Raw genomic sequence first — 101,506 nt, forward strand, 5'->3', positions numbered from 1 at the left:
AGAAATGGGTTTTGATGGGGCAAAATTCCCAAACGCGAGAGAATCGACCACGTTCGATTTTTTTCGGAAACTCTTTCCAGTTTCCAGCTTGTCTCAGAAACGTCTTCGCGACGTCTCCTTTAGTGTTGCGGCCAAGTCGCGGTGACTGATTTTGCCATGACTCCCCCGAGACATCTCCTCCAGTGAGATTGGCCCTAAAGGGAAACTTTTGCGAACAAAACATGCATAGAATGTAAAAGATTACTAATACGGTCTATTGACAAAACAGAGTCAAGGGTATTGAAGTCAAACCCCAGCACATTTCTGTTCGTTTCTTTAACAAAAGAATTTATTTTTGAAAGTGAATCGATGTGGACTAGGAAATGGATGACAGAGAACAAGATCATGGTACCATTCCAGTCAATTCCTCATCCCGAAAAGCAAGCAAGCAAACAAGGAAGGAAGCAAACAACAGGCAAACAAGAGAGTAACATGCAGTGAGCGTGAAAGAGATAAAGGAACGGATATGAGCGTTTTGTGCCTTGTTTAGTCATATATAGCACTATGCAGAAAAACAGTGTCAATTTGATTAGAAGAGTGATATTTCCGTTTCTCTTTTCAGCTTGAGGTGTTTATATCCAGCAAGAGAGAAGACCTGAAAAACTTGGCAGGGGCAAGCAGCTTTCAGCAGGCAGTCGACACCACAAAGGCTAACATCCGGTGGATGGCGAAGAATTATGGCCAGATCGAGGAGTGGCTGGAGGAGTGGAAAGCCGGAATGTCTTGAGGGAGACTACTCTACAAGTATCTTGTTCGCACGCTAATTTATTGATTAGAAAGAAAAAAAACAGTCTTGCGCACAACGTTTGGATATGAAGATCTCACTAGGAGCGGAGTGTGCGTCAACTTCACGAGCTGGGCGAAAAAGAAGAAATTTTGATTGGTGTAACCAAAGTAACCTGCGCCAAAGGCAAACATGACATAATCAGCCGTATTGGCTTAGCAACGTCAATATCCAAAGTTTTTTTTTTTCATATTTTTTATAAAGAACACCAACAACTCTGCCCTTAACCACAACATCTCATTCACAAGTCATGCAAATCAGCATGATTCATTTCCTTGTGATCGCGGTAATTTTCGGTTGTTATCCATTTTTCTTCTTGTCATACTGTTTTACTAATCTTGCTTTGTGAGCCTCCTTTACTTTTAAAAAGAAAAATTTCATTACGATATGTTTATGAACTTTACAGCACTACCTTCACATTCTTTGTAACATACAGTGTACATGCCCTAGCCAGCCCAAGCATGATTAAAGGAAAAATAGTAATCATACAACTAATTGTTGAGGATTTAACAACTAATGAGATTACCTTTAAAAGAGAAGTTCACTTTTCTAACACCGAGCCGCAAGTACACAATTGAGGTCTGACAGTTTGGACAAGGAGTTATACATTATAGCAAGTTTCATGATTTTGTTTAAATGTTGCCTGTCTATGAGATGCAGTCCGGCTGATGAAATTGTGAGCAGTCAACAAATAGGGCACTGTCTTTGAATCGCTGTTTTTGTTTTTTGTTTTTTCATTTTGTCCCTTTTTTGTGTATTGTTTCTTCTTGTTGTGTTTGTTCCAAATCTTTACTTGGGCTTTATCACACATTTTTCCCATGGCACGTGATACATGTATTTACATGGGAGACTTAAAAGCATTGACGGATGGCGTGGATAGATGATAATTATATTAACATTTGTAACAGTTTGTATTTTCATATTGACGTGTCGTATATACAATGTACAAGTAATTGTTTGAATAGTCCTATTTTGTCAATTTGTACGTACTGAATACCTTTGATAGTATATGTATTGTAAAAGAGTATTGAATCTTACAGCATATTAAGCATTGAGATGTGATTATTGAGGAAAAATCAAAACCCCGAAAAACATGGCTTATCGACACTGAGAGAGGTATTTGTTTACATTTGCTTGATGTATAATATTTTTCACTGTATATGAAATGGATAGACATGACAACATTATGCAAAATACTTACACAGCATCATGGGTATATAAAGGGCAGCAAGTAAATGCGCACTCTATGTTTACACTTGAGTAACAGTCAGGCACATGTATACTCTGCACGCGGACGTTCGGAAAGTTCGGGTACAAATTAGGTGTAAAGAGAAAGTAGTCCGTGGAATAATGCATGTGTGGATACGTATAAATTACACTGATATCAGTACGCATGGTAGCACTCAAGTACATTGGATAGTATCTTGTACACACCTAAAAGAAGAAGAAGAAGAAGAAGAAGAAAAACAAATGTCGTAGCAGGCAATGTTTCCTTTCAGGTTCTCCGTCCGTTGTTCAGCTGATATCGGAATGATCTAATTGACATAATTTTTATTCCATTTATTTAATGACCGTGTTTGAGCTTCAATGGGCTCAGGTCAAAAGTAACTGCCAAATTTTGATCATATGACACATCTCTGTTTTCCGCTAAAAAAAAAAAGCAAAACAACACACACACACACACACACACACACACACACACACACACACAAAATGCCATATTGTGCACCTCACGAAGAAAGTCATGGAATTAACACAATGTGAACGACACAAAAATGATGGACTTCTGCGGTATAACCGAATTCAATAAAACCATTTGAATGAATGTTATCATAAAAGTGCATCAACATGAGTTAATATGACATTGCAATTTACTAATTTTGAGCTATGAATGTTTCACTATACTCCCCCGCAAAAGCAAGACATCATGGACACACTCTAGACCTAACAGGCACATAGCCAGATAAAAGTTAGCACCTCATTTATACTGACAAGTCTGTTCAGATAAAACCTCAGAGCAACTATAGTATTTGAAGTATATTACTGACATTAGCAGCAAGTCCACAGAGAAAATATCAATGTTTTCATAAACACTGTGAATTCTTAACCCCCCTTACAGTACTTTGAAATTCCAGTGAGTAGACCATGAATGCATGCATATACTTTGAAGGAAGGAATACAAAGCCTACGCCTTAATAGTCTAAAGTCAAGATTACAGCTTTAGGTGATTGTAAACGCAGTTTGCGTCAAAGACTATTGGCTATTAAATTATTTTTTATTTTTTGTCTTTGAGAAGAGCAAAAGAGCAATGAAGCAGAGTAATAGTAGTAGAAACTAAAACCAGCTTGTACCTGTTAGTTTTGCTTATGGTACAACTGTATTTCTGTATTTAATGAAGCAATGTGTAAGACATATGAAAAGAATAGTACTGAAAACACAAGGCAAGCAACAATGACATTTGACAAGTAATCATGGAAGGCACACACTTCCACACATTTTATTTAAATAAGTGGAAAACTCATGAATCATTAATAAAGTAAGGTGAAGGTGGCACTTTCAACAAAAATATTTCTCACACAAATGTGTGTCACATAAGCTATTCACAAGAACAGGTGAATTTGGAAAAAACAACAACAACGAAATATATATATATATACATATTCATATGAACATCCATGAATCATTTGGAAAAGTCTACAATCAATATTACGAAAGACTGGATTTTTGATGGTCGCCCCATCCCAAACTGTTCTGACAAGACTCCTCATAACATACACCTGTTTTTAACACAGTATTCCATATGCCCCTGTGTACACTTCGTGCATATCATGTACTTTGGATCGGTGATTATGGTATGGTACTAGCATCTAATGCTCCCATTATTATGATAATCATCATCATCATCATTCTGTTGTTATTATATTGTTATCATTATTAGTGTCATAAACACTCTTATTATCATAATTACACTTATTGTTGTTATCACTATTATCACAAATAGCATTAGCATTTTCAAATGCTCTTAAAATGAATGCATGTAATTCGTGCATAGTTTTGAATGACCCGAACATCATGATGCTACATTTCATGAATCTTCAGTACAGTTCCTGCGGCAAACTCTCTAGTTTACAATGTACTTTAAGATCCTCCCTACATTTCAAATTCCCATGGCACCTAGCCCTCTTCTCATGACTTCAGTGAAAAAATCACAGACAGCTTGCGGTAAAGGGGACCAAACTTTCATTCTGTGAGAGGTATATAACATCCGCATAACAAGGACCAAGACCTCATAAAATACTCGGTGTACTTTGATATTGTAAAAATGATTGTGTACGCAGCAAAGGGTCCGTTTGAAAAAAAAAAAATCAATGTAAATATCCTTCAGAAGATTTATGAGTTAATGCATGTAAAAATATTTTGTCATAAAGGCAGGTTGGAAATGCTGAATATGTTGATGATATGTACATAGAAGCATGTCGTACTTTACACATATTCCTCTTGTGATGTTCAAGTTTATGTGGAATGTACATCATATTATTGCTATAGTTTTATATTGAAAGTGCTTGTCTTACAGTTTAACAAGCCTGAAAATCTATGTATATCTGTGGGTAGAAAGTACATGTACAAATGCCACATCAGAAAAAAAAATCCAGAAAGGTTTCAGGTAAAATAAGCTAATCCTCCGGAATTCATTTACATAACTGACTCATTTTGAACATTTCATTTTCTGAAAGTGAAATACACTAATCGATGAGTAGAATCTCAAATAACTAGAAGCCTAGATTAAATTTGAGTCACGGAAGAGTTGTCATGCATTGTTTCATGTATGTCCTTGATTGTTCCAGAAGTTACATGCTGAGATTTGCTATGATGATATATCCTGATATTCAGGAGTACACGCTTACAATGTACTAGTGACGAAACTTATAACTCACAACTACATGTACATCTTCTTTTGGCAAAGAGAAAGACAGTTGACAAAATGTACAGCACGTAGAGAAATGTTCTTACAGTGTATAATAATGCTCTCACTGGAATTTCAAGCAAATATCACCAGACCCCTTTTCTGATCTATTAATCCCCACCCCCACCACCAACACATTTCTCTTTGCTGTCTGTTTGGTCAATTTTTTGGTAATTCTGTGGCTCTTGCTGACTTGTGCGATGTTTGTCAAGTATCAGTTATTTGTCATGATGCTGTTTTTACTGATTAAACCATACATGACTCAGTGTTCAGAAAAGAATATCGTTATTCCGCGTGACCTTTCCTTCATTGCGTGCTCTTTTCAATTCTGTGGTTGTGTCATTTGCAGGTCCATTTCAAAAGGTCGTAAGAAGCTTAGGAAACCACTAAGAAAGCTAAAAATGATTTCATATGTGTGTGTGAGAGAAGATACATCACATCTAACCTACAACATTTTTCTACAAGTGTGTCACTGATGGAACACCATTTTCACCGCAAAAGAAAGGATATTCCATATTTTAAAGAAAGTAGAACACCGAGGAATGTTTCAGCTCCTCACTGATCTTGAGAGTGTATGTATTTGCTTGCCTGACTTATAACACATGTGCACTCAGAGCTGACTTCAAGATCACTGCATCTGCCAGTCACCCATTCCACACAGAAGACATAATATACCATTACAAACTTACAAAAGTTTAGAGATACTGATCGAACAGCTGGGGCATCAACAAATCAGCTTTCGGCATTTCAGATATTCCTGCTATATGTGACCAACAGCTCGATACCCACAAAAAGTAGACCAAAATGAATTTTCACTTTTCTACATGATTTGAAAGCGTAAGCTCTAAACTTTAAAATGCTATATAACTTGTTAAAATTGGACCATCCTAATCCATTGAAAAAGTATTTGAAATAAGAGAGGGTTACGAGGTGCAGTTTCATAGAAAAGGGAGAAAAAGACATTAGGGTCACTCAGGTGTGCTCTGCAGAAGTATCAATAACTAGATATATCGCTACGGCTACTGATATGCCTCCGCCATAATGCATGGTTCTCCTAATAGGTCTATAGTACAATGTCTTGACAATGTGTGATGACAGTTTCAAACAATTGGCAAAATATTAAAATGACAGGTTTGACACAAAAGTGCTGAATGTTCACTTTCCTAGAACTAGGTTCAATTGGATGAATGATTAAAATGTCAGAGTGCAGGTATTTTGGGAACTGATGATTTTTACTTGACTTTTGACCCTTTTATAAGTTTATGCATTGAGTAATTTTTCAAGGTATTGAGAAAAAGTATAATTTCAGTATCAAATGGGAAAAAAGCATTATCTAAACCTGGCCTTTGACCTTTGACCTCACAGTTCCAAAGAGAATCACTGTTAGGTTGAACATGCATAAATATGTAAGTTTCATGATGATACCTCGAGTTACTTTTGAGATACACCGGTATGGAGGAAAAAGTGCAATTCAGCACTTTCACTTGACCTTTGACCTTTTGACCTTTGACCTTTTGGCAAGAAACTTCCCACAGAATATATACTGGGTAATACATGTATACATCAAGTTAAAAAAAAAAAAAAAACCTTCATTCATTGCATAAATATAAGGAAAGAAGTGATATTTTGAGGAGTTGACCTTGACCTTTGACCCCTGACCTTTGACCCATGACCCCCAACTTCCCTAGATAATCACTGCCCATCGGTACAAGCATATATACTAAGTTCCATGAAGATACCTTGAACCATTTGCGAGATATGGAGAAAAACATGAACTTTCAATTTTTTTTTCACAAAATAATCTGTGACCTTTGACCTTTGACCCTGTGACCCTAAAATCCACACAAAGTATTATCCCCCAAGGATATACCCTCATACCAAGTTTGATGTAAAACCATCACACGGTTCTTGAGATATCGACAAAAACAAAACGGGACGGACGGACGGACGGACGGACGGACGGACGGACGGACGGACGGACGGACGACCCGAAAACATAATGCCTCCGGCCACTTCGTTGCGGAGGCATAAAAATCACAGTGACAGCAGTGCCTGTCAGAAAATAATAAATATATATATATATATATGCATATATATATATATACATATATATATATATACACACATGTATATATATATATAGATGTATATGTAACAGACCAGTTAGGTTAATCTCTGCAACCAAGCAATGTACAATTTGAATTGGCATTAGTGCCTTACTTGAGTCTAGTTTTGAGTCTAATCTTGTGGGTTTGAGAGGTGTAGACTACGCTCTCTCTTTTTTTTCTCTTTGCTGAGGTACATAACCCTATTGTGTGTGGCTCACACACCCTATTGTTTTAGTGAAACTTACAATAAGTTTGTAGCATGCAGCATTGACCATACAGTGTTCGGGGTTGCGTGTAGTCATCAAAATGTGGCTGGGGACCAGTGAAACACTTGGAGCAGGATGATGGATGGAAGCATGTCTTAGCTCAAAAGTTCCAGAAGTTTCAACAAAGTTTATGGAGAAACAAGAGGCCTGAACTGAGTTCAAGTTCACTGAGTGGCTTGCAAGTCACTGCACGGAGTCGAGTCTCAAGAGAGCTCAAGAGGGGGTTAAGCCACCCTCAAATTAAAGTCTGCCACTAACTGAACAAATGATGGAGTCCTGTGTCATTTGTCTCCAACCTGCTGCGTTACATTTGGCGTAGTCGGCAGGATTGTGGTTTTGAGGGTGGATACCTGGTTTGTGCATTAGAACCCCCTCTTGAGGATGTTCGGCAGGAGACTGGAGGAGACTACCTATGAGTGGAGGACAGTGCCTGAACTGGACTAAGGAGAGTGACAACTGCTGCCTGGGTTCTACTACTGGACCACGGGGATGAGCAGACTGTAGAGAACAGGACAACGGAGACAAAAATTCTAACATTGTGTTGATGTATCAGAACTGTCTCATTTTGCTAGGTTGTTTGTTGTTTGAAGAAATAAAGCAATTACATGTGATTGTTGTTTCATTGCTATCAATAATTATCTTGGTAGTGGTCAGTATTGCTTTGTTTGTGCACCCTTAGCTATTGGTAGGCCATGTCTACAGAAAAGAAAGATGAAGGGAATGCAGGAGGAGGTGATCTGGATACAGTGGAGACACTGAAAGGAGAACTTCAGAAGCTCCAAGCCGAGCTTCAAAGGATGAATGGTGAAGATGGGTCCTCCAGCGGAAAAAAAAGGGCCGCCAGTCGTGTATGTCGCAACGGACAGACAAATCCGGCGCTTTAGTGGCGATGGCGGTCTAGAAGAGTGGATGTCAGATGTGCAAAGTCTGTTGGCAGATAGACCACACCAGAGTCCCAAGGAGAAACTGCAAACCGTTATCAGGTACACAAATGGAGCGGCACGAATGGAGTTGACATGTCGGGAGGATGTCACAACAGCAGCAGAAGCCTTCCAGGTCCTAAAAGCAGTGTTTGGTGATGTGGGGACGGAAGCCTCACAAAAGAGGAAATTCTTCAGCAGAGTGCAAAGGGGAGGAGAGAACCTCATTGAATACTCACATGATTTAATCCGACTTCTGCAGATGTGGAAGGGACTGGGTAGTCCAGATAAGGATGAGACTCTCATCTCCCAGTTCATTGAGGGAGTCAGTGATCTGAATCTGCATAGAGAACTCTTCCACCGATCAAATGAGCAGCCCTCCACCTTTGTCCAGCTGCGAGACTGGTCCGTGCAGTGGGAAAAGCAAGGAGGTCAACGCCCGAAGTCAACGCCCAGGAAGCTGGAGCAGATAGCCTGACGAGGGTTTTGGAGGTTCTTCAGAAGCAAAGTCAGTTGGTCTCAAACCTCCTAACAAGAAGAGCACAACAGAGCACTCCATCAGCTCCTGGGGCAACAGAAACCACAGCAACAGCAAAGCCGCCCACGCTGGCCCCCAGGATGTTTTCATTGTGGAGAGATGGACCATATCAAGAAAAACTGCCCACACCTACAGCGGGATTTAAAAGGATAGAGCCCGCTACTCACCAGGAAGTAGCGGGCAGAGTTTCAAACAGCAACCCAGAACACATCTTGAGCAAGACCATAGGAAAATGTCCTCAGACGAAGGTACACGTGCAAGGTGTAGCAATGTTGTGCTTGTTGGATTCAGGGTCGAAAGTTTCAATTATCATGGAGAGTTTTTTTGGGGTCAGAATTTCCATGGATACACACTCCAAGATATCCCTTTCTTGAAGTTGACGGCAGCCAATGGATTGGCCATCCCATACTGTGGTTATGTGGAACTGGATGTCACAATAGGGGAACATACTCTACATGATATGGGATGGCTAGTTGTTAGAGACTCTGAGAACAATGAAACGCGCAATAGAATGGCACAGCGTCCGGGAGTCATAGGAAGCAATATCCTCCGGATCATTCGCTCTTCCATCCCCTCAAAGGTCTTGGATGAGAACTTGGTTTCCACCCTGTCCTTGTATGCGGAAGCTAATGACATGTCAGCAACTACAGAGAGCGACCAACCACACGGATACACTAGAGTATTGGGGAAACAGCCGCTCCTTATTCCAGCAGAGAGTGTGAGAACAATCACAGCTTCAGCCCGAGGACATGGTGAGACAATGCTCATCAAAGAAGTAGAGGAGAGTTACTCCTATCTCCCACGTGGAATTAGTGTTCCCCATCAGTTGTTCGCTCCTTGCATGGACAAATTCCAGTGACAGTTTACAATTTCTCCAGAGAGGACCAATACCTATTTCCCCGCACACTTCTAGCAAAAGTGAGCTACCCTCAGGTAATCCAGAGCTACCCCAAACATAGAGTGGTGACAGTATCGGCAGAAGAAGTCCTTGTTCAACCAGGCCCCATGCCAGAAACTGGAAACTTGGAGGAGTCAGGAACTAATGTTTTTTGCTAAGCTGGATGTTGGAGACATCAGCCCAGAGGAGAGAGATAGGTTAAAGACTCTCATTGCTCAACATGATAAAGTGTTCAGTAGGGGAGATCATGATATGGGCAATTGTGACAAGGTGAAGCATTCCATCAAGACAGTAGATGACACACCAATCAAGCTTCCATACAGACGTGTTCCACCCAGTCAATGGGAAGAGGCCAGGGAGTTTCTCGAAACACAGTGTTCCATTGGTGTGATTCGTCCCAGCACCTCCCCTTATACTGCTGCCAGGGTACTGGTTAGGAAACCGAATGGAAAGCTAAGAGTCTGTGGGGATTTTCGCATGCTGAATGCAAAGACAGTCAAGGATGCCCACCCCCTTCCACGGGTAGATGAGGCTCTGGAGGTGTTGAAGGGAGCCAAGTACTTCGCAACCCTCGATCTGGCCCATGGATTCTGGCAGTGTGCTATTGAAGAGGAGGACATTCCCAAAACGGCATTTCGAGCTGGTCCTTGGGGCCTATACGAGTACACAAGAATGCCCATGGGCTTGTGTAATGCCTCAGCAACCTTTTCACGGTTGATGCAAGCTTGCCTAGGAGACGTTAACCTACAGAGCGTAGTTGTCTACCTTGATGACGTACTGGTATTCGGCAAATCCTTTGAAGAAACCCTGGAAAGGCTCGACATGGTTCTACACCGCTTGCAGGAGTTTGGTTTGAAGATCAAGCCAGAAAAATGCCATCTCATGAAGAAGAAAGTCAAGTACTTAGGCCACATCGTCTCAGAAGCTGGAATCAGCACTGATCCCAACAAGGAAGCTGCTGTACAGTCATGGAAGATCCAGAAACAGAGACAGAGCTGAGGTCATTTCTGGGATTAGCCAGGTACTACAGGCGATTTATCCAGGGCTTTGCCTCAACTGCCAGACCTCTGCATGCCATCCTGGGTCCCACAAACAAGCAAAAGGCAAAGCGAAAGAAGTCTGCCACAACTCATGACAGCCGGCCTTTCAAGGACAAGTGGACCAATGAATGTACTGCAGCCTTTGCCAAATTGAAGCACTGCCTCACGTCCAGTCCTCTGCTAGGATATCCTGATTTCCAATCTCCCTTCATTGTTGAGATCGATGCCAGTTTTGAGGAACTGGGTGCCATACTGTCACAGAAACAGGACAACCGAACAGTAGTCATAGTGTACGCCAGCCGTACCCTCCGTCCAACTGAACACAATGATGCCAATTACAGTGCCATGAAATTGGAACTGTTAGCGCTGAAATGGTCGATCACAGAAAAGTTTCGGGACTATCTTTTGGGAAACGCGTTCACAGTACTAACAGATAACAACCCCCTTGCCTACCTAGACACAGCCAAACTGGGAGCCACGGAAATGCGCTGGGTTGCACAACTTGCCCAGTTCAACTTCAAGGTGAAGTACCGGTCTGGGAAAACTAATCGCCATGCTGACACTTTGAGTCGTAACCCTATCCCACTGGAGGACGATGTCACAGAAATGGACCAGATAGACGTCTTCTCTGCCCTGACAATTACCAGTCAAGTCTCGAATGAAGTCCAGAGTCGAAGAGTTGATGACTGAAGCTACATCAGCCCAGTTGGTATCAACGGTGACAATAGATGAGAGGAAGACGAGGTCAAGCATCATCAACCCTGTGGGATGTTCATCCTCTCTTCCAGGTTACAGTCAAGATGATATCCGGCGATTACAGGAAACAGACCCAGATATCAGTCAGTTTCTTCAACTCAGGGGGTCTGGACACACTCAGAGTGCACATACTATTAAGCCCCTACAGAAGAATTTAAGGTGCTATGCTCGGGAAACTGACCGCATTGTTTTCGTTGGTAACGTGTGGTCACATTCCAAGGACGATTTGTTCGACAACTGCTTCTCCCGACTTCTCTCAAGGGCAGAGTCCTCGAGGAGTTACATGACAATCTCGGCCACCAAGGAGTAGACCGTACCCTTTCCATGTGTAGGAGCCGCTTCTTCTGGCCAGGCATGGCGGTGGATGTGGAGCAGTACTGCAAACAATTCCATCGTTGTCTGGTTGCCAAAACCAAGCCCAAGATTCGCCCAGCCATGCAGAGCATCCAACCTGCTGTGTTACGTATATATACATATATATATATATATATATATATATATATATATATATAGATATAGATATAAATACTCTCCCAGGTAAGACAAACTTTAAAAGCTTGAGTCAATCAACCCAAATGACTATCTTGGTCCATTACAGTGACTTGCAATCTGCTACTTTTGTGGGAGCTCTTATGAGCTGAGCGGTCACATATATTGAAAACACTTTCTTGGGGAAAAGAGAAGAGAGAAATAACTACAGCATCACTTTGATTGAGCAAAGGTGGACGGATATCAGGAATACTTATAGTTACCAGCTGATAAAACAGACTGCTCTATGGATAAAAAATGAATACATTGTGTATGGCAGCTTTGATGTTTTGATGTATTACTTCAAATGGTCACAGTACTGGAGCCCAATGGGACGGCAGTTGGCAAACTGCATAATTCCAACGCATAATCCCAAGTGGCAACAGTTTTTACAAGCAGACGAAGTTGAATCTCAAGCCTGCTGTGTTCTGATGCTGGACAGCTACTCACAGTCACAAGCAACGATGAGCCGGTATCATCTCGCAAAGCCCAGGAGACCAGCGTTAACCAGCGTCTGGATGTTTTGCTTGAATTCTGCACTGCCTGCACGCATCATTCTACAATGGCAGAAACAAACAACACACATTTATAAAAAAAGAACACAAAACAAGAAAAATGGGCAGACTAAATTTCAATGTTGGCTCTCCCAAGAGAGTGAGGCAGGGCTTGACAATAACTTTTTTCAATGGTGGCCCGTTTGGGTCACTAAAATCTTTAAATCTAAAACTTTGTTGGCCCAAGACAAGAGCACACATAAAAATTCAGTTTGAATTTTAGTTGCCCTGATAGGGCCACCAAAAGATATCCATTTTTGAAATTTGGTGGCCCGACATCAATTTTAGTGGCCATCCATGATGGGCCACCGTGCCACTACTAATGACAGGCCTTGTGTAGGTATAGAGATCCAATCATGAGCTTAGAGATCCTAATCCTGTTCCACATTGCAAATTCAGCTGAAAGAAAGTAAACATTTTCAAACATGAATGCAGTGCATTAATACCTACAGTGTTAAATTTTGCTAGCCATTAATAATCCTGACTAATGGTTGTCTTTGCAGCTCTCATCTCAGACTTTTTCAACCTCAGTCCATTTCTCTTTACTTTGAACCCAGAAAAATGGAACTCAGCTCAGAGTACTGCTCCATACATTGACAACCCTCATTGATCATAACTTCACTTACTGTAAAAGTGGTTTCTTTCGCGTACAGATACTTTCGCGGTTTCCATCGGTGCTGACTTTTTCGCGTGTGTTTAGAATCGCGGTCGGCAAAATCTGTGAATTCACAGTCGGCGAAAACTGTTTTATTTTGCACATGAAAACCCAATTATAATCAAATTATTCTTTTACTTATGAAATAGAAATTAAAATCAAATGCAGGCTTACCTGAAACCCCGTCTCTCGAATACTTTATAACATGCTTGTACCATCATTGCGCGGTATCGCTGTGTGTGTGCTGACCATCAATACACTCAATGCGCGGAATCTTCGTGTGTGTATGTACGCAATGGCGTTGTAACAAGTGGCGAGTTCAAAACATTTTTGCGTGATGTTAAATTCGCGGTTCAACCTCAAAGTGTGAAAAGTGCAAAAATAAAACCACCGCGAAAGAAACCACTTTTACAGTAGATAAAACACCATCTTACAATCATTGCCAGATTGGTATTCATGAGTTGGTCTGAAACAGAAAATTGTCAGAACTCTTAAAAAAACTGTCAAAAACCTTTGAAAAGCAATCTAACTCATCAGAAGATCAATTCAAGTGATAGAGGGAGAAGATAGAAAGAGCACTGTTCTGACAAACTGGCTTTGATGAAAATCACATTTGTGTCAACCTAGCATAGACCTGTAAACATTCTTGTCATAAATACTCTTGGATGGGTCTAGGGGCAATGCTGACAGTAAGACAGTAAGAGGAACTGGGGTCAAAACCCTCAGAGAATCACAAGTTTTAGAGGACTTGCATATTTCTCTTTCGATAGTGTTGTAGATTGAAAAGTGTTTGTGTATGCATGGACCTACTACACACATGGACTATGAACGGAGGTCTTTCTTTGATCCGACCTGCATCGCTTTCACCTGATAATGTGCATCTTGATGAGTACATTCAGATGTTTGGACAATGACGATTGTGTAATCGTTCATCGTCACTGACAAAAGAACCGTTTCCCTCATTTCGGTTTTATTTTGCTGAGGTGCCTTTTCAGACTTAACTGCCTTTGGAAAATCGACAATGATGGGGAGCAGCAAACCTCAAATCATGACAAGTTTCGTGTCACAAAATTAGTAATTACCCAGGTGGACGCTTGTGGACGTGCATGTAACGTTGCTTAATGGTAAGACATACATGTCGTCTACCGGCCATTACTGTCCATGTTTACTCTGAAACAATGGGCGGAAAATGGGGAAAATTAGATTACAATTTCAACCAACCTGCCAAAATACTTGCTTTCTCTTGTAAAGTTTGTGCATTTTGCAAATGAAATTAACTGAGCAATAATTTCCCAATATATACTACAACTGCACATGCATTTTCTTGATTTAAGAAAGTTATTATCTTCTGCACATGTAGTTTTCAGATATCTCAAAGCACCATTTTGTTCTTACTCCAGGCTGGCTGTCGGTGATGCACGAGATCAAAGCAGGAAAGCATCTTTAAAATGTTATCGTGACGCTTTTCACAGAAACAGGTGTTTGAATTCATAAACGAGCGATGTGTATGTCCATGTGTGGTAGGTCCATGTATGTTTGTGTGTGGGGGATGCAGTCCAACACACTGGAGTCTCTTGCGCCCCCACTCTCCGAAGCACACAAGAAGAAGCACACAAGTGATAGACAGAAAAAACAAGAAAATAAGATAATAACATAAGTAGGATTGACTACAAGGGGTTGGAATGGGAAAGGGCTAGTAAGGATTGGAAGGTAATCTGGAAAAAATAGATGGTGATTTTTTCTTTTTTAATGATCACATTGTCCCTCTGGTGGGAGGAAAAAACATTGCTCCCCTCAGAGGCATGCGACGTGGAGGTCCTGTGTGGGAGAGAGACACAACTCACCCACAAATGTACAAGGTCCACCTTCACTTCTTGCACAGAGTAGAATGAAAACCTAGTTGCAGTGATCTGTTTCACATGCTTTCTTTGACATGTGCGAATCATACTAAACCCTTTGTAGTTACAACTCAAGAAACTAATGCTGGTTAGCAGACAGTGTCACCCAGATGTATCTGTACTGAAATATATACATAATACATCAGTAAAATATACTATTTTCGTAAATATACATAATTATAATCATGAAAGAAGAGAGTAACAGAACACACCTTTGCGCCTCTTCTGGATCTGTGCGTAGCTTTTCGATGAGTGCCCGTATTTGAGGGTCACCAAAAGCCTTCACCACCTCAGGTTTGGCCAGTATCTCCTGCATCTGGGCCTCGTCAGCGGCCGTCGGCTGGTTGGGGTTGGTGCTGCTGGACACACTGATATCCGCTGCAGACTTTGGGTCATGAACTATGACCCCTGGTTCGGTCTCGGCCACCGGAGCAGAGGGGCCCCCCATATTTGAGAAGTGATTACCTGTGTGCATGACAATTCAATTCAGTTACAATCATGAGTTTGAATACTGATCAGAGTAATGAACATGTGGCATTTTTGGAATGTCATGCTAACATTGCCCAGTGGACACCATCTATGAGCTACTAAACAAAAATGACACTTTGATTATGTGTTTCCATTTGACTTTATTGTTTGTGAAACTACATGAAAGATATCATACTGTGCACACGACACAAGCAACTAACATTTAAACAAACAGCTTTCTCAAAGTTTGAAACACTCTTCTAAATACTCCATTTTTTTTTAAATGCACAAATTTGATCACCCATAATCGCATGGAAACACAATATATTCATGACTGTGGTGATCCAACCACAAAATAATGTTCTCTTTCGAATTCATGCATAAGTTCTCACCTAAAATCTCGCAAAATTCCTTGAAAAACTGCTGAATGTCTGGGCTGCTTTGAAAGTGCTGCATGGCTGCCTGTGGATTGGTCTGAAACATGGCCATGGCCTGGCTAAAGCGTGGGTCTGCCATCTGACGTGCCAAGTGAGGGTTCTTTTCAATCTTTGACAGCAGGTCTCCTGTAATCCAGTCTGTATAAAGTTGCAGTCAAAAAAAAAAGAAAAAGAAAAAAGTCTTATTGTAAACTTTGCCATTATAGTCAGCTTGGCACTCATATGGCGAATGGATTTAAACTTGAAATGTCACCGCAGTCAGAGTGTTGACATGCAATTCATCGCAAGGAAGCTCTTTCTGTAGAGTGAAGTGAAACATTCAGACTGGTCAAGATTTTATCAACATTGGACATACATGTATCAATCGAAAGTTATGGAGTTTTGAAGTTCTGCATGCTTTCATGAAATAGAGATATTAGCAGCAATCACTTTCTATGGAAATCAGAGTAGGTGATAATGTCATAGGCTAACAAGTTTGACATTAACCTATAATACACACAAATCTTGCCCAAATTTCCTATTTTTCATGTGAAATCAAAAGAAAAGACTTAATTTTGCATCCAACATATATGCTTTGCTGCAACGAACTAGCAACAGTGACATTGTTGTTGTTGTTAGTTGATGACATCAGCTAATCTGCTTGTCTTCTCTGTGAAAACACAAAAGATCTTAAAATTCTATGATCGTCTTACTTCGACAAGTCTGATTTTGATAAAGAAAGATTTCAACCAATCTGGCCATCTGACTACATAATATAGTATTCATTAAAGTCAACATAAACTTTGTGAGGAATTACAATTCTGCAATTAAAAGACCGACATATTCACACATACTAAAAGAAAGAAGAGATTCTGCTTCTGTCTGCAGTATGGCTCATCTGATACTGCAACAAGATCATATTTTTGGAACAGACATACTGTCAAGAAGGGACTGGCCTATTCTAATGATTAACCCAAAGAAAGACTAGCCCAAAGTATACTTGGGTAAGTATCTATAGGAAATGTGTGTTATGGCAAAATCGGCTTGTCCTCAATGGGGTAATGACTCATCAAGAAAAGTGAATCATAATGAGTGACCTAAAAAATATAAAAAGTTTCATCATAGCATAATGAAAAAATAGAGATTTTGTTTGTAGTTGTTGTTTTTCTTTAATCTAAATGGAAAATCAATCAATAGTTACCCAGAACTGCTCTTCAGTTTAATGTAACTCAAACTGCATGATGTAAAAATCTGTCAATTTTGTTGAAGCCCCCCCCCCCCCTTTAAAAAAAAAAAAAAAAAAAAAATCTATTTAAGATTAAGCCAACATGATGTGAATTGCTATCACACTAAAATCCAGCACATCTGTTGTGTCAAAATTTGTGGCTATACAGACACTGACCCTTGTTTTGCAGGAATGGTGCACTGGCTTTCAACGCCTCCTGAACTTCGAAGATTTTTTGTGCTCCACTCTGTGCGGCATCTCCTTTTGGTTTTATGAGAGGAATGTCATCTTCCAAAGGAGGTGCTGCGCTGGTTTTGGGCTTGCTGTTTTCACCCATGGTCTGCTTTGGTTTCTGAGAGGCAGACTTTGACTTCACTGCAGGTGCTCCAAACAGAAAGCCCTTTTTCATGCCACCAAAGGAATCTGCTTTTGCTGTTCTCGTCTTCTGGGAAGATGTACCCTCCTTTAAATTCAATGAAGAAGAAATGTCAAAAGAGACAAACATTCAATTCAGCAGTTCAATGTGTTTTTCAATGTCATTTTTAAAAATACTTCTGAATTACATGCACCAGTTGCGAAAGTATTTTGCACTTGCTTCTTCCAGTTCTAGTTTCTGTGCCAGAATTGCTTTTCTTGTAATAGTTTTTATGGGGTAGCTTTGTATGGTATCAAAGTACCACATATTCTTGGGTAAGCATAACTTAACCCATTCCATACTGAATTCTAAAATGCCCATAGAGTTAATACACAAGCCACCAGGTTCCTGTACGGAACGGATTAATAGGGGTTGTCACAGATGTCCTTTATGGAGGAAGATATGACAATGAATTTCGTAAATTATTAGAAAACTGGTTTAGAAGAAAACTGATGGGTGAGATTCACTTGAGTAATGCTTTCAAAATAATGTAAACTGATCCCTTTCTTGCATGCTATGCCTTTAGTAAACAAAACATGTGAATTTGTGTATGGTGCTTCACACTTTCCATTCAAACTTGGCATAATATACACTACAAAAGTCATGAATGCTTTCAACCTGATTCATATTTTCACTTATGTTCACAATTCAACCATTTATTCTCAGAGAGGTCATGTACAACTGCACCTAAATGTTAACAAATTACAAAAGAACATTGCTAAATGCACACCCTGCTGCTGGAATTTTGTTGAACAGTCTCTGATCCTGTGGCTTGCATCTTTCCTGAACATTCCACACTTTTTGATGTTGATGCCTTGCTTGGATTCAGTCCACTTTGAGCAGCCTCCAGTCTTGGCTTTGCCTCCTTCTCCTCTTTCATAAGCTGCAATGTTTGAGCTTGCTGGATCAGCTCACTCATGTCTTCTAAAGGAGGCACATCTGAATATAACATGAATAAAAAAAAAAAAAGTAGATGGATCAAAGATTTCATGAAAGATAATAAATGAAAACAGCAACAATAAAAGTGAAATTGCTATATACAGTAGATGGGACTGCATTAAAAAAAAACAAGCAAAACACAAAACAAAACATACAGGAGAGTGCTTGCACAACAAACAAAACATGCTGCTAAGATTTCAATGCCGCAAACATGTAATTTGTTTAAAGGGAAGCAGTCCTGAGATTTTCACTGTACTGATAATTAAGAAGAGTAAAAAATATAACCTTTCACCAATTTATACGCGTGGACATCAAAAATTGTCTCCGTACGCGATTTTTAAAAAATAATTCCTGCAAGCGATCGTGTAAGAGCCTGCCAAAAGGTGCAACGTCATTGATGCCCGACTCTCAAGTTGACAGCCGTGCCTCAGAAAACCAATTTAAGTGTTCAAAATGATCATATCTGATTTTTTCATAAAATGTGACAATATGTGGTTTTATTATTTCAAACAAAATATTTCAAGCTTTTTTAAATATACAATTAATATAAAAATAAATAGTAAACATGTATTTACAAATAACTAGGGATGACGAGCAGAACACCGCTGGAAAGAGTTGTGCATCGATGACGTATGACTCTCCGCCAAGACTTGCTCATTTGGGCAATTCCACGGTAACTGACGTTACACGTAAGGATTTTCATGAAATTGTTTACCTTGTAGTTTTGTGAATGAAAGCACCTTGGGCTTGCAATTAGCATTGATGAATAAGTTCATGAGAATGAAGAAATAGGTGGAAAGTTTTTCTCTCAAACTGCATTTCTTATCACATAGCAAGTGAAAATGTGTCGGTAACTGACGTTACGGAAAAAGGACATGGGAAATTATGGTGTAGATGTAAATGGAAATATCTCATGTCCCTGACTTTTAGCCTTTATGTGTTAAATATGGCAATACACCTAGGTTCTTAGGAACAGGTGTGCAAAATAATGTGCACTTTAGTTGTCTCCTTTTACCACCATGCCAATTTCAGTGAAGGCATGACGGTAACTGACGTTACGTAACTGACGTTACGCTAACATTTGCCATAGGGTTTACACATGCAAAATCATGATTGGGAATAGCTATGTGATATTTCATAATTCTGACCATTCAGAATGATTTGGTTGATATGGAGTCATACCTTGGTTCATCAGTCATAAATACACAATGAAATGAAACAGTAGTCCATTTTCTTTGTGTTCTATGAAAACTTAAAGGTAAACATGTCAGTAACTGACGTTACGTAACTGACGTTACACATACTTTGCCATGGGGTTTACAGAGAACTAATTTATTTAACAGGTCATTATACTGCTGCAATGTACCAGTGACAATCCCAGGCAACTACAGCAACAAATTAAAACAAAATCTAAAGACATAAATAATATTGGGTGGGCCCTTAGGGGGCACCCCCACCCCCCCCCCCCTGCCATAGCACAGTTGGGCAAAAATAATGTAAATGCACAAGAGGATATTTCTTGACATTTGTCTGAAGATTTAATTTTTGTTCAACATTTATGATTACACAGAGCCATTAATAGATTAAGCAGTTCCAAGTATAAATATATTGACATGACTAAGGGTTGTTTTGTTTGTTTGTTTGTTTGTTTGTTTTTTAATGAACAGGAAAGTTTTTATCTACATAGAGTGCTCCACCCATAATACCTTGTAGTACTACACAAAACATGGGATATTTTTGTGCTTGAAAAAAGTATCAAAATATCTTCCAGGTCATGGGAAAAAAATCATGTATCAACTCATAAATATGCATAAATATGTATGAAATCTATTGTGATATATTTCTCCTTCTTTTCTTTATTTTACTCCTGATGATCTCCATCATCAATTGATTTAAATGAAAAGTGTCGCACTTTAAAGGTAGGGAATCCCATTTGTACGCCTTATATGAAGAGCTGTATGAATACAGTGGTATGTTGAAGAGAGCATCATTTTAGAAACTCCCATAAAGTATTGAAAGTGGAAGGTAACATTTAGTACATTTTTTTGACCGTTAGATTTTGAATTGAATTGTTTTCGGGGCTCACCGTAAATTCCAGTACATTACTAGGCTACCTTTGCAGACCCATGTACTGCATGTGTGTCCATCATGTATATTTTGTGAAGAAAGTTCATCAACACTTTCAAACATTTCTATATACATTCTTGCCACACACTCTATATGTTATTACATCAGCTCTTGTAGTTTTAGATTTGTGTTTATAGATCACAAATACAGAAGAATGCAACAAAAAGGCTTAAGTGTGGCTGACACACAGAACTACTGAGTAGTTGAGTTTTGTGCATCATTCAAATTTTAGATAACTGTTGACTTCCAAATTTCTAAGCAGTGGCCTAAGCAAGTCCCCTGAGGTTCATATCTAATGTTTTGCTGCATTTTGGGAGGTCTGTAAAAGGTATCCCCTACCTTTAATATTTCTCTGTGAACAAGAAAAATAAATGCTTTTTTGGTCAAAAGAGCATTATTGTTTTATTCCTAGATTGAAGTAATTTAACTGTTTTTCTTTTCCTTTTCACTGATATATCACGGCTTGCAAATACATTCGAGATACCAAGAAATCGGACTTTGCAACGAAAGAATACTAAAATCAATATAAAAAACTCTTCCTGTTCATAATTATCATGTGTTGTATTACAAAATGTCCCTGCATGAATAGAATAAAAAGTAATCAACAAATACACACTGTATGAACAATTTTTTTAAAACCCTATAGAATCCTCTCTCACTTTGAGCAACATCAGTGTTACAAAGTGTAAGTTTCAAACAATAATGAGTACATGCCTTACGTACCATAATACAAGATGAGCCATGTTAACTACACCACACATTTAAGTGCAAGAGAAGAAATATCTGTTTGTGCATTTGCCTTGAGGTAGAAACTTGACTAAGCTTCCTGAAAAAAAAAATGCCAGCAAAAGCAAACATTGGTGAAGATTGTTAAACTGTTGGTATACAGCTGTGCAGAAGTTTGTTTGTTTTTTTTTTATAGAAAATGTGGTTAATGTGCAATCATGTCACTGATTAGGCCTACAAACTTTGGTAGCTTTATCATCCCGTAGGACTGGGAATGTACTAATTTGAGTGCATATACTGCATGTGGCAAACTAAACTTCCAGATGATTTAACCATAAACTTGTGCTGAATCAAAAATCGAAAGCTCAAGCCCTCCCCCCCCCCCAAAAAAAAAAGATAATCATGGTAAATGAATGAATAAATGAATTTAGAAATAAAATAGAATTAAAAAAAATATCCATGGACATACCATGTTATATGACATCATTTCCTATGAAAGGGATTGCTGCTCTTTGTTGTAAGATGACTTCCCAGATGTATTAAAATGGCCAAAAGTCAAAAAATTTGCCTCAGTTATAATTACTGTCATGGTAACTGACGTTACATACTCGTGTATGACGTTTCGGTAACTGACGTTACACATTTTGTAGTGTTCATTTTGACTCTCCAGTATGCCAAGTATCCTTATTTCTGGTATTAAAATAAAGGCATATATAATGGGCATACATTAGAAATCCCAAGTTATATCATACAGCTCACTTCCTTTGATGAATAAACTTAAAAATTCCTTGTTTTTGGTAACTGACGTTACATCCATCATTATCAAAGTAATTAACAGTTTTTATCAAATTCTTTAAAGCTACCAGCTTTTTTTTCTATCGTGTGGTAAAAGACTTCTCTAGTAACTGCATACATATGAAAGATTGTTGTTTAGAGTACTAATAAAGTGAATATACAGAGAGTAAGTTATGCGACAATACACTCTTTTCACCATTGAGTTATAGGCATATTTTGGCAGCCATTTTGAAAATCAAAATGGCCACTTTTATTGAAAAACATAATGATTCTTAAAACTTCAACTCAAGTACTGTCTGAAAATGGATGGCGTTTGAAACAAATATCATTTTGAATTTTTGGCACCTGTGTCCTAGTTACCGTGGAATTGCCCATTTGCAGAGTCACACTTTTTTAACCGAAATGTACGAGCTTTATATGTGGTGATTTGAAAGTTTGTTTTTGATGAAAGTAGTTCATTGGAGGTACCAACAACAACATATTTTTTAAAATTTCGTGAGGACTGCGTCCCTTTAATAGCAGACATAGCAACACTGACAAACTTCACTGGCATTGAACTTCGACTTAGATGAAACAATGTAGCACTATTTACTTTAGAAACCATGTGCTATCTGTTTAACCCATAGGATTTAAGGACAAGTCCCGTGTATACTTGGGCAAGTGTCTATGGGAAATGCGCGTTGTACAGCAAGTCCTAAACAGGTTAATATACATGCAAACCTGCTGGGTAACTTGGGGGTGGGGCAGCCAATCCATTGTAGGCTGAGCTATAAGGAACCTTGCTGCACAGTCAGTAGTTTCAGTAAATCGATCGGCTAAAAAGCATGGATATTTTCATCAAAACTTGTTTGAGAGAGGTGGTAATTTACTTCAGAGCAACCTAGTTTTCTATGCTATATGAACTTAAACTGATACAAATAAATAAGTAAATAAATAAACGAACTCAAACTCCAGGTTGTCAGACATCAGACAGATAAAAAGTGCCAGCTCAGAGCTGGGCCTGACTTCATTTTCAAGAATAAGAAGATTTCAATTCTCGATTAATCACATTACACACACACAACAGAAACTGAATGTCAAGTAATGAAGTTGCTTCTCCTCCAAAAATTCTTAAAAAAAAAAAAGAAAAGTAGAACTTCTCATTCCATATTTATAAAATTTGTCCCCCTGCACCTGCATATTGTGCAACTAGTTGCTTTAGATATCTAACGTTAGCACTTCATTGTTCATGGCATAGAAAGTGTTCACTCAGTTAGCAAATATAGAAATGTAGCAAGTGACTTTATAAGGGAGTTTGAATATTTATGTGACAAATGTCTAGAGTTCTATACTGGGCTATAATAGTTAGATGAGAACACATGCAGAAAAGTCAAGTTCAGATTTCTGAGCATACATTTAAAGTTATGATGTACGTCTTTTACAGAATCAGTAAATTTACCGCTGCAATGGTCTGGTTGAGGTTCGTTTTTAAAGGCACACAATTTACACAAACGGTCAAAGAGGAAATGTTTAACTTACCGTTGTCTTGATCTTCGTCCGCCATGTTCATTCAATTATAGCCCGACCAGACGCTGTTACTACGCTATGTCGACTGGGCTGTGTATAGTTAATTCAAACACTGCACTGGGAAAGTGAAATCCAAAAGAAATTCAGGATTTTTAACTAATCTGGACTTCTACATGTGGGCAACCGGTGCTGTACGTGTCCTGTTGCTACGACAACGTTTACACGGGATAACTTTGACCGTGCTGCCAGTGGCTCTTCCCATCGCCGCTTCGCCGGCGGCGGATCCCGGAAGCCCGATAGCGCGCGGTGCGAGGGGAGTCAGTCGGCTGGTAGGTGCAGCAGCTGAGCTAGCTGCAGACATTACAGAGCTTGATTGCTCGACGATCGATCCGACTTGAGTGTACGTACAATTGTACATTGTACTGTACATGCTGCCCTCAGCGCTCACCTCGTTGTGTTCGTGGACAAGACCGGCCAGGCAAAGTGCATGAAAAAACGTCAGATTGGCAAACAGCTGTTTTACGCTATTGTACTCTTATCTCTGTACATTCACCGAAAATAGGTAAGTGTTTCGATGTAAATGCTGCAATAAAATGGTTGGTTGCTCATGGTATTTAGTTTTAAGCGTAGAAAGTTGTGAATGCCCTAAACTTATTGTTGCTGTGTTGCGAATATGTTGATGATGGTCCCAACAATAGAAATATATGTTGGGAATGTCTACCGAATGTAAATTGTACACTGTGAGCTCTGTCTGTAGTAGGCCTATATACGTAAATTAATGTACAATTGTAGCTAGGCTAGGGAGTATACGTATGGTAGGTGTTCAACTAACCGACCGGGTCCATATCAACCGACCGCGCACTATAATGGCATTGCGCGTACAGAAAGAAAATGTACGCATGGGACTACGCGCAACGGTGTTCAATTCTTCACTTGACTTGGAAGCTTGGCTATGCTACCGAGTAAAATGAGGCGAAAACAAATACTGGGTAAGTATTCCCTCTAAATTAACGAAATTTAGCAAAATCGAATAAGATTTATCGTGTAACTACATATAACTAGGCCGGCAGTGGCCTACCTTTGCTGACTCATTGTTAGATGTAGAGTATCCTTCTGTAATAAATTTGACGATTTTGACCGCAAAATTGTCACCGCCGCTTGTACGATTGTGCACACACGTTACACAGTACACATGACATAATTATTTTGTCGCCTGCTACGACCGTACGAGTTGAAGCAGAAACGAGAAATGAATGTGAAAAACAAACCGACTCATCTAATTTATTTCAATTACGATGAAAAGTTTCCTAATGAAAATTAATTCAAATTCATCAAACAGTCCTTTAAAAGTAATATCGAAGGATTCAAAATATATTCAAATATTATTGGGGAAAAAATGACGGCTAGAAAAAAGCAGCGGCCTGTCGAAAAAACGCATTAAGTGCCCTTTATACGTATTGTCAGGGTGGTCGGTTGAAATGAACAGGGCAACTTAGTGCGGAAAAAATGACACCCCACGCGTTCGAAGCCGCCATCTAGAGCGTGTACCTCAGATCGCATTTTCAGTGCGCGCTTGTGAATCCAGAGTATTTTCTCCACACGTGAGTAAAATTTCAGGCAAATTGTGAGATTTTTCACGTTTCTATTGATAGAAAAACGTTAGGTGGCCGGTATTATGAACACCCAACCATACTAGTAGTAGTGAGTAGTAGTAGTGAGTAGTAGTAGTGTAGCCTACTGTAGGCTGTATAGAGTGGGCTTATTAAATACAAAAGGCTACCTAATATTTAATGAGGATCACCGACTGTTGACTGTTAGAAATTATACTAGATCTATACTGTTAGTGTTAGTCTGTTAGTGTTGACAGATTACTGTATTTCACTACCTCGTACCTGCAAGCTTGCATCTTTAATTTTTAATCCACTTTGGACTTTGTAATAAATTCATTTTTGTTATAATGATAAAGTTAGATCTAAAATTAGCTGACTAATCACCATTGCATTTAAATTCCCTGCTTGTATCATAAAATGTTGCATCTTTCACCACACCATTCACTAGAATCTAATACTAATAACTACTTGTTTGTACTGTGATCTGCCTGTCTGTTGATGTTGTACTTGTATTATATTATGTAGTGTGAAATCAAATTGCATTTCTTTCAGATACATGTGCAAATGTCTGAAATGACAAACAAAGTGTAATGAAATGTGCCATGCTCTACTCGAGTCTATACGCAACAGTGTACAGGCGCGCGGGCTTATATTCGTACACTAATCTAATGAGTAATGTTACAGGCTGCCCAGTTTGTGTAGTATTTGACATGGACATGGTATTACCGCACCGGATACCATTGCAATTCCGGGACACCATTGTGTGAATTTCAGACGCGCAAATCTCTGCATAATAATGACATTCTATATGCATGGGACTTCTGTCATAGATCTATCTGTCTTACTGAGCATTGTATGGGCCGGAAGTCACCCAAATGCGACACAAAAATGTTAAAATGCTAAGAAATTCACATTTCACCTCAGATTTAGAAGAATAGATATGTTGATATAATATCACAAGATTTTACTGTGTGAGTTGTTCGAAATATTTATGTTAGACCTTTTACCATACAATACAAAATTTGAGCCTCATTTCCGTTTTTTCTCTTTGTCGTCCACTTGGTACAAATGTGTACAGTGAATTGTGGGTATAGTGATTCTGGTGCATAACACGTGAAAGACGTTGATTATATGATACCATTACAAAATTTGTGTCCAGAATTATAATGTGATTTTGCACTGCGCTAATAGATCACTTTTTATAAAGGTGTTAACTTGAAGTATATTTTTCCAAAGTCAAAGTGAATAATTCACATAATTTTGCACAATTCGCACAGTATGTAATTTTCAAGACTTTGTGAATATATTGATTAATGTTATTTTTGCTCAAAATTTCATCCTGTGAGGATGGAATTCAGAGAAACAAAGAATAAGTGTGTGGTAACACAATACACTCTGTGTCTCTCCTACTTGTATTGTAGCTGTGAAAAAAGAAAAATGCAGACCGCAGATTTATGAGTGGCACTGACTTACATGGTGTACATGAAGGTGGCCTTACTTGCTTAATGGTTGAATTAATACAGGCCCTGTAAGAGAATTCAAATACTGTTAAATTTGTGTTGTGGAAATTTTCGCGTATTTCGCACAATCAAAAGCCAGCACGAAAATAAAAGCACACTGATATTTTTGCATGCCATATGTTCCAGTAGTTAATGTCCTGATTCCGCGGAATTAAAAACACATGAAATCCTCTTGCCCAGCCGAGTGCGGAAAATTACTCGCACGAAAATATCCACTTATTGTACATTGTACATGTACATTGTACCTTTATTCAGCAGCCCTTGATCACAAGGCTTGAAGCTATCCAGGGGTGGTGAAGATGTTGTGTGCCGGTGAGACTCGTTGTGTTGAGAGGTGGCATGGTGAAGCAAACATGTGACTGTAAATCTCACTTCTGTTTGTACATACAGGTAGTGTAAAGTAAAAGTGAACATTCTTAGCATGAGTAAATGCATGTGTACACAGACACAAACACACATGAATGTCTTTGTGTGCTTGAAGTTAAAAGTATGTGCAACCCAACAGGAGTTTGTATCACTTTGATGAATGGAAGAGCAGCTTCTCTGAATGTTGGCAAATTTGTGATCCAGACTGCAGGCCCTGGCATATAGTTCCAGGTTCTCGCATTTAAAGTGAAGAAGGAGAGTTTGTATGTATTTGTGGTTGCTTTTTGGCTTACATAACAGGTGTACTGTACTTTAGCTTGTGCTTGTGACCACCCTTTAAGGATTGCTAGTAGTACACTAGTGTATAGTAGTATAGTACAATTTGTAGGTGATGGTTGAATATATTATGAATTTCCCACAGTGGAGCATCTATTGCTGGACCAACAGAAAGAATGGAAAACAAACAAGAAATAAAACAAAGTAGACAGTACAAAAATCGTGACTCACATACATGTACAAATTGTAATCTGCAAAATAGCCAATACACACTAATGTCATGGCAAGACTATAATAGTGATGTTGTGACAATAAAAGTGAAAAAAAAAGCCACACAAAGACAATCCCATTTCCATATCGCAAGTTTGCACGTAACTTGGAGTCAACTTAGGAAACATCCTGTATGATTTATACATACTGTATGTAGGAATGCATACTTTGCCAGACAAATTGTTGAGGCACTGTTTGACCTTGTAGCAATGAGTGACCTTTGACAGTATTTGAAGGCTAATCATGCTGAAGACTGTCGAAAATTACCTGTGATTTGCTTTCTTTTAGGTACATGTATGTGTGTGTGTGTGTGTGTGTGGAGGGGGCTGACGCTGGGGAAGAAAAGACCAATAAACTTGTTGAATCATAATGTACCGGTACCTAGATTGCACTGAGTCAACACATCTGAATCTATTAACAAGCAATGTAAGACAACCTCTTTGGATTTAACCCAGTAGCAACTGAAATGCCCAAAACTGCCAGTGCTCATTACTCCCTAAACCGTCCATCTATTTTTTGAATAGTTTTATGCTTTATTTTTTTTTCATATACATGTAGAATATGTAATTTGAAAGAGGTCAAAAGTCAAGAAAAATATGTCAGAATTATTTCTGCGACACACCATTCCTTTGGTAAGATCTTAATACATGTAGGCTTCCAAATAAAAGGGAAAAGTTTAAAGGGAAAAGACCTCAGTAACTATTCTAGTCTTGACTAGTGTTACAAACATGTACACATACAGTGACTGTATACATGTACATGTAGCTTGATACCATGGTAGTTTAACCAAGTACTAGTACTACTAGACACATCACAGTTTGGCAGAATGAATGTTTGTGAAATTATTTCAAAAGCAAAAACAAAACAGAACAAAAGCAAAACCTAGTGAGGCTTAATAAACTCATAATAATATATCATGCATTCCATATAAATGTTTTGATAGATTACAAAGGTATAAAGTAAATTGATTCATTGATATCCCATAGCATTCAGATGCTGCAGTGAGTATTGAACTGATTTGTAATATCAGTTCAATGTTGGCAAATAAAGTTTGAAACTTTATTTTGTTTCCACTTTTTATTGGTCTTACCAGGAAAGGGCGATCTTTCTTCCATTTTCATTATTACATGAGTTCTTGATCCGCATACCAGGGCCCAACATCAATTTTTTGATTCACTCGACTATCGAGCAAGTAGATGTATGTATGAAAAATCATCAATTTTCAAATTTATATTTGCCCTTAAAATTTTACATGCCTGAAAATCCAAGCGCCAATGCATTTATTGACTTAAGGAGGAAATCAACCCCCCAAAATGAATAAAAGAGAAAATATTCCCTGCAGAACGATGAAAACGACAAAAATCGGATAAGAAATAAGGAATTTTTCTGTGACAAATTGAAATTTCAGATTTTTTCGGAAAACATTTCTTGACCAGTCCTATGAATATTCAAATGAGCGAGTTGATTATGTCATACATGTACCTCACAATTCTTTATATGTTATATATGAAATTTGTGTACATGTTCCCATACCATATCTAGTTGGAAACACTTTTTGTTTTTTTACCAAATGGGTGTTTTTAAGTTTTATATTCATATGGCTGAAATATGAAATTTTTGTCATTTCTGTATAAATACCAAATGAATAAGAAATTGTGAGAGCATGACATTGTCAACTTACGGTATGTTTTTTTAAAAAAAAGGAAATTTCAAAAATGTCATATGATCTTCTTTATTTCCCATCTGATTTTTGTCATTTTTGTATCATTCTGTAGGGAATACGTGTATTTTTCTCTTTCTTTTGAAGTTAATTTAGTTTTGGTGGATTTCCTCTTTAAAGAGCATCTGATTTTCAAATTAGAGTAAAAATTTTGTTCTTTAATCGGGGAGAGGTACTATAGCTGTTAGCATTTCTGTATTTTCATTTGCTTGACAAGAACTGATGTTGAGTCCTTCATAAAGTATGCAGTTTGTGGTCTTAATGACCTATACAACAGGTAGACACTCCCAGTGTACCGGTACATAGTTTCATATTAAAAATATGAAAATTACACTATCTGGATGCAAATATGTTGTATGGTCATATCATCATTATATATCATATTGTTAACATATTATATTTTATTATGTCATATCACATCATAATCATTATCATGTCGTAAGTATCATTATATCATATGATTAATCATATAATATCAATATATCATGTCATACAAATGTATATCATTTGAACTTATCATAATATATGTATCATATATATTATATCATATCATATATCATATCATAATCTCATCATATGATATCTCATGATTAGTGACCACAGTAGAATCATTTCATTGCCATTACTTCAAGTCTTAGAGAAATCAATCAGTGCTACTTGTAACGAGAATTACATACGACACTAGGCTATCCATGAAAATTGTTCGGTCAGTTAAAGATTAGGGGTCCTATCAACAGTAATGTGTTTGGGGTTGATTGTTTCACATCTTAGAAACCAAATACAACTTTGTAGGAATGCTATTTGAAAGTCAAAAATGGACACTTTTTAAAGATTTTAATGCTTATAGATTTGGTCTTTATTTTTTTGTTCAGTATCACTTGCAGACCTGCATACAGTCATACATGTGTGTGAAATGAGTGTCTAGCATAGCCTCTAGTTTCTCGCTATTAAATAAAGAGGGAATGCACAATCCTCAGAACTACAAATTGTACCATTTGGCTTACAGAAAGGATTGTGTAAATGCCATGAACTCCCTTTTGAGTATGAGAGCAAATATAAGCACTCCCACTGAGAATGTGAGAGTTTGCATGTCTGTACACAATCAAAGAGCATTTCATATTTGCCTTCAGTCTCAGTGCAGACTGCTGTGTGTTGTGATATTTTAAAGTACCCTGGTACCAAAATTAATATAATCAGGTACAGCTTGGTGCACCTAATAGATACAAGAGTTTACATGACACTGATGTATACACATGCTTTAGGGAATTGTGATTTTTATGGTGTTTGGAGGCACCACATGTAATGTTACGAGTACATGTACAAATGTACGGATAGTTGTGGTTTAAAGTTTGATTTTTGACTGATGTGTCCCTGCTTTCAGTGTCCTAGTTATTGTCAGCATGCATTCAAAATCATTACTGTGTAGTGCCATTGTGCGTAAGTCTTGCCATTAAGAAATGGAAAGGAACTCAGGAGAAGAATGATGGTAATGATGACGTGATTCGATGATGATGACTTAACACAGAGTACCTGGTACTGTAGCACCTTCGAAAAAAACGACAAGAGATGGCTATCCATACACTTGCTCATATGGCTTTGATGCTGTTGTCTTTGTTGAGGTGCCAATGCTGTTGACTTGGTACCAATGGCACTTTAGAATGTGCAGTCATGTTTTAGTGAGTACTATTTATGCATGTATACACTGCAGTGAGCCGTGGCATACATGTAAGGCCTACATTCTAATGTGGTTGTAATGTGCATCGCCAATCAATGCGAATCAATGCAAATTTGTCTAATGCAAGGAGGCAATTTTGCATCTAGTGTCTAATTATGAAATCAATCCTTTGCTTTGTGTGTGTGGGGATGTACATGTGCAGTATTTGTGTGTTTGTATGCAGTGCCTGTATACACATGTAGATCTGTATTATGTGTGTACTGTCTCAAGAAGGCAAAGTGTAATTGAGAACTTGTCTTCTTAATTTATCTTATCAAGAATCACCAACCGCAAACAAATTGCCAGGCCCCAGTGCATCCTAGAAACGACCTGGGAAAAGGGTTTCCCCTCTTCGGACTGACGACACTCGCTGCTATTTGAAATCGCTCTTGTTACTGATCCACGGCAGCAGAGATCCATCGAGCAGCCCCAGACAATGTGGGGGTGAGCCGAGTGTCCAGAGGGGGATCTCCAACTTCAAGCTGACCTCCTTGTCCCGTGCAATCCAAACATGGAGGCCGTTTTCGCAAACATCCTGAAGGAGACGTCAGCCAACAAACATGCAGCCATACGAGATGCAGTGGTTAGGGCCCAGGGTAAGTTTTGGTAAATTGTTTCAAGTGGTACAAAATGTGTTTCAGTTTGGTGAAGCCTAAGATTTAGAATGACCACCAGGTGTGCTCACCATCTTATAGTAAATAGTGTATTTTAACATGATTTATGATTGATCAAATTCGTAGCCTGTGACATTCATCATTTTTTTTTTTATAGTTTATGGTCGTTTAGGATAGTTCACAGTCATGAACTATGCTTTTTTCATCTTGCAGACAAATCAATGTAAGTTTGTATACTTTACCATGACCAAACATGTGGCATACTCTTTCATGCACTCTTCTGGTCAATAAACTCTAAATGCATAATTGCAGATGGTTGCAAGAAGTAGAACTTTGTTAATGTTGACAATAATCATTTGCCACAAATATGGATTCATTATGCAGATACGTGTAAATACGTAGAGTTTGGAACACATCAGTGAAGTTTTAGGAAAATCAAACTACCTGTTCAAAAGCTATGAATTTTTAAGGTATTGGTTAAATCCAAAATCTGTGCTGTCATCATATGGGAGGTCCCTATACAGTTATTGTGTAGATTTCCCTTTAACTGTGTTGAGAGTTACAGTGTATTACATACATGTAGTATGTTTGTATCATGAAACTAACACTTATTTGAACTTCAAAAAAATCCCACACAAATGATTTGGCAGTGCATACTTCTACAAAAGTAGGTATATGTAGTGATGCAGATACAGTACAAACAATAATCAGGGAGATTACCTCCCTGCAATAATAGGGTGTCTTCTGTGCCAGCTGTTGCCCTGTTGCCATGATTACTATAGAGAGAGTTGAATAGCAAAATGTGTGTTGGTAGTGGAAGGTCTCCCAGACAAGGTATTTTGACCATCTGTTCCCTGTGAAATCCTGACCGTCATTGTGCACCAGATATAAAAGTAGGTGAGTGCATGCCAGCCTTGAGTTAGAGAGAGAGAGAGAGAGGGGGGAAAAAAAATTCATGCGGAGGACAACTGAAACCATTTGTCGCCATCTTGATGGCCATGTGTGACCCGTCACCCAGAAAACCTGATTTAGTTTCTGAGCATTGATTTTCTGATTTTGGTATCCTAAAAGAATCCAGATTCTGTAGCATTCCAAATGTAATAAATAATTCATAGTAGTTATATGATTTCATCTGATGTGATGTGATACTTTTTATGTGATATGGTATGGTATGATGTCATATGACACATGATATACATGTACATGATCTAATGTCCCTCTTGAGATTAAATTGCTGATCTGATGTTCTTCAAATTAACAGATTCTGTGTCAACTCATTTGAAATAATTGCACATAATGAGTAACCAAGTACTCTATCACATGGCAATTCCATGGAAGTGTAATATTCTTGCAATCCCCTCCCTCACCCTACACCTCCCCTGCCCCTCTCCCACTCCCCTGTGATTTCTCTCCCCTTCCCCCTCTCCTGCCCACACCCCCTGCTCCCCCCTCCCCCTTGTTCCCACCTTCTATAGAAGTCTACAGCCAGGAGTCGGGGGCTCCAACACATTCCCTTCGGGAGGTGTGCATCACACCTTTCAAACTGTGTCTGGAATCAAAGACTAGCAAGCTGGTTGCACTCGGCATCACAGGACTCCAGGTAAGATGATGCTCTCTTCTCCTCTTCTTCTGCTCCTCTTCCTTTTCCTCATTCTTGTCACTCTCCTTCTCCATCTCTTCCTGCTCTTTCCTCTTCTCCCCTCCTCTGTCTTGTCCTCCCTCTTCTTCTATCTTCTTTCTTTTCTCCTTCCCTCCCTCTTCCTCCTCCTTTCTTCTTCTGCCTATCAATTCTTTCTCCCCTCCTGCTCCTCTTTCTTGTCCTCCCTTCTCTTCCATCTTCTTCTTCATTTTCTCCTTTCTCCCCTCTTTCTCCTCCTTTCTTCTTCTGCCAATCATTTCTTTCTCCCCTTGTGCACCTTCACTCTTGCCTTCCTCCTCCGCTTTCTTCTTCCTCCTCCTCCTCCTCCTCTCTCCTTCCTCCTTTTCCTTCTTCATCCCCTCATCCTCCTTTCTTCATTTCACCTCTTCTTTGTCCTTTCCTTTTTCTCCTTTCTCCTTCTCCTCCTGATGAAAGTATGTGTGATGAAACATTGAAGAGTAATCGTTTGCAAACAGGTAATATTAACTGCCTCAACCGTAATATACAGTCAAACCTGTCTATAGCGGCCACCCAAGGGAGACAAAAAAGTGGCCATTATATTCAGGTGGCTGCTATAGACAGGTTCTTTAACATGCTTTTTCTCTCGGAGGGAATTGTTTTTAGTGGTTGTATACCATACGGCAGGTGGCTGCTATAGACAGGTGGTCGCTAAGGCAGGTTTGACTGTACAAATGTATCATCTGTAATTTGCATCCCTTCTTGCATTGATTTCCCACAGAACATCTTATCGTCAGAGAAGCTGAAATGTCGCGAGAGCGAGATTGAGCACGAGGACGACACTATGCCAAACCAGGTGGTGAGGGTGCTGTCCGTCACACCGTCGCTGAGCGAGGAACAGCAGGTGGAGGTCATGAAGGTAATCAAGCCTGTACATGTTGTTCCCTTGAAATGATCTAGTTCTCTTTCTGTTTCAGAGTTTGGTGTTATTAGATTTGATCATGTTGGCAGCTGTAGTCATTTTGTTATTAATTCTTACACACTCAGGCATCCCAGCTAATGTATCTCGGCTCATAGTGCAATTCCTCATTATTATTATGCAAATTTACCTTATTATTGTATTTATGTTCAACTGTGAGCACTGTGCCTTTTGTTAATCACATCAACCCGTTGAGGACGAGTCCCGAGTATACTCGTGCAGGGGTCTGACTGTGGGAAATGCGTGGTGTAGCAAAATCAGCCCATCCTCAACGGGTTGATAGCATGGAAACATGCAAGTTATGTTCATTTTAGGGGGGATTTGCATTCCAATGTCTTTGTTAGGCATATTAGAACTTTAGCAGTGATTGACAGATGATGTCATGAACAGAATCTTGGCTTCGAACGTGGGTTTTTTTGTGAGTTTATCCAAGTAATCTGAAGAAAAATTGTAAAAAATTATTAGGAAAATTTTTGGTACATATTTAGATATTCATTTGGCCACATCATTAAGTGATGTTGAGGGTACCATGAATCAAAACAAGTCAGCATAAATTTGCAGTGCCTCGTCCTTTAAGGTAGCCTCCAGTGGTTGAAGTTGCAGTTCGTATATCATATCACCCCAAAGATACTATCCCAATCAAGCAAACTACTTATTGATGACGGTCTCCTCCCCACCTGTGTCTGAAAATATGATAGATTTTTTTCTTTCTTTAATACAAGTAATTGTATTATTCCTTTAAATACACATTAGGCACTCTAAATTGTATATTTTGATGACAATGTTGTTGATTTGTCAAAGTGATTTCATTTAAAAACTGAAATGAGACCAACTTGCCAGTCTATTTTGTTTATCTTTATTTCAATAAATTTTCTTATGGTGTAATTTTTTCCTTGTGTACATACACAGCTCCTGCTGATGGTGGCCTTCTCCAACTCATCCCACGTGTCACCACAGACAGTCATCAACATTGCCAAGGTACGTAGCTTGTGATTACAGCAATAATGATGCTAGTGCTAATTATTATGATATGGTCTTACCCAGGGTAAACTCTCCATTGTCAGCACAGTTCTCCCCAATGGACCCCATCCCTATAGGAAACAGAGAACAAATTTGCCATGACTCATTTTTACATAATATACAACACCATATCTATATCTAATTGGGGGGGGGGGGGGGGGGGGTTTGAGATATTAACCTGTTGAAGACAAGTCCCGAGTATACTCGGGCAAGAGTCTAGATGGGAAATGAGTGTTGTAGCAAAATCAGCCCGTCCTCAACGGGTTAAAGTAGACTGCAGTATTCTACGTTAGGCACAACTCATAAAACATATGATACAATATTAAAAGACAACACAATTTTGGCTAGGCTCTTGTGCAGTTTTCTGTACACTGGAACAATTTCTTCTTCTTTTTTTGTAGATCAAAATCAGTCCATGTTTTCACAAATGAAAAGAGTTAAACTTTGATATTTAATAAAGGAATAATCAATGAATATGTTTCTTTTTTTTGGTTAGAAATGTGTTTAGTTTGTTCAAAGCATGGAATGAACGTCAACGGATGGTGTAAATCAAAATGAGATTTGATGGAAAAAATGTGAGGAAATGCAGGACTGCTGTTCACAGCTCTGTGTTGCCATTGTCCAGTTCTGCCAGTCAGTGTACGTCCAGAGCAAACCAGAGGTGACCAAGGCCTGCCAGGTGACCATTATTCAAATCATGGCCGATGTAGCCCAGAGTACCAACAACCAGGTAGAGATGGCGTCGCTCACCAGTCTCCTTGTCGCCTCCAGAGTCCTGTTTCGTGCCATAGCAGTCTTTGTCCTTATGTCAATGCAGAATAGATTGTGTGATGCATGACACACAGCATACATCATAATTGATGTTATTAATATGTTTTATTTTGCCATACCTGCTTTCATAATTATGTTATATTTATCCACTGGTGCTGTCATTGAGTGGTACACATGTATGTTGTATACTGCCTACACTGAAATGTCCGCTTTAGCACAGGTCGTGTGTATTCATCCATATCACACCACAGTGGGCGTTTGTGTATAAAAAGGTCATTTGTCCACCCCTAAATATTCAGCTGTCATGTCCATTCTCAGAGACTCCAACCCCAAGCACCTTCTGATCGGGAGATTCTCCCACCTGAAACCACTAGCAAACGGGAGACTCCAATTTGATGTGCGCAAAGTTCTTTGCGGCTCTAGGGTTCTAGATGCTCTCTCGTGTTATCTAAGGCTTATTTTTCAACATACAATGATATTAAGTAAGAAATCATTTCAAGCAGGAGACACAGAGCCAGGGCGGGAGAAATTAAATCTCAAGCGGGAGAACGGGAGATTTTGCAAAAATGGGCTTTCGGCGGGAGATCTCCCGTCGAAAACAGGAGAGTTGGAGTCTCTGCATTCTAACATAGCAGTCTAGTCCAGCATAAATTGCACAAAATTGTGCATAAAAAAATATGGTTTAGTTTTCTACTCCTCAACAAAATTGGTAGTGTCCATGTATAGTTGTATAGTCAAAGCCACAGTAATTTATTTTCATTTCCATTCAGCTGCTTAGATAAGCGCACAATGTAGTTGCATTCCTCTTATCGTCTGTGTTGTCATTCCTTGTTGTGAACTTGAATGTTATTTATCACCACTAAACTATGTCTTTGTAAAACAAAAACAACAACCAACTAACTGCTGAGCAGTTATTTACTCTTTTGCACCAATAGTTTTTTTTTTTAATGTAATTCTAAACTCATTGAAGTAATCAGTACATTTCATGATTTAATGTGAGTTTAGACAAAATGTATTGTGAAAGACACCTTTAATTTTCTTTTGTTTTTTTTATGGGTGAGGGGGTTGGGGTGGGATGGAAGAGTGGGAAAGGGATATGGATAGGTGTTTTAAAAAAAGAACAAAAAACATCCCTCATGTATGGATTATAATAAAAATGAAAAGTCATATTAATATATCCAGGGTTAATGATATCAAACTGAAAAATTACCAAAATTTGGACAAGCTACAGGTGCTACCATCCAGAGCATAAGGTGCACATTACAATATTGTGGCATTCAGAAGGCATATACTGTGTGTTTGTTGTATGTACAGTGTGTGCTAGCTGTGTTTAATGTGCTATACCACTTGTTTCATTTGTGAGATGTTTGCTCTTGCCATCGTCGCTAGTATGGCACATAATTTTTTTAATGTAATGTGACTCATTTTGTAGAACATGATCGTTGTGTGCATTTTTGTTGCATGCGTCCGTGTCTCCCACCTCTGTAGGCGTGTCTAGAGCACCCTGCGATATCCACCCAACGCCAGCCCAACCCAGTTAGCCATGCCGCCAAAATCACTCTCTCGCAGACTCTGCGCTTGCTCTGTCAGCCGAAGGTAAGACATCTTTGGGTGATGGTTGTTATTCCAAAGGTCCAAAGTCTGAAAATGAAATTAGGTTTCAATTGTCATTCCAAAGCACACAACTTCTGTAAACCTAGATGTTCCTTTGTTCGGAAATGAAACAGGGTTCATTAATCTGAACATTTGTGCAGTTATTCCAAAAATTTGTTGGTTTACAAATGAAATAAGGTTTTGTTAATCTGAAAATGAAAAAAAAAAAATGTTGCATATCAACAAACCTTCAGAATGATTAACCTTACATGTATTTCATATTTGTAATAATGATTCTTCAAAATGATGGACCTTCGGAATAGCAAAGTTTAACCCTCATCCTCATCTGCAAGGCAGTGCTCCCACCTATCCCTTCCCTGTTCTATCCTCCCCAGACCTTCCAGTTTGCTGGGGAGCTTTTGCTTTAATACACATAGGGAGAAAAGAGCCTCGTTCATGAGAATGAGAATGGGATTATTCCCACATAAAGGCTGCCACAGGAATTATATGCCTTCTCAGTCACTGTGGCCAACAAAGTTATCCACTATACCCTGTTACAAACGACTTCACGGACTAGATACTACTGTAGTCAGATTCAAAACTGATTCCAAATATCAAGAGCATTTTAAGCTTCAGTGGAAATGTGGTATAAAGGGATATGACATATAGAATCACAGATTCAGCAGTCTCTTTTCTTTTGTGCTGATGCAACACAGTCCTGCAGTTTTCATATTTTGGGGCTACTTATGTAACGCGGTACATGTAGGCCTACGTGACGTAATAAAACAAACAAACAAACAAACAAAAACAAAAAACCTAGAAAAAAATTCCAATGGTTTCAAAGACCTCTTGATGTTAGGTTTCCCAGTTGCTTTGGTTTGGTAAAGGTCAAGCAAGATTTTGTACTCCAGTGCATGTTGTCCTGTTTGCCCCCCCCCCCCCCATCATTAAATTAGAAAAGCTCCCCTTCCTGTCATATGAATATGTCACGCTCTGAATGTGAGAAGACTGTTATCGCATGAATGGAAACCCTTGCCTCCATAAACACACCCTACTTTCTCAACAAAAACCATACCCACAAATCATCAAAAGGTATCTAAAGGTATTAGTTACTTGTCATTTCACATAGTTCATTCTGCTGTACATGTTATGTATCATGCAAACTATGTGTGCAAAAGCATCTGTTAGATAAAACAATGACAAAATGAGACAGTTTGAAGTTGTGTTATATGCAGTCTAAGCAAAGCAAGGGGAAAAAACAGAAGAAAAATAGCTTTACTTTTTTTTGTGTTTTTGTATTCACATCTATCAAGATTGTGTGTATTTCCAAACTGTCATGTACAAAGTGAAATTGTGCTGGAGCTTGTACTGTTATGCTGTATAATTCAGGAGCATAAGATTTTAATTGTGAATTGGGACTTTATGACCGAGAGTCAGAATAAAAAATGTGTATTTAAATATTGTCATGAAGTGGTTCTCCACCTCGGAGAAGCTATATATTCTGTGTTCGTATGTGGGAGGTACAAACAATTTGCATTTTGGAACTTTTGCGAATATCAACTAGACTCACAAAATGGGCAAAAATAAAATTATGTTAAAATATATGGCATATGGAGTGGAATAGAGATTTAAGAAAGGAAATCAATTTTACTCAGAAACCATATTTCTTAAAGCCTGGGTGTTCATTTCATGTAATAGGTACACTGTATGTGAAACAGCAGTCAAGGAGATGTGGTTTTGCCCCAGTCACATAGACATCTCGGATCACCCCGGACCACCCCGGATCTGATCCGGGGTGATTTGGGGAGAGATCTGTGTTGACGCCTTGGACATCCTTGGACATCCGTGTATGTCCGTGTAGATCCGGGGACATCCGGGGACATCCGGGGGGCCAACACGGCAACTTTTGGAGGTCAAAAACATCCGGCGTCATCCGGGGATTGCCATGTTGGCAGAGTAATCCGGGATGGTCCGTGTGACTGCCGTGTAGATGCCGTGTTTGTCCATGTAGATGCCGCGCTCTTTTGCGGCCTTACCCGTGTAGCTGCTGTGTTGATACCGTGTGTACAGTCATATCAACGCTCGTCGACACTTCATCCAGGTCGAAACTATCTTGGATCTCCCCGGATCTCCCCGGATCACCATGTAGATCCTTGAGGATCCGCGTTTATATGTGACTGGGGCCTTTGCTGTATCATTTGAAATTCATTCACTGTATTTGCATGATTCGGTGTTGTCTTGCTCAGACACTATGAGAAAAATGCTTGTGCTGTCTTTCTTTGTGTCTTGCAGTAACTATGTCAAGCGATAGTCAAAAGTTACGTTCAGACGATGAATCTTAACTTTGAGGATAAGCTCTATGGGGCGCCAAGTGTTGCACAGTCGATTTCATTGCAAAATCAGTCATTTCATCAGTGGAATGATCCATTTTGTCACGAAATGATTGATTTTGTAACGAAATCGACTGTGCGACACTTGGCACCCCATAGAGCTTTTCCTCGAAGTTAGCTTATCCTCGAGGTTAAGGATTACCGTCTGAACGTAACTATTGTCTGTAAACTTCTTTCTTGCCTTCATTTGCTGGTATATTCTTGTGCAAAATGTTTCCCATTTGTGTGGCTCCAAGTATTTGCATGTGATATAAATTTTCCTGTACCGTATACAGTCACAATATGACATAATGACATTGCATTTTAATATGAATGAACAATTATAAAATCTTTAATGCCTTTGTGATATTATGCATATCAACAGTTGATATGAAACATATGGAGATGCTGCTCCACCCAACATTTTTGGAACTGATCTCATACCAATCCTATGTCATGAAAGCGTAAGGCAAAGCAAGATATTTGAATATCACTCACTCCTCTATACTCTGCACATTTTTTAAAATTATGGAGCAGATCTATCTTTTTTCTTGTATTCTGAATTCTGTGGAAAAAAAAATATTATCTAAAACTATTCATTTGTTTGCCCTGGGTGACAAGTGTAGCTGTGTGTGAAGAATTGAAAAGTGTTTATGGTAAGTGGCAGCTGATGAAAATTTGTTTTAAAAATCTTAAAATGGGACAAAAAAAGGAGAATTTTACACACATTTCAGTAGATGTCAGTTACTGCATTATCCTGTGATTTTCTTTTTTTTATTACCTTCATTATAATAATATTAAATTTGGTCGGTTTTGAAATGTTAGTATTCATTAAGAAACGTTTTATGGTGACCTGTAGAATACCAGACAGTCAAAGCTGGATATTGTGGTTCAGTGCTCTAGAGTATGAACTCAACCTCATGTTTATGTGCACCACTAGTTGAATTAGCTTTGAATTTGAAACGTTGTTCACACTGGATTGACCACCACGCTCCTTGTGTTTCAATCATGCAGGTGAAGGATGCGATGATTATGGACACTGGTGAAATGGGTAAGAATGACAGCATGACAATGCATGAACTCTACTGATTCAGGAAGCCAGAATCAATTATAAACTACTCTCACTCTCATGAAATTCTGTACAGATGTATTTCAATGCCATATACCACTACGTTCTTCCAAATTCATCAAGTAATTAAGAGACTGTAGGAGACTGCAGATTGATTTTCTGCTGTAGAGAAGATTCATAGTTACATTGAATCCAATTGGTGTTACATCATGCCAATGCCCCTCTCTTCATAGTCAATAAATTTTCTCTAGGTTCTTATCTTTTGCATGCGTACTGCAGGCATCGACTCTCAGTATATTTATATCATTTTGCTTCTTACCTGAGTCTGAACAAATTACATAATTAGAATGTCTCTTACAAATTTGTAACCATGCTCATTCATAATTAAGGTAGAAATAGTGATGAACAAGCGCATATTGAATGAAGAAAGATTTGAATTAAATGATCTCTTTCCTTTTCTTCTCCTTTTTGAAACCTTTTTCTAGAATACATCAATGTTTGCTGGACACATCATAATTATTTTGAATGATATTTCGTTGTATGTCCAATAATATTCTATACAATATAATATGCAGAAAGAATCAGTTGAATATAAAACTATAAGATTGAATCTATACTATGCGTTGTACGTCAATTCAATTTGTTTTATAACTTCTAAATACCTCTCAAACAAGTCTTGTTTCTATACATATGATTTCACATGCAAACTTGTACTCGTGTTGTATTAATGTCTAGTAAAATGTTTAGTAAACATTGTGAATGATAACTATGTTGTGTGCATGTTCTTTAAAAGAACAGAACTGATATTTCTTATTTTATAAAAGTGATAAAGAAAATATGAATCACCTCCTTCTTACTGTACATGATTTACAGACCTTGTTTGGTTTCTTCTAAGACAAAATTAGAAGACTTTCCTTTTTTCACATCCATTATATTCTTTTTAATTGATTATGTGTTGACTGGAATGACTAAGATTGTGTTTACGTGTTATTTTTTTTTTCATGTCGGTTTTTGACTCTTCCATTTCTTTCAGACATTGCCTACAGTACTCCCTATCATGATCCTATTATCTATTCACCAAGCGTGCCCTGTTTCAGTTTTTGCACCCCCAATACTCAATGTGTAAGCATCACAGCGATGTGTGTATTGTGAGAGTGAAGCACTGCATGTGTGGGAGAAATCATGTGAAGACGTACTGGACATAATCACCGCTTTGATTCCCATAAGTTGATTGTCGAAGCCAGTGAGAAGCAGATATACTGTACAATGTGGACGCAGGTCGCTAACCATGCCCCAGAAATATTTTGTCACTTTATAAATGATGCATCGTACACAAAGATGAACTTAAGTTGAATAACAATCCTGATGATACCAGAATTGCTGTTTTATGCTGCTTTTATATACATTGTGCAGTTTTCATTGCTTTCATGGTCAACATATATGTGCTGTAAACACAATGGCATAAAGATTTTCAGATAAGATATTATGAGGTCCAGTTTTTGCATCATGGCTCACTAAATACCATACAGTGAAGCCCTCCCCAGAGCTGCCATGGCAATAATGCTGTAATGTTACTTTACAATATTCAGTATGACTTTTCTTCATCAATAACAGGAAGAAACTGAATTTCTTTTTTAGTACTAAAATTATTTTTTCTTAAATTTGATTTATTAAACATATATAGTATGTGTTATCTTCCCATTTTTTAAACTAAAATATTAGTTTCAACTTCATTTTTTTTTTAAACTGTGCATCATTAAGTTTTGCAGTTGTAGATCTGCAGTGGTTGGCAGCCCTGCCTCACACACTGACCAGTCAAACTTTTGGAACATCTACGTATTGCATGATTTCCCCCATCCCAGTGTACGAAGACTGTGTGAGTGTGTGTGTATGTTGGATTTGTCAAATGGTGCTTTAGTGCAGTGTTTTCAGAACATGCAGCTGCAGCACCACTTGGCAAGTCTGACCACTCTGTGCAATCAAGTCTTATAGTGACGTAGTGTTTACTCATGTCATGAACTCATATTCTATAATCATTTTTATGTTGAAATTCCTTACATTGCTGTCATATTTGGACATCGTTGTATGTAAGTCATGATATTACATTATTTCTTACTCCTTTTAATTGTCAATATTACAGTGTATAATGTTTTGCTGTTTGTGTTTTAGTTGTGTAATTCTTAACTGGAATATATTAGCAATACTTTTGAGTTGTGAGTGCAATGCAAATGTTAAAAAATTTAGAATGTTTGACTATTGAAAAATATATTTTGAAAATGTTGAGCAAAAAAAACCCTTACTATTAAAAAGTGTAATAGTTGCATGAATGTGCATTTCAATGTTCATTCCACGAACAGAAACATTACCCATGGTAGTATAGTGGTGGTTGAATACAAATTTGATAAATTAGTCATTTAGTTGTGATGAAGTCATATGCCACTTGACCAAATACAACTGTATTCAGCTCAGTTCAGTACAATTGTAATCAGAAACGTTTGATTCCTGTGCAGTAATCAGTCACACTGTAGAGTAGTGCATGATGTGCATGCCATCTGTTCCTCTATACATTTCCCCTCTTCATGCACAGACTTTTATTCAAAAGCCCCAGTCATCAAAAACATGATTGTACCACAGAAAGAAACTTGTCTTCAAGCCTATACAATCATGCTGAACCCAGTCCAAAATAAAAAGAGACTTTCCAAAACAGTCTACAAAAAAGCACTCGATTTTGGGAAAAATTTGTTACAAATTGATCCATCAATGTGTAAAAAATGGCTTTTGCTACTGAAAATGATGCTCCCAGGTTCGCCAAAAAGCGAACCTGGCAGCCAGGTTTGCCAGAAAGCGAACCTGGCCGCCAGGTTCGCCAAAAAGCGAACCTGGCCGCCAGGTTCGCCAAAAAGCGAACCTGGCTGCAAGGTTTGCCAAAAAGCGAACCTGGCTGTAAGGTTTGCCAAAAAGCGAACCTGGCCGCCAGGTTTGCCAAAAAGCGAACCTGGCTGCAAGGTTCGCCAAAAAGCGAACCTGGCTGCAAGGTTTGCCAGAAAGCGAACCTGGCCGCCAGGTTCGCCAAAAAGCGAACCTGGCTGCAAGGTTCGCCAAAAAGCAAACCTGACCGCCGGGTTCGCCAAAAAGCGAACCTGGCCGCCAGGTTCGCCAAAAAGCGAACCTGGCTGCAAGGTTCGCCAAAAAGCGAACCTGGCCGCCAGGTTCGCCAAAAAGCGAACCTGGCTGCAAGGTTCGCCAAAAAGCGAACCTGGCTGCAAGGTTTGCCAGAAAGCGAACCTGGCCGCCAGGTTCGCCAAAAAGCGAACCTGGCTGCAAGGTTCGCCAAAAAGCGAACCTGGCCGCCAGGTTCGCCAAAAAGCGAACCTGGCTGCAAGGTTCGCCAAAAAGCGAACTTGGCTGCAAGGTTCGCCAAAAAGCGAACCTGGCCGCCAGGTTCGCCAAAAAGCGAACCTGGCTGCAAGGTTTGCCAAAAAGCGAACCTGGCCGCCAGGTTCGCCAAAAAGCGAACCTGGCTGCAAGGTTCGCCAAAAAGCGAACCTGGCTGCCAGGTTCGCCAAAAAGCGAACCTGGCTGCAAGGTTTGCCAAAAAGCGAACCTGGCCGCCAGGTTCACCAAAAAGCGAACCTGGCTGCAAGGTTTGCCAAAAAGCGAACCTGGCAATCAGGTTCGCCAAAAAGCGAACCTGGCCGCCAGGTTCGCCAAAAAGCGAACCTGGCCGCCAGGTTCGCCAAAAAGCGAACCTGGCTGCCAGGTTCGCCAAAAAGCGAACCTGGCTGCCAGGTTTGCCAAAAAGCGAACCTGGCCGCCAGGTTCCCCAAAAAGCGAACCTGGCTGCAAGGTTTGCCAAAAAGCGAACCTGGCTGCCAGGTTTGCCCGAAAGCGAACCTGGCCGCCAGGTTCGCCAAAAAGCGAACCTGGCTGCTAGGTTCGCCAAAAAGCGAACCTGGCTGCCAGGTTTGCCAAAAAGCGAACATGGCTGCCAGGTTTGCCAGAAAGTAAACCTGGCAGCCAGGTTTGCCAAAAAGTGAACCTGGCATACATTACAAAATCCTTTTCAAAGAAGAGAAAATATTAGGTGCATTTTGATGAGCCTATCTAATTGCTATCTAATTGTTTTCATTATATTTTCCTTCAGTAAATGTGAAATTACCACTCTTGGTTTTTGTGTATGAAGAGTTTAGATAAGTGCACAAACATTTGTCAGTGACAATCAATTTTACCTGTGTAATTACTCTGTACTAATTGTTAATTTCAGCCCATTATGTCCGTAACAAAACAAAACAAAAAACATGTTTTTTTTTAAGTTTTACAAATTAAGCACTCAGTAAAGAAGAACATACTAATTGAATGCAATGCAAGCTCATAACCCTCTTCCGAAACACCCATAAAGAAACTTCTGCTCTGTAATAATTAAGTAGTCAATTATTGTTAAAAAGTGTACATCTGTAAACAGACACATATAGTGTGACTGTATGTGAGCTTTATAATTTCATGAGGATTGATTTGTTGATTTTATTTTCTGATGTTTATTTGTGATTTAATTGAAAGGTAGCATGGAACATCTCGATAACTATGATTAAGTTGGAATACTTGTTAATTAAACTAATTAGCAGTGTTTGTTTGTTTGTTTTGTTTTTTGTAGATTGCATTGCACACATATTAAAAAACAACTTTTGATAGTGGGTGTGCATGGAAATTAAGCCTTTTTGTAATTTTGTAATTTGCAGAAAGATGATAAATGCAGCCTTTAGGCCTATGCTTCTCCTATATTTTCTACATCGCACCTGAGAACTGGATTGTATTCGGCTATAGTATTAGTATTGATAGATATAGCCCTGCATGTGGTGTGTGAGTGTGTGAACATACATACATGTAATTATCCATACATGCCAGGGCTGTCAACACGGGAAACTAGTTGAGAGTGAGACTCCCATAGGCCAATGCTATTAGGAGTCAAAATGCGTGAGATCAATAGAAATGCATGGAAATGAAATAAGTTTTAGATCGAGTGAGAAAGGACCTCAATGCATGAGAGTTGGCAGCCCTGACGTGCACACGTATGCAAAGTTTGTATGTGCTAGGCTTTGCATTCTGCGTAACAAGTTTGAATATTTTGCACACTACACAGCATACAAATGAAGTGGAACATTATCATTAAATGCAATTTACGTGTAATGGTAAAGCAAGAACTGTAACTACCGGTACACAATCAATGTAATATTTTGCAACAACATTCCCGCATGCATATTGATCAGAAGAAAGCTATATAAAGTTATAGGTCCAGTACCAGGTATCGCACAAACATTTGATGAAGTCCAAATGTCAAATTGACAAACACAAGTAAGTCAAATGCTCACAACTCATAAAAGGATATACAGTAGTTCTGGACACTCAATCGAAATGTTTATTCACAGCTCCTAATCATTGCATGATCACCATCCAGTGCACCACTGGCCTCATCCTGTGAAGTAAACAGTTTACAAGAGAATATGGGATAGACTTACAGTTGTACAAACTACATGGTGTACGTACTATGAAATCCGTTTAACAATATTTGTGAGTCAGGACACCGCTCTCTTATCACAGTCGTCATCTTATGGCAGTCCTCTTCTTCAAATGGCCATGTTCACGATGAGCAACATATACATGCTGGTTTCAGAGGATTTATATTGTGGGGATGGAAAGTGTGGAACGATGTCTGGCCTATGTCCATCAGTGCAGGGGTCAGAAAAGGTCAAGACCTAGCCAACTGCCAAATCCGCAGAGGGTTCAGTGAGTGGAATGTGATAATTCAGACACACTAGCACAGTGCCTGCACTACACATACAGTGTAGCTATACAGTTCTCATGGCAGCGTGTGTGCAAACCAAGGTTATTGATAATGTTTTGGTGGGAAGCCACTTGTATGAGATGTATTAAACTAACAATCCCACCTCATCCCTGCTTGTGAATATATCATACACATGAACATTATAAAAGGGGATGGCTAGTACAGGGCTGCCATAATTGGAAACTAGTTGAGAGTGAGACTCCCATAGGCCAATGCTATAATTTAGGAGTCAAAATGAGTGATATCAATAGAAATGCATGCAAATGAAATAAAGTTTTAGAGTGAGAAAGGACCAAAATGAGTTCTGCTAGCAACTGTTCAGTGGGAATGCTGGGGGATGATTGTTCCAATCCTTGTGGGATAGAGTACTTTATATACCGGTATCTATTGTTGTGTGGAAATTATTTGCTTTAGAATTAATGGTCTCATATAATTATTATTCAAGTAATGTGCAGTTCAATGTTTCCAGGTTAGCATGCCTGACAGTGACGGGGCATATACTGCACATTACTTGAATATGAGATCATTCTGAGGCAAATAATTTTCATTCAACAATAGATATATAATATACTCATAAAAGAATCCCACAAGGATTGCAACAATCACCCCTCAGCATTCCCACTGATTCCCACTGATTAGTTTGGTAATACAGGCTATCCCCTGTAAGTATGCATTTCAGTTAATTGAAACAGGTTTGTTTAGTATTTGTTTGTTCATGTGTTTGCTTGTTTTGGCGATCATGGCGATCATGGAAATTTGACAGAACTCCACAGTAACATACCCAGTTTTATGTTGATTGTGAGGTTAAGGCAATTTAGATGATTTTGATAATTTACATGTGAATGCTAGAAGCTTAATAAGAATTATAGTGAGCTGCATGGTTTCTTTACTGTCCTAGAAGCTGCCTCTAAAAACCCACTTCTTACGTATATAGACATACAAATATCAGGATACTCTTTTGTTCAGGCGTATATATAACTTAAGCTTAACAGTTGGGCCGTGGGTGTGTCATTCATGGTGCGGCAACTGATCTCTTATAAGATCAGTGATGCAGCTTGCTTGGAGCATACAAAAAAGCTGTATGGTGTCTTCAAGAAAGCATATTGAAACAGCATCCATTAATGGTAGTGCAACGATCTTATGGCATGTAGGCCTACACAGCAATAACACTGCTTTGGCAGTACCCTGAAGGCCTATGTTTTTGGTAGTAGATGATTTAATTCATCCGTTCAAAGAATAATGAGCGAGGTATTACGTAAACAGGAGAAATCAGAAATTCAAAAGGAATGGTGCAAAAGTATACTAGTGCATTAAGATAAGTATTCAATTAATGAATGAAAATTCATTAGCATTTGATGAGGACTATAAGATCACAAATGAAATTGGGATCCTTGTTCAAGCAACATACAGACTCATACATTTGCTATGGAGATCAATTACCTTCACATTGACATATGAAAATCATTACTCAAAGTGAACAGAGGGGCTACATTGCATCTGCAGACATTGATAACAGGAGGAAACCCATACTTGATATTCATAATCTGTACTTTTTGACATCCTTTTTATAGCTCACCTGAGCTGAAGGCTCAATTGAGTTATTGCGTGTGCTCTTTGTCCGGTGTGTGATGTGCGTCATGCGTTAATTTTGTACTTTCAATTTCTTCTTGAAAACCCCATGACTGATACAACGTAGTTCACCAAACTTGGCAGGTAGCATCCATCCCGAGGGGAATAGAATCTCAATTTATGCAAATGGGCACCTTTTTAAAAAAAGTTATTTATGAAGTTTTCAGGTGGAGAGGCAGTCCTATACATCGATCCAAGTGTTTTCAATTTCTTTAAAGTTTTTGTGTTGTGTGTGTGTGTGTGTGTGTGTGTGTGTTTTGCGTTTGTGTTAAGAATTATTCAAACGAAAAGTGCAAAGATGATGGGATGTACCCATGATTTTTTTTTCTTTTTTTATGTCTAGAACGTCTGGTATTATTTTATAGAAAGCTGTTTTTTTTTTAAGTCACCTTGATATGAGTCATATCAAGGTGAGTCAAGTCAAGTCACCTTGACATCGAGTTAAGAGATGATAATGAAATCTCTGAAGCGTTTAATTCATATTTTGTGAAGGTTGGATCTAATTTAGCTGATGTTATTCCGGAAACGGATATACCTTTTTCTACGTATTTAAGTCATCGCAATAATCAATCTTTGTTTTTTATGCCTGTATTAGAATCCGAAATTGTTGACATTGTAAATAATCTTAAAGCCAAAAAAAGTACTGGTTATGATGGAATTTCTAATTATCTTCTGAAATATGTTATACATGAGATTGTTGTACCTCTCGCCCATACAGTACAATGTATATTTAATTTGTCATTGCTGAACGGTATAGTGCCTACTAGGATGAAAATCACTAAAGTTATCCCGATATATAAAAAGGGCCGAGAGGACGAACTGGGAAATTATCAACCAATATCGTTATTAACCTCTTTTTCTAAATTACTTGAAAAGATTGTGTACACACGTGTATTCCGATTCTTAAATGACTGTAATGTAATAGATGAAAATCAATTTGGATTTCGTAAAAAGCATTCCACAATTCATGCTATTTTACTCATGATAGAGAAAATTATCAAAGCGATCGATGGCAAGTGTCATACAGTAGGTATCTTTCTTGACTACTCCAAGGCCTTTGACACAATCAACCATGAAATATTATTATACAAATTACAACACTATGGGATTCGTGGGAGGGCCTTGGAGTGGTTTAGAAGTTACCTCACTGGAAGAACTCAATTTGTTAGTTTGAATGGCCATGTGTCCAGTTCACAGCCTATAACTTGTGGGGTACCGCAAGGATCCCTTTTAGGTCCTTTATTGTTTATTCTTTATATGAATGACTTTCGCAGTTCGTCCTCTCTGCTCTATTTTCTTCTTTTTGCCGATGACACCAGTATTTTTTATTCAAATCGAAACCCTCATGTTTTACTGAATACCGTAAATACTGAATTAAAATCAGTATCTAAGTGGATTCAGGCTAATAAATTGTCATTGAATTTGACCAAGACAAAATTTATGGTTTTTAGCAATATAATCAATATTTTGCCGGGTAAGTTGGTTGTAAACGACGTAGAATTGAACCAGGTGGAATATATAAAATTCCTTGGTCTCTATATTGATTGTAAGTTGACATGGAAAGTTCATGTTGATTCTTTGCGTAAATTATTATCAAAAAATGTAGGTGTTATGTATATTAAAGTTAAAACAGTTTTTTCCTAAACATGTTCTGCATTCATTGTATTCTACTCTATTTTTGCCTTATATAGGTTATGGAATCCTGGCATGGGGAAACTGCTTTCCAATAGACTTAATTCTTTATTATTGATACAGAAAAGAGTTATACGGATAATTAACTTCGCCACATTTTTCGAACACACTAATGTCTTGTTCTTTTCCAGTAGAACACTTAAGATCCAGGATTTATATCATTTTAATATCGGGTCATTTATGTATCAATTAAACTCAGGTGGTCTCCCTGATGTGTTTTCTTCGATGTTTGTCAAAAATACTGAAGTTCATTCTTATCCTACTAGACAAAAAGATTCTTTTCATCTTTCTCCTGTAAGAACCGTATCTGCTTTAAAAACAATAACCACTACAGGACCTAAATTTTGGAATGAGTTGGATAGAGAAATAATCCAATCTCAGTCTCTTTATTCATTTAAACATAAACTTAAACTAGTTTTTCTGAATTCATATCTATAGCTATTCTTCAATCCTCCTCGATATTCTCTGTTCATACTTCACATTACTGACATAATCGATTATGTAACATGTGCCTCGCTCGTGATTTCTGTATTATCTCCTGAACTTCCTTTGTACACATTTGGTATCTCTGCTATTGTACACTGCATCTGACTTGTACCTCGCTCGGGTGATCACGCAACAATCAAGAAGTCTGTGCCGCGGACATTGTTTTCATTGTTTTCTTTTTTCTTTTTCTTTTTACTTTTTGGCGTTTATATTTCTCCAATTCAGAAACTGTCATTCCTTTAATTACATACCCAAGTAAGAAATAATCTCACATCCGCATCTGGGAATCTACACCCTACAAGCAATGCTTCTATGTAGATTCCTCATATTTCACATGTTTTATTGTCTTATAAGCTGTACGTGACAATTCATCCAGGCTTTTGTATTGTGATGTTTATGTTTTATGTATTTGTTGAAATGTGGAATATGGAACAATAAAAAACAAAACAAAAATATGAGGTCCTCATCCTTTTCATCCAATTTAGCTATACTGCCATGTAATTGATTAATTGTAAGCCCTAGGGATCTCACTAATCTGGCTGTGGTGACAGAACAATAATGTTTGTACAGGCCTATGCCAGAATGAATGTATTTACAAAAGTTAAGGGTCCCTTTAAGACACCCAAACTTGGTGGCACACAGAGTGTATGGTGCACACAGCAAAGTGCAGATACAGTGGGCTAATGTTACTTTACTCTCCCCTGACCATGAGTCTGGTGAATGTTTTGGCCAAGTCTTATCAAGGTGACATTCTTTTTGACCCCTGAACTGTACAGGGGCAAAAGTTAAAATACTTTCCCCACAATACAGCATACACTGGACACTCACAGAGCTACATGTACCAAGTCTCACGCATTCTGCGTGAGACTCGAGCATTTAGGGTCTGTCTCACGATCTCACGCATGGCACCCATTTTTCTCACGCATCTGGTGAAGTCTGCAATTTGGGCCAAAAATAAGGAGCATAGCTCAAAGGATTAAAGTGATAGTTGCAATTGAAGATATATTTCCCTTTTGCCTTTCAAAATTAGTAAAAAATAGTCACTAAAGTATGCACCAGATCGCATCATTAAGAGCTAATAATTTAAAAAAGCTCCCTACCATGGGAGTGGGACACCCTCCTCGTTCGCGTGCGCATGCGCATGAGCGCCAAGACGCCGAGTCATAAAAATCTCACTCATAAAAGTTTTTTGAACTTGGCATCTCTGCACTCATTGTGAACATACAACTTCCTGCATTTAGAAATTATAGTGTCCAGGGCCCTTTTCATGAAACTTGTTATGAGTGCCAAATTGCAATTATAGCTGTTGTAATGAAATCCTTACATGATTGGATTGGCGCAGAACAAATTTGTCACAGAAATGTGGTAGTTAATGTCACGGATAACAAGTTTTGACTTAGGACCCCCAATTAAGAATATTGTTAACAGGTTCCATACTTTAGTTGCTTAAATTTTTTCAGTTACCCCTTTTTCCTTTAATAGCAGAGTTCTAAACTGTTTTGGCATTGTGATATTGTTATGCCCTAAAATTGAAATCAATATTTTCTTGATTTACCCTTGACTTCAACAAACCTCAATTATAAGGCTTTACATTGTTTCATTAGGTGATCATATTCGTGTCAGGTGGTCGTGTTACCTACTTTTCGTGAATAACATGGCCTAATATACAAAGGGTTGGGTAAGCAGAGACTCCATACCCTCCCGTTTTCAACTGGAGATCTCCCGCTGAAAGCCCATTTTCGCAAAATCTCCCGTTCTCCCGATTGAGATTTGATTTCTCCCGCCCTGGCTCTGTGTCTCCCGGTGGAAAGGATTTCTTACTTATTGCTATCGTATGTTGAAAAAATAAGCCTTAGATAGCACCAGAGAACATCTAAAACCCTAGGAACTTCGCACACATCAACTTGGAGTCTCCCGTCTGTTAGGGGTTTCGGGCGGGAGAATCTCCAGATCAGAAGGTGCTTGGGGTTGGAGTCTCTGGGTAAGGTCAGGTCATCGAATGCAAAGTATGCTGCTTCCGGCCACCCAAGAAAGGGTATGTGATTGCAGTCTGATGAGTAAAACTTTTTTTTTTTTTTTTTCAATGTTTTTATTGAAGAAAACACATGACATACAAACAAGAACAAAACACTACATGCATTATAATTTGATACAAAATATCAAACAAGGCCTGACATTAAAGACCTAGTAAAATGGTTTAGACATTTTTTTTCTTAATGATTTAATAATATTAAATGTTAAATTCTAAGTAATTCCATGGTCGTGCGGGGTTTTTTACTGTTCTGAATTTTGTTCTACATTTGTTAACATAATGGATGCAATTTCCTCGGTTTTGGAAAACTTTCTATACTTGAATTGGCACTATCACTTCTAAATTGTGATGACATCTAAGAACGGAGTCGTCGATATTGATTGTCTGGTTGATAGCCAGCGAGCTAGCAAGGCTATGCTAGCGCAGCGCAGCGACAGCCGGCCGGCGGCTAGCGCTGGCTGGGGAGCGAGCTAGCGAGCGCATAGCAGGCGCTGCACTATTGTCATTGGCTAAGCCTTTAGACAAAAGAATATTTAATGAATTGTATCGGATTTAATACTGCCAATAATACAGATTACAACTGTGGTACGCTTGGATATTCATTATTTTCGGCAAACTCGTGAAATAGGCCCCACCACTGCGTGTCTGTACTAATACTACGGCGACTCGCCTGTTTAAATACTCGTGAATTCAGCCCCATCGTGTGGCGTTCATCGGTAGGTAAGCACGGCGGTGGGGCTGCCTTCCATAGTCAATACTCGTGAATGCGGCAAAAATGACTTCCTAATATGTCCCTCAACTAATTTTACGGCCAATTTAACCATAAATACAACCCTACCTAACCCTAAACCCTAGGACCTACCCTTGCTTAACACACGGGTACGGTGCCCGCGCACTGCGGTGGGGCCTATTTCACGATAGCCCCACCACCACTGCATGTCTGTACTAATACTACGGCGACTCGCCTGCTTTATAGGCCTAAACCTACTCGTGAATTCAGCCCCACTGTGGCGTTCATCGGTAGATAAGCATGGCGGTGGGGCTTCCTTCCACAGTATGATTTGTAGCATAAAACAAAAACTACTCGACCAAAATTGACGATCATTCTTGGTATCGTTTTTCTTAGAAAATGGCGCATCTAAATTACTGATAACAAATATTGCAGAAACTGACCATGGGAAACTGGTTAGGCCTTTTTTTTTTTTTTTTGAGCCACGACCCACCCTGTATGAACATATCTTTCTAGAGTGTAACCTCTGTACTTCTCGTATTCCAAACAGGCTTTTGCTAAACAATCAGATTACAGGTGCGGTGTGGCTAGCTGGGGCAAAATTAGCCCATAAAAGCTTTATACGCGTGTCTTCAAAGGGACTCATCGAAAAGAGTCCATATCACGGAATGAAAACCATTCAAATTGATATACAGAGAGAAATAACACTTAACAAAGCATAAGAAGAGAAGATGATGGAATCATAAAAAGGGAAAATGATGATTGACAGAGGATAAAAGGGGAGGAAAGATGGAAGATGAGATGAAATAAAACAATACTGTACATAACATAAGGGGAGGAACAGTGGGAAAATATGACAAGATAATATAAAACATAATGAGACAGAATGACATATCATAGGGAAAAGGATAAAGATTAACAAGGTATAGCTCAAGGTGTATAACTCCGTGCAGACATTGCCTTACCCCGAAGATATGAAAAGAAAAATGAACTCTTGTCAGTAAGATAGAAAATTGGTGTGTTTATCTGTTTTTTTGAACAATTCCACTAAATGGTACCATTGATGACTATTTTGTAAAAAAAAAAAAACAACTTCAGTCTCCAAATTGCTTCATCGAACTGAAATCAGAATCAACCTAAGATGAGATAGGAATGGACAAAGAAAATGATGGATAAGCTAAGATAGGCAGCAAGGAAAGAAAAAGAAAGAGCTACATCCACACAGATTGGAAGCTCATCGCCCGAAAATAAAAACCAGGAACAGCTTTTCATTTACTATGATTTTTTTTACACTGTAAATGTTAAAATTCTTGTTAACTATCAAATAATAACAAAGAATCAAGTCAATGCTATTAAATTTCAGTATTAAGAAAAATTGAAGTTGCAACAAACGGAGACGCTATAAGGAGTACAAACACACAACTTAGGAAAGCAGAATGGTGAAAGTAAAAGAAACACACGCACACACAAAAAAGTTAAGACTGATGTCAGAAAATACAGATTACGAATAAGTATAGGCCAACACGTACTGTAGGAATCGCCTCTTGTAAACAAAGCTTTCAGAAGCAATGTCTATAATGAATATTAGCCCCTCCGTCCACTTTGAATCATGATTTTTAGGTCAGCCTGAGGGTAAAAACATTAAATGTATCTCCAGAACAGTTATTAGTCATTCGTGAATTCCAATACGAATTGGATCTTGGACATGACACATCTTTGCTGCATTGTTTAAACAATTGGGATCCCCATTTTATATGCTAATGCCTTCATAATATTTGTGAATTCAGCACTCATTTTGTACCCTAGTAGTGTACAATTTGCACCATTCTCATAGTTCCAATTTATTCTCCTGTTAGTTACCCAAACCATTATTTTTTGAAATATTTAACTCATTTTTCACCAAAAGCATATTGCCCAAACAATGTTTTGATACAAGGCATACCGTATGTTTATTGTAGGCCGATAATGGATATGGATGCTGTTTTCAATTTGTCTCCTTGAAGACACCATACAGTATTCTGGGACTACTAATTTCGCCATAGCAAGCCGCACTGCACCCAATGCCTATTCAGTGAAAGCACACTGACATATGCATAAATGCAAAAGAGTATCCTGATATATTTGGAATAGAGTAACATCACAAGTGGGTTTAACCAGGTTTAAAAGGGGCCAATTACTGGGAATTAAAGTTATATTTGTGACAGGACAATAGCAAAACCATGTTTATCTCTATGTAAAATATCAAAATCAAAATTGCCTTTATCTTCACAGTTATCCTTAAATTGGGTATGATTATGTAGTTCTGTCAAATATCCATGAACACAGGCCATCTCCAAAAACAAGCCCACAAAAAATAAACATGTTTCAGTTGTGTTTAATGATGTGAATAAATTTCCATGATCGCCATGATCACCAAAACAAGCAAACACATGAACTAACAAATACTAAACAAACCTGTTTCAATTAACTGAAATGCATACTTACAGGGGATGGCTACTCTTACCAAACTGATCAGTGGGAATCAGTGGGAATGCTGAGGGGTGATTGTTGCAATCCTTGATCATCCCCCAGCATTCCCACTGATTCCCACTGAACATTTACTAGCCATCCCCTTTAATGTTCAAGTGTATGATACAGAACTGTATATCCACGAGCAGGGATGAGGTGGGATTGTTAGTTTAATATATTTCATACAAGTGGCTTTGTCCCACCAAAACATTGTCTATGGCCTTGGTTTGCAGACACACTGCAATGAGAACTGTACAGCTACAATGTAGTGCAGGCACTGTGCTAGTGTGTCTGAATTATCACATTCCACTCACTGAACCCTCTGTGGATTTGGCAGTTGGCTAGGTCTTGACCTTTTCTGACCCCTGCACTGATGGACATAGGCCAGACATCATTCCACACTTTCTATCCCCACAATATAAATCCTCTGAAACCAGCATGTATATGTTGATCATCGTGAACATGGCCATTTGAAGAAGAGCACTCGCCATAAGATGACGACTGTGATAAGAGAGCGGTGTCCTGACTCACAAATATTGTTAAACGGATTTCATAGTAGTTTGTACAACTGTAAGTCTATCCAATATTCTCTTGTAAACTGTTCACTTCACAGGATGAGGCCAGTAGTGCACTGGATGGTGATCATGCAATGATTAGGAGCTGTGCATAAACATTTCGATTGAGTGTCCAGAACTATACCCTTTTTTGAGTTGTGAGCATTTGACTTACTTGTGTTTGTCAATGACGTTATTTGGACTGTACGTATTAAATGTTTGTGCGATACCTGCGATACCTGGTACTGGCCCTATAACTTTATATAGCTTTCTTCTGATCAATATGCATGCGGGAATGTTGTTGCAAAATATTGCATTGATTGTGTACCGGTATAAAATAGTTACAGTTCTTGCTTTACCATTACACGTAAATTGCATTAAATGATAATATTCCACTTCATGTGCATGCTGTGTAGTGTGCAAAATATTCAAACTTGTTACGCATAATGCAAAGCCTAGCACATACAAACTTTGCATATGCAAGGCCATGTATGGATAATTACATGTATGTATGTTCACACACTCACCCACACACCACAAGCAGGGCTATCTATCAATAGCCGAATACAATCCAGTTCTCAGGTGTGATATAGAAAATATAGGAGAAGCATAGGCCTAAAGGCTGCGATTATCATCTTTCCGCGAATTACAAAAAGGCTTTCCATGAATACCCGCTATCAAAAGTCGTTTCCAAAGCCCTGTGATAAACGTCTTCCAGAAAAGTTGCGTTTATTAACTCATAGCAAATAGTATACATAGCTAGGCTAAGAGGGTGTATACTCTCGCGATTTCGCACAAAAATGGATGTAGTACGCCATGGGGCCTCACATGGAGCCCAACAGCGGTCATTTTAGTAATGAAACCGCAAGCTTCATAACACGTGAGCCTATGGAGGGAATCCTACCTTCCTTTCATTTTCTTCATTTTAAGGAGAAACATCACAGCGGTAAAATTGCGTATCAGGCTTCAAAAGATCAGCAGAAGTATATTTTCTGTTGATACATTAAAAAAAATTTGAAGTAATGTCACTACTTTTCAATCTGTAGTGCATCAAAGTTTGTGTTTGAGCTGAGAAACGCCATCTATCTCTTTCTCTCTTGTTTTCATTGTCTTTTACGGGCAATTCCATAATTACAAACGTACATTTCATACACTTTAAAAAGCTCTAACAACTAGACTTGATTTCATTCACAAGATTTGATACTTTTAATTTCTAACATCCATCTCGAAGGTAAAGTGATCACAAAATTATATTCAATATGATCAATACTTTGACCTTGATATGATGAAAATAGGGCCGTTACAGACGTACTCGCATGAGTTGAAATTTCTGACATTGGAATGTAAAGTGGAAAACTCTGTGAATTGTGGGGTACTTTCCAGCAAATTCATTCTTTTCATTTCAATTAGATGTTAAACAACCCAAAAGTGCAGAAATGAAGAATTATTTTTTTTTTTTTTAAATTAGCAATTAATTGCACCCTTTTTGTGTTACGGACGTACAGTATTTTACGGATGTACAAAATTTCCGTTACAGACGTACGTTTTGAAATCGTTATTAATTTTATTATTTTGATGGATTTATTTTAAGATCCCTTTACCAGAATTCAGTGACTTCTCATGCTGTACGGTCTTAATCTTAATAATTTGAGATGACAATCACATTTTTTTACTGAAATCTGCAAAAACCTTCCCCAAATCATCACCTTGTATACAGTTCATGCTTCACTGAGCAACAGGATGATTACATTATCCAAAGAAATATCCTTTCATGGTAAATTAGCTTGTCAGTTGGTCATGTTGTAGCTTATTTCATTTTGACAAACACATTATTGTCTAGAATATTAATTTGTAGAAAAGAAATTAATTTAATATTGGAATCAGATTTAATTAATGCCACCATAAAACTATCTAGGGATCCATTGCTCATGTATGCAGTACACACAAAGCAGTGCAGAAATGGTTTGCGCCACACATGAAAATTGATGGTGTAGGCCTACTATATTTTGCAGGCAATTCAAACCAAATCCTTTCAAACATATCTGAATTGTAGACTCTATACCTGATCAAAGTTTTGAAATTAAAAAAAATAGATACATTTGTACATAAAAACAAATTGACAGTAAACTATCATGATCACCAGAATAATAATCTTAATGTGGATTTTGAAAATGTGGATTTTGAAAACACATCATGGTGTCCCTTGCTCTATGAGTTGTGAGTATTCCAAAAATCTTTTATTTCTCAGCATGTTAAAAACAAAATTATACTGGTTTGTATGGTTAAAATTGAAGTAATAATTTCACTTTTTGGGGGGGTATTAAAAATAGTGTAACATGGAATGATTGAGACTTTAATGGATGAAGGACATAATTTACAGAGCAAAGAGTTTGAATGCGAGTCCCAGACTCCAGCTACGTGTAAACTGACCACGATTGCCATCAACTGTTTGTAGTGTGATTTTTCTGGCAGTGTTTTTTGTTTTTTTGTTTTTTTTTTTGTTTTTGTTTTTAAAGGAAAATATTTGATCTGGTGATTTGGTGACCACTTGCAGGATGCTTGACATTGATCCTGAGATTCCTGCCCTTAGTGCCCCTATTTAAAGAACCTCACCAGGAAATGTTTCCATGTGATATTCATCTAAAACACTAAATCCCCAACATTTACATCAAGTTTATCATTCACTGACGTGTCATCTTCAGGTTTCTCATCTAGACTGACAATGGAATCATAGATCTTAAACCTGTCTAATTGGACTTTCCTGTATTCTAAAGCATTCAATGGTACTTTTGATACTCACATTATGCTCCTTATATACTAGTAGGCCTAATGACTGTGTGAGCATTTGGTACAGGTACAGCTATTTGCAAATAGGGGTGCCTTTGAATCCAACTTCTCTGTCAGTTGATATCATTTCCTTTAGTAATCACATCTTTTGTGGGATTCTTAGTATTTCTACCTCATACAGTAGGTTGTTTGTGGGGTTGATGTAGCTGCCCGCCCATTTTACACATGAATGTCATGTATCTCCAAACTGCTCTTTTTTTTTCTTTTTTCTTTTTTTTTTTTTACAGTACTCACTATCTTGTCCATCCACTGAGAACACACTTTCGTTGTACACCCTTACCATGACAAAAAGCCACTTTATCATTATCTGCATTGATAGTTTCCTGCTACTTTTGTATCAAGGAAGACTTGGCTTGAACTGGGTATGTGTACATCTGAAACCACATGGATTGTGGGTAGTTAAAGGTATTTTTTGTTTAATCTTAATCAAGATATGCTCCATAATTATATAGATCTACATGTATAGATGTTTTGCTTGTGTTGTATGCTCATCTGAGACAGTAACAATGCTCTTTGTTTTACTCTCTGTCTCCTGAAACACCGTGGCCAAAAGATGAGAGATCTATACAATTTAGCATTTCCATATACTTTGGGTCTTTCTCAGAAATTTTGAATATGTGTGCAATGCAATTTACAAAACAACAACAAACAAACAAACAAAACAAACGAACAAACACTGCTAATTAGTTTGATTAACAAGTATTCCAACTTAATCGTAGTTATCAAGGTGTTCCATGCTACCTTTCAATTAAATCACAAATAAACATCAGAAAATAAAATCAACAAATCAATCCTCATGAAATTGTAAAGCTCACATACAGTCACACTATATGTGTCTGTTACAGATGTACACTTTTAAACAATAATTGACTACTTAATTATTACAGAGCAGAAGTTTCTTTATGAGTGTTTCGGAAGAAAAAAAAAACATGTTTTTTTTTTTTGTTACGGACATACATGGCCCACTGGGCTGAAATTAACGATTAGTACAGAGTAATTACACAGGTAAAATTGATTGTCACTGACAAATGTTTGTTCACTTATCTAAACTCTTCATACACAAAACCAAGAGTGATAATTTCACATTTACTGAAGGAAAATCTGATGAAAACAATTAGAATAGCCTTTTGGAGATCTAAATGCACCGAACATTTTCTCTTGTTTGAAAAGGATTTTGTGATGTATGCCAGGTTCGCTTTTTGGCGAACCTGGCTGCCAGGTTCGCTTTTTGGCGAACCTGGCGGCAAGGTTCGCTTTTTGGCGAACCTGGCTGCCAGGTTCGCTTTTTGGCGAACCTGGTTCGCCAAAGCCAACTTTTGTGATGTGCACAAGCCAGGTTCGCTTTTTGGCGAACCTGGCTGCCAGGTTCGTTTTTTGGCGAACCCGATTGCCAGGTTCGCTTTTTGGCAAACCTGGCGGCCAGGTTCGCTTTTTGGCGAACCTGGCGGCAAGGTTCGCTTTTTGGCGAACCTGGCTGCCAGGTTCGCTTTTTGGCGAACCTGGCTGCCAGGTTCGCTTTTTGGCGAACCTGGCTGGCGAACCTGGCTGCCAGGTTCGCTTTTTGGCGAACCTGGCGGCAAGGTTCGCTTTTTGGCGAACCTGGCTGCCAGGTTCGCTTTTTGGCGAACCTGGCGGCAAGGTTCGCTTTTTGGCGAACCTGGCTGCCAGGTTCGCTTTTTGGCGAACCTGGTGGCAAGGTTCGCTTTTTGGCGAACCTGGCTGCCAGGTTCGCTTTTTGGCGAACCTGGTTCGCCAAAGCCAACTTTTGTGATGTGCACAAGCCAGGTTCGCTTTTTGGCGAACCTGGCTGCCAGGTTCGTTTTTTGGCGAACCCGATTGCCAGGTTCGCTTTTTGGCAAACCTGGCGGCCAGGTTCGCTTTTTGGCGAACCTGGCTGCCAGGTTCGCTTTTTGGCGAACCTGGCGGCAAGGTTCGCTTTTTGGCGAACCTGGCTGCCAGGTTCGCTTTTTGGCGAACCTGGCTGCCAGGTTCGCTTTTTGGCGAACCTGGCTGGCGAACCTGGCTGCCAGCTTTGCTTTTTGGCGAACCTGGCGGCAAGGTTCGCTTTTTGGCGAACCTGGCTGCCAGGTTCGCTTTTTGGCGAACCTGGCGGCAAGGTTCGCTTTTTGGCGAACCTGGCTGCCAGGTTCGCTTTTTGGCGAACCTGGTTCGCCAAAGCCAACTTTTGTGATGTGCACAAGCCAGGTTCGCCTAAGGCGAACCTGATTGCCAGGTTCGCTTTTTGGCAAAACCTGGCGGCCAGGTTCGCTTTTTGGCGAACCTGGCTGCCAGGTTCGCTTTTTGGCGAACCTGGCGGCCAGGTTCGCTTTTTGGCGAACCTGGCTGCCAGGTTCGCTTTTTGGCGAACCTGGCGGCAAGGTTCGCTTTTTGGCGAACCTGGCTGCCAGGTTCGCTTTTTGGCGAACCTGGCAGCCAGGTTCGCTTTTTGGCGAACCTGATTGCCAGGTTCGCTTTTTGGCAAACCTGGCGGCCAGGTTCGCTTTTTGGCGAACCTGGCTGCCAGGTTCGCTTTTTGGCGAACCCGGCTGCCAGGTTCGCTTTTTGGCGAACCCGGCGGCCAGGTTCGCTTTTTGGCAAACCCGGCAGTCAGGTTCGCTTTTTGGCGAACCCGGCGGCAAGGTTCGCTTTTTGGCGAACCTGGCGGCCAGGTTCGCTTTTTGGCGAACCTGGTTGCCAAGTTCGCTTTTTGACGAACCTGGCGGCCAGGTTTGCTTTGTGGCGAACTTGGCAGCCAGGTTCGCTTTTTGGCGAACCTGGCGGCCAGGTTCGCTTTTTGGCAAACCTGGCAGCCAGGTTCGCTTTTTGGCGAACCTGGCAGGGCAGGCAAGGTGCGCTTTTTGGCGAACCTGGGAGCAGCATTTTCAGTAGAAAATGCCATTTTTTGCACATTGATGGATCAATTTTTAACAAATTTTTCCCAAAATCGAGTGCTTTTTTGTAGACTGTTTCGGAAAGTCTCTTTTTATTTTGGACTGGGTTGCTGATAGTTAGTGTAGATATTGACAGCCATATGTTAAGTTACTGCTTGAGTGGTACAAATTTGTTCGTCAAAAAGTGAATGTGCATAATTCTTTAATCAGTTTGATGTTTGTCTTTACAGGACATTCTAATTTGCCATTTGTGTTAGCTGTCAAGTTTAATCTCTGTGGAAACAATATGTGCATCAGATTTGAATTAGATTGGCCAAATAACCTAAACAGTATACCAATTCGATGTATATGGATTGTACTGTGTGTGTGTGTGTGTGTGTGTGTGTGTGTGTGTGCACGCGCAATATTTTAGGTACCTGGCAAGATCTTAATGTGAAAATGTTCCCACTTCTCTGTGTGTAGGCAACACCCTTTCCATAGACCGCATGTGTGGAGACATGGTGGCAGTCTTGGGATTCCTCTGTAACAAGGTGTCTGAAACACACAGGTGAGTATTGGGTGCATCAGATGTTTTTTGAAGCATACGGGCTGACGTGATTTACAGCAACGCTTCTCAACCTTTTTTATCCAAGGCCCACTTTGGCTCCTAAAGGTTCTTCAGGATGAGGCTAGACAGAATACAAATGTTAGTTTAATACATGTATTTATTTTTTTGGCTGAAATCGTGGCTTACCCGAGAGAATTAAGCGGCCTATCGGTTGAGGAGCGGGCATATGCCACACATACAGCTCTAAAGCCTCGTTCTGTCTTTAGCTGTATCTGTTGGAGTCTAATTTCTACAGGCAGCTCCTGTAACCCCTTTCCCTACACCTCTGACCTGTGTCTGAATGCTCTGTTGCACTGTGTTGTGCCTTTCTTGAATGATCTAGGGTTTGCTTAACAAGAGACACAATGACAGAGAAGAGAGGGTCTCCTCTGTCTGTGAATACCTGTTGACTATGAAGTGTGCAATTGTGACAAACCATAGTATAGTATTCTGTAACTTTGTCTCGTAGGTTGTCGTTTTAACCGTTGTCTCTCTTAAGTGATTTTGGTAAAAGTGTTTTTCTATTTGTATTGTGATATTTTGTGTGCAGAGCTGGAGCCAGTTCACAGAACCAGTCCCTGTTGACCTTTGAACTGGATGCCATCCTTGCCATGCTTGCCAACATGGAGCCGACGCTGCGGGGCAGCTCAGCGTTCCAGAAGGTTCTATGGTAAGAACGCCCTACTGCCCCCTTGCAAGTCTACATGTAGGTTCTGGACATTTTTTTTTTTTGTTTTTGTTTGATTATTTTGTATTTTGTATTTTGTAGCGATCCCCAACAGGGTGATGATAAGGCCACACTGGTAGACGGCATTATGTTTTGACTAGGAAATGTGGTCATGCGTTTCTTTGTTGTAATACCCTCACCAGAGTGGCCGTATCATTTCATCATGCCGCCTTGCAGACTCTTCTCTTTTTTGCGTTTTTCCTACACTAATATGTGTGAAAAAGTCTCCTTTAACCATGCACCCACCTTGCTACATGTACTTGTGATGGAGTATAAGTATAGTTTTTAGTGAAGGGGGATGAGGTCTCATTACATTATAACAAAGCTCTGTTGCCTCTTTGTTTGTTTTGATATTTGATTTGATGTAAGAGGAGATGTTGCAGGCATTTCCACCTATTTATTCCTTACAAGGTTGTCAGGGTAGCCTCTAATTGGAAGCAAAAAGATGATGAATGTGATTGTGTGCACCATAACCATCCTTTCATTTTTATGTTTTATGTTTTACTTCAGGAAAGAGCTGTGTCCTACCTTAATTGCCATCCTTGGCATACCAAAGGACCAGAAGACCATCATTTCCTCCTCAACATCCTCCTCCTCCTCCTCGGTCAATCAACATCTGGATGCACACCATCACCCGGGCAACAATCACCTTGGCCAGGAGCACGGGCGGGGCTCCGGCAGTGCGGTGTCTGTCCCCACCTCTTTCCGGTCGGCACGTCAAGTGATCTACCACATAGCGCAGGAGCTGGTGAGGCTGGTAGGATGCGTGGCATCCATGAGGCCCGTCATCGGATCACTCCTCCACCGGATGCTGCTGTTTCCACCGCCCTCCCAGCGCAACGAGGCCCTCAAAGTTGTGAAAGATGTGAGTCAAAGTTATGATCCCTCTTGTTTATGTAACAAGTGTTTTAGAGTATTGCAGGAAAGCTCTCCCACTACATCACAGTCAGTCTGTCTGCAGAGCTGAGAGATCCCTGTGTAATCAGGGCACCGTTCCCGCTCTATCAAAAGATACAATCAATTATAAATTTCCTTACCACACAGGCTGCCATGGACCTATAATAGAAATCAACTATATAATTATAACTCTTTACAAAACAGGGCCCTGGTGTTATTTTGTGAACCTTCACTTATGGTACATAATCTATATACATGTAGGAGCTCTTTTGATAGTCATCAGACATATACAACTGTAGAAGTGCACAATGAGAGATTGCAAGGACTTACATGTACAAAAAGCAGAGCATTGAGGCTATGTTTGATACTTCAGTATTAAGTCTGTGTTTAGTTATGCAAATACACTGTATGTACAAATGTACTTATTTATCAAATATCTCCTTCATAATGTTTTAGAATTTATTCTTTCTCTGCTCATTGATGTACCAAAATACGATGAAGAACCTCCCACCTAAACTCTACTTTTCAGAAGTGAGAGAGAGCTTCATGTAGTGTATCTGTTATCTGCTATCTACTCCTTGACAATTGACAGTTCTCTTTAAATGTGCACAGTGAAATAGAGACAAACTATTTTTATTTTCCTCTTCTGCAAAGTTACATCAGTAATAATTCCACAAAAGACACACACAGTAGAACATTAAAATTTGTGAGAGGAAAACAGTACAGTTATAGTGAATTTTATGTGAGATAGGGGTAGTGAAATTTCCAATACACATTTGGCATTTCTTGACTTGATATCGTATTGCATGTAATGTGTATTATATTGGATATTCACAATAGTTATAAGACTGGTGCCCATTTTATACCCCTTGGATTATGCCTCCTTGTAGATGCTGTCTACCCCTGCTCACATACTGGACCTGGCAGGACCAGCCATTGAAGGAGAAGAGATCACCAGTCTCTCTGGCAAGAACTACAAGGCAGACCTGGATCTCATCAAATTGTAAGTGGAAGGGGAAGTCATGACATTTGTCTATAGGGAGGCCAGGCCTGAATGAATGATGTAAAACCAGAGATCTTTGCATGCATTGTAATTGTGCAATTGTATGCACATAGTTAATAGATTAGTTACTTGTACACTGGTTATTTGGTTAAATATTCGAGTACGGCTGAATTTTCAATGTCCATGCTTTCCGAAATATTTTGCCAGACTTGTGGATGGTATCTCAGAGGCTGCTCGTTGCCCAGATGTCTGCCTGTCCAGTGTCGGCTGTGTGGGGGCGCTGCTGGCATCCCTGGAGCAGATCAGCCATGGGAAGGGCGTGGCACAGTGGCAGGCGGAGGAGATTCTCAGGAGGGCCAAGGAGGAAAAGGAGGACAATGACAAAGGTTTGGCTTTCTCTGCTTTTGTGCACTTAATCCATTAAATCTCGGGTGATTTTGCTGCAGAAATTGTATTTTTTTTTCTTCCTCAAATTAGCAAACCTGAACTTAAACAGCATGATACTTACTCAAGAGAGACTAATTGGAACAGGTTAAAGGGCAATTTCCCGAAATATACTTGTGGATTGTGTGAATGCAACAATATTTCAGTAGAACACAGCAGTGAAGTTTGAGGAAAAATGGACAATCAATTGAAAAGATAGTAATTTTTGAAGCCTTGGCATGCCATTTCTTGTTATTGTTTGAGTGTGTAAATGTTTGAATGTTGTCATTGTTCTTGCATCTACATTGTATTTTTATTGTATAACAGTCTTTTGCAAGTTTCCATGGATGATAAAATTGTTGGAGATGATATACATGTGTGTGTATGTATTTTGAATGACATGTATTTATCAAGTATGAATGATGCTTCTTAATGGATCGGTCAGTCATACTTTGGCTAAGTTTTATGACAAGTCTTTTAGACTGAAATTCCTGTTTTTATCACTTTTGCCAGACAATGACCATGAAACCCTACCTGGACCACCATGCCTCACTCCAGAGAGCATCCACTCCCAGTACATCCAAGAGACCAGTGAGACACTGGACAATCTGAGTCTAAACAAGCATCTCACAGAGAGTCCAGAGGACCGGGGTACAGTGGGGGATGTCACCAACGGTTGCCGTGGTGATGGTCTGACAAACGGGATGGAGGGAGACAGGGAGGAGGCAGAAGAGGAGGAGGTGAAGGAAGATGACCTTCATGAGGTGGATCCCATTACCCCTCAAGGGACCGGAAGAGAAGATTCAGGCAAGGTCGATGAACGTGATGAAGAAGAGGAGGAGGGAATTGGTGAAGATGCAGTCGTCGATGATGCGGACCCAGTTGCCATGGCAGCGGCTGCCTTCGCTGCTGATGACGACCACGATCTTGACCCCAAAGATGACGACGAAGAGGACAATAAGGAGGCTGCCCATCCTGAGCAGGGGCTCAAAGATGGGGCAAAGAATGCAAAAGCAGATGGGCGGGATGGAACGGAGGGCAGAGATGAGATGGTGGGCAATGCATCAGTCACCAGTGGGGAGGACACACAAGTGGCTCATGAGAAGGAGCAGACGGAAGACTCCCCACTGCTCCCTCAGGAGGACTCTGGCAGTAGACAGGAAGACAGTGTGACAGGCAAGGATGATGAGACAGCAGCAAAGATCTCATCACCGAAGGGAAGCCCCTCAGCCGCTGCTGAGAAGGTGAGCTTATCAAGCATCCTACACACTTTCATTTTCGGTATCGCCAATACATGTACCTAGTTCCCATGCACAGAGCAGTGTTTTAGATGCATTATGGGGATAGCTCAGGGGACAAACTTGCCGCGGTTTTGGCTGCATATTCATTCACTCAGATCACGTTCTGTCTTTAACCAGGGGTATTTTTTGTTGAAGATTTCTTCGCTTTCTATCATGTGACCAGCACATTGAAGCCTTGCAGTAGTGAACCATGACTCTAGTGACTGCAAGTCAGTAAGAATTAGAAACTTTCAACTCTTTTAAAGCTGAATTATATCCAAGAAAACAGGAGTAACAACAGGAAAAGCAGACAAATAACTCCATTGAATCGTATGGGAACTGCGATGTGCGCAAGACAGTGGCACCGAGGAATCCCACAGTGCATCTGCGCATTGGCGATACCGAGAATTCTTTTTACATCGAACATACATGTATCTCTCTCCCCTGTCCACCCACATAACATAGCTCTAACTCAATAGTTGCAGCCATACTGAAAGAGAGCTAAGAAATCAAGCATCTGTTGCTTTTGTTCTTTTCCCAGTCAATACATCTAATCTTTCCCACACAAATATCTCACTTAACAATTGTAGCCATGCTGAGCATATTAAGGCTGATGATTTAGTATTGTATATCTTCTGACTACTTACTAGTGTCTTGTGTTTTAGGGAAAGGTCTCTGTTCATCCACCTTTTTGCCTTATTGTTTTGTTTTTGTTGTTATTTTTCACCAAAAGCTCAAAAAGTATGCCCTAGATTTTTCATCAAATTTGATCAAAGAGTGAAGTGTGACAGAACAATTGTGTGACTATAGTTTGGGAGATGCATGCAGAGTCAAAGGTCATGGACAAGTGTCAAAGGTCAAAGAGTTTCTGACATGTGTGATACTTTTTGCATGGTGAAAATATAACAACATGTCTTTGATTAGTATCATTAATGGGCAAAATCTGGTTAGAGTCATGTCAATTGTCAGGATCATCCAGTGAAGTTCCACTCTGTGCATATATTTCTACTTTAATCTTTTTTATGGAAAAAGTGCCAAAACAATGTGCAGTGCAATGCTGCGTTCACAACATGAGGAGACATTTGGTTCACCTTCAGTCTGAGATGTAGCTTAACCCGTTCTATACTGAATTCTGAAATCCCCATAGACGTAAAACACAGGCCACCAGTTTCCTGTATGGGACAGGTTAAGATGCATTTAATTTTTATGTGGCAACATAAAATGGAAATGGAAAAAGAAAGAGCAGTGATCAAACACTACAAGTATGGTATGTGATGCCAGAGCGCCGAGTATCTGCTGTAGTCTTATCACATTTATTTGTGTGCTGAATTTTGATGCTGTTAGGATGCTAAATTGAAGGCCGAGCAGGAGCGGGAAGCAGCGCGTGACTTTGCCGATGCCCTCCTGGACGCGCTGCCCAGGTTTCTCGCGTTTGACGATGTGACGGACATGGACAAGGCAGTACAGCTGTTCGCTTCCAGATACGTCGAAGGTGGGTCGCCCCTTTCTCTCTGATATCACATAGAGTTAATGATTCCATTCAGACAGTAGTGTGCGGTTGTTGAAACAGTTTTGAAGATTCCATAGCTAAGGAAAAATGTAACCCCCCCCCCAACAAAATGAAAAGGAAAATATCTTGCAGGTGTACATGTATATGGTGTTATTATATGTTACTATTAAAGGTAGATGCACAGTGAGCTTACCCTTTGAAATGCTGTGTGGTGTTAGGTAGACTAAATCAGGCCTGTGGAATATGATGTCCAAATATTGTATTGTGTTCAGAATGCCCAGAGTACATTGTCCGAAGGCAAAAATTCATGTGATTTTTAGAGAGTTGTACGTTTTAGAGTTGTTACAATGCTACTTCCCACCCTTGCTAACCAAGTGTGGCCCTTAAAGTGTTTGCAATTATACAGCTTCTTCTGAAAAAGAAAAAGAAAAAAAGAGTTCTGTGCAAAGTCTGTGTTCAGAAAGTTTAGTGGTGGAAGTCACATTCCATCAACTTTTTCAAATCAGAATGAATATATTGACTTTCCTTTGATTTTGTAATGATACCCCACCCCTTGCTGTAAATGGTGTATATTGTATGATGTGTTGCTGGCTGTAGAAATCTGTGCACCTGCAAATGACTGCATCCAATCACACGCCATCCCTTGTTGTGGGTTACAGTTTGATGTGAAGCAATTTTGAGTACTCCCAACGAGTGTGCAAAACATCAAAATAGAGTCACCGATATATTTGTGCAGTATATCTGTGTTTGTAATCACCCACAGATATCCTGGTGCAGGGACTGTCCTGTGAGTAGATTGCACGGTTGTGCATGAAGACTTGTCCCAGTCAAAATTCAAATGATTTCTGACCCCCCTACAGAATGTTGTTGTTTTCTTCTTTTATTCATAGTCACACCATCACCAAGCACTGGCCCACCCCCTTTCTCCCCTCTTTATCCTCTTTTGTGTGAATTCCATGTGTTTCAGTCACTAAAAGTACAGCATACATTGTGCCAGTGGCATTTAGACAGCACCTCACTTTCTGGTGATTGAATACTGTATACACTATATAATCTCAGTGAGTCTAATTTTTGCAAATGAAGTTTTGCAAATTATTTGCAAAAAATGTTTTCATACAGTTGATACAAATATGAGTGAGCTGATGATGTCATCACCTCACACTTTCCGTTGATGGTTTACTAAAAAATGACGAAAATTAAATGTTTCTGGTATTACAGTGTGAAACTTATTATCATTCCCAGCTGAATACTCTCAGAATAACAATCAGTCAGATATATTAGGATTTTAGACTGGGGCATATTAATATGTTACAACAACAACAAAAAAGGAAAATTCAAGATTCCATGTACAAACTATTTGTCAAGTTGTGGGGGAATGACATCATCAACTCACTATTATATTTGCATATCTTTATTTATTCATGTTGGCTGTTCAAGAACTGTTTTATGAAAATTAGCAAAATTTCACAATTTTATGACGTCATTAATTTTTATCAAATTTTTATATTAAGTTTTCACTTTTGTACTTACAAGACTTTATTCTGTCTTTATCAGACTCACTATAAACAGGTCTGAAATCCCCCTTTATGGTCTTTTGTCTCATGATCTACATACTACCCTTTGTATTTACGAAGTATTCATCATTGATATGTGTGCATGGGATGAGCATGTTTACATTTTCCTGTGTAACATTGGATAAGACCAGGATATTCTGGGGGTGGTCGGGGTAAAACCTTTAATGCTTCAAACTTTACTTGCAATTAAAACACTTTCCACCCATCCTATTTCAAAAATACACTTCCTACTTTAGTCTAAAAAATTAAATTGATTTTGCTGAGAATTAGTGCTCAAAAAATGGGAAAATCAGTCTGCAAATGATTGAAATTTGACATCTTAATCTGAAATTGTGGTGTAGGGTTCGGCAAAAACAAAATGGAATCAAGAAATTTATCCTTCATTTCTTTCAAAATTGCATCGATCATAGCTGGATATGTGTATGTTGGTCTTTTACCAAACCTGCCGAGCTGCCCAGGTTTGGCTTTTGATGAACCTGCCTAGCTATTGCATCTTTCTGTTCACGATTTCTTTTGAACAGAGGACAGGATGCATAAACAATATAGACACTGAGTTCAATAATCATTTTGTTTATATGGGACCAGTGTAGACTTGACGATCAATCCCAGCAGGTGGTGCTAGTCCTATCCTGAATTCCTACAGTGCTTATGCATCATCTTTTCTCCTTATATTATTCAATGTGCATGTGGATACAAATACCATGGTACCCATCACCATAGCGATGGTGTGTATTATTTCTTCTCTAGAGATCCCCTTCTTGGTCAGCTTTTATATCGTCCCATTGTACAGCTGTTGCTCATATACAGATGTATGCAGCCAATTCTTTTCTCTGCTTGTGTTTATGATCCCAAGTATGGTTTTTGAAAATTATCACAGAAATTATTTCGACACTATGCTTTTTTTCTTTCATCCTGTTGACATTATGAGAGGAGAAACAAAATTGTTATGATAATGTTATGGTGTTTGGGCAAAAAAATTTTCTGATTGTAAAAATGTGCCGCCCAGAGTTTGGTAATCTTGTCAATACTGATATCTTATCTTTTATCACCTGAAAGCTGAAAGTACAGTGTTTACAACCTGTAAGTTGCAAACTGTGGGCTTGCAAATTTTGATTGACATTAGTTGTATGTATTTGGGAATTTTCATCAATTCTTCCGTGCAGTTATGATAATCATTAGATTGGAGATCAATGAGAGCTTTCATAGACATTAAATCAAATTGATTTCAAAGTCCACTGATGAGTTTCACTAATTTTCTGCAATTACTGAATTCACATACACCATATGTGGGATAAATTCCCCTTTCAGAAGAGTAAACAAGGCTTTAACACACCAATGTATATGTACATGTTGTTTATAGTATTATTCTCTTCATGTTAACTGATTCTCAGAAGGGTGGCCATCATGCAATTCCATACAGTAGGTGCTTTGAGGTATACTGCAATACAATGAGGAATCCTTGTGTTAACCTTTCTTCTCAGGTGATGACATGGGTAATCAAGATAGATATATATCAGGGCTTTACACTAACTTTTTCACTGGAAGCCCATTGGGGCTACTAAAATCTATAGATTTTAAAGTTTGGTGCCCCCCCCCCCCAAAAAAAAATGTAATGGCCCAAAATAAACAGAAACATAACCATCCATTCTAATCTTAGTTGTCCAATTGAGCCCCCAAAAGATAGCCTTTTTGGAAATTTGGTTGCCAACTTTGATTTTAAGTTGCCCCATGCCACTGGGCCACTGCTATATCGAGCCCTGTATATCTACATGATTGTTGTTTCATAATGCTTTGTGACAGCTTAATGATGCGTCTTCTGTATGAAAATGCTTTGTACAGGGTACACCATGCGAAGGTCTGTCCGTGACGGAGAGCCGTCAGGCAAGCTGAACCTGACGCCTGTCATCAATGCAGATGGTATCTACGTGGCGACCTACTCAAGCCTGCTGCTTAACCTCAAGCTGGTCCGTAGCAACCACTACGATGACCCCGGCGCTCTCCCCCTCACACAGGTGAGTTTGGGTTATCTGCCATTCTATTGATAGGATGAAGACATTGCTAAGGGCATGCTGCATATCAACAGGGTCAATGCTTTAATATATAGTCAAACCTGTCTATAGTGGACACCCAAACGAGACGAAGAAAAAGTGGCCATTGTGGACAGGTGGCCGCTCTAGACATGGTTGTTAACATGGCTTTTTTAGCTCACCTGAGCCAAAGGCTCAAGTGAGCTATTGCGATCGCCCTTCGTCCGGCGTCCGTCGTGCGTCATGCGTCGTCCGTCGTGCGTCGTGCGTAAACTTTTTACATTTTCATCTTCTTCTTGAAAACCCCAAGACCGATTTTCATCAAACTTGGCAGGTAGCATCCCTAGGGGGTTAGGAACTCAATTTGTTAAAATGGGCACCATGCCCCACCCAGGGGGCCCCCAGGGGGGCCCAAACCCCCAAAAATTAAGGAATCTGTAAAAATCTTCTTCTCTAGAACCAGAAGTGATAGAGCTAAGTTAATACTATGAGTTAGTACATTGATGACTGTAGTTTCAAGTTTGTTCATGGCAGAATCAGGGGTGCCCCCCTTGGGACCCAGGGGAGGGGGGTGGGGAAGGGTTCTAATGGGGCCTAAATTGTACATTTTCATCTTCTTCTTGAGAACCCCATGACCCATTTTCACCAAACTTGGCAGGTAGCATCCCTAGGGGGTTAGGAACTCAATTTAATAAAATGGGTACCATGCCCCACCCAGGGGGCCCTCAGGGGGCCCAAGCCCCCCAAAATTAAGGATTCTGCAAAAATCTTCTTCTCTAGAACCAGAAGTGATAGTGCTTAGTTAATACTATGAGTTAGTACATTGATGACTGTAGTTTCAAGTTTGTTCATGGCAGAATCAGGGGTGCCCCCCTTGGGACCCAGGGGAGGGGGTGAGGAGGGGTCCTAATGGGGCCTAAATTGTACATTTTTATCGTCTTCTTGAGAACCCCATGACCCATTTTCACCAAACTTGGCAGGTAGCATCCCTAGGGGGTTAGGATCTCAATTTGTTCAAATGGGCACCATGGCCCACCCAGGGGGCCCCCAGGGGTCCCAAACCCCCCAAATGAAGGAATCTTTATAAATCTTCTCTAGAATCAGAAGTTATAGAGCTGAGATAATACTATGAGTGAGTACATTAATGACTGTAGTTTCAAGTTTGTTCATAGGAGATCCAGGGGTGCCCCTCTTGGGTAGGGGGGGGGGGGGTGGTTGGAAGGGTCCAAATGGGGGCCTGAATTGTACATTTTCATCTTCTTCCTGAAAACCTCATGATGGATTTTTGTCAAACTTGGCAGGTAGCATCCCTAGGGGGTCAGGATCTCAATTTATCAAAATGGGCACCATGCCCCACCCAGAGGGCCCCCAGGGGGCCCCAACCCCCCCAAATTAAGGAATCTTTAAAAAAATTGGGCCTTTATTGTACATTTTCATCTTCTACTTGAGAATGCCTGGTCAAATTTTGGTAGAGCTGTGAATAATTTAGGTTAGTGACTGCGTGAAAGGTGAACTTGCGATACTCAGGTGAGCGCTAGACCCGCGGGTCTCTTGTTCTTGGGGGGAATTGTGTTTAGTGGTCGCATACAGCGGGTGGTTGCTATATAGATGATGGTCACTGTAGACAGGTTTGACTGTAGAAAACACTAGTACTTTGCTGTATTTCCTGTTCCATTATGTGTACATTTATAGATATATACCCTGCTAGTGGCAGAGTACGTTAACAGATGGGTAGATTGACGTCTATAGGTGAACATAATTATACAACATGTAGATTGGTAGATAGATGGATGGATAGATGTATAGATGGATGGATTGATGGATGGATGATAAGATGGATGGACAGACAGACAGGCAGATAGATACATGGATATTCAAACTGTCTTTATTACTGTCACATGTTGAATTGTATGTATTTTTTCTAGCATTTTTGAATAAGTCTTGCTCAGTGACATTGCTGACATGATTTAAGACTTGAGAATAAGTAAACATTGTCACTGAGTTCAAAGCTGAAAATAAAGCAAATAATGGTGATAAAGACTGTGTTCAGTATTTTATTTGAGATTATCATTTGTATGTATTCTCTTTCTATTGGCACAGAAACAATTCATTGACAGTGTGCATTACAGTGGTGTGCTAGTCTACCTCTCAGCCACCTGGCTGGGTGAACTGTACCGAATCATCATCACAAGAAACCTGCTGGGGGAGGGAGGCTACAGGCCAGACCTTTCCTACTGCAATGGGGCACTGGTCTCTATTCTAACAGGTCAGGCACTTCCCTGCTCTCGGATGGTTGTTGTTTGTTGTTGATGTCGTTTCTTGCGCCTATCTACTGCTGTAAGCAGTCTGGCTGGTATGGTAGCATTACTGTATGTTGATTCGTCAGAAATACTAAGGAAACTCAGACAAATTGATGAAAATAATTGTTAAAATCATTCTATTTTTGTGCTCATTCCATATAACACTTTGCAGTGACTGTGTAGAACCTGGTGTTCTTTATTTATCCTCCCCGGATCTCATGCCATGAAAGATGTTTGGAGGATAGCAATTCTTACCAGAATGGCAACTTCTTGTAGCAACAGCCAATCAGGAAGCTGGATTCTTGTCAATACCCTGACACTTAACACTGCAGTGAGAGTTATCATCATAGCAGCTTTCTATGAAATGGAGCTTTGATCTGACCCTGCTGGTAAAAAAAAAAAGAAATAGGGAAATGAAATGCAAAAAAAAAAAAAAAGTGATGATAAGAAAAGAATATTTGATTTGACAGAAACTTTTTTCCTGTCCATTTCCCTTTCTATATGAAGTACCAAGGGAATTAGTCATTCTCTCTATTAAAAACATGAGTCTCTGTGGGCATGTTATTGAAAAGTGAAATTTGTTCATGCAATGTTTTCAAAAGATGTGTGTGGAATAAGTCAGTTTCAGCTACTTTGTTCAACAAGATAAATCTTTTACTCCTTATGAAAAAAAAAGAAGATGTTAACAGTAAATTATGTTCATTGTCTACAATGCAGATGTGTAAGTTTGGTTTTTATCTTTATTTCCTCTTTGCAGTGATAAGAGACGTGGGATCATTGATAGATTAAAGGATGACTTTATCATTATTTCTGTTTCAAACAAAATAATACCAGTTACTAAGCAATATCCTACCCCACCAAAACTTTATAGAAGACCTATGTTAAAGATTTTCTTGGGAATACAGTATGTGGAAGATAATGAGGAAAGAAATTTAATTCCTTCCTATGCTGTGTTTCTCTGAATCCTAGACATGGATGGCCTGGGTAGCCAAGAACTTGGAGGTCAGATGTTGCATGATGCTCCCACCTACAGCCCCGGGATCAAACCCCTCCTTGCCACCAATGCCAATCTCGAAGGTTCCGCAGGTGAGTTTTCTCCCACTTTTGAGTGCCAAACAGCCAGTCCCTTACATGGAAATGTTTTTTTGTTTTCATATTTTCTGCTCTCAGAATTATGATTTGATGATTTTTGAAGATTCACAGTTGTATTGTCAAAATTATTGCCTTTATTTTAATTGTTTTCTTTGTTTTTCTGCAGATTCAAGTTCAATATCGTTAGTTGATAAAAATGAATGTATATGTTTTTGCATTTAAACTCTTCACATTGTCGGTTGAGAATGATAAGGGTGTTAAGTTGCCACTAAAGCCATAGTGTTCAAGGCAATTTGAATGCCCTTATCATTCTCAACCGACGATATGATGATTAACCCATGATGGAGTTATTGATACTGTCCAAATGTAAAATTTATGAAAGAGAAGGTACATGTATGATTTATCTGGGCTGTGTCCATGTGTGTGCCATATAGGTGCTATCTTTGCCCGTCAGCTGCTGACCACATTCTGGAACCGTGTCCTGTCGGTGCTGTCCACCCCACTGTCATCCCGCCACACCATTGGCCAGAGCGGGGGACTGGCCTTTCTGCTGGGAGGCGAGGGGAGTAGCAGCAGCAGCGGTAGTGGCAGCAGCAAAGAGCAGAGCAGCCGGGAGCGAGATGCCATCTGCCTCAGCCTGGATGGACTGCGCAAGGCGGCCGAGCTCAGCTGCACGCTTGGTGAGTCAGCTGTCTTCTGTTCTCACTGTGAATTTGGTCTCTCTCTCTCTCCCTCTCGCTCATTCTCCAAATGCTCCCCCCCCCCCCATTTCCAGAACTCAAATGATTAACTGTAGCTTAACCTGTTGAGGATGGACTGATTTTGCTACAACGCGCATTTCTCATAGACACATGAGCGAGTATAGTTCGGACTAGTCTTCAATGGATTAAAGCGGCAGCTAATTTTCTTGTACTAGTAATGATGATGATAATGCTGATGATGTTTATGATAATGAGAGCAATATGTTATTACCATGACTACTGCCAAACCTACTAAATGTATAGTTATCACTACTACTACTGCGGCTGCTGCTGCTGCTACTACTACTACTTCTACTTCTCCTACTATTTCTTTTAATGATAACAATGACAATAGTGCTGATATTCATCATCACTTCTTATAATCATCATTATTGAAAAATCACTTCTGATGATGACACATGCATGTATATTCTAAAACAACATTTTTTTTTTTTTTGCTCAAAAATAACTAATGAAGGCCAAGGGAGTTATAGTGGACTTATTTACAGATATGTAAAGAGTAATATATTTAATAAGAAGAATATTTGCGTAGAGAGGTGTTTTAATCGTAAAAGGGACTTAACTTCATGGATTCATGTCATCATTTTTTGGCAAAATACCTGAAATACTTTGATCAGTACTGTAGCCATTCAATCAATGCCATTTCTCATCAACTATTAGTCTAAGAGTATCTCATGCCCTACCCGACCCTCTACCTCAATACTCAGGTCTACAGACAAGATGTGCGGCCGTCTTTGCTCAGCTCAGCGAGGTGTCCTGCGCCAGCGACCATCCCGCCTCGGATACCACCACCCAAGAATCCTCCTCCTCCTCCAGAATGGCCAGTCTGAGGAGCAAGCTGGGCAAGGGCCATGGGATGCGGCTGCACGCTGCCCACGTCCTCAGCATGGACGCCCTGCTGTCCATGGGACTGGAGATGGGTAGCCACTCCCCCGACTGCTGGAGCCATGTATTCAGGTAGCCTGGTCCCAGTCATTGTAAACCGTGTAGTGCTGTGCAAAGTCTCATAGCTGTCTTATACTGTGCAAAGTCTCATACTTTCTATCTAGGATCACAACTTCAAAATTCTTGTTGACAGTATGCACAAATAGGGTGCCAGTGATAACAACAAAGTTTTTTTTTTTCTGTTTTTTTTTCTGTTTTTGTATGTCAAGGACAGTTATTTAGATCATATGTTACATATTCAACCTCTTTGTTGGTTGTTTTGATCAAGAAATGTAATATGATTTCTCAGTTTGTGGTGCTTATTCGCAGTGTTTTCACTTCTTTTTTTTATATGCGTGTAAATTTCAGATGTCTTCATTGTAATAACATTCTCTTACCTGCAAGATTCTGCAAGAAAGACACTTGAGGTGACTATATAAGAGCAATAAAGTTACTATAGGTAATGGATAATTAGACAAAGGTTTTCTGGTCATGTGACCTGCTGTGTGAACTGAGCATTAACCAGATTTGAGGCATGGATTGAGTGTGCCAGGTGTATTTGGCAGGACAGGTTGTCAGTTTAATATGTTGGTATGTAATACATCTCTGGCAATGTGTATGGATCTTCTCTTCCAAACCAGGTGCTGTGCCTTTGTTTCCCAGCTAGAACATACCCAGTTCAGCAACACCTCTGCTCAACCCCCAGTCACCACCCTCCCCAAGGTCAGGGAGCCTACAACGGGCATCGCCGAGAACCCAGAGGACGTCGACGACCTGGACCTGCTACCCCCCAACTATTCTGCCTCGTCGTCGTCAGCCACGACCCCATCGGGCCCTCAGGCGCCCCACTCCTCCCAGGGAAGGGGGGATGGGGAGGATGGGGGAGGTGGCGTGGCCATTAACGTTCAAGAGATCATCAAGAAGGAGAAGGAGGAGCTGGGGTTTGAGATCGGCTCCGCCAAGGGAGGGCTCCTCACCGTAGCCAAGGCGGCCAAAGTCGTGTGCGGACTGTCGGCCGGGGTCGACAGGTGAGTGGGATACCAAAGCCAGGCTTCCTTTCTAGTACTTTGTCTGTAATGATGTATCCTTTCCACCCAAGGGTTCCCTCTTCAGTATACACTCTGTCCTTTCAGGGCTTCCTGTATAGAATTTAAGCCTAACAGTGCAAGGTACTTCTTCATACACTGAAATAAGGAGGGATGAGATGGTTTAGTACTGTATACACCATATATTTAGCGAGTCTAATTTTTCAGGAATCAGGGCTTCCGTACAATTTCGCGAGTGGTTAAATTTGTGATCGTGGAGTGCGCAGTACTGAACAGAGAAATGTATGGGTGCACGTCTCACTCATATTGGGATCAGAGTCAATATTTTTGCATTTCTTTAGATTCGCGATAACACCTAACTTGAGAAATTTGCGAAAATAGAAACCTCGCGATATATTTGGAATACAGTACCTGTGTCCACATTCGATGTACTCACCTGGCAGGATTCAAACTCAGCCCAGATGTCCTGAATAGGACCAGAGCCTCATGCAGTACTCCACCTTGTCTTCTATACAGCATCAACCTCTCTTATACTCCATAACTCAAGAATGCTCTACTGATTTCCGACTTCTCCAGGACTCTCATAACAATTTGATTTATTCATTTATTCTTATATCACTTTTCAAAAGAGACACGCTGTCATGATTTCAGGTAAAGTCACTGCTACGTCAAAATAGTTTTGTTATGCAATGTAGTGTGCCACTAGAAATCAGTAGAGATTTCGCTGAATGAAAATGAAAATTGGTTACTGTGTCTAGAGCATAAACTTAAGGAACCCGAGTATCAATGTTGCCTTCAAGTATTAATGTTAACCACAACATCATCATTAAGCTTCTTTCGGGGGGATTTGTTTCATCCCTTACAGAGTATTTGATGATGCTGCGTCCAACCTCAACCTCCAGGCCCTTCTGGGTTTCCTCCGGGAGCTGTGCACCGCCTCCCAAGCCCAGCTCTACCGCTCCCCGCCGCAGCAACCTCATCAGCCGGGCGTGGCAGGGTCAGCCTCCGGTGGTGGTGGTGCCGGACACGCCCACTCTTCCAACCGCAGCATGATCGCCCCCACCTCGCCCAGCAAGTCCCTCCCAACGGTGGGGAGGGCGGAGACCTCTCTCCTCCTCTTCCGGCTGGGGGACGTCATCCTGAGGTGCGTGCGGCACCCCAGCCGGCCCCTCTTCCATCTCATGCAGGCTTGGAGTGTGGTGGCCCCACATCTCATTGAGGTGAGACCTGTGGGAGTGAAAGCAAACTTGGCTGTGTGGAGGCAATATAGAGTACTGTATAAAACATCAATATTTTCGTGTGATTAATTTTTCATCCTGAGTGGCTCAAAAACATATTCACGGGTTCTTGAATTCGTGGTGCGCAATTTTCAACCCACTCAGAATGTATAGTGAAAATTGTTAAGACATTTTCGTGGGTTTTAGAATTTGTGCTGGCCAGGAGTAGTGTGAAATACACAAAAATTAATGTACCGCAAAAAATTTCTTAGTTTACAGTACATATCTAACACAGGTTGAAACAGTGAAGAAGTGGGTTATGGATGAACAAATAATATATAAGCAATGATTTTGAAGGAGAGAATAGAACATAGATGTATTAGCCTTGAAAAGCTCTATTATAGGTTTTGTTTGAATAAAATTTAATCACATATCATTTCAAGTATACAGATAATCAATAAATTTAGCCTACATCTTGCAAACCAGTATTTACATGATTATACCACGTATTGACAAAGTATTGATATTTTCCTCTCTTACTTTTGTCTCCCTTCTCCCTGGGGCCAGGCCGCCTGCCACAGGGACCGGCATGTGTCCAAGCGGGCCATTGCCATCCTCCACGATGTGCTGACGGAGGTGATGATGGCGGGCCAGGAGCTGCCTCACTTCAACTTCCATGAGGCCCTTCTCAAGCCTTTTGAGAGCCTGCTGAGGCTGGAGCTCTGCGATAACGACGTGCAGGACCAGGTAAAGTTCAGCCAGATATTTAACTCTTTTTAAGTGCCATGGTGTAAACCCTCTGTGTGCCACATTATTCTTAGATGGCAACGTAGTCATGCTTTGGGAAACACATTCTGTTTTTCAAATCTACAAACATTACTTTTATAGATTTTTGTTACCCTGGACATGTAATGAGCTATGAAAATTGGAGAGAAAATGTCAAGCTTTGCCGGGATGTAAATTGTATGACAGATCTGTGATTGTTTTACTTGCAAATGACCAGTAGCTACATTATTGTAGGGGCATGACTTTTGCACTCAGAACAGTGACAGAAACTTGGAAATCAGTTTACTTGCAAATCCAGTAGGGAACACCGCATGATAGTCAGTCACCATATAGAATGCAAGCTACGTGTTACAAGAATGGAATCGCGAGAAACTCTTTCATTGTACTTTGGCATTTGGCGATTTATCGATCGGTTTGGGTGGGTTTGTGCGTTTGAGCACAATATGTAAACTTGGCACGCCATCGACTGAGTCATACGTGCGAACATGGCACATAAAGAGTTCATACTATTCTAGCTCACATGACCTTTGATTTGGTTCATGAAATCCTCGGATTTCCTTCTTGTTTGTTGTTGTCTGCATTATTGTAAAAATGTATGTTTAGCGGAAGCAGCATGCAGGGATCTACATATTATGAAGCTACACGCTTGCTTTCCAGGGGGCTAAAATCCTTGTCATTTGTGCACATTACTCTTTAATGTGGCATATGAAATTTTGATAATATATGAAAACGTTAAACACCCTAAAGAGCTAAGCCCTGTGAAGTAGTTGATTGTGGAATTTCATGTTCTCAGGTTGTGTCTTCAATATGCGAGTTGGTGGAAGGCTCGTTCTCGAACATCAAGTCCGGATGGCGGCCACTGTTTGGCGCACTGCGTGCCGTCCGCATGCAGCCCCACCAGCGGACGGAGTCGGACGAGTCACCGGACCGCTCGGAGCACCCTCTGGCGCCAGTGTGCAACGTGTTCGAGGCGTTCCTGAACACCGACAACGTGACGGTGTTTGCCAACGCCGCCATCGACTGCATCTTGTGCCTGCTCAAGTTTGTCCGGGGAGGAAGTAAGTTCGTCCACCCTGACCATTCACTCTTATCAGACATGCCATTAACCTTATACAAACCCAGGCACTTGACTGTAACTTGCCGAGCAGTTTCATCAGTTCTCATGTAACCCCTTACGTGCCCGGGCATTTCGCTATAACTTGCCAAGCATTTTCATGAATAGAATGGCTGATGTTTAACCCTGTATGTGCTTTAGTACATGTCTATAACTTGCCAGGTGTTTGCGTCAATGGTCGTTTAACCCTCTAAGTGTCAAGGCACATGGCTGTAACTGTGCCGAGATTTTTCATCAGCATTCAATAATCCCTGTAACCCGTTCAGGACGAGTTCTGAGTATACTCGGGGCAAGTGTTTATGGAAATGCGTGTTGTAGCAAAATCAAACTGTCCTCAACGGGTTAAACATGATCTGGATGTATAGTTAGTAATCCCACTCAGTTGTAGCATTGTGCCTCAATGTGCCTCCTTAAGTCCATGGATTAACTTAACCCAACAAATAGAATTTTGTTCCAGCTACTAATGTATTGTACAGATTTTTATTCATCTATTTTTTGCTTATGTTATACATTATGATCAAAGGTAATGCAAGTATGTCCGAAGAGGGCAGTGAGTCTGAGGATCTCCCTGGGAGCAAGCCCACGTCGCCAAGGCAACGACCTCCCATGACCTACGGCGTCTTCGACCTCTGCTTCCCCGCCCTCAACTACCTCCACCGCTGCCACAAGATCCTGGCCTCCATTCACCAGATGCCCTCCTGCCCAATCTTCAGGGGCTCCCAGTCCATCAGGCTCGGTGCCCGGGATAGCTTCCCAGTGGGCGAACTGTCCCCTCAGAGGTTAGGCATGCACTGTGAAAGTGCCATCATTGATTATCCTCCGATTTGGTCAAGAGTGCAGCAAGTGGAAAGATGATGATGATGATGGTGGTGGTGCAGGGGATGATAGTGATGGTAATTATGACAGTGATGGTGATAAAAATGTTGATGATGTTGATGGTAATAAAGATGATAATGGTGGTGACAATAATGATGATGATGGTGGTGATGATAGTGGTGATGGTGGTGATGATGGTGATGATGATGGTGGTGATATTTGAAGATGATGGTGACTGTGATGGCGATGGTGGTGGCAATGTTGGTGATGGTGATGATGATGGTGGTGGTGGTGGTGATGGTGATGATGGTGGTGACTGTAATGGTGATGGTGGTGATGATAGTGGTGAAGGTGATGGTGATGATGATGATGATGGTGACTGTGATGGTGATGGCGGTGATGATGTTGGTGATGATGATGGCGATGGTGGTGGTGATGGTGAAATTATTAATCATGGAAATCAATGAGTTGTTTCACTTTGATAGAAATATAGAGAAAACCACTCTGGTAAATTTCTGGGGTAATTTTCTCCTTCTGTGAATTGCTTCGTGCGAAGAACAAGCTACTATTGCTGGTATTTCGTTTGTAGCAAAAACATGCAGTGCCTACATTGTACAATGCTAAATTACTATATTGTATAAATTGAGTGTTATGTATGTAACAGTTCATTTATGTTTTTGATGTGTTTTCATTTCTCCCTCAGATCATTTCCTCTGCCTACAAGCCCAACATCCCCAAAGCCTTCCGGCCTCGCGTTTCTCGGCATCAGCGAGGAGCTCTTTGAACCCATCGCCATGGATTCCGTGGATGACCACACTGGCATCATCCGGGTGTGGTTCCTGCTTCTGGAAGGGCTGACAGGGGCTGTGGCCCTGTGCCCCCGCCGATACCAGCCCCCAACCCTGGAACTTCTCTTTGAGCTCCTACGCTCCATGTCAGTCAACCCTGGTTGGTATCATTCACAGGAGTGGTAATGTTGCTATTGCAACATACTAACATCTTTTTTTATTTCCTTTTTTGTTTCCTCTTCCCATTGCTTTACACACTCGTAAAAATTTTCCTTTACGTACACTTTGGAGAGAAGAAGAACATCATTTTGTATCTTTTGTGTCTTTTGTGTCTTTTGTACCCTCAAAAAAAAAAAGTAACTAGAAAAGCACTCTGAGAGCGCAGACCTCCACCAAGCAGTTACTTTCCACCGATGATCTTGCTCTTCCCAAAGAGATTTTTTTCTCCTCTCTACCAATGGGAAAAAGCTCTTTAGGCTCTTCCATAGAGATTAGTGATTTCCACCCATAGGTCTATACATGCTGAAATTCCCATTATAGAAGCCTTTGTTACGTCATAAACCCTCAGCTGCACAGTGCGCCTCGGCCTAGCAGAAACTAGAGCATACACCAAAGACGCTACTATCTTTGGAACGCACCTTAGTGCGCGCATGCAAACCTCAAATACGCGCAGCCTGAACTCCCAAGTTCATTGACCCTACCTGCCAAAATATCAAGAATCTTTCATAAATTCCCCCAAAATTATCGGATCACTACCAAAAGTGAATCGTTTCTTATTTGTGTCATTCTAAACCTTTCCTGCAAGTTTCATCCCAATCCGTTAACTACTTTTTGAGTTATTTTGCACACGAACGAACGAACGAACAAACAAACAAACAAACCAACGGTAACGAAAACATAACCTCCTCCCTTGGCGGAGGTAATAATTGTCAGCTTGATGTGTTTTGAATTCATACTGGAAACTTTTTGAATAGAATCAGTAGTGCATTGCACTGAAGATATTTAAAATTTCACCAAGCCTTTACTTTGTCATGAACTGACATCCTGATATCCTGCATAATGTTCATTACTAAGTGATAAAAGGTGTGGCTGTTCCTCTCTTTTCACAGGTCCATTGTTTGGGGTCTACGCTGTCACAGAACTCCTCCTTCCCATGATGCACTGCTGGGTGCGGCGCAACCGCCACGTCCACTCCACGTGGGACGCCACCACGGCAAACTTCAAGCAGGCGTGTGGTCTGGCCACCGACCTCGTGGTGGAGCACCTGACCGGCAGAGATCAGGAAGACAGTGCGGACGGTGGCCACGGGCCCCAGGGGTCACCGGGGCCCAATGGAGACGGTCAAGGCCGGTCCACACGGGGGCTGTGCCTCATGCTGAAGCAGCTGCTGGACATTCTAGTGGAGTGTATCGGTCAGGCAAATGAGTCGGTGGCTAGACTAGGCTGCTCCTGTATCAGGTGAGCTCCTGGATGGTAAAAGTCAAGGGCAAAGGTCCCTAAAAACTTGTCTAAAATAATGTCCCTTTCCAGCAATTTCTTCAGCCAGGAATTTTCCATGAAAATGTAATTGAGTACAGAAGGACAGTAGTGTAAATTTGTCTTTCATGCATTCTTGTATATATGTCCCCAGCCCCTCCCAAATAGTGCATGTTATGTTGCTATATGTGTGTAGTCCATATTAGTGTCTGCTTACCTTTCATATTTGTCATTTTGCCTCGGTCAAAGTTGGCTGGGATTATAAGCTCAGGCCCCTGTCAATCAGTTGTATTCAAATTGAATTACAAATTAAATCTTGTAGTCAATGGTCATGATAGATAAACTTCATCTGCACGTAATGACGGACCATACTTTTGAATAGAGTTATTATCTGAGAATGTGGTGGCATTCCTGTAGAAAGCAAACAGCAGTTAGTTTGCCCCTAGATTATTTTGTGATGGCGATCTCTTCTTTTACCCATGCAGACATCTCCTGCTTAGTGCCGGGCCGAGTTTCTCCCATGACATGTGGACGGTAGCTTGCAACGGGATGCAGCGAGCCGTGGCCACCAGCCTCCGCAGCGTGCGCCAGCTCATGTCCTGCTTCCAGCCGGGCTCCGACGATTTCATGGGAGACGTCTGCCCGGTTAAGGTGGCAGCCCGCCGGGATGTCACTGACATCGAGTACATCCGGCTGCAGCAGCTGGCGCAGCAGGTGAGAAAAAGGCTCAGCTGCAATTTGATTTCAATGATTCCTTGTGTAATACAGTGAAGGTTCTTGAAGTGAGGCAACAACTCTAAGTTCGTCTTTACCAAGGAGGTTGTGTTTGTCAGCATTGGTTTGTCTGTCTGTCTGTCTGTCTGTTTATAACAAAGTCCTCGGTACTGGCAGTTTTCTTTTGTTATCAAAATTTTGTCATAGCTGAACAATAAAGTACATAAAGATATACAGATGATGATTTTGGGACCTGAATTTTTACTTCGTCGTAGCGAGAATTTCCGAAAACCATGTTCGTTATAATGGAAGTACACCTTATCTTATTCTTTCTGAGTTCTATCTGAGCTCATGTGTACTTTTTTTTTCTATATTGATGCATTTGAATGTGTGTTACTCATTAAAGAAAAAAAAATGTATATATATTATTTTGGAGGGAGAAGAAGCTTGTTTTTCCCTCAAGATACATGCTTCATATAGCACCATATTTTCTTAATTTCCTGTTTGGGTCATATTGTTCTTGATTGTGGAACACGTCATGTGCACATGCAGTATACATAATGAGATAATAAACGGAAGGATGTTAACTCCGCAAATGCCATGGGTTGTCAGCAGCACACCAGGGATCACCAGTGTTTCGGCCATTTAAGTGCTGTACACCTCCCCCTGGCTGGCCGGTGCTGCGTTAGGATCCCCTTGACAGCACCCCCATGGCATTTCAAAGAAGAACAAAAACAAAACAAAACAAAACAAAGCAAAACATCACAAAACAAGACAAAAAAAAAGGAAAACGCTTGGCATCAATCACCTCTCCTCACTCCAGACACACTCTCTCTACACCCCCCTATTCCCACCACCCCCCAGGCCTTCCCTACTATCCATGCAGATCCTGTCTCTGCTGCCCCACAAATTCTCCTGATCCACCTTTCCCCGTCCCTACCACCTATTCCCATCCCTCTGACCCACCTCCTTACCGATCGTCCAGCATATCCCCTGCACCCCACCTCCACAGTATGCACCTCCGTTCTCCACCCCCTTTTCTCACACTCCTCCCTCAACTCAGCATACCTATCCAGTTTTCTTTCCCTTGCCTCATCCATCCTTGTCTCCCATGGCACAGTTAGCTCCACCATTGCTAACCTGTGCACAGACCTAGCCACCAGCACCATGTCCGGCCGAAGGGCAGTTACTACCACCTCCTCTGGCACTGTACGGTTTCCCTCATCCACCCGCACCTCCCAATCATCCCCCGCTGCTAAGATCCCCCCACCATCATCCCTCTGACCCTTGCTTCTCACACTACATCTCACTCCCTCCTTCACAAACCGGATTCCCCTCACCCTGGGAGGCCCATTCTTCTTCCTTGCCTCCACTGCTACCCTCGCCACCTCCGCCATCTCCTTCAACACCTGGTTATGCCTCCATGTATAGGCCTGTAATAGACCTCCACATGCTGACAAAATGTGCTCTAGTGAGCCCTTCGCCTTGTTGCAAACCCTGCATCCACCATCCTCCACAATGCCCCATCTCTGAAGATTTACTGGAGATGGCAAAACATCAAAGGTGGAACTGATCATGAAGCGCACAGCTCCAGAGGACATTGACCAAAGGTCATTCCATGACACCTTCCTCTTCTCCACCCCTACCCATCGAGTCCATGCTCCCTGCACTCCCTGCTGTACAGCCTTGGCAAAGCGATACTCCTCCTCCTTCTCCTTAACCGCCTCCACCACCAACTCCCTCCTACCCTTCCTACCTTGCTTGCTGTACCATCTAACACCCTGATGAAACCCGACCCCTTTCCGACCCACCTGAACCGCACCCTGCATCTCCTTCCACTTTGCCATTGCCACTGCCTCGTCTGTAGCCTCCTCCGCCCTCCACTTCCTCCCTGCGGATCGGTGGCCTAACTCCTGCTATTGCCTGGTCCTTTGACTCCCTCATCATCATCACTAGCCTAACCTTGCCAGCTTTAAACTCCTCCACCACTGACGTCATAGGCAATTGCAACCTGCCTGATTTGCAAAAGAATGCCAGATCTGTAAGCATTCTTGGAACGCCTAACCACTTCCGGTAGTACGAGTTCATCTTCTGCTGCATCCTCTCAACCCTGGACACTGCCACCTCGTACACCTGCAGTTGCCACATGATCCGTGGTAGCAAGCCAAACTGGCAGCACCACACCTTCGCATTCCCAGGGATGAGTGTCCTGTCCACCCTCTTCAACCACTCCACCACTTTCTCATAGATCTGAACTCCTCGGTGCCTGTCATTCAACTTGCCCTCATACCACCGCCCAAGGCTCTTTCCACCCTGCTCAGTGACCTGAGGGATATCTTCTCCCCCAATCTGAAATCTCCTTGCGACCACCTTCCCCTTCCGCACTGACACTGACCGGCTCTTCTTGGCCTTGAACTTCATCCGTGTCCAGGCCACCAACTCCTCTAACCTATGGAGGCCATCTTTGACCTGGGTCTCGTTGCCAGACACAATTGTGAGATCATCCATGAAAGCCCTAATCGAAGGCACAACCACATCCGCAGCCAGCATCAACCCTTCGATTCTCGGGGCCACACACCGGGTTAACACTTCCATCCCAAGGACAAACAGCAGCGGCGAGACTGGACACCCCATGGGGATGCCAATTTCTAGCGCTTGCCATTCTGTTGTGGAAGTCTGGGTCGTGAATCTCATCCTGAACTGGCTGTAGTAGCTCTGCACCATCTCGCGGATCACCCTAGGGACCCAGAAAAACTCAAGAGCAAAGCTGAGATACCTGTGAGGAACTGATCCATATGCATTTGCAAGATCCAACCAGATGACATCCACATCCTCCTTCTCACGTTTGCACCTCTGGATTGACTCCCAAATCATCTGGACATGCTCCGTGCACCCAGGGAAACCCGGGATCCCTGCCTTCTGTATAGAGGTGTCCACAAACTTGTTCGTCATGACAAATTCTGACAACCGCCTCGCTAAGACACTAAAGAGGATCTTACCATCCACGTTGAGAAGCGAAATTGGCCTAAACTGGCCAATGCCTTTGGCATCCCTCTCCTTTGGGATATATACCCCTTCTGCCACACACCAGCTGACTGGAACAATCCGCTCCCGCCATAGCACCCTTAGGATCCGCCCACAGCACCCTTCGGACACGAGGACAGTACTTGAACAGCTTGTAGGACAAGCCATTCTGCCCAGCTGCACTACCAGCTCGGGCCTTTTTAACCACAGCTTCAACCTCCCACAACTTCAACTCACTCAAGTCAAAGCTGACCTCTGGCTCTTGTGGCCTCAATAGCCCTGCCACCCCAGTAAAAGGCTCCTCTCTCCTCCCATCACAGTATGTGGCCTTCAGATGCCTCTCGAGCTCTTCCTTCGACACCTCTAAACTTCCTGAAACCCCTTCCTCAAACAACCTCTTTGTGAACCTGTGCGGATTCTTATAGAACTCCCTCCTCTCCCTCCTCCTCCTCCTCCGCTTCCTACACTGATATTCAGCCCTCCTAACATCCGCATACCTCTTCTTCAGGTCCTCATACAAACCCTTCAGACTGGCCCTTTCTCCGTCTGCCTGCCTCCACCTACGCCGCAAGCTCTTCTTCTCCGCCCTCAATTGGGCCATCAACCGCTGTCTCCTCGACCCTGACTTTCCAGAATCCCCCTCCACATTCCCCCCACCTCCACTACCCACAGGCTTTATCCCAAACTCTTCTGCACAAGCCCCATAACACAACCCCTCAAACATACGCATCCTCTTTTCAACACTCCCAGCCAATTCCACTTTCAAAACTCCCGCAAGGTTGATGTCAAAAAGCTCCCACTTGTCACTTCTCGCCGGTGGCCATGCAATCGGCTCCTTCCGCTCAAACACAGCATGTAGAGCATGCTGAGGGTCTCCGGCTCTGTGGTTTGAAACCTGACTGGGACCTCCCACTGTCTCACCCAGCTCAGTGCTGGTGCAGTCATGCCCTACTGCCACTCTTCCACAGCTCGTTCTTGCTCTGTGAACTGCCACACCTCTCTTACCCTTGAACCTCCTCCCGCATCCCGCACACACACCCTCTTGATCTTTGTTCATTGTCGTGAGTCAAAGTACCCGCCCTTTCAGAATCCAGTATGGATTCTTATTCAGCACGACTCAATGCGAAAAAGCGGATGAGGCGGGTGAGTAGCCTTTCAGTCAAGTGGGCACACACTCACCAATAGGGGTGAAAACCCCTCCCACTGTCACCCCTCAGCCCTGGCGCACAGCCCTATGCCGCAAATGGGCCACACTTAAAACCGGTAACTCTGAGGGGCCGGTTATTTGCTTGCCATAGCCATCAGGGTAGCCTTCCCTGATGCCCCACCTATCCGGGGTGTCACTGCTCTATTCGCAGTCGTCACCTGGCCTCTCCCAAGCGTCTCAAAAGCAAGATAATAAACGGAAGGATGTTAACTCCGCAAATGCCATGGGTCGTCAGCAGCACACCAGGGATCACCAGTGTTTCGGCCATTTAAGTGCTGTACACCTCCCCCTGGCTGGCCGGTGCTGCGTTAGGATCCCATTGACATGGCACCCCCATGGCATTTCAAAGAAGAACAAAAAAAAAAAAAAGGAAAACGCTTGGCATCAATCACCTCTCCTCACTCCAGACACACTCTCTCTACACCCCCCCCCCCTAGTCCCACCACCCCCCCAGGCCTTCCCTACTATCCATGCAGATCCTGTCTCTGCTGCCCCACAAATTCTCCTGATCCACCTTTCCCCGTCCCTACCACCTATTCCCATCCCTCTGACCCACCTCCTTACCGATCGTCCAGCATATCCCCTGCACCCCACCTCCACAGTATGCACCTCCGCTCTCCACCCCCTTTTCTCACACTCCTCCCTCAACTCAGCATACCTATCCAGCTTTCTTTCCCTTGCCTCATCCATCCTTGTCTCCCATGGCACAGTCAGCTCCACCATTGCTAACCTGTGCACAGACCTAGCCACCAGCACCATGTCCGGCCGAAGGGCAGTTACTACCACCTCCTCTGGCACTGTACGGTTTCCCTCATCCACCCGCACCTCCCAATCATCCCCCGCGCTGCTAAGATCCCCCCACCATCATCCCTCTGACCCTTGCTTCTCACACTGCATCTCACTCCCTCCTTCACAAACCGGATTCCCCTCACCCTAGGAGGCCCATTCTTCTTCCTTGCCTCCACTGCCACCCTCGCCACCTCCGCCATCTCCTTCAACACCTGGTTATGCCTCCATGTATAGGCCTGTAATATACCTCCACATGCTGACAAAATGTGCTCTAGTGAGCCCTTCGCCTTGTTGCAAACCCTGCATCCACCATCCTCCACAATGCCCCATCTCTGAAGATTTACTGGAGATGGCAAAACATCAAAGGTGGAACTGATCATGAAGCGCACAGCTATGTACTATGTACTATGTAAACTTGTAATGCTCATGCTCCAAGTGGACCAAGAAAAATTTGCTCTGTCCATAACCTTACTTGCACGCTGCACATCTTTCCATGCAGTAAATTTCAGGAACTTTTTGTATGTGTTAAAGGTGTTCCTGCTAGACACCCAGAGGATGGCCACAGTCGACGTTGCCGTGGGAGATGAGCCAAGGTCGTACATCTTCATTATCTACCCACCGGAAGTTGACCTCACCACCAACATCGACCAGATCAAGTCCAGGTACGGGCCATGATGAGTTTAAGAACTCTCTTTTCATCATAGTTGTAACTTTTTGTATAGTAATACCGTTACAATTTGATTACATCTCTGGACGTTTTGTCAATGTTAGAAAGCAAGGGCAGATATAAAAAACCAATAATGTCTTTAAGGGGGATAATATTTGTAAATAAAATACAATTTTTCATTTCTTATTCATCATAACATACTAGGGTGGTGAAATATCATTGCCATAAGATTCACACCCTAGTTATAATTTCATCTTAATCCCCATACTCAAAGCCTGAAAAACAATTATATTTTTCCAAACTTTTCCTCTTATTTTGCTGGGGATGTACATGCATGTGATCAGTAAATGCCAAGCATTGTTAGTCTATCTCAGCATTGATTTATTGGATTTGATGTCTACAAATGTGGTAATTATTGAGGGACTTATTGACATGTCACACTTCACAAACACTTGACCATCATTCCGAACATCTCAGCTGATAAATTGTAATTCATGATCAAATTCCTGTTGAATACTCTGCACTTTTGAAAGCAAGGAGCTTCTTCACACAAGAGTTTAGATAGTTAAAGGCATTATTTACCATTTGCAGATGAAACAAATACCCAGCATTAGTGCTTCAAAATAGTTCTAAAATGTGAGTTAGGGATGGAACAATAAATGTAAAAATGTTCATCAGTATAATCAATGTTAAGTTTTGTTAAATATGCAAAATGTGAACAATAGTTATAATAAAGTTGTTTCTAGAATAAAGCGTCTACATGGTTTATTGAGAAAAATAATGATATCTCCTTATACAATGTATTATAGGCTTTATTGCAATTTTTTTTTTTTGTGGTAGGATGTTTTGTGATACAACTGACCGTCACATACGCATCAAATGTGATAACTTAAACATATTTGCAATCACTGCTCCCAGTGGTAAACAATACCTTTAATGTGTTTTTTTTTCTTGTGTTGTTTTGTTTTAGAGTATCATTCAGGAGCATTGTGCTGGGGCTGTTAGCCCACCAGCTGCTGGTCCAAACCTTGGGCACCATCCTCCTCCATGGCTCCGAGATGCAGGTGAGCAGTGAGCACACGATGGTCACCACCACCAGCCTTCTCTCGCAGTCGGGCGCGGCCGAGACCGGGTCAGGGGACCACGCCCCTCCCTTCGACTCGGCCCTCCCCGGACTCCTGGCCTACCTCTCACCCCGCAACCTCTCCCTGCTGCTGGAGTGCTTCGTGCAGTCCTACCAGATCGCCTGTGAGTTCAACAGCCGCCCCGGCCTCAAGTTCCTGCTACAGAAGGTGTCCAAGTTTGAGGTGGCAGCCAACCTCTACTGGCAGGGGGCGATGAGCTTCACCTTCTACCTACACACTCTCCTTGAGCTCTGCCACCACACGCCGCATGAGAAGATGGAGGCGTCCCACATCAAAGGCATCGTCAGGGAGCTGTGCCAGGGCCAGGATGTGGGCGACGAAACGACTTGTGGGCGGTCGGACTCTCAGGGGGATGTGACCTCTCGTGGGCGGTCCGGCACTCTTGAGAGCCAGAACAGCCGATCCTCTATTGACAGCGTCAGCAGCGTAGACAATCTGCACCTCAAGTGTGAGCTGACCTTTCACCCCAGAGACCAATCAGACCTTGACTGGCTGATCAAGCGCCTCCATGGCATATGCAACGATGTGTGTGCGACCTTCATTCAGCTGCACATGGACCCAAATTTGGGCAAGGCAGAGCCCAGCCTCTCCTCAGACATGGCCCTCTTCTTTCTCGTGTCGCCGACCTCACCAGAGACCCCACGCAACAGGATGTTCACCTTTGAACTCCACAGTGACCCCATGTCAGACGGTGACCCCAACGAGGAGGACGTGGAGGGAGAAGACATCGAGCAGGAGCTGAACGGCGAGCCGAGGTCGAGCAAGGTTCACAGTAGTCTTCCAAAAGCCAAGGGCTTCAAGTTTGCCTCCCACTGGACTCCCAACGTCGGTCTCGGGGCAGGGGTCAACGGGGAGGTCAGAGAGCAAGAGGTCAACGTGATTGAGCAGCGGCAAAGCGGGAAACTGAGGCAGCAGCAGCCCGGGGAGGGTGGAGGAAGCAGTGAGGATGGCCAGCTCTACACGGTGGCCACCAAGAAGGCCATCAAGAGCCTCATGCAGGAGTACAAGCGGCGGAAGCTGCACCACTCCCGCTCCGTCTTCGTCAAGAAGCCCACCTTCAAGGAACAGAAGTACACGCGGGCCCGCAGCCGGGATGCGGCACTGACGCCGGCGGAGCGCCAGCGCCGCAAGCAGATCCAGGAGGAGCAGCAGTCATCCATCGTGCGGGACAGCGAGGCCCAGATGGGCACCTGGGCCAACATGCTGGGCACCATGCTGCGCCTGCTGCAGCTGCTTCCGGAGGAGCAGTTTGTAGCCTTCCTGCCAGCTGTCTTCCCCTGCATCAACCAGCTGGTCTGCCACGTCACCAGTGACCAGGTCCGACAGGGGGTCATGGAGTTCATGGACCGGGTGGCCCATATCCATGGCATCGTCTGACTCCCAGGACCCCGCCTCCTTCTCCCTCTGATGGCCTAAGAAGTATTTATCTTCAAATGTTTGCAAAGAACCACATGTACGTAAGGTATTATTATACCATTTATCATTACTGTGTATGATCAATGTCTGAAATTTCACACCAAGTGGTTTCCACTAGGCCACTGGCATCTGATGTGTGCTCAATGCTTGATGCTATCACACAAAATTTGTACCCACTTTTACAGAGTTTAAGAGATTTCCTTTGTTAACAGCTCTGTTAGAGAGCCAGTAGTCATTGTTTTCCGTCAGTGTCTCTATGGCTGTGTGAAGTGGGCATTTTAGTGGTCACTTCCCAGGCAAAGCTGCCATGCCTGCCAAGATTGAGTCATTGATTGACAATACATAAATATCTATTCCCAGGATAAGTGTATTCCAACAAACTTTCAGTGTCAGGATATCTGCAATGAACAACAACAACAATGAAGAGTCTTATTTCTCTGAACCACTCTCCCCTTTTGAGGGTACTCGCTTTTCTGTATGTATAAGACAGCATATCAGTGTGTAGTCGACAAATGGTGTATTCCATCGCTTTTAATAATTTCACCTTTAAACACAGACTGGCGCCATCTCTTGCTTGTGTATTGATTTGTAATAAAGGAAAATCCATTTCATTTGTGGCATTCATCTGAACTTGTTATTGATGAAATGTAGTGCAAAAAGAATTAGTTTTAAACCATAGATGACATTAGATTTGTGCAATATTGAAGTATAGCTGCAAGTGTGTATAAGCAGATGATTTTATTTCACAGCTAGCAATGTGCAGTTTACTTGAGCAAAATGCTTTGCTGCTGCAGGGTGTTGTTTTTTTTTTCTTTCTTTCTTTAAGATGAGAAATTTCCTCAACGATAAAGTTATATGAAATGAAAACATTGAAGCCAATGGAACAGCTCAGTGGATATTTGAGCAGGTGAGACAAATGAAAAGAAAAGATTGTGTTTGATTGTACCAAGACTATAAAATATAACATACATGTCTGCATCTCTAAGTATTTACCAAGGAATTGTGTAGGTGATCTCACAGGCATAATACTCAGTACCAGTAATTGCTTTGTACTTAAGACCTAAATAGATTGTCACAAATCTCACAAATTCTGAAAAGAGAGGCTGCTGCCACGACTCTGCACAAGGATTTCATTCATGTCTTTCATCACTAGTGAGACAGATACTCTCAAATCCTCATGCCAATTCGAAAAACATAAAATTCATTTTCTTCAGTTTTGTGCACAAAGTAAAACAAAAACAAAAACAAAAACAAATGTGCAGGAGAGACACTCGTCACACACCTACAATGGCTGTTTAAACAGACAGCTAGGTGACATTTTACGTCATTTTTTGGTGACCAAATAGTCAGATTTTTGTTTGTTTGATATTTCCTTTGGCTCAAACTTCCGATGGCCTGCTGCTATAGTATGAAAGCTTTTGATTAAAGCAACCATCTTTTTGGGCGTATACTCGTTCACCGAGTGCAAATACTGAATGTGGTTCGTATGAATGTAGAACTGGTTACAGTTGCAAAGTTACTAATCAATATTTATCGCTTTCTGCATGCAGTGAATTTTATATAGTGTTTTGTGTATGGATGTGTTTTATTAAATGTGTAAGGGATTGCATAGTGTACATGTATGTACAGGGTTCGATATTAGGGATGTCCAGGTGGCCAAGGGCCACTAAAACTCGATGTCAGGCCACCCGATTTCCAAAGAGGCTATCTTTTGGTGGCCCAATCAGGCACTTAATATTCAAAATTGATTGTTATTTTCCTTTTATTTTGGGCCACTACATTTTGGGGGAGGGGGGGGGGGGGGCCACCAAGATGCCAGTTTCAAAGATTTTACGGGCCTGAGCGGGCAACAAGAGAAAAATGTTAGTGTCGAGCCCTGGTATATGCCATATATTTTGAAAATGCGTAAGATTTCACAGATCAGCACTTGGTGAGACACCTTCACAAGTGCTTTAACTCATGACTGAAACTGAAACTTTGCAATCTTAAACTTCTCAATCTTTTGCCAGTCTGACCGTGCCTAAAGAGACATAAATTTGACCCATTTTCTGAGGAGCAGTTAATGCCTTCCCACCTGGGAACATCACAATTGCATTTTCTTTTAATCATTATTATGGGAGCCAATATTTTGGCAGATTTTTGTGAATATAACTTGACTTGCTATATTTGCAGAAACAAAGTCTCAGCAAAGCATGTGCCATATACAGTACAGTGATATTTCAGTTGAGTTTTAATGTCAGTTGTTCATAACTGGCAGTGTATGCATGTACAGGAAAAGAATTTTACTTCTTTATACAATTGTATATGAAGATGATTTGTAGGAACATTTGATTTTAATGAATGAAAAATATTTTGTTTTACTTTGTAGATTTGAGACAATGTGCATGTTGAAGTCATGTAAGACATACCAGTATTCGTCATTTGAATTGGTCTTTGTCAGCGCAAGAATATGATATTATATATGAAGAAAATATTCAAACTTTTGATGGATTCGTCCCATTGCTAGTGTTAAGATCCATGTGACACTCGTTTGGTATTCATATACATTTGCAAGGAATGACAATGAAAAACCACACATTGCCAGCACCAGTATTCTTATTCTTTGCTTGTGGCATCGAAAAGGAACATTTTAAAGTTTGCATCAAATCTTCCAAAATCCTCAGTCCTTTTCAGTTAGTGCTTTGTGTACCGTGTAGATGCACTTTGCATGACCAAAGTGTAGTTGTCAAAAATTGCTTGTCCCTACAGTCTGTATGTTTTTGCACTTATCTTAACTTTGATGAGATTAGATAAAAGGGTAGCTATGATTCAGGAGAAGACGGTAGCAGATACTATCAGAATGGGCATTACTTCAGGGATTCCAAATGGTCACCCTTTAAAGCTTTGTATGAATTTGTGCATTGCCAAGTACTTTAATACACTTTGCATCTTGGTGTGTTGACTTTGCTACAAGTCTGTACTTAGAAGAAGTCACTAACAAGCAGGGAAATGCAATGAAGATGTTAAGGTCAACTACCCTGAAGTGTGAAAACTACAAATTTTATTACACGAACTGCATATAAGATAAGATAGTTTACATGTATGACTTTTTTTCCCCAAGTTGATATGTATTAAGTTAAACTGAATTGTTATGCTCATCTGTAAAGTTTGTAAGCTTATTTCTTCTGTGAGGCTGAATTAATGTAGATGCTGTCTTGTATGAAAAGGCCTTTGTTTGGTTGTTTGCTTTATTTCTAGACACTAATTGGTGGCCTTGCTTTCCCGCACCTCTTGTATTCATAGAACATTCATGATATCAGTATAACATTATTTTCATCAAGTTTGCCCGTGGTCATCCAAGGTTTACATTGTCGGTTACATGCCTCATGGGAGACTTCTTTTCCCATTATTTACTCTTTGGTTTGCTATTACTTGCTAAAGCTATGAAATAGAAATAAAAAATCCAATCCCTTGATCCTATTTGCAAAGACAGGCAGCGTAAAAACACACGGTAGATACAAAATCTCTTCCAGCATGTTATAAAAAGACAGAGCTCATTGTATTTCAAGGTTTTTTGTTTTTTGTTTTTTGGCTGATCTACTTTTACACCTTGCCCCTTTGTCTTGTCCGTAGCTTGGTCAGTGTCAAATTTGTTGTATTCATTTCTAAGGCGAATCATTGTGAGGTCATGTCTCTTGCCTCCAGCCTGCTTGTAAATACCAAATTCCTGAAGATATTCGCAGAAGAAGGATTTGTTGAGTCTACTGTCAGAATGATTTTGCTCTTAGTCCGAGGGTGAAGGAGTGCGCAGGTGTAAAGCATGAGCAGCAGCAGGTGCATGTTCAGTTTTATGTTCAATATGTTGAATAGATGTGTAGTATACATTTTCACCATGTAAAATAATTTCATATGAGTACTGCTAGTGAGACAGAGTTCATTGTATGTCCAATGGTGGATCCATTTATCAATGTTGAAAATTAATTTGTGAAAACATACACACACACACACACACACACACCTGCTAAAATTGTATGGAGATTGTGGTGGTAGGTACTTTCACTACATAGACTGATGTGATGATGTACGGAAGTTTCAGTTTTAATCGCTGACATGTGTACTATACCGTCAAGCTCTATATCTAGTGTCAGAGATATTTCATTTGAAACAAGAATGTGCAATTTTAGTTCTCATCACCTTTCTATGTGCAGTTGAATGTTTTAGCTTACGACTTTATCAAAAGTTCTAAGATATATTTTACCATGGTACAAGTTTTTTTATGTCTTTATTTTTTTCTTCTTATTTTAGTAGTGGTGTGGAAATGGAGATATTTTACAGATGTAGCCACAGGTAAAAGTGTCACAAATTTTTACCCTAAGATGAGGGCCAGAGGTGGAAAACTGTTTTCATCAATGAGGAGACCAGGCTGTAAAATACTTAGCAAGTGAATCAATTTACAGTGTATCTATATCTCATTAATCCAGGAGTGTGCAATCTGCAGTTAAGCCTCTCTTTCTGTGCAGGGCTAATGCATTTGTTTCATTTCGAATGCTGTGCCAGGTTCATATTGTAGTTTTTTACATTTTTTTGTTCAATTTTATCAACAGCCTGTCCGTTCACAATCTTGATGGCATATTACCCTGAGTGGGGCAAACCCCAAGAGGTGATATACTCACTAACCTATAGAGGGTGAACTATGTAAAATTTCTGTGATCACAAGGAGACGGTAGCTGTGCGCCTCTTAAAGGTGTATAGTCCCGGTAGTGTAGAGGGCGCTGTTGATGATACTGCCGATCACCGTTAGTATTGATACGAAGATTACCGAAGTCGAGCTGTCATCAAGAGTAAAGTGCGTAGTTGTTGCTAAGTAACGTTGCCGTCGTTGTCTTCTCTGCGCATCGCGCAGTCTGTAGTAATGCCAGGGTGCGTGCATATGTGCTTGTTATTATGACATCACAAAACAAGTTTGCTAGAGCTGTCATCCCCCTCAGCCGAATCATGAGCCGAACTGTGATTGGACCACTGACTACAGTGAATCGGACTTCTTCGGACTCGGGGGAAGTGGGCCACAGCGTAAGCGCTAAAGAGGAGTCGATAGTGTAGGTCTCTATAGGAAACTTGCGCCGTGCGCCCGCGTACGCATTTAACTAAAACACCGGGACCATGCGCCTTTAATAATGGCAGACTTTATCCCAAGAGAGGAAGTGCTGCATGCCTTCTACAGTTGCTAAGAGGGGCAAGATTACTCTTCTACCTGGCTTTGTAATGGCAGACCAGGCTCTATGGGCACTCACAGAACAATTGTACAGGGCGGACTGTGAGTTTGCACTCTAATACACTATGTACCTACCAGTAGTATCCTTTGGCTAAACCTCTTTTGATGAATTTACTGTTCATGGATTGAACAACAGAAAGCAGTGAGCTACAAAATGACTGAGCCGAGCTACTCTGCATTAAGTTTCATTTTACCTGTGTTGTGGTTTTTGTGGAGTTGTGATACTCGTCAAGTTCTTTTTAATGATATCTTCTTCAATCCTGTTTGTTGTTTCTCTTTTTTTTTTGTAGATGTGTTTTTTTGTTTTCTTATATTTTTCTATAGTCATTATCAAAGGTAAGATGCTTATGTGTAGTGTCATCACTTTTTAGAGGGTCTTTGTAGCAAACAAGTTTTTATTTTATTGTAGCACCCAATTTAGTGAGAGGGAAATGCGATGTAGTAATCTCAGCATTCACTGCTTAATTTAGTATTTTAGCCTTATTCTTGAATTTGAGCTCATTTCTTGAGGGCTGCTATTTTCATCTCTGCTAAACAAAGCACATATCTTGTTGGTATTATACTAAGCCTGAACAAAGAGAAAAAATGTTTATATGATATATGAATAAATAAGAATGTAATGAATTACTATCAATCATCTGCCTTGAAAAGAAAACAACTTCTAGAGAATATAGTCAAGAACACGCTGTCACATAACTATTGATAGTACAGCGTATATTATTATTATTACCTTTTCAAGTCCATTGAAGTCCCATTCCACAGACTTTCATTGTTGTTCTACTCTAATAAACAATGAGAATGTTACATCATGGACAGGGTTTTCAGGGGTTTCAGAGGGGGAAATCAACAAAATATTTCCAGTACTTTCCATACAGAATCAATGCTGGTACAAAGTTTGTCAACATTCTATTTGATATGGAGATCAGTGGGATTGCACAATACACATACATGTATCTGTGCACATTTCTGTTTTCAGTGTTAGCATATGTAAATTGCAATTGTAATGCATTGACTTAAAGCGCCAGCTGATGTACTTACATTTTGTATTTGAAATTCAGATGGGAGAGTCTAATTGAACAAATCTCTCTGAGGAGGAAAGGATGGTTTTCAAATTAATGTTCTTTGTGTCAAGTTGGTTTTATTGCAACCGAGTGGACATACTGCTCTTCTTCGACATACATTGTAAATGAATACGGCTTACTCAGTATTCTTTAGTAATAGCCATAATTTAAAAAAAAAAATCATTTCATGACTATTACTAAAAAACACTGAATAATCAGTGTTTTATCTACATCGAAGGATGACAGTTTGTTAGTCAGTTGCAACAGAAAGGGTAGTACGTGTACTTTTACCCGCACAACAACTGAAGTTTCTTCACGCTTTCAGTAATGCAGCACTTACTTTACTTTGTTGGTAGCTGGAATTATTCGCTCTATTTGTGACTTTTCTCTGAAATATGTCTAACAAAAGTGTATTGCATGTGTATACAACTTGCCACTCTTGTTGGGCATGCCATGAATATTAAACTACTTATCATTCAAAATTTACTTTGCACTGTACTACTGGTAGTACCTGTAGGAATGACAAGTGTTAGTGTGAGAAGTTATTTTTTATGTACTGAAACCTTGCATGCAGTGAATTCAGTAGATCATAGAGATATGAGTATTTTCAGTTTGGTTTCAGGTTAGTAGCTGTCAGTGCCTGCTTAGTGAAGTATTCAGGAAAACATTCCAGTCTGACAGAAAATGAGAAAGAAGAGGAATAAAAATACATAATAATTGTAGTTGCAGATATTACACTTGTTTGGTATGTGTAAACATGTCTGTGTACACTGTAAAAATGATATGATTCAAAGTGTACTGGAAGTGAAGTAAATGATACACAAACTACAAAGAGGTATTCAGTCTCACTGTCTATGTCTGTCTGTCTGTCTGTCTGTCTGTCTGTCTGTCTGTCTGTCTGTCACTATTAACTCGGGGGTGGTTTTGTGTGGTGTATGAATGAACAGAATTGACTGGCAGAATTAGTCAAACCCGTCTGGCATGGGTCAGGGTCATCCACATCTAACATTGTGGATATATGCGACGGATAAACTGTAAATGCGTCTGTTTGTTTGCATGCTTACAATGTATTTGCCCCCTCCCCCTTCCAGCACACACCATGTGGGCAGTTCCACTTATTTCAAAATAAGACATGAGACTATTGACCACCCTGTGTCCAAATCTGAGTACCCATTATAACAAAGTCCTTGGGACCGCCAATTTTCTTTCATTATAACTGTGTTCGTTACAATGGGAGTGCAATGTACAGGTGTATACCTGTAATCGAGGGGAAAAAATATTGCAGGTACAATATACCATTGAAAATCCTTCCAAGTGTAAATGCTGATATTTTCACACAATTAATTTTTCGTACTCATGAGCAGCTAAAAACAGATTATTCGCTTGTTCTTGAATTAGCACTGCACAATTGCTTTATAACTTGTATGTTTCATCCATTCGCAAGAAAAGTTGTGCTGCCCGATCTCATTGGGTCAAAGATACTTGGAGAGTTATAAAATTTTTAAATTTATTTCATTTTATTTCATTTCACAGAGTGAGGTTGAACATTCATTAAAAAAAAATGAATTTTCATTTCCAGGGCCTCACTACGGACTTCTATTGCAACCGATTGACAAATTGCCCT

At 40.6% G+C, this 101,506-nt stretch overlaps 2 protein-coding genes across 2 annotated transcripts; one reads left to right on the plus strand and one right to left on the minus strand.

Annotated features, from left to right (window-relative positions):
* Positions 1-11,906: 11,906 nt before the first annotated feature.
* LOC139718961 (uncharacterized) lies at positions 11,907-23,776 on the minus strand. Its single transcript, XM_071630406.1, has 6 exons — positions 23,578-23,776; positions 18,203-18,411; positions 17,235-17,520; positions 15,809-15,991; positions 15,161-15,413; positions 11,907-12,398 (listed from the first exon to the last, which is right to left on the minus strand). The coding sequence occupies exons 1-6, from the start codon at positions 23,606-23,608 to the stop codon at positions 12,317-12,319; spliced, it is 1,044 nt and encodes a 347-aa protein (XP_071486507.1). The 5' UTR covers positions 23,609-23,776; the 3' UTR covers positions 11,907-12,316.
* A 230-nt stretch (positions 23,777-24,006) lies between these two features.
* On the plus strand, positions 24,007-94,317 carry LOC139719043 (brefeldin A-inhibited guanine nucleotide-exchange protein 3-like). Its single transcript, XM_071630487.1, has 29 exons — positions 24,007-24,127; positions 31,321-31,637; positions 33,131-33,255; positions 34,034-34,171; positions 35,141-35,209; positions 37,511-37,618; positions 40,999-41,035; positions 62,724-62,808; positions 63,398-63,517; positions 64,085-64,439; positions 65,362-65,474; positions 65,682-65,860; positions 66,411-67,141; positions 68,522-68,669; positions 72,101-72,273; positions 74,389-74,554; positions 75,558-75,674; positions 76,115-76,360; positions 77,149-77,398; positions 78,007-78,393; positions 79,277-79,631; positions 80,196-80,375; positions 81,208-81,472; positions 82,052-82,307; positions 83,048-83,292; positions 84,242-84,590; positions 85,094-85,322; positions 90,874-91,004; positions 91,980-94,317. The coding sequence occupies exons 2-29, from the start codon at positions 31,553-31,555 to the stop codon at positions 93,529-93,531; spliced, it is 7,194 nt and encodes a 2,397-aa protein (XP_071486588.1). The 5' UTR covers positions 24,007-24,127; positions 31,321-31,552; the 3' UTR covers positions 93,532-94,317.
* Positions 94,318-101,506: the final 7,189 nt, after the last annotated feature.

The sequence above is a fragment of the Diadema antillarum genome, unplaced genomic scaffold (genome assembly GCF_040938485.1).
Source record: "Diadema antillarum isolate AM-2024a unplaced genomic scaffold, OU_Dant_1.0 scf00000103, whole genome shotgun sequence".
NCBI classification, from domain to species: Eukaryota; Metazoa; Echinodermata; class Echinoidea; order Diadematoida; family Diadematidae; genus Diadema; species Diadema antillarum.

Excerpts from the sequence above, each read along its gene's own strand:
- LOC139719043 (XM_071630487.1), top strand. The coding sequence starts at position 31,553 with ATGGAGGCCGTTTTCGCAAACATCCTGAAGGAGACGTCAGCCAACAAA. Across the intron at positions 65,475-65,681 it reads GACCTGGATCTCATCAAATT|ACTTGTGGATGGTATCTCAG; the intron begins GTAAGTGGAAGG and ends ATATTTTGCCAG. Across the intron at positions 84,591-85,093 it reads CTAGGCTGCTCCTGTATCAG|ACATCTCCTGCTTAGTGCCG; the intron begins GTGAGCTCCTGG and ends TTACCCATGCAG.
- LOC139718961 (XM_071630406.1), bottom strand. The coding sequence starts at position 23,608 with ATGAACATGGCGGACGAAGATCAAGACAACG. Across the intron at positions 15,992-17,234 it reads ACCATTCCTGCAAAACAAGG|ACTGGATTACAGGAGACCTG; the intron begins GTCAGTGTCTGT and ends AACTTTATACAG. Across the intron at positions 15,414-15,808 it reads GGAATTTTGCGAGATTTTAG|GTAATCACTTCTCAAATATG; the intron begins GTGAGAACTTAT and ends TCATGCACACAG.